The 144,179-nt window shown below is 39.1% G+C and overlaps 1 protein-coding gene, 2 non-coding genes and 1 pseudogene across 4 annotated transcripts; 3 read left to right on the top strand and 1 right to left on the bottom strand.

The window, feature by feature from the left end:
* Window positions 1-11,707: 11,707 nt before the first annotated feature.
* On the bottom strand, window positions 11,708-11,782 carry TRNAG-ACC (transfer RNA glycine (anticodon ACC)). The gene has a single exon. It is a non-coding gene; the product is annotated as a tRNA-Gly (tRNA).
* A 34,989-nt stretch (window positions 11,783-46,771) lies between these two features.
* LOC105071880 (protein TOPAZ1-like) lies at window positions 46,772-101,168 on the top strand. 2 transcript variants are annotated; one of them, XM_074358232.1, is made up of 20 exons: window positions 46,772-47,069; window positions 47,679-50,139; window positions 55,620-55,681; window positions 56,405-56,532; window positions 63,912-63,985; window positions 65,679-65,824; window positions 67,448-67,533; window positions 68,440-68,565; window positions 69,584-69,647; window positions 74,140-74,291; window positions 74,494-74,586; window positions 76,285-76,400; window positions 81,923-81,989; window positions 83,026-83,200; window positions 83,916-84,016; window positions 86,488-86,653; window positions 89,965-90,129; window positions 91,912-92,115; window positions 97,426-97,609; window positions 100,878-101,168. In XM_074358232.1, the coding sequence occupies exons 1-20, from the start codon at window positions 46,865-46,867 to the stop codon at window positions 101,095-101,097; spliced, it is 4,995 nt and encodes a 1,664-aa protein (XP_074214333.1). In that variant the 5' UTR covers window positions 46,772-46,864; the 3' UTR covers window positions 101,098-101,168. The 2 variants fall into 2 exon arrangements, with proteins under 2 accessions (XP_074214333.1, XP_074214332.1); XM_074358231.1 differs by having other exon boundaries at window positions 46,772-47,213; window positions 63,912-63,976.
* TRNAS-AGA (transfer RNA serine (anticodon AGA)) lies at window positions 84,848-84,921 on the top strand. The gene has a single exon. It is a non-coding gene; the product is annotated as a tRNA-Ser (tRNA).
* A 10,021-nt stretch (window positions 101,169-111,189) lies between the features above and the next one.
* LOC105071888 (T-cell activation inhibitor, mitochondrial-like) lies at window positions 111,190-133,234 on the top strand (annotated as a pseudogene).
* Window positions 133,235-144,179: the final 10,945 nt, after the last annotated feature.

The raw sequence follows: 144,179 nt of genomic DNA, 5'->3' as shown, positions 1-144,179 counted from the left end.
TGGATGCATCTCTGAAATGCAAAATGTGTGAGCAGCAACACGGAGCACTAGCAAGGTTAAACACTCTCAATGGCGTGGATTGTTTATGTTATTGCTACTTAAATTACTGCATCCTAAACAGTCAGGGTGTGATGTAACCGAAGTTATCTAAGATATATGGGATGGGAATAAATGTTTCCATCCATATTTCAAGAGCATTAATTTCTAGTCAACTTGTCTTTATCTATATTGAAGTCCCAACTGAGAATTTCTGAGAGTCTGTGATACCTTAAAATATATCTATCCTTCAAAAAAATTTTTTTTAATGTACTTTATTTTCAGTAGGTTTTCAAATAGGTTGTGGACATGAATTTTTAATTTTTTTTTTTTTTTACAGTTCTCATTTGGTATCAACTATGCCAGCCTGCCTGTGAGATCTAATGATTTGCAGTAGGAGTAGCACTGAGGGTTTTTTCCTGCCCTCCCTTTGCATAAACCCTACATTGTCTCCAGGAAAGCAGCCTCCCTGCTTTGCCTGTCTCCCCTCAAGTTAGCCTCGTTCATCACCCCTGTTAGCCAACATCCATCCAGAGCCAAGCAAGTCACTGCTCCATTGGCCTCACCCTTTGGGTCTCTGCTCACTTGCCAGTGGGGATGAACCAGATTGGGTCCAGCGGAAGGGAGACATAGTACAGCTACAAAATCACCCACAGCGGAGAAAGAGAGGATGAATGGAATGATAGCTCCCAATTTCTTGGAATAACAAATGCTATTTTCTCTACTTCAAAATGTAGTTTCAAATGTAGTTTTAAGTCCTGCAATTCACCTACTGAAATGCTGGCATCATACCCCAATCCTTTACTATGTTGTGGTGCAGAGATTTTTACCCTCTCCAGCAGGTAAAGGTGGATATCCCTTCCGGTGCCTGAGGAAGGGGACCCAGTACTCTCCTGCCTGCCCGTCCCACACAGATGCAGGCACGGACGCTTTCAGGCATCCGGCTCATGTAACCCTGATGCAGATGCTGGTCACATCACTCTCCCCGATTTATTTTCATTTTCCGAGTCCGTTTCTTTCTGCTGATCATGTGGCATCTCACAGGGGATAGAAGCCTTTCCTCTGGGGTTGGTCTGTTTTAAGGAGGCTACTGCCACCTCCCACCTTAAGGCGTCCCATCTACTTGGGAAGGTTCCTTTCATACAAGTGCTGGTCAAACAACCAGAGGGGAATGAGAGGGAGGGGGGACTTCTTCCCACCCCAGACAAGCTGGGAGACCTCTGTTAGCACAGCCAGAACACTTGGCCAAATTTGATCTGTGACTTAGGAAGCAGTGAGGCTGCCAGTTGTGACACTGTCACACACATACCAACCACACCCCTGACCTTCACCAAGCCATCAGACTGGTTCAGGTTGGTAGGTTGGTGAATGACACCAGCTCAATCCTTTTAATGCCTCCTCTTCTCCCTGCTCCTAACTGCCTTGCCATGGGCTTGTCATGGCCCCTGTGCAGCTTGATTGCATTTGCTCACCTCTGGCCTCCTCCTACTGTTAGCCTCAGTCTCTGTTGGCTCACTCCACACTCCACAAAGGGGAATCTGATTGACTCTACTGATGCCTTCAAATCAGGCCACTTGGGTCACTGACTGGTGTGTAGTTGGACTTGCCTTGGGTCAGAGCTTTAGTCAATGTCCAGACAGCCACGGCCAGAGAGGTGGTATCAGACGGAACACATGTGGCAAATGCATAGTCGTGAGTTATGAAAGAGTCTCACCATCAACAGAAGGAGGGGCAGAAATACCCAAAACCAAATTAGACCCAGATCTTGTATAAAGACTTGGTAGACTCCCTAAAGAAAGAAGAGATTGGCTAGATCCTCTTTCATGGTGAGCTGATGAACCCTGGGCTAGGGGTAATGAAAAATAATCTATTGTTTTCATCTAAAATGTTTTTTCACATTTTTCTCTTTTCAAGGGGGTGCTGACGATATAAACAGTCTGATACAGCCTTCAGCATCCAGGAATAATTAAGTCACCTTTGCAAAGTCACAGACATTATATCAGAGACAGAGGCAGGGCTAAGCCTACAGACACCTGAATCCACATTTCAAAGTAGAAATCAAAATATACCAACATATCATCATTTCACAATACATACACACATCAAATCATTGCATTGTGCCCTTTAAACTTACATATGTTACATGTCAATAGTATCTCAAAGCTGGGAAAAAAAGCAACACAGTAAAAAGAAAACATATACACACACACACACACACACAAAAACCACAGGTCAGCTAAGTCCAACTGTAATCAAACTCAGAAAATCTTCATCAGATTTGTTTCTCCACTATATTGCAGCACTTGTTTTTAAACATTTTGCAAGTAATTGTGAGGATGCCTGTAGCTCCAGGAATGTGGAAAAAAAAAGGTAGAAAGTGTGCTGCAGCATTTCCGAAGATAGAGATAATTAATTCAATTTCACCAACACTGAATGCATAATTAACATGGAAGCCTGGTTTTCTCTCTACTCAAGGTCATTCCCTGCATCCTATTCCGGGGAGGTCCATTCTGATTTAATTCACCTCCTCAGGGTTTTCAGTCAGTGAAACATGTCCCACTTGACCGTGGCCATCCTGTGTTTTGTGAGGCTAGGCAGGGGTCCATGGCATTCACTGTGGCATCACCAGCGCCCATCAACATTCGCTGAATAAATCTGTCAAATGCCCAATGCTGTGCAAACTCTATCAGAGATGCAGGGGAACCTACCACACCTAACAGCAAGGGAGCTCATGGAGAAATCAGCCATTTGGTCACCACTGCATGTCTGTCAGTTTCTCTCTGTAGTCCTACACTTCAACGGTCATCCCCATTTCATCCTCATTGCCCTCCAACAAGCAACCTTGAGTCCACTTTCTCTAGCTATACATTTGTCTATTCTGAGCATTTCATACAAATCGAATCATGTAATATGCGGTCTTTTTGTGACTGCCTTCTTTTGCTTATCGTAATGTTTTCAAGGTTCATCCATGCTATAGCATGAATGTAAGCACTTTATTCCTTTCTAGGGCTGAATAATATTCTGGTATATAAATACACATGTTGTTTATCCATTCATCTGCAGATGGACATTTGGGTTGTTTCCACCTTTGGGCTATTGCAAATGATGCTGCTATAAACATTTGTGTACAGCTTGGTGTGGATACACAGGAGAATTGCTGGGTCAAATGGTAACTATGTTTAACAGATTCCTGCTACCTAATTTTGTTTTTTCCTTTTCCAAGCTCTCTGTTTCTTCTATCAATACTGCCTACCACCCACACATGTTTTTCTTGCCTTTTCTTGAATTAAACCTCCTCAGTTCCAGTTTTTTCCCCCATAAATTAGAAAGTTGTATATTCTATATTTGTTCTCTCAGTTATTTACCCTTAAATGTTGAACCTTGAATTTTAAGCTTTAAATGTTTAATTCACATATTTTTCGAATGAGGTCCCTCTTTATAACTTCTCAAGACAGGGCAAGAGGCAGCGTGTGTTTTTCTACCCCTCTGCTCACCCCCACCCCTCGCTGCCCTACTTCCATACTGAAATCATCTAGAATTCTAATTCCAGACCACTCTTCTGAAACATTTCCTCAATTAGGACTTATTTAGAGAGCTCGAGATTTTCTTTACCATTGCATCTCTCCACTTCCTCCTGAACTAATTTTTCTTCTGGCTGAATTACAGCCTCTAGTAGTTTTTTCAGAAAGTCTGTGGGTGGCATGCTGAGAAATCCACAGGTTTGGTAAAGCCTACATTTAAACCACGCATTTGAATGTCCCTCCTCTGATTAAAACCATGCAGTGGCTCCTGATTCTACTTGAAGTCACACTTGTTCAGTGCCACCATGACCTGGTTCGCATTCCTCTCAGCCACACCACTGGCCACTCACATGGCCTTTGTCCAGCTCCGACCCACCTTCCTCACTGTTCCTCTAACAGGAGCAGGCAGGGGCCAGCTCACCTTGTGCCTCTGTTCTAGCTCTTTCCTCTCTGGCACACGGTATTCTTCCCCTGGACAATCATCCCGCCCTGTCCCTCACCTCAATTCTTTGCTCAATGTCACCTTCTCACAATGTGGTCTTCCCTCTCCTCCTTCTACTCTCAAACCCCTGGTTCCCTGTATTTTGCTCCCCAATTTCTTTTATTTCCAAAATTAAAAAACCTTAAACTGATTGCCTTCTAAACATACTATGATGTTCAACGGTGGTTTGCTCGCAGATCAGTCCCCACCATTCTCCTGCCCTGCCCTGGGCACAGGGAGTGAAGTTTCCTGGATTCAACTGCCCTCTGGTTTCTGGGGGATCCAGCCCATGAGAGGTACTGGCAGGAGGCTGAGGATGGAAAGATGAAAAAGACTGGGGTCCTCCTCCCCTCTCTGCTTCCTGGGGCACCTCCTATGTCATCTATGTCCTCCCCATGACTCCGCCTCCCTGCGTGCGTCCCCTTCCTCTGTGATTCAGTGCTTTCCAGGCTGCCCTCACTGAGCCTCCAGTCCACCAGTAGACTCAGCTTCTAGGTTCTAGTAAAACTGCACCTTCCTTTTGTTGCTCTGGCCCTAGAGATGGTAGCAGCGTCCTGCTGTTGCTGACTCTGGGCACATGACATCCCATTTGGCTCCCTCACTCTTTCAACACCTGTATTAATTCTCTGTACAAAACTCCTTCCATCTGAAAATCCTAGGGTGGTTTGATTTTCTTGGCTGAATGCTGATCGATGCCCAACTATATAACATTCTTATTTATTACATTTATGATTTGTCTGCTCATAAGCAAGTGCCTCGAAGTATGCCTGCCACATAGCAGGTGCTGAAAAAATATTTGTCGAATAAATGTTCATCTCTGCGCTCTGTGCTGGGATGTGACCCTCAGATCCCTCCCTTACAACTGAAGAACTTAGTCCCACAGTAGCTAGGAGTCCCACCTTTCAGCCTTTTCCAGAAATGGCTCCCAGGTGAACGAAGCTGCCTCATCTAAGGTTGCATCCCCTTTCCTGGGGGCATCCTGCACCCAGGGACTGGTCCGTATTATGGGAGTAGAAAGACCCCACACAATGCAGGGCAATTCTGAAGGCCATCCCACCTGAGATCTCCCCCTGGGGTCTGCTGTGGCCTCTGCCAGGGCTCCAGTGCAGTCCAGTTTCACTCTTCACCTAACCTTGCTTCCTTCCCTTCCCCCGACAGGGCTGGTTCCTAACCAAACTCCCCGGGCTGCTCTCCACCTCCGCATCCGTTCCCTTGTGGGCCTCACCTGGAGTGGTTTTACCTCATGGAAAGCTCTAGGTCAAAGTTCTTTTCCTTCCCCACTTCAAAGCAGGGGTCGTATTGTCTTGTTTCTAGAGATACAGATTCAAATTTTAATGTAGTCTGATTCCAGCTCTTTTATAGCTGTGGCAAACATTCCATTGCCTCCCCTCTTAGCCATTGCTAACAAATGGGATCTAATTAAACTTATAAGCTTTTGCACAGCAAAATAAACCATAAACAAAACAACAATCTATGGAATGGGAGAAAATATTTGCAAATGATGTGACTGACTTAATTTCCAGAATATATAAACCACTCATACAAGAACAAAAAACCAAACAACCTAATCCAAAAGTGGGCAGAAGACCCAAACAAGCAATTCTCCAGTGAAGACATACGAATGGCCAATAGGCACATGAAAAAATGCTCAATATCACTAATTATCAGAGAAATGCAAATCAAAACTATAATGAGGTACACATCACACCAGTCAGAATGACCATCATTCAAAAGTCCATGAGCAATAAATGCTAGAGAGTGTGTGGAGAAAAGGGAACTTTCCTACACTGCTGGTAGTAATGTAGTTCGGTGCAGCCATTATGCCAAACGGTATGGAGAGTCCTTAAAAAACTAAAAATAGACTACCATATGATCCAGCAATCCCACTTCTGGGTATGTATCAGAAGGGAACTCTAATTCAAAAAGATACATGCACCCCAAATTCAAAGCAGCATTATATACAATAGCCAAGACATGGAAGCAACCCAAATGTCCATTGACAGATGACTGGATAAAGAAGTTGTGGTATAGTTATACAATGGAATACTACTCAGCCATAACACAGAATAAAATAATATCATTTGCAGCAACATGGTTGGACCTGGAGGATGTCATTCTAGGTGAAGTAAACCAGAAAGAGAAAGAAAAATACCATATTATATCACTCATATGTGGAATCTAAAACAAACAAATAAAGGACACTATAAACTCATCTACAAAACAGAAACAGACTTGCAGACATAGTAAATAATCTTATGGTTACTGGGGAAAGGAGTTAGGAAGGGATAAATTTGGGAGTTTGAGATTTACTAATGTTAGCCACTATATATAAAAATAGATTTAATAAAAATCAAGCTTCTGCTGTATAACACAAGGAACTATGTTCAATATCTTGTCATAACCTTTAGTGAAAAAAATATGAAAACGAATATATGTATGTATATGCATGACTGGGACATTATGCTGCACACCAGAAACTGACACATCATAACTGACAGTACTTCAATAAAATAAAGTTCTAGCAGCCATTTGTAACTGTAAGAGAAAGATCAAGTGAATAAAAACATCTCAGCCCTGAACCAGGGCCAGCAGTCTCCTCCCTCTGGACCTGTTACAAAAGCAAACAAACCCTCAAGTCTGTAAGCCACTACAGGCAGGTCTCTGTCAACAGCAGTGAAACAAAAGTACTTACTGATTCAATATCCTTTGCAGATTTGTCTAGCAGGTTGTCTATTTCTTGTCAAATTTTACACATTCTTTATATATCAGAGATTTACTCTTATCTGCACTACAAACTCTCTCAAGCTGTCTCTTGTCCATTAACTTTTACTGTATTTTTCCATGCAAATGTTCTGTATCTTCATATAACCAGATTTTTTTTTTTGTGGCTTGTTCTCTTGGTTACTGTGGTGGTGTTAAAGATGTGCCCACAATCCCTGTGGTACTCCTCCCATCAAGAGGTAGAGTTTCATTCCCTTCCCATTGGGTGTGGGCTGAATTTAATGATTTCCAGAGAATAGAATATGGCAGAAGTGATGAGATGTCACTTCTAAAATTTGGTTAGGAAAAGACTGAGGCTTCCATCTTGGGTGCATTCATTCTCATTCATTTTCTCCATCTCTCCCTCTTCCTCTCCCTCACTCTCTCCCCTCCCTCCCTCTCTCCCCTCCCTCCATCTCTCACTCTGAGGGAAGCAAGCTACCATGATGTGAGGAGACTTATGGAAAGGTCTACATGGGGAGAAATGGAGGCCTCCTGCCAATGACCAGTGTGGAACTGAAACCTGCCAAGAACCATATGGGTGCACTTAGAATCAGATTCTCCAGTCCCAGTTGAGCTTTCAGATGACTGTAGCCCTTGCCAACAACTTGATTTCAACCTCACGGAAGACTGAACAAAAACCACTCAGCAAAGCCACTGAGATTCCTGATCCTTAGAAAGTCTGTGAGATAATAAATGTTTAGTGTTTTAAACAGCTACGTGTAAGAATAATTTGTTACACGGCAATAGATAAACAATGCAGTGACAAACCATTGCCATTATCCCAAATTATACCTGTACCCTCCTATATTTTAACTTTAAAATAAAATACATTTTAAGTCTTGAATCTATTGGATTTAATTTTTATATGGAGTAAAATACATCTACATACTTTTTTCAATATGAGCAACATTTATTATATAATCTATTATAAATCTACTAACACTTTGAAATATTAAATTCTCAGAAATAAGCATCTCTTTCTGAATTTTCTCCTGGAATTTGTGCATTTGTCAGTCCCCAAGCCAACAAAAATTGTTTGATCGCAGTGGCCATTGGATGTGGCTACAGGTTCATTAGAGGCAGCCTGGAGGGGACTCGACCACAGAGAGAAGGGATATATTACATGGAGGGAGATGGAGACATGGAGGTGATGCTGCTGGAGGTATCACAGGAAGCAGAGGTATCAAGAAGAAAGACGCTTGCTTTTCCTTTCCTCCAATTCTCCAAACTTCTGCCAATGCTTCTCATTGGCTGGACCTCCCAGAAGGAAAGAAGGAAGGAAGGAGGATTGGGGAGGAAGAGTCTAAGACTGCAGTGTAGTTCCAAGGAAGTTTTAACCCAGCCAGTGAGGAGTCCCACAACCCACTAAGATGCCTACCATGCTTGGTTATTGGCTGGGAGCAGCCCAGGGGAAGCAAAATTTCAGTGCAAACACGGTGATGAATCCAGAGCAGCAGCAGCTGGAGCTGCCAGTCAACTACATTCCCCTCGGCAGGAGATCTAAGTAGCCAGTTTCCACAGTCACCACCTTTGGTTTTAGGACTCAATCTATATTTAAGTCACGGGTACAACACCACCAGTGGTCTCTAACTGCAAAGCACAACATATACTCTGACTATATAAATACTTGGTATTGTACATTTGTCAAGATACCATGTTGCAGGAAAAATGCACACCATACTCCATTTATGCCAATTGTTACCAAATAACTATCTTTCATATCTGAAATAAAATCTAAATATATTTGATATCTTCCAATTGAATGGCTATCATGTTCCAGACAATGTTCTTAGGCACTGGAGGGACACGGTGATCAAGCAGAACAGACTTTGCCCACATGAAGCTTACATTCTAGAGGGGAATGTGGTAGGGTACAAAATAAATGAGGGTAGTGAGATGGAGAACCTTGACTTGTTGGGTGGAAAGTACCCAGAGGGAAGGAGCCAGAGGAAGACATTAGGTAGAGTAGTTCAGCCAGGCCCCCAAAGAGGTGACAGTGGAGCTGGGACTTGAATGAAATCGCTTTTGCTCTCTCAAAATATTTCATAACTTACGTTCAATTCTTCAGGTGCTTTTAGATAGTCTTGATTAGTGACAAAAAGAAGTCAATCTATCAGATGCTTAGAATTCTTATATTTTGAGATCAAAGTCAACTAGCTTCTTTTTATAATCTTCATGAATTTTTTTTTCAAATGACAAATTTAGAGAGAGTGTTTTCAGCTGCTATTTGCAAGCATGGCTCTACAAGTAACACATTACAGATGTGGATAGTATTTATTCCCAATAAACAGAAAGCCAAATGGGAGTTCTTTCCATCATATTTTTCTTTGGTACTGGCTGCTTAGGTAAGATAAAGATCTCCATCAGATAAATGCAACTTACATATCTGGGAAGAACATCTTGAGGCATATCTAAGGAATTATCCTTTATCTTCTTAAGCGTATATTTCAACATTAATGAGCCTCATGTTTCCAACCTTCCATCAAGTGTTTATCACAGCTGTGAATTAAACACTATGACTAAGAATCTAAAAATTTACAACATATGATGTAATGGTTAAGGTAGTTGCATTGTCCACTCTGCTCTGCCAGCCACCAGGGACTTGGATTCAGATAGACAAACTCTCAAGACAAAATAGACCCCACCCAGCATCAAGTTTACTTAGCCTTGCTAAAGGATAGAGGGCATGCTATGCCCTGGCATGCACAGCCGTGGCACAGCGGGAGTCCCGTGACTCCAAGGCACAGTGATCCTGAGCTTGTGACATGTGTGCTCACAAGAGACAAGACTGAGCACAAATGACCTCAGTTCAGGGAAGCCATCAGCTCTGAGCCCCCTTCGGCTTTACGCCAGCTGGTTGCACAGCCCCTTCTCTCCCTTTGACTACCCCATCCCTCCATCTTCAGGGCAGCTGCATCTCATTGTTGTCAATTACTCATTCCTCAATAACCAATTTTGACAATGTGCATGTACAGACTATAATTCTCCACCAGATTCTATTTAATTAGTAGCCTATCATCCCAACAATACTTTGAGTTAATGTTCCCGAGAGAAAAGACTGAGAGTCAAATCCTCAGATACCCCGAGGCTAGAGGAAAGACCACAGAAGTGGCTGTTAACCCCTTCCTTCCCGTTTGCCCCCTGAACTCCATGAAAATCTCCTTGATACAAATTTGAAGCATTTTCTTATTCTTAGAACAGCAACTTCTACAATACCTGTTGTCCAAAAATATATATATACCTGTGTACTAAAATGCAGACAGCCACAAAGACCTGTATCCTCCACTGAGGAGCTGGAATTCTCTCCACAAAACAAGTTAACAAGACTCTGTTCCACTCACAAGATTTCTGATATATGATATGCCTTTGCCAGATGCTCCATTCCTCCCTCCTCCACTCCCCCATCTCCCCTCCATGGTTTGCCCTCTTTTATAGATGTTGACAGAAGCATTCATTCAACTCCATCGTGTCTTTTGGCACGTTTCCATTACATCAATTGGGTGTCTTAAGTCAATGTCCCAAAACATCTTTTCATCTTAGAGATCATCTTCTCCATTGGCTTGATATTCATTTAGCTCTATATGTGAAGCTAAAAATCTTACTATACTCTGCAACTGCAGCCCAGAGATTAAAGTGGTGTTTAATACATCAGTTGATATTACAGTGCCATCTTTCCAGCTTTCCAAGTAAAAACACCCTTTTTTTCTCATATACCATTTATTTCCCTTAACCAAGGTGATCACTAGAGACCACTGCTCAGCCAACTCTAGGTCCCTCCCATCTGGTCTGGGACACGACCATAACCCACACACAAGGATGTAAGTTTTCACTAACCCAGGATCTCAGGTTTCACTGTGCAGCCCCACTCACCTGCCTTTCCAATGTGCCAGGGGATTCAATGGGGGCATGGCCACCATATCACAGTCACACTCTTGGACACCACTATGATTTCATGAATGCTTGCTTACATGGTTTTTATCCACATTCACAATTGTGTAGTCAAAAGGCAGAGGTGATTCTGAGATATTATGCACCAACATTTAAGAGTATTATTGTCTTGCTCTAAGATGCAAACTTTGGACAACGTACATTATCCTTTCCCAGTATCATTATCCATTTGTCTTCTCCATTTCCATCTGCCACAATTCCCCACTCTGTCCATACATTATCTGGTTTGAGATGGATAATGAGAACCTGCATCTCTGGATTCAGCCATACTGCCCACTCACAGGACAGACAGCAGGACTGGCCTCATCCTAACTTCTCCTTTTGGCCATTATAAGGAAGGAGGGGAGAATAGAATTAGAAAAGCAAAGGACAAAGGAACTATACCAACAGGCAGCTGGGCAGCATTTAGAGTCATCCTGGTTTAGACATAAAAGATGATGTCTCTATCCAGCCCTTATTGCCTTTGGGAAAAAACACCAATTCCAAGCAACTGGAAGTATCCTAAGCAGCTCTGCCTCATATCTCCATGGTCTTGGCCCAGGGTAATTCCCAGGAACTGAACTGACTGGAGCTGCATTTTAGCCAGGTGCAGTAACCATCTCTAGCTGGTCGTATGTGCTGAGAGTTCTCCAATCTTCTCTGACAGTTTTTCTGAGACAGAGACCATCACAAAACCATCAGTGTGAAAAACAACTTACTTTGGATGGCAATCAAACCTAAACCTCTTCTCACCAGGTTGTGACCATTTACTAGAGGCTTGAGCACCCTTGCAGGAAGACAGTGAAGGTATAATACACTCCGTCTGTAATAAAGTGAGTTGTGCCTGGCCTGAACTCCTTGCAAAATTCATGCAGAAAAGCAAGCATTAGTCAGAATCTATCTAATTTTAGCCAGTTGGACTTCCTAAACAGTTTTTACTCCATTCAGTTTTTTAAAAAATTTATTATTATTATTTTAATGGAGGCACTGGGGATTGAACCCAGGACCCTGTGCATGGTAAGCACATGCTCTACCACTGAGCTATATCCACTCCATCACTGTGTCTAGCTTAGGCCAAATAGGACTATTATGAGGATAAAGAGATGAATCACTCCTGCTTCTTCCATGTATTAAAGCTGAAATTTCTTAATGCCATCCCATCAGGCGGTAGTATTTAATATTCAATTTAAAGTGTGTATGATGTTTAAAGCCTGTCTGAGACCGTAGAAACTATATTTTAGCAATATTGCATATTTTACATTTGTAAAGCTTGTTTAGAAAGATAATTGGTCATGAGATACAAGTAGAAGATTATTGATCAAGATTTCTGTATATGATTCAGTAGTCTACTATTATAAGTAATTCTGAAATCAAAGACTATTGGGTAGGGGAGGGTATAGCTCTAGTGGTAGAGCACATGCTTGGCATGCAGGAGGTCCTGGGTTCAATCCCCAGAACCTTCTCTAAAAATAAATAATAAACAAACCTAATTACCCATCTCCCCAAAAAACAAAAACAAAAAGACTATTGGGTAAATTTGACATTAACCTTCACTGGATTAACATCAACAAATTAGGATAATAGAATTACTGAAGGCCATTACAGCCATCTGAGTTATTTCCAGGTACATCTCAGTTAAAGGGGAAAAACACAGTGGAAGGTGAGCTTGGAAATCCGTGATGCAATTACCTGACAAGTTGTGACCTGACATTGTCAACAGAAGGCAGACTCAGAAGAAATAAACTTTAAGTTATTACATGATCAGAAATAAAATCTGTTTCAGTTTCTTGGGAAAAAAAAAGGTACATATGATATTAAGGGTGGAGGGGGAAAGTGCAGTGTATGGGAGGTGAACTGCCAGGTCTGCTCAATAGCAGTGTGTTTAATAAGTAGCCAAGCTTGCTGATCTCCTCTAGGGTAGGTTGTTCCCAAGCACACGGGAATGGTGAGCTGGGAAGGGTTTCAGATTTTACCCTACTTCAAGCTAACAAATTAGCCTACCACAGTTTCATAGCGGAAGATGAGATGCTTGGATCAAAGGACTCTTACTCATGGAACAAAAGCATGAGCTGCATGCTTCCATAGCTCCCCTTGCATCAGGCGGATTCTGCACTGCTGGTACCAAAGTCCCAAGGTGGGAAAGGCACAATTAGCACATTTAAGAAGAGGAATAATACAGGTGTGCCTGGAGCCTTGTCATCAAGGGACAAAGCCGAATGAGAAGATTAGCAAGGAAAACAGGGGTCAGGTTTGCAGGTCCTGTGGATCATGGTAAGAAGTCCCAAATTTTATTCTTGAAGACAGGGAGCCAAGTAGAAGATAGGGAGCCAAGTGACTCTTCAAGTTAGGCAATGCCATCATTTGATTTATGCCTGATTTATTCTGCTGCCAGGTGGAGAAAAGATAGGAGAAGGTCAAGAGTGAAAAGCTTCATCCAAATGAGAGATGAGATGGTGATAGGAAGACAGAAAGCTGTAGGTTCATTCAAGACAATATGGCGCTCGAATCAACACCTCCTGCATATGGATTGGTGGGGAGAAGCTCTGTGCTGGGAGGGGTCAAGGAAGAATTAAGAGTGATGCCTAGGTTTTGGGCTAGTAGTAAAAACAAATATACCAGAGGTGGGTAGATAGGAAATGAGGTTTGGGGCCATCAGAGAGGCATCATTAGAGCTCCTTTTGATCAAAAGTGACTTGAAAAATAGCACCCAAAGTAATAAAATATCTGGGAATAAATCTAACCAAGGAGGTGAAAGAATTATACACAGAAAACTATAAACCATTGATGAAGGAAATTAAAGAAGACTTTAAAAAATGGAAAGATATTCCATGCTCTTGGATTGGAAGAATCAATATTGTCAAAATGGTCACACTGCCCAAGGCAATCTACAGATTTAATGCAATCCCTATCCAATTACCGAGGACATATTTCACAGAACTAGAAAAAATCATAATAAAATTCATATGGAACCATCAAAGACCTAGAATTGCCAAAGCATTACTGAAGAGAAAGAAAGGGGCTGGAGGAATAACTCTCCCAGACTTCAGACAATACTATAGAGCTACAGTCATCAAGACAGCATGGTATTGGTACCAAAACAGACATATAGACCAATGGAACAGAATAGAGAGCCCAGAAATGAACCCACAACTTTTGGTCAACTCATCTTTGACAAAGGAGGCAAGAATATACATTGGAATAAAGACAGTCTCTTCAGCAAATGGTGCTGGGAAAACTGGACAGCAGCATGTAAATCAATGAAGCTAGAACACTCCCTTACACCATATACAAAAATCAACTCAAAATGGATTAAAGACTTAAACATAAGACAAGATACAATAAACCTCCTAGAGGAAAACATAGGCAAAACATTATCTGACATACATTTAAAAATTTTCTCCTAGAAGAAATAAAAGCAAGAATAAACAAATGGGACCTAATGAAACTTACAAGCTTCTGCACAGCAAAGGAAACCAGAAATAAAACAAGAAGAAAACCTACGGAATGGGAGAAAATTTTTGCAAGTGAAACCGACAAAGGCTTGATCTCCAGAATATATAAGCAGCTCATATGACTCAATAAGAAAAAAATAAACAACCCAATCCAAAAATGGGCAGAAGACCTAAACAAGCAATTCTCCAAGGAAGACATACAAATGATCAAAAAGCACATGAAAAAATGCTCAATATCACTAATTATCAGAGAAATGCAAATCAAAACTACAATGAGGTATCACCTCACACCAGTCAGAATGGCCGTCATTCAAAAATCCACAAATGACAAATGCTGGAGAGGCTGTGGAGAAAGGGGAACCCTCCTACACTGCTGGTGGGAATGCAGTTTGGTGCAGCCACTATGGAAAACAGTGTGGAGATTCCTCAAAAGACTAGGAATAGACTTACCATATGACCCAGGAATCCCACTCCTGGGCTTGTATCCAGAAGGAAATCTACTTCAGGATGACACCTGCACCCCAATGTTCATAGCAGCACTATTTACAATAGCCAAAACATGGAAACAGCCTAAATGTCCATCAACAGGTGACTGGATAAAGAAGAAGTGGTATATTTATACAATGGAATACTACTCAGCCATAAAAACCGACAACATAATGCCATTTGCAGCAACATGGATGCTCCTGGAGAATGTCATTCTAAGTGAAGTAAGCCAGAAAGAGAAAGAAAAATACCATATGAGATCGCTCATATGTGGAATCCAAAAAACAAAAACAAAAACAAACAAACAAACAAAAACAAAGCGTAAATAAAGGACAAAAATAGACTCACAGACAGAGAATACAGACTTGTGGTTACCAGGGGGGTGGAGGGTGGGAAGGGATAGACTGGGATTTCAAAATTGTAGAATAGACTACACTGTATAGCACAGGGAAATATACACAAAATGTTATGATAACTCACAGAGAAAAAAATGTGACAATGAGTGTGCATATGTCCATGAATAACTTAAAAATTGTGCTGAACACTGGAATTTGACAGAACATTGTAAAATGATTATAAATCAATAAAAAATGTTAAAAAAAAAAGTGACTTGAAATGCACATCAGTGTTGGCGTGTTAGTATTTGGGGCATAAGGCAAGGCATGAGACTGCACAAGATGACCCAGTGAATGAGTATAGAGAAAAGATGAGACAAACACCATGATGTGGGCAAAAATTTAACTAACGGAGTGGACATCATGGTGTTTATCATAAAAGCACAAAATAGTAGCCAAAGATCCATTAATAGGAGACTGATTAAATACCATGCCATCAATTAAAATGGTGCTGTCCAATGTATTTGCTCACATGGAAAGAGATTCATGATATTAAGAGAAAAGAGTTATGAGGCTCTATATAATGTGAGCTTACTTTTATTGAGAAAGTTCTCTGCACATGTGAGTAAAAATAAGAGTAATACCAAAATGTACATAACAATACTAATGGTGGTACTGAGTGGCTAGATGATAGACTTTTTGGTCTCCATTTTCTAAATCATCTTCAAGGAACATGTATCATTTGCACAACAGGGTAACAGCTATGAAACAATCTGATTCCTCACAACTTATCTTTGGGACTAAATCCCGATTCTAGAAACTCAAGTGCGGACATTAAGCTAACCCCAGTGGATCAGGACAGTCAAATCTATTGTATTTTTTAGCATCATTTCCATATTCCATTTCTGCATCTTGGCAGGATACTAGAATCAGCTGAGGAATTTACAACTCTATGCTAGAGATTCCGACCTAAGAGCTTGTGCAAGTGGCCCAAGCATAATTATTTGGGGGCCCCAGGTGACCCTGACGGGCAGGTAAGCCTGGTAAATCCTGGCTTAGACTGGGAAGCCTCTTTAGAGAGGAGAGTAGGGTACAAAAGGAGCTAGTGGAGGAGGGATTGTGGGAAAAAAGGAGACTTAGAAATAAATGATTAAAGAGAAATTAATCAGGACACAAAATGCAACGAGGAAAAGGTTGAGAACTCCTCCCACCTCAAAATAGCTTTTCTTTCACACCAAGCACTAGTTAGCAGCAAAAATCTGATCCCTACACAGAAGTTGATAATAAGAGGCTGTTCCCAAAGCTGCTGGAGCAGGTGTTTCCTCCAGAAAGAAGGCGGGCCAGAACCATAAATCTCATTTTAGAAGTTTCGAGCCCCAGGGATACTATTCTGTGTCACTGCCACTCTCGCTGCCATCTGTACTGCATCTCGGCTCCCATTTCTGGGGCAGCCCTCCATCCAACCTTCAGCCTCATGGTTTGCATTCTCACACTGCATGTGAATGGAGTGGGAGAGCCTCTGGAAAGGCAGCCCTGGGGTCTCCCACTCTCAAAAGATTTGCCAGTGCTCCCTGCCCTGCTGGTTTCCCCTTTAATTGGCCCACTCTGTGGGGAGCAATTGAGATTAAATGGCAGCTTGCTGGGTGGCTGTGCAACACTGGGCGTGCGTGGCCCTATTTGGAGCATCTGTTGTATCCCAGGGTTGAATGAGGCTACCGTGGCTGCAGAAGCTCATGGCATGTTCCTTGAAGCCATGTCAAAGCAGCCTCTCAATTTTTGCAAAACAGCCTCCCAAGTCAAACCGGCTCCACAGGGGAGACTTTCGAGACAGAGAGATGGATGTCACAAGCAGAAGCCAGAAGACTCAGAAAGAACCAGGCAGAAGGAATTAAGAAAATGGTTTATTGTATAATTGCCTCCTTGTTTGAAGAGCCAGCAAGGGACAGGGAAGGACCTCCTTCACTCCCAGAGCTGCCGTGTTTCTCTCACAGTGCTCTGGGGCAAAGATCATCCCAAGAGAATCCAGAAATTCTGCATTTGAGATGCTAAGGGTCAAAGCAGGGCATGGCTGAGTATGACCTTGGGCAAGTTGTTGAGCTTCCTGAGGCCTCAGATCACAGGCTTTGCACAAGGGTGACAGGAAAAATCAAAGACACGTTTGCATCTTCTCCTGGGAGTGTTGTCAAAGGTGAGCTCTGAGCCCTGTTCAGTCCCATCATGCAGAATGGATTAGGGACCTCTGTCAGATCAAGCCAATGCAAATGCCCATCCTTTGGCAAACTCGGGACCTGACCACATGCTATCAGCTGCTGCCACATGCCATCCTCTGATGAGACTTCTGGCCTCATCTCCCACCACCCCCGACCTCTTACTTTCTTTGCCACACACACACTCTTGCCCCAAGGTCATTGCACTTACTTCCCTAAATCAGACCTATATTGGAGAGTAAATTGAGCTTCTAGTAGAAAGAACAAGCATTTCCAACTAATAAAGATCTCTTCAGACGCTACTGCAAATGAATTACAAAATGTATATATCAAGACAAACAAGGTAAATTGCTGCCTAGGATTATTAGCTATACACCAATTATAAATCAGGAATTGTCTACCACACAGAAGACTTTGCTTACTCAGCAGCCCTTGGATTCTGGGTGAAATAGCTGACGGTGCCTACTGCACAGTAAGGCCCTTCCTAATAGTTAGTATGTAGATGACATGGTTTTAACATTCCTCTGCGTGTATCCATGCTGGGCGATCATTAAATAGAGATGAGGATCCTGGACCATCAGCCTGTGAGGGGTGAGGTAACTACACACGAAACCAGAGCAGGGTCACAAACACAGGTCTAGCAGATAATAAGTAAGAGTGAAGTGGGCAGAAGCAGACTGGAGGGAGCAGGAACCATCTATGGGGACAGCTCCTGCTCAGCACTGCCTGATTATGACCCCGTGGGAAACTGAGTCTGGGAATACCAGTTAGGATTTTTCAGTGCAAGCCAGAAGCCAAATTTATGTGAAATTCCTTTGTTTTTAACTATTGGCAATTCATTCCAATTAAAAACAAAAGTGGTGTGGATCAAACTACATCTTTGGGACAGATTCAGCAAACTGATTGCCAATTTGTAATCTCTGAATTGACAGAGAGAAAGGGACAGTGGGTAAGTAATGAGATGAAATGCAGCCACTATGGAAAACAGTAAGAAGCTTCCTCAAAAAATGAAAAATAGAGTACTATGTGATCCAGCAACCCCACTCCTGGGCATATATCCAGAGGGAACCTTAATTTAAAAAGACACACACACCCCAATGTTCATAGCAGCACTATTTACAATAGCCAAGACATGGAAGCAACCTAAATGTCCATCAACAGATGACTAGATAAAGAAGATGTGATGTATTTATATAATGGAATATTGCTCAGCCATAAAAAATAAAATAATGCCATTTCCAGCAACGTGGATGGACATGGAGATTGTCATTCTTTTTTCAGATTCTTTTCCATTACAACTTATCACAAGGTATTGAATATGTGTTCTGCTAAATCTGTTTATTAGTTCTAGTAAATTCTTTTTTTTTTTTAATTTTTTGCAGGGGGAGGCAATTAGGTTTACTGATTTATTTTTTTCCTGGAGGTACTTGGAATTGAACCCAGGACCTCATGCATGCTAGGCATGCACTCTACCACTTGAGCTATTCCCTCCCCCGGAGACTGTCATTCTAAGTGAAGTAAGTCAGAAAGAGAAAGAAAAATACCACATGATATCACTTATGTATGGAATCTAAAAAAAAAAAAAAAAAGACAAATGAACTATTTACAAAACAGAAACAGACTCACATACATAGAAAACTTATGGTTACCAGCGGGGAAATAGGGTGCCAAGGGATAAATTGGGAGTTCTAGATTTGCAGGTACTAACTACTATATGTAAAATAAATAAACAAGTTTCTACTGCATAGCACAGGGAACTATATTCAATATCTTATAGTAACCTATAATGAAAAAGAATATGAAAATGAATATATATAGTATATGACTGAAACATTACACTGTACACCAGAAATTGACACATTGTAAACTCACTATACCACAATTTTTAAAAAATTTAAAAAAATAAAGTATTAAAAGAAAAATGATATTGAAAAGGAGGGAATATTCCCAAACTCATTCTATGAAGCCACAATCACCCTGATACCAAAACCAGGCAACTACCAAAAAAGAGAATTACAGACCAATATCACTGATGAACATAGATGCAAAAATCTTTACCAAAATATTAGCATATAGAATCCAACAGCACATAAAAAAGATTATACACCATGATCAAGTGGGCTTCATCCCAGGGACACAAGGATGGTTCAACATACGCAAATCAATCAATGTAATACATCACATCAACAAGAGAAAGGGCAAAACCACATGATCAGCTCAATAGATGCAGAAAAAGCATTTGATAAAATTCAACACCCATTTATGATAAAAACTCTCACCAAAGTGGGTATAGAGGGAACATATCTCAACATAATAAAAGCTATATATGACAAACCTACAGCCAGTATAGTACTCAACAGTGAAAAACTCAAAATCTTTCCACTAAAATCTGGGACAAGACAAGGCTGCCCACTCTCACCACTCCTATTTAACATAGTCTTGGAAGTCCTAGCCACAGTATCAGGCAGGAGAGATAAATAAAAGGGATCCAAACTGGAAAAGAAGAGGCAAAATTGTAACTATATGCAGATGGCATGATACTATATATAGAAAACCTTAAAAGTTCCACACAAAAGCTACTAGAGCTGATTGAAGAATTCAGCACGGTGGCAGGTTACAAGATTAACGTTCAAAAATCAGTTGCATTTCTTTACACTAATGATGAATCAACAAGAAAAGAAAGTAAAGAAACAGTAAACAAACAATCCCCTTGAAAATAGCACCCGAAGTAATAAAATACCTAGGAATAAATCTAACCAAGGAGGTGAAAGACTTATACATGGAGAACTATAAAACATTGATTAAGGAAATTAAAGAAGACTTTAAAAAGTGGAAAGATATCCCATGCTCCTGGATTGGAAGAATCAATATTGTTAAAATGGTCACACTGCCCAAGGAAATCTACCGATTTTATGCGATTCCTATCAAATTACCCAGGATATATTTCAATGAACTAGAACAAATCATAATAAAATTTATATGGAATCACAAAAGACCTAGAATTGCTAAAGCATTACTGAAGAAAAAGAATGAAGCTGGAAGAATAATCCCTCCCAGACTTCAGACAATACTACAGAGCTACAGTGATCAAAACAGCATGCTATTGGTACAAAAACAGACATACAGATCAATGGAACAGAACAGAGAGCCCAGAAATCCACAAACTTTTGGTCAATTAATCTTTGACAAAGTAGGCAAGAATATGTAGTGGAGTAAAGACAGTCTCTTCAGCAAATGGGGTTGGGAAAACTGGACAACTGCATGTAAATCAATGAAGTTAGAGCACTCCCTCACACTTTACACAAAAATGAGCTCAAAATGACTTAAAGACTTAAACATAAGACAAGACACTATAAACCTCTTAGAAGAAAACACAGGCAAAACATTATCTGATATAAATCTTAGCAATATTCTCCTAGGGCAGTCTACCCAAGCAACATAAATAAAAACAAGAATAAACAAATGGGACCTAATTAAACTTATAAGCTTTACCACAGCAAAGGAGACCATAAGCAAAACAAAAAGACAACCTACGGAATGGGAGAAAATTTTTGCAAAAGATGAAACTGACAAAGGCTTGATCCTCAGAAATATAAGCAGCTCATATGACTGAATAAGAAAAAACAAACAAACAAACAAACAAAAAAACGCAATCCAAAATGGGCAGGAGACCCAAACAAGCAATTCTCCAATGAAGACATATGAATGATCAATAGGCACATGAAAAAATGCTCAATATCCCTAATTATCAGAAAAATGCAAATCAAAACTACAATGAGGTATCACCTCATACCAGTCAGAATGGCCGTTTTTCAAAAGTCCACAAACGACAAATACTGGAGAGGGTGTGGAGAAAAGGGAACTCTCCTACACTGCTGGTGGGAATGCAGTCTGGTGCAGCCACTGTGGAAAACAGTATGGAGATTTCTCAAAAGACTAGGAATAGACTTAGTATATGACCCAGTAATCCCATTCCTGGGCATATGTCCAGAAGGAACCCTACTTCAAAAGGACACCTGCACCCCAAAGTTCATAGCAACACTATTTACAATAGCCAAGACATAGAAACAGCCTAAATGTACATCAACAGATGACTGGATAAAGAAGATGTGGTATATTTATACAATGGAATACTGTTCAGCCATAAAAAAGACAACATAATGCCATTTGCAGCAACATGGATGGATCTGGAGAATGTCCTTCTACATGAAGTAAGCCAGAAAGAGAAAGAAAAATACCATATGAGATCGCTCATATGTGGAATCTGAAAAAAAAAAAAAAAAAGGAAAGAAAAGAGACAAATGAACATAAATACAAAACAGAAACAGACTCATAGACATAGAATACAAACTTGTGGTTGCCGGGGGGAGGGGGTTAGGGAGGGACAGACTGGGAGTTCAAAATTTATAGATACTGACAGGTATATGCAGAATAGATAAACAAGATTATACTGTATAGCACAAGGAAATATATACAAGATCTTGTGGTAGCTCACGGTGAAAAAGAATGTGACAATGAATATATGTATGTTCATGTATAATGAAAAATTGTGCTCTACACTGGAAATTGACACTACATTGTAAACTGACTAGAATGCAATAAAATAAAATTAAGGGAAAAAAATGAATGAGATGAAGGTAGCACTATAAATGCAGAATGAAGAATGATGACCCCCAAGCCTGAGACCAGGGAAGGGGTCAGAAAGGAGACAAGTCTTAAGACTGAAGAACACAACTCAGACAGAGCTGCAGGCAGGTGTGCATACCAGACTTCGGCACGGCCAGCAGAGGCAGGGAGGCGGGATGGACAACGCACTGGGACTGAAGGACAGGGAGCATGCTGGGGCAGCAAGATATCCTGTCTTCCTTTTCCTTTCTGGGTTTTCACCTTTCAAAACTACAGGCAGCTCTGTGCTCACTGCCTCAAGGCAGAAGTCACAAGCAACATGGGACTCCACAGGGCGTGTTTCCAAAGTCTGTACCTCTTGCATCTAGGGCAGAATTCTCAAGAAAGGGGTTTGGCTCACGAAATGAAGGGACTGTCCTAGAAAGAGCTTTCCCTGGGCTGTGGACGTAAAAACAAGCAGAGGTCTGGGAGTCCCATGACAGAGGCCATTCATAACAAGGCAGGAAGAACCACCTGGGATGGATCCCAGAAAGGGGATGTGGTACCTCCAGGCAGGTGCTATTCAACACGGCTGCCCAGGTGGAGTCCCAGCTATAGTCTGGAGGCAGCAGAGAGCTTCCAGGAAAATGCTCCATAACCAGGGAGATTCTGCCCAATGCCGTGACTCCCCTGAGAAAAAAGGAGGATACAGTTTCCTGAGACTCAGTAAAGTGGAGGCTCAAAATCAAAGTTATTTTTCATATACCTGGGTTTGAGGACTGAGATTCAAACCAGCTCCCCTACAGAGAGGTTAAAGGTACAGGTGAAAAGGCCAGGAGGAATAGCTGGACTTCAGTCTTAGCTCCTCTGCGGACGGTCACAGGCGAACAGTCTCTAAGACGGCTCCTAAATGATCCCCAGCCCCTCAGCATTCACACCCTGGCTGGACCCTCCCTCACTGCACGGGGACTGGTTGGTGTGAGACCAATATTTCACGGCAGAAGAGATGGGACCTATCACTTTGAGGATCAGCTCTGTCTTGAGCGCTCGCTCTCTTCCCAATCACCCCGCATCACTCTCTCTGGAAGATGCGAGCTGCCACATTGTGAACGGTTCTAGGAAAGGCCCGAGTTGTAAAGAACTGAAGCCTCTGGACAACAGCCAGAGGAGAACTGTGGTCCTCAATCCAACAGACTGCAAGTAACTGAGGCTGCCCATGACCATGTGTGTGAACTTGAAGGCAGATTCTCCACCCTCACTCAGTCTTCGAGGTGATTGCAGCCCCAGGTGGGAGCTTGATGGCAACCTCCTGAGAGATGCTGAACCAGAACCCCTTAGGCTAAGCCACTCCCAGGTTACTGACCCTTCAGAATTGTGAGATAACATTTAGTGTTTTAACCTGCTAGGTTTGGGGGTAATCCATTACACAACAATAGATGACTGATAATAGCCACAACTCACTAGGTAAAGTGGGTGCTGAACCTAGTACATTAGGCACTGGCTGACGGGCCAGCAGCCAAGTACAGAAGAGTTGTCCTTTTCCTGCCCACGTGATGCCACTGACCGTCTGCCACTGACCGTCTGCCAGAGAAGCTGATGCAGGGGAGAGAAGAGGATGAGGCAGAGAGTCGGGGAGGGATGCTGAGACACGCTCTGTACCAGGCACTCCTGGGTGTGACAGAACAAATCTCGTACAGGAACTGCATGTCAGCAGAGGGACATGGCTTACGCCAGTGCAGGAACCAAGAGTTCCCAGGCCAGCTTTAAGCCAAAGCCCCATAGGCGGGGCAGCCCAGAAACACGCTCTGGGTGATTCAAGGTAAAGACTGATTTTTAAGAGCAGCAAATCTTTGCTAGTCACTTCTTCCCTCCCATTCTTTTTTTTTTTTTTTTTTAACACAAAAGGGGAACATTTGCTGCTTTTTTTTTTTAATTGCCCAGAGCCTTAGCACCTGCCCCCTTGTCATTGGGAACTAAGTATTATGGCACTTGCTGATTTTTAAAGTAGCCATTAATCTCTTAGCTCTACACTCACTGTGATGACAAGCCAGAAATGATTAAACTGGAACATCAAAGGGTTAACCAAAGACTTCGTCCCCTGACATTTGTTCTCCATGGTCTATGAAGCTGGTGGACCCAAACTGGAGACCCTAGAACCCAGGAGAGAGGTTGGGGTTGGGGAGCCTGGAATCCAACCCTCTCTGGAGAGATTTCCAGTGGCCCCTCTTCTAGTACCTACATCTTCTGCCTTGAGACACATCCCACAGGAAGGTACTTCCAAAATTCCAAAATAGTGCCAGTGTCCTCCCCGAGTCACGGGTTGTAGGCAGTGCCACCTCTGCTAACTGTTTCCACTGGAAAAGTTTACAATCCGAAACAAAATCACTTTAGATCCTGAGACTTAAGAAGACTCCTCTAAATTAGCACAGGGCTTCCTCTCAAGAAGGTACATTCACATCACCTTCACTCTGACGACGCTCATGGTAACCTTGCAACAAGGCATCCACTCACACAGGACTGAGCTTGATTTTAAACTCTTAGCTGGAAGCAGGAAAGCTGAGAAGTACTTGATGTGAGCTTGTGGAATCAGAGCAAGGGCAGCTCATGAGGAGTGGCCTTTGTCAAGCGTTAAAAAGGTCAAAGTAAATGCCCAGTGTCGGGTGATTGGATGGGCTGAGCTGGGCTCATCCGCGGGCAGGGAGGAGCTTTGGCTTCCTAACTGTAGGAAGAGGAAGAGGTTTGGGTGGGCAAGAAGGAGTGGAGAGCAAGCCAACCAAAGCAGGAGCTGTGAGTGGTGTGGAGACAGATCTTCCCTGGCCCTGTGGATGGATTTGAACACCTGTGGGTAGGGGAATATGGGCCACCAGCTTTCCATAGAGTCCAATCCGTGACATACACATTGGCCTTGTCAGAACTTTGTTCCACTCAGCATCACTCCCAAAAATCTGGGGAAAAGTTATCTCTGTCTTGGGCTTGAAGAGAAACAGAAAGCTTTTGTGTCACTAGAGTAAGCCTAGGGTCGTGAGGCTCTGAAAGTCTGATTCTGTACAACAGCTAGCCAATTTCCTTTACAACAGCTAGTCAATTTCCTTTACAACAGCTAGCCAATTTCCTTTACAACAGCTAGCCAATTTCCTTTACAACAGCTAGTCAATTTCCTTCAGTCCCCAGGCATGGTGTCTGCCATCTGTTTCTTTCAAGTTACCATGAGCACTTTAAAGTGTGGGAGCTGGTATCTGGTTAGCATGAGGCTCAGCCATGCTGCCAGAGCCAGAGGCTGTCTCAAGTGTCACTTTCAGTAAGAACTTATCAGGGGTTTTTCCAGAGATGCCACTTCCCTCCACAGTCAGATCGCACACCTGGAAAGACGTTTTTAGGATCCTCCTCCTATAGGCAATCATTCCAAGGCCTCTTCACAATTGAAGATGTTTATTTCCACAAGGAAGTGGTTCTGAACTCACTCTCAAGACAAAATTATAAGAACCCCAATGTAAAAAATAGGTCCAAGTGGCAATTTTGATTAAATGAGGGAACGTAGCATCAAAGTCCCATCAAACCTAGTTAGAAACCATGCGGTAACATGAGATGGAATCTTTGAAAGTGGTCAAATGGGTCCCCTTTGTCTTGTTGCCCATTCTGATGTCTATTTTGTTTTTGTAGAATGATAGACAGTTATTGGGAGTCTACAGCCCTGGGACAAGAAAAGCCTCCAGGTCCAGCTAAAGCACTGTGGAAAGATGCCAGGGGAGACCCAGCCAAGTCTTTTCCAGTGCCAGTGATGGCAAAATCCAGGGTCTGCTGAGTGGTTGTCCACACTGCCACTTGCATGTCCTTCAGGGGACCAGTTTTGTGATGTTATTTGGGGTACTGCTCCTGGCTATGGAGCCTCCAAATCTGATTTTTTGTCTTTCTTGCCAATGACTTTCTTTTCTGCTTAACTTAGCCAGCATCGGTCCTTGGAACCCAAAACTTGATGCTGATCCAAGAGACAGACAAAGGAAGGGAAAGTTATGGCAGTAAGACAGACTTATGAAGCTGGAGGAATAACCTGCCCAGACTTCAGACTGTACTACAGAGCTACAGTAATCAAAACAGCATGGTATCGATAAAAAAACAGACACTGATCAATGGAACAGAATAGAGAGCCCAGAAATAAACCCACAAACTTTTGGTCAATTAATCTTTGACAAAGTAGGCAAGAACATACAATGGAGTAAAGACAGTTTCTTCAGCAAATGGGGTTGGGAAAACTAGACAGCAGCATGGAAATCAATGAGGTTAGAATACTTCCTCATAGCATACACAAAAATAAACTCAAAATGGCTTAAAGATTTGAACATAGGACAAGACACTATGAACCTCTTAGAACAAAACATGCATAACATTATCTGACATACATCTCAGCACTGTTCTCCTAGGGCAGTCTACCCAGGCAACACAAATAAAAGCAAGAATAAACAAATGGGACCTAATTAAACTTACAAGCTTTTGCACAGCAAAGGAAACCATAAGTAAACAAAAAGACAACCTCCTATGGGAGAAAATATTTGCACATGATGCAACTGACAAAGGCTTAATCTCCAGAATATATAAACAGCTCATACAACTTAATAAGAAAAACAAACAACCCAATCCAAAAATGGGTGGGAGACCCAAACAAGCAATTCTCCAATGAAGACATATGAATGATCAATAGGCACATGAAAAAATGCTCAATATCCCTAATTATCAGAGAAGTGCAAATCAAAACTACAATGACATACCACCTCACACCAGTCAGAATGGCCATCATTCAAAAGTCCACAAATGACAAATGCTGGAGAGGGTGTGGAGAAAAGGGAACCTTCCTACACTGCTGGTGTGGCCGTTATGGATAATAGTATGGAGATTCTTCAAAAGGTTAAAAATAGACTTACCATATGACCCAATAATCCCACTCCTGGGCAAATATGCAGAAGGAAACTTAATTCAAAAAGACATCTGCACCCCAGTGTCCATAGCAGCACTTTCTACAATAGCCAAGACATGGAAACAGCCTAAATGTCCATCAACAGATGACTGGATAAAGAAGATGTGGTATATTTATACAATGGAATACTACTCAGCCACAAAAAATAATAAAATAATGCCATTTGCAGCAACATGGATGGAACTGGAGAATGTCCTTCTAAGTGAAGTAAGCCAGAAAGAGAAAGAAAAATACCATATGATATCACTTATACGTGGAATCTAAAAAAAAAAAAAAAAAAAAAAAAGGACAAATGAACTTACTTACAAAACAGAGACAGACTCATAGACATAGAAAACAAACTTATAGTTACTGGGGGGAAGGAGGTGGGAAGGGATAAATTGAGAGTTTGAGATTTGCAGATACTACTGTATATAAAATAGATAAACAGTAAGTTTATACTGTATAGCACAGGGAACCATATTCAGTATCTTGTAGTAACTTATGGTGAGGAACAATATGAAAATGAATATGTGCATGTTCATGTATCACTGAAGCATTATGGTGTACACCAGAAACTGACACAAGATTGTAAACTGACTATACTTCAATAAAAACGTATTTAAAAAAAAAAAAGACTGAAGTCTCCCAAAACAGAATTCTGCATCTGTTTGATGCCCCCTTTCCCCCTGTAGGGAACCCTCCATTTCCAGTGGCTCAGGGTCCCTGCTTGGTGTGTTATTCTCAGTTTGAGCCGTGAGCACTGTCTCAGGGCGGGGCACATGCCTGGAGGAGGTGCCGGGGCAGAGACTGAAGAGCCATGGTCCTGAGGGACTAGCTGAAAGGTGGAGGGTGAGTCTCTGCTAATGAACATTAACTGGAATAATGGTCCAAAACAGCCACTTCAAAATAGCCTTCTGCAGCAGGTACCTCGGACGACCTCCTGCCTAGGTTTTGCTCCCTGAAAGTGGAGCTGAGACAAAACTTATTTGCTGGTCATGAACTTGACAAGGGTTCTGGGGATCAGCAGTGAGGGGAAGGGCGGCATGAGGTGAGGAGGGAAAGCCATCCCCAGACGCATCCTCATCACTGAGCTGGTCACACTGTGGGCCACTGGGGTTGGGGTGCCCCATGGGGCCATAACCCTCACCCATGAGGATTGTGTGTACAGCCGTGTGAGGTGGGTTCCCACAGCCCCCCACCCCGGGGAGGTAAGAGCAGCTCCAGGGCAGGTGTGGCCCTGCCCGGAGGTGCTGACCCCTGGGAACTGGGCACTCTCGCTGCACCTGTAATCAGAGGCCAGGGCGAGCGGATGTGAGGCCGTGCGTAAGGCATCCGATACCCCTCCCACTGCCACTCTCCTACAGCGCCTCGTGCGTTTCAGAAGGTTAGTAACCACGTTGTATGTCTGTTAAAAATGATTGCTGCCCAAGTATGGTCACTTTCTGTGTTATTTCTAGAATATGCTCCACAGAGATCTCTCTTCCTTCCCTGTGCACCCTCCAGCTTATGCAATTTTGGATTTGTTACCATGAGGCTGTGCAGAGGAAACAAGGTCCGAAGATTGGGGTTTGGGACTTAAGAGAAGAGGGCCTACTCAGGCTTCAAGCCCAGCCCATCTTTTCAGATTCTGTACGGCAGCCTTGGGAGCCTATGTCAGACTCAGCTGAAGACGTCGCTGCTCTCCCACGCCCTCTTGTTCCTGGGTGTGGAGCTCCCTCAACCAGCTCCCAGGAAAGGTGTGGTCGAGTCAAGACCACACTTTTTTTTTTTTTATGGAAATACCATCAGGGTCCCTCATCACTTTGATGGCAGCAAAGTGTCTGCCTTTGCCTGTGACATTCAGTTGGGCAAAGGTGCGAATGATGGATTTATTCCCCTGATAACCTGAAGCTCTTCCTCATGTTTCAGCTTCTTCCAGTTATCAGAACGTTTACCTTAAGTTATGTCCAACTAGATTTGAAAGCCAATCCATCATCTTCTCTTGGGAAAACACTTTATCAAAATGGCCAGCACATAAGCAGCAGCAAAACAAAAACACAAAAAAACCCCAAGGGGAACTCCGGCCTCTGACCATACTTATGTAACCAAATCTCTGACTATACTACCACTGGCCCAGTATGGAAGTCAATTATGAATGAAGTCAAGAGCTTGAGGTTCATTGCTTTCTTTTCTTATAAACAAGTGTGTATTAATTTCATTTTTCATTCCTAGTGATTTTGTACCACTGACACAGTCATAAAACACTTTTGGGTCAGCCAAGCATCTCAGTCTAAAACCTTACTCCGTTAACCACTTTCTATCTCAAGTCCATTAAGCAAAGGTGAGCTGTTACAATTTTTTTCCTACAAGGACAGTGATTCCCGTAGCACAAACAGGTCTGAAGACATTAAAGATGGTAGCTATCTGAGTGTAACACCTGTGTCATGGATCTTACACATACAGAAGTTATAAGGCAGCCTCAACAGGGGCTGACCTGTCACTAGTAAGTAGTGGTGCTGACTCCGGGAAGAAGCAGCCTCATCCAGTGCTCAAACCAGAAACTGCCCATCACGGTCACCACGAACTCAGCCCAAGCACGCTCTGCCTTTCCAGTTGTTCTTTTGCCCAGAGACAGCTCTCCAAGCAGTCACACTACAACCCATCAAGGCATCTTGCATCTGACTTTAACTTTGCCCCAGGTTCACATGTGAGTCAGGATGCATTGGTGTTTAAACACTTCTAACCTTTTTTTATCAGAGAAAATTTGGTTGGGTGAAATAAGATTATCCCAGGTCAGATGACTGGATAAAGAAGTTGTGGTATATTTATACAATGGAATACTACTTGCCCATAAAAAAGAATAAAATAATGCCATTTGTAGCAACATGGATGGACCTAGAGATCGTCATTCTAAGTGAAGTAAGTTAGAAAAAGAAAGAAAAATACCATATATCACTCATATGTAGAATCTAAAAAAAAAAAAAAAAAGACAAAATGAACTCATCTACAAAACAGAAACAAACTTACAGACTTAGTAAACAATTTTATTGTTACCAGGGAAAGGGGATGAGAGAGGGTAAATCTGGGAGTTTGAGATTTACAAATATTAGCCACTATACATAAAAATAGATTTTAAATTTTTTTCTTCTGTATAGCATAGGGAACTATGTTCAATGTCTTATAATTGTCTTTAATGGAGAAAATATAAAAACAAATATATGTATGTATATGCATGACTTGGACATTGTGCTGTACACCAGAAACTGACACATTGTAACTGATGGTATTTCCATAAAAAAAAAAAAAGATTATCCCATGTCAGACTCTAAGGGACACAGGCATGCTCTGTGTAACAGTCCAGTATATGTAAAATGTGCCATGGGTAACAGGTCAGTGGGTGTAGCAGCTGCCAGGGAAGGAACAATGAGCATGTATTGATATTGTGGCACAGAGAGGAATGCCTCTCTCTTCTCCTTTTGGAAGATTGCTCCTCCACTCACCTCCAGACATATAATTCTGGTCAACTTGCCAGTCACAGGCTGAACTAAACATTGATGTGTCATGTGTCCTTTCCCCCTGTTCAAATTCAGGCCAGTTGGAGTCCCTCCCTGGGATTCTATTACTGAAGTTGTCAAGGAAATGCTCTTTTTCCTCTCTGATCATATGGCTGTGAAAAACCTAAGTCAGGAGCTGCCTGGAGATTTGGTTCCAGCTTCCTGGGTACAGGGAGGGAGCCTGAGAGAACAAAAATCATCATGCAAAGAAGGCTAGATACCAAAGCCAGGGATTACCAATGACATCCAAGTCCCTGGGTCTGCTTATCCCTTAGATCAACATCACTTGAACTCCTTCTTGTGCAAAGGTGGGAACCTGTAACTGACAGTCCAAATGCAAAAGGCTTCATAAATGGATATACAAGTTGGGTCTTGAAGGCAGGTTAAGGCTTTGGATGCGTGTTAAGAAAAAGCACATGAGAGCTCCAGTGATGTAACTAAAGAGGCAGGAGTGTTGCCTAACTTACTAAAGCTGATACAAGAAGAAATGAGAAATCTGAATGCCTGTATCTATTAAAGAAATGAACTATTAAAATTTCTCAAAAACAAGACTCCAGACCCAGATGGTTTTATTAGCATATTCTAACCAACGTTAAAGAAGGGAAAAAAAAATCAGTCTTACACCAACTCTTTCAGAAAATGGAGTAGGAAACACTTCAACTTATTTTATGAAGCCAACATTTCCCCAATACCAGCACTAGACTACGACAATGAAGGAAAAGAGTAATGTAGATTGATATCTCAAATGAACACACATGCAAAACTCCTTAGCTAAATATTAACAAATCAATATATTGTTAATATTGGAGTTAATGTCCAAAATGCAAAGTTGGTTTAAGACTGAAAATCATTTGATAAAACTCCTCATATTACATAGTAAAGGGGGGGAAATCACATGATTATTTCAATAGATGTAGAAAAGGCATTTAATAAAATCCTACAGTAATTCATGATAAAAGAAATAAAAACACTCAGCATACTAAGAATAGCAGGGAATTTCCTCAATCCAAAAATGCATCAACAGTACACCTACAGCTAACATCATACTCAAAGATGAAACGCTGAATGCTTTCTCCCTAAGGTCAGTAACATAGCAAGGATATCTACTCTTATTATGTCTATTCAACCTCATACTCAAAATTGTAGTCTCTGCAAGAAAGAGAAGATACTGTGATCCGAAGAGAAAGATCAAACTTCCTCTTTTCAAAGATGACATGACTGTGTAAACAACTTTAAAGAATCTATAAATCAACCACTAGAACAAGTGAATTTAGTCAGGTCACAAAATACAAGATCAACATCGAAAAAGAACAGTTGCTTATCTATACATTAACTGAAAAACTGAAATGTAAAAACCAATCCATTTACAATAGCTTTCCAGCCTCCCTGGCGTTAGGTGTGGCCTGTGGCCAAGCTCTGGTCAATGGAACTTGATAGAGGTGATCTGTTCTAGGCATGGCTCAGATAATCCTCCAGGTACAATCCTGTCCGCTTTCCCCTTCCTTATTACCAGAAACCTCAGCAGCCTCGGAAATCTTCATTTGAAGATGACAGAGCTACAAAGACAGGTGCCTGGATCCTCAAAGCCCTGCTTTAGAAGAGAGATGCCTGCTCTTAGGAGTAACTGTTTGGTACTCCTAGTAATAAATTTATCATGTTTGATCCATTAGCTATTATTACCTTAACTGAGAGAGTGACCATCACTTGGGAATCAGATAAGGAAATACTCTCGAACACCATGTTGCAGTTATCTGTCATGAATAAAATATATTCACGTAGCTGTGCATACATCTTAAACAGGCACTGAGTGGAGAAAAAACTGAGATCCGTAATGTGGAACCACTTACGTAATTTGGAATACATTCCACTGTGTCTTGAGTCATGCATATATAAGAACATATTACTAAATGCACTACAAAGGTTAGGGTGGAATGGGAATGGATTTTAGGAACAAGGGGAAGAACATGTGACCATGAAATGATACTCAACTCAGCAACTGCAAGGAGACAACACAAAGTGAGAACAGGTTGGAGACAGGGAGTCTGAAAGTAGGTGCTGTGAAGAGGCTAAGTGTCATCAGCACACAAAGACAATGTCAAGAATTGTTTAATAGGATGTCCAATGGCACAGTGTGCTTTGCAGAAATAACAAATAACAATATACTTAGTTAAGGAAAGCATTTTGATAGTCACTGTCACACTTGCAAAATGGGATAGTGTACATTTTCTGGTAGATGCAAAAATACCCTAAGTCGCGATACTGCTAGTCTGTGTTTTTCAAAGGAAGGGTTGTTAGAAACAGTAATACCAGGTACCATTAAGGGAAGCCTCAAATCATTACTATTAGAATTGAAACCCTCTTCCACTGAACCCAAAACTCTGCTACACACCTGTCACAGAACTGCAAAGGACCCTGAACACATGTCACGTGCAATGATCACGAGCAGTGATTCATCCTTGGCCTTTAATTCTCTGCTGGAAATGAACTGCTCAAGACTGCAGGCCATTTTCATCTAGCACAGGTGAGACAATCTGACCACTTAATAATCCTATTGTTTTAAATTCCCATGTAAAGGAGAAGGGGCACCATTCCAGTTTAGCCATTTAGTATGTGAATTATATATGATTTTAGATGAGGCTTTTAGACTATACACTCATCTCAGTGTCTAACTGCTGGAAAAGGTGCAATAAAAATACATTTAAGGCCCCATGGAAATAGCAACAGTCATTAAAGTTGTACTACTACTTAAAGAAAAACTCGTAATTGAATGCGATTGCTTTGGTCTCATTGCAGTATTCACACAGAGCTAGGAAAGAGCCAGCTCCTAGAGATAACAGAATACATTTTGACTGTTAGCCTACATTTGGGGAGGTGCCTGCAAGCTACTGATAACAGCAGGGAATACCCAAGCAGAATTTCATTTCAGAGGACATGATGGGGAAAAGGTAAACAGTCATAATATTCTTGTCTCGTGACTGATGTCAGCAATAGCATGTTCCAACATACACACTTGTGGGCTCTGCACTACAACGTATTGCAAGACTTCAGTGCAAATAGACCCTGGGCACCGTAAGAATTTTGTGAAGATGTTAAGATAAAATGCCTTACTGTCACTGCCAAACTGTTGTGACTTGCTGAGGGCATGGTGATCACACTCATTGCAGATGCTCTGCAGAAGGAAACCCAGAATTACGCCAGGTGACGGGCAGGCAGAAAGCACTATTTAGCCAAAATGTGAAACACTCACTTTGAATTGTTCTGGGACAAGGGGGGCGGTGTGGGGATCAGGAGTTTAGGAGAGGTTTCTGGCTCACTCCTAAAATTCTTCTTTCAAACTATTAGGCAGATTTTCTACACTCCAGAGCAAAACAAGCATGTTCCTCGGCAGTTAGCATCCTGGTAGGAAATAGCCTTTGGCACACCACCATGTAGTGATGTCCAGGAAGAACTCAAAAAGCTCTATTTTTATTTTCTTTAAACTCATTGGAGGGGAGGAAGGGGAGTTGATGCATTCTGGGCTCTCCCTGAACGGAAGACCCTCCATTGGACTTTAAAGACAGCAGTGCAGAATGCCCTCATTTGAAGGAACCTCACCACTTTTCTTCATCTCGTGTGAGGATAATAGTATTTATCCCCAAGTTTGTCGCGACGATAAAAGTGCTCACACATGCAGCACTTATGCCCATGCCTAATGTAGAACAAGCACTCCAATATCTTCACCAGCAATCAGTGTTAGAGCCAGCGACATTCCTGCAATTATAAACAGCTCCCTGGGGGAAGAGGGTATAGCTCAGTGGTGGAGTGCTTGCTTAACATGCAAGAGGACATGGGTGCAATCCCCAGTACCTCCATTAAAAATAAACTTAATTACCTCCCTGCCAAAAAGAATTTTCTTTCTTAGAGAGTTAAACCAAGCCATCTGGGCTTGTCAGCTTGCCCTAGCACAACCACGCATAAGTGCACAAACACAGGCGGTCAGGAAGAGTGGAGGAGGCAGCAGCGCTCCATTGAACAAGGGCAAAAGATGAAAACAACCTTCCATTCTTTCCTCTGTTCTCAGGACCAGTATTCATTCCATGACCTCCAAACAGAAAAAAATGGTTTTGGCCGTTTGGGGTTTCAAAAAAACACCTCTGGGAATCCAGTGTGTCTGGTTCACCAGAAAAATGCACACAAAATTTTAAAATCTTACATTTGACTGTGGATGTTTCATTGACCCCCCCAGAGCTTACTTCCATGAACCCCAAGGTTGCAGGATCATCTGGAAATAGGTGAGGTGGCACCTCCCACCCCCAGCCCCGTTTTGAGCCCCTTACCTCCAGCACTGGGGGAAGCGGTATCGGTGAATACACAGCCTACACCACCACATGTGCGCTCGTCTCTGCCCAGGGCCTGCAACTTGCCCCCTGAGAAAAAGCTGACATCCTCTAAAGCTGCAGTACCATTCAGACACCTCAAGCTTTCCTCCCTCCTTCCTCCCAACCAGGAAAATGTGCTTGGAGGCTGCCCTTGGGCAGTATGGCAGCTCTAAGCAGAGGATGAAATGCTTATGAAATACACTGACATTAAGACCCCATCCATCTGCCAGGAAACTTAGAATTTTCAACAGTAAGATGAACAGTTGTCCAGGCTTGCCAGCAGGCCTGACTACCCATCTCTTCCTGAAAGTCACACCTTCTGCTAAAGTGCCTACATAGGGTAACCAGAGCTGCAGCCCACCTAGAAGCTCAGGGCTTTCCCTGCCCAGCATCAATCACTCCTGGACCGTGGCAGCTGTTGGTTGGATCAGTGTAACTTGTCCCAACTCAAAAGTTGTGCCTGGTTCACTGTGATTTTAAGGGATGTCATTTAATATAGTTTATATAGTTCAGTACTTTTAGCAAGGCACTCTCTGCTCTGGTTAGAGGATATGCACATTCTGCCCTTCCAGGGTCAAACAGATCACATGCCCAAGTGGACTGTAAGATGAGGCAGGAAGCTGGTTTTGTGGAGGTCTTCCTGATTTTCTCCCCCACCTTCAAAAGAAGCTCAAACTCAATTATCTAATTTCAGTCTCAATTTTCCTAAGTGATACACAAGTCAAACAGTGCCTCTGTGGACACTTAGGCCGTGCTGAGCCTAGCCCCCGTCTCCAGCCAGCTATGGTCCCCAATTTTCCCTTTGGTCTCCCAGACATGGGAGCCAGCTTTCCTATCTTATGCTTACTTCCTATTTTTTTTTTTCTTTTCTCTGCTTTCACTGCATCACTCACTCTTTGGCTACATCTATGACTGTTTATCCTATGCCTGTGTCCTTTATCTATACTGTTCTCCTATTTGTCCTTGGCTCTTTGATTTCTTGCTCTTGCTGCTCACACAGCTCCTTATCTCACGTGTATTGCTCATGTCTATTGCAAGCCCTTGATCTGTCTGTTCCAGGACTTCTATTTCAGAGGGTTTGTGTTACTCAGTTTGTGGTCTTTTGTGTAATAGCACTTCTCCAGTGTCTAGTTAGAGAGGCTGTGAGCTATTTCCTTGAAGGTATCTGCTACCTTGCCTGGTGAGAGGTCCTGGGGAGGGCTGAGTAAGGTTCTCTGAGTTCTGGGGAGCCCACAGGGTGAGCCAGGAAGAACCCCGGGCACCACAGAACCACCTATGATCTTGGTCCCTGGCAACTGTCACCTTTAAACTCAGAGAGGCCGTCTTGAGATTTGGATTTGACAGGAGTGACCTGCTCATTCTTAAGGTGAACAAAGGAAATAAATATCAACACATATCCTGTTTGCTGGACAAGGCCGTTCGTATTTTGATTTAAGAACACTGAGAATATCCCTAAATCCCAAGTACCTAGGAACAATCTGATGTTGAAATTTCAAAAAATTGACACATTCCCAAGTATCTTTTGGAGTCTCCAAAAATTTAATTTCACTTTCTAAAACATTTGGTAAGGTTTGGGGAAATCATAGGCAAACTGCCAATAAGGTGCCTGGACAGCTGGCTGGCTGGGACTCAGCCTGCCCACTGCATGGGAAGAACTGGGACTTCCTATTTGTTGGCATTAGCTGTCAGTCCCACTGACTTTCCTCCAGGATGCAGTACCCACCAGGATGTGAGTACTTCCACACAGCCAATTTCTTTATCCTTGGGACTTAGTGGGATACCAAAGAAATGGTGTGGTTGCTACTGGCAGAAGAGGGGAAAGAGAAGAAAGAAAGAACAAAGGAAGGGGAAAGATGAATATGAAACCTGCTTCTAGGTGTGCTTGGTCTCAAAGCCATCTCCCACCAGGCTCTGAGCCTTAGTGCCAAGATGGAATTAATTGCAAGCTCCAAGCTATTACAAAATACAAGCTCAGTCTGTGCTTGAATAAAGGTGCCAGGCCGTGCATAATGACTCGGATCAGTAACTCAACAGTTTGCTACAAATCCTAGTGGCTCCCAGTCCCTAGATGGAGGATTCTAGTCTCGACCAGTTGAGAAGACTCAAAGTTCACTCAACTTACCCTCTTGACCTTAATAAAACAGAGACCCTGAAACTCCATCTCAGGACCAGCAGAGCTACAGCCAAGGATTCTAAGTCCAGCTCTTGGTGGACTGATCTCAAGTAAACTCAACATTAAAACCAGCAACCACAGCAGTGTAACTCTTGAGTAAAAATAAAGGAGATAAATGGAAAATGTGGAAATTTTATGTACCATAATAATCCAACACTATCCCACAGTTTTAGAAATGTAATAACTACGCATAGACTATATATACAATATGTGTGTGTGTATATAATATATATATATATATTTATCTGTATATTTTATGTATGTATATATCTGTATGTGTGTGTGTGTATATATATATATCATCATTTAGAAAACACTGTTTCCATAGGGTTGCAATGAAAAAAGACTCAGGATGATTTAACCCTCTATGAGCCTTAACTGAGAAGACATTTCAGATCAGATTATAAGGATTAAAGAAAATGAATCTACTCTAGCACAAGTCTGGCAGAGAACACATCCCAAATAAGTTCCCTTCCACAAACTGCTTCTATCTTCTTACTCCTGCTATTCAGAATGGCCTTCAGACATCTAGGGGAAAAAAAGACCAAGGAATCAAACCAATAGTAAAAGGCAAGGGAGCAAACCTGTCATTCACAGTTCTATGTTAGAGAAAATTAGATGGAGAAAAATCGTGCATCTGACACAGAGTGTTTGTCATCTTCATGGATGCATAATTCATAAGGTTATAATTAAAAGGTGATGGAGGTGGATTGAAGCTCCCCACAGAGGTGCCACTCAAAGCTCTAGCTTTAAGTGTGCCAACTGGCTCTTGGGGACCAATGCCAAGAATGAATGTGGTTGAAGGCTTTCTGCCAAAAGCAATGATAATTTAATGGACATGGAAGGGCAGACCAAGCTGGGCTCCTCTACCAACACAGCCTTTGGGATCACAAAGGAGTCTTTTAGGGTTTTCTGAATCTGTGCCATGTGGAAACGAGCGGTCAATAGAGCCAAAGCTGGAGAGTGGCCAAAAGGAAATGACTCCCTCTGAAAGAGAGACTATGTGGAGAAATAAACCAGCCAGTTGGGGCCCTACCAGCTGCATCTGTACATGAAGCATTTGATTGTTAAAGAGCCTAAGAGAACACACACTGAGAATTGGAAATAAAATCCAAAGAAAACTGTTCCTGTAGTCCAGGCTAGCAACTTTTATTTATTTATTTATTTTTTACTTTTTTAAACTTTTCTTTTTCTTAATGGAGGTACTGGGGATTGAACCCAGGACCTCGTGCATGCCAAGCATGCTCTGTACCCCTGAGCTCTTCCTACCTCCCATGCCCCCCTCCCAGGGCTGGCAATCTTCTGCAGGAAGGTGTGAAGTAGATAAACTGAAGTTTCTCAAATTCACTACAGCTGTCTCTGACACGGGACAGTGGATGAAATGGGACGGCCCACATGATCAGTTTCAGTCCCTCTCAACACCACCCAATCATTAACTAATTATGGAAAACTCTGACATCTGGGTTTCAATTGTAGTGCCTGTAAGGGAAAGAGTACTCCTGTCGTTTTGCTAAAGAGCAAGAGTGGTAGGTGGGCTGGCTAGACCACCACGAAGCCCCTCTCAGCTCAGATTCTCCAGGATCAAGGCGCCTGGCACCTTAGCCCTGTTTTAGTTCCCTCCCAGTCAGGATCACACGTGGTCTACGCTATCTGTAGCACTCGGCAGAGGCTACGGTCCTCTCACACGCATACCTGCCATTTTCTGAAGACTTTCAAATGCCAGAGAAACTGCTTCTCATTTTAATCAACACTTGGAGTAGCTATTTCACACGAGGTGCTGAGTTAATTCAGCGTGAGTCATGAGAATGTACAAATTGTTCCCTACTGTCAATGTGTTTGGCCATCTGAAGGCAAGGAATTCACTGCATCTTAAAAACTGGGGTGGGGTGGGGGAAGAATTCCCTTTATCAAAAATCAAACTCAGCATTCACGACTTTTCATCCAGATCCCAAGCAGACATGGGAAAAGCCAGGTTCTTTGGCTTCTTCATTCCCACCCACCTTTTCCTAAGTTAGGTGCAGCCTCCTAAGCCAGCCCAACACTGGGGAAGAGAAACAGAGACATCTCTGGGTTCAAAGCCAAGGAGGTTCTCTCACCAAACCTTTTCTTCAGAGCGGTGGTGGCCTGCCATGGAAGGGAATTAGAAAGAGCCCATGAGGTCCCAATAAGTAGATGGAGCTTTGAGGCAGGACTTCAGCGAGGCAGAGTCATTCTGGGGGCTTTGGTAGGCTGCACTGATGCCCCAGGCTGGGTGGCCAAGGAGAGAGGTGTTTCAGGCTAATAGGTGACCTGAATCAAGGGCGAACACACCAGAGCAGATGCCGAGGGAAGCACTGTCTTACTTAGTAGTGCTCGCATTTGACAGGACTCAGTCCTGGCTTGCTCCAGATACGTTACAGCCAGCAACCAGCATCAACACGCAACACCTGAACTGAATTGAAAACAGAAACCTAAGAGTTTACTATCAACAAAAATAGCTTCCATCTGACTTCTTCGTAGCCCAGACCAAAATTACAGCGACTGGGTGGTGTTGCCATGGTGATTCAGTTACCGCTGCAGACTGGCCTGTCCCGTGGGTAGAGTGGCAGGGTCCCCATGAACCCCACATGGTCCTGCACTTTACTTCTTTTTTTCTGACCTTTTCAATTCAATTTCAGACTTCTTTTTCTAACCACAGCCTCCAGAACCCATGAAATATACCAATAGCCCATCCTCCCTTCAGGTGCCATTATCCTGGGCAGGCTATGTGGCTTAAGTATACCCTAACGTTAGATGCAAGCTTTCCCCCTACTTAGGACTCAAAAACAAAGCTACAATTCAGCCTCTCAGTAACTTTAGAAAAGCCATCCATCTAAAGTAGAAAAGAATAGCCTGAAACCAAAAGTTATTTCACTGAGGCACTTGCAAATGCCCAGTCCCTAACATGGGGCTACTCAGACACCCCACAAAAACAATTGGCTTAGGACCCTGATTTTCCCCTTTGAAACTGCATTTTTTAAAAAATGGTCCTGCAGAGCAAGTTTGGATGGATGGGGCTGGGGCTGGGGCTGGGGCTGGGGCTGGGAGTCGTATTCTCCAAAGAGCAGACTAAACGCACAGTGGAGTTTATCTCTATGGAGCCAGACTTACAGCTGACCCTGACTCTTCTTCGCTCCTGGAAACTCGGCTTTTTCTACAAACCCACTTGTTCATCCTGGGCTTACCTTCCAGAGGCCATAAAGCTTCTCCTCACAGCTACCCAAGCAGCAGGTTTCAAAAAAGACTCCACGCCACAGGCTGGCTCCCCCCACCGCCCGTGCAGGCAGAGGCTGCTGCCCAGAGAGAGCTTTTATAACCTATGACTGCATTTTCTGCTCAGGGAATCCCAAGGTGGGTGGAGACCCCTAATTCCAGCTAGCTGCCGCACATGAGGGAGGCTTTGGGCATTGCTGCATTGTTTTAACCAACAATCAACACTTCTTATGACTCCAAGGAATATGCTTGGTGGGTTCTTAAGAAAACTTGGAGTGGCTATATTTTTCAGGAAGTGCAGGGTCATTCTGCAGAGTCAAATGTGCCACTGGGAGAAATTACTGCCCAAACAGCACTTGCAAGCATGGGTTAAGCAGACGGTTCTCAGACCTCACTGTACATGGGTCCCACCTGGGGAGCTTGTTAAGGTGCAAGTTCCTGGGTCCATGAGGCTCTGATTCAGTAGCCTGTGACTCTGTATTTGTATCCAGCACCCAGCTAAGAACCGTGCTAGGGTTCCATGGTCCACACATCTGAAAGACCAACATGCAACCCCTCATTTGAGACCAAGGTTCCGGCTAGACCTTACACTTCTCGGAGCCCTACCTATGACACCACAGCACAATTTGTCCACTCCATGGACAAATCTGGGATACCACCATCCAATCCACTCACTCCAAGCCTGTGTCTGTGTTATGAACAGTGGTGGCTCCAGAACCTCTCCACAAGGCAGGGATTCGGATGCTGGATTCAGGGACAGGGGAACACCACTTAGGTTTAAATAATGTGCTTATTTGGGACAGCTTGTCAAGGGGCTGATGCTGATTGCTGGGCAAGGGACTCTGACTTTATCACTGAAATGGCCATAACCCACAAAGACAGCTGATTTATACAATGGTTATAAGTGTCAATTTGTCTATCTCACACTGGATTCTAAGCTCATTGAGGACCAGGACTGGGGGTTACTCATCACAGGGCCCCAGAAGAGTATTCCATGCAGTAGATGCTCACCAAGTCATTACAATTCATTTCTGCACGTTCACCCGCCCCCTAAATCTTGCCCAAATGCCTATAGGCAAGTACAGTGCCTTAAACACTAGAAGGCGCACCCCAAGTATTTATGGATCTGGTTTAATGCTAGGTAGGTCCTCCTAAGTCAGAGCTGCCACACAAGGTTGCACAGGGTGCTCACTGCAAAAAGCCACCACATCCAAGAGGTTCTCATTTACACTGAAGCCACTAAAGTATCTGAATAGATGTGGGAAAAATATCTGGATAGACATTTGTCCAAAGAAGACACGCAATTGGAGAGGGGAGGGAATAGCTCAGTGGTAGAGCATGTGCCTAGCATGCACAAGGTCCTGGGTTCAATCCCCAGTACCTATGTTAAATAAATAAATAAATAAATAAATAAATAAATAAATAAATAAATAAATAAATAAATAAATAAACCTAATTAAATCCTCCACCAAGAAAAAAAAAAGATGTTTTTTAAAAAAAACCCAACAAACCCATCAACCCCACTCCTAAATATATGAGTGAAAAGAAATGAAAACATGTGTCCACACAAAAACTTGTGCACAAATGTTCAAAGCAACATTATGCATGATAGCCAAAAATGGATCCAGCCCAGATGTCCGTCAACTAATGAATGAATAAACAAAACGTGGTATATCCATGCAACGGAATATTATTCAGCAGTTAAAAGGGGGAAAGTACTAATATACTGTACAATGTACAACATGGCTGTATATTGAAAATATGCTAAGTGAAAAGAGCCAGACACAAAAATTGACATATTGTATGATTCAACTTTTATGGTATGTCCAATATAGGCTAATGAGTATGAGGTTTCTTTGGGCATGATGAAATTGATTATGGTGATGGTTGCACAACTCTGAACATATTAAAAAATCATTTAATTGTACACTTTTCATGGGTTGGTTAATTGTATGGTATGTGAATTATACCCCAACAAAGCTGTTGTTTTTTTTTTTAACCCACTGCAATAAAATGGACAAGAAAAGGTCTAAGGGAGCAGTTATTCTATATTTCAAAAAATCTCTTTTGGTAGATTTGTTTACAATTAGATCTAGTGGATAAGAGATTCTTCCAAGTGTATTTCATATAAGTAGGGACACTCTGTATGGTTGGGCAGGTTGTACACTCAACAATATATTCAGCAGTATGTAGCAACCCTGTCCAAGTGGAACTCCATCTCAGACTGCATACTTTCTGGCCTGGGAAAAAAGAGCTGACCTGTGCCCTTAACCCTTTGTGTCCACAATCAAATAGTGGTTATTCTTCATTTCTACTCATTCTTTCTCATTTCAGATGGCCCAACTCACCTATATTCCCTAAACAATTCCCCTTCAAATGCATGGCACACAAAAGAAGGCCAACACCAAGGGCAGAATGGATGTGAAACCCCACTCTTCCTCCTGGTTGGGTTTGAAGCATTTCTATTTGCTTCCTGAGTCTGTACTGACCATCTGGGGACTCCATCTGTCTCCTCCCAGGCCCTGCAACCCTGGACTGTGATTCTTGCTAACAATTGATTGCCATGATTCCCGTTCAACAAAAATGATTTGGAGTTTTACACTGAGTGTTAAAAAAAACTCTTAATTATCCCCTGATCGCTTAACATAGAAAACACACTTTAACTGCTAAAGGAAAGTAAACCCTGCTTACTGAACAGTTTTGTTTATTATTTTTGAGAATAAAATGAGAAGATACATGTGAAAAAAACACTTTGAATGTTTATGGAGAACAGAAGATTTGATAGCTAGAAATAATTGGGGAGTTGCTAGTAAAGCACTTCAAGCTGTGTGTCTTTAAGCTAATGACTTTACTTCTCTAGGCTGCAGTTTATCCATTTGTAAGTTGAGCAAAATGGTAGTACTCTTTTCATAAAGTTGTTGTGACTATTACATGAATTAATATATATTAAGAGCTTTAGAAAAATATCTAGTTCCTACCTTGCTATTATTATAGTGTTTGCTATTATTATCATTTCATTATACATTCCAGATTTTACTTGGAATGAATTTTGGAGGGATCCACTCCAATGTGTTGGCTACCAATTTATGGGTTTCTTCTTATCCTGACTCCAACTTTTCTAAATAAATACTAATTGAACAGCATAATTGAGTGCTGAAGAATCTGATTTTGGAGCTGATCATCTGGATTTTAAACCTGGTTCCATCATTTCCCTATAGTCTCTCTGAGCCTCAGTCTCCTCATCTGTTAAATGGGTTAACAGTAGTACCAACCATATAGGATTGTTGTGAAGGTTAAGTGAGTTATTACACGTGAAGACTTAGAACAGAGCCTAGTACATACATAGTAAGCAACACGTAAATGCTTGCTATTATGATTAAGTTAGGTTCCGAATATGGAAATATTATTGATGGTCTTATGATCATACTTCTTACTCTTCTGGGTTGCTGCTACAGGAAAAAAAAAAAACTCCAATGATGTTGGTTTTTATGGCTGAGTAGTATTCCATTGTATAAATATACCACATCTTCTTTATCCAGTCACCTGTTGATGGACATTTAGGCTGTTTCCATGTTTTGGCTATTGTAAATAGTGCTGCTATGAACATTGGGGTGCAGGTGTCATCCTTAAGTAGGGTTCCTTCTGGATACAAATAGACTCATAGACAGAGAATACAGACTTGTGGTTGCCAGGGGGGTGGAGGGTGGGAAGGGATAGACTGGGATTTCAAAATTGTAGAATAGATAAACAAGATTATACTGTACAGCACAGGGAAATATACACAAAATGTTATGATAACTCACAGAGAAAAAATGTGGCAATGAGTGTGTATATGTCCATGAATGACTGAAAAATTGTGCTGAACACTGGAATTTGACACAACATTGTAAAATGATTATAAATCAATAAAAAATGTTAAAAAAAAAAAACTCCAATGATAATCAGATGCAAACTAGATCCACCCTTTCATGCCAAGGTAGTCCTTACTGCTGGAGAAGAAACCCAGGTTATCCATCCTGAGCTTACAGCCCAGAATTTACATCAGGTTAAACATTTAAACAAGTTAAGCACAAAGGAAAACACCTAATAGGAACCACTCAAGGTGGTTATGTCCTCACGCAAATTCAGATTTCAGGAACACACAAATGATCCATGCATTCAAAGGACAGTGAATACAATTTTGCCCCCCACAACAGGGCAATGTTTGTTAGGAATGTGGAGGGAGGGCTACAGTTGATGATGAAACAATTAATCACACTTTGAGAACGGCTCAGTGACTCCCATTTTTCCCATCTGCACTTTCCAAGGCTCTGTTCACCCTGTGGTTAAGATGAACATCCCTTAGATGCAAGGTCATAAGGTCCGGAACTATGAGCGGCAAGTACTGTTGGGCTAGTCCTGACCTGATGAGCCTGCACTAGTAGAGAAAGAGATAAAAGAATAAACTTGAAAGCAAGATCAGTTTTTAAATCTTCATAATATTATGCTGACAGGTCCTGGGCACAATGATGTCTGACTATAAAAAAAAAAAAAGAATGACAACAACCCATACTAAACAAATTTCTTCCGTATAGCAGGGAACCATATTCAATATCGTATAATAACTTTAATGAAAAAATATTAAACGAGTATATGTGTGTGTATATATATGCATGACTGGGACATTGTGCTGTACACTAGAAACTGGCACATTGTAACTGACTGCACTTCAGTAAAAAAAAAATCCATACTAGACCCCAGGCCAGTGAAGGACCCCAGTCCTACTGGAGTATGGTCACGAAATCTGGACCTGGGATCCTAAAAAATAGGCAATTTTCTTTTGTAAATTGTGATTAGTTTGGTTAGATTAGAAGTTGAAGGATCAGAGGGAATTTGACAGACTATGCACACCCTCAAGGGGTTACCTCTGAAGAATTTCTTACTGATATACATAGAAATTATTTAACCATCTGAAAAATTTAGGGAATTACAAAAGCAAGTGGTGAATGCTAATGTCAGCCAATGATGAAGAAAAATGTATAGAAACATAAAAAAAATATTTATCTTGACATACTATAATGTACCTATAGTGTGCGTATGAGAATTTGGACCTCCAAATTTAAATATGTGGGAAGATTTATCAGCATCCTACTTAAGGATCTCTTTATGAGCCACAAAATACCTGTTCTCAGGAAGGGGGCCTCCTTCCCCCAGATCTCTCTTCTCACAGAACAGAGGTTCTTATTAAAACCAAGTGTAGAAAAGAAAACACTGACAGATTGAACACATAAAAATCCAAATACTTTATTTAACAAAAGATATTGTAGACAGAATTAAAAGACAAGCTACCAATAGAAGAAAGTACCAGTAATATATACATAACGAGGAAGATAATAATATAATAATACAGAGAATCTACAAATCCATAGAAAGAAATAGCAAAACCCCCAAATGGGCAAAGGACAGGAAAACAAATTCACAAAAGAAACAACCATAATAATACATGAAATACTTTGAACCTTAATAATATGCAATGAAGCACAAGTTAAAAATAGAACATGTCTTTTTTTGGCTAATCATAAGGGGAAACATTTAAATATTAACAGTAACACAAAGAATCTAATGTTATATTGTAATTTCCATCTTCATTAAAATGAAGAGGATTTTAAAATCTCCTTATGACTAATTTCATTTATTCAACCAGTATTTACTGAAGGCATCTAAAGCCAATTACAGTGCTAGACCAGGCAATAGTTAGTAAAATGAGTAAAAAGACACCTACAAGAAAACTGTAGTCTAGTCGATAGACCATTATTTTGCATTGCTACCACTGATTTGCAACTTACATAGTTGTAAAATAGCTCCCATGGAATCAGAATCAGGTAATACAGAAGGGTGATAAATTTCCACCAACCACAACTTTTACCCTATAGACAAAATTAAATATTCAGGGGCCATATCAGAAATACCACACTAAAGAATTTGGACTTTCAATTCAGTTTCAGTCTTTGAGCAAAGGAGGTTCATGAAGGGTCAAGTTGGGAAATGCCAGGATACCCTTTCATTGGAGGGGCAAGGCCTGGCAGCAGGTAGAAGCTGACTGGAATAGCACAAGGATGGAGGCATCAATAAAATTTAGGAGGCTGAAGCAGGAGATCAGTCAGAATCTGAGAGCCAGAGTCAAAGTGAGTGGCCAATGAACACAGAAAACTGAATCAAGCAATCTAATGGATGTGGATGTGGGGAGTGAAGTGGAAAGAAGCGTATCCCCTGATGGTTTCTAGGTTTCTGGCTTACACAACTGGATAGGTGGTAGTGCATCCATCAACACAGGAGGGGCAAGCCCCTGAGTAAAGGTAAGGTCAGTTCTGAACAACTAGAGCTTGAAGTACCTTTAGGATGTCGGGAAGGCAGATAGAAAGTGATCCCAGAAGATCTGCGGTGTAGTTAGAAGCCACTTGGTGTGTGGGGGCAGCCAGGCCTCCAGAGGCAGGAGGTAACGCGGCTCCTGAATATTTCCGGAGGTTTCGGCCCAGTGGAAGGCCACCGGGCGGGGGTAGCCCCTCCACCGCGGTGCAGCGAAGCCACAGAGGCGCAGGCCGCAGAGGCTCACTGTCTTTCTGCCGTTGGGCCCCTCCCTGCGCCTGCCCGGGCCGTGCCACGCAGGCCCACTTCCGCCTCCGGTCCCAGGGCCTAGGTGGCGGGCTGCGCGCGGGCGGGACTGAGGGCTTCAGGTGCTTGTCGGCGGGAGCAGCCTTTGCGCGGGGCGCGGGCTCCTGCGGGCGGGAGCAGCGGGCCTCGGCGAGCAGACCTGCTGCCCGGGCAGATGTGGCGGCCACCACCCTCCGGCCGCAGGACGGCCCTGGGACGTGGAGGCTACACGCGAGGCTCGAGGAAGCGAGGCCGGCGTCCAGGGCCAGGCGAAGCGGGAGGCGGCAGCCCTGAGGCCGGGGCGCGTGACGAGAGCAAGCAAAAGAGGAGGATGGTGGCCCGGGCGTCTGGGAGAAAAGAGGTGAACAGTGACCAGTCGGGTGAGGCGTCCAGGGCTGGGAAGGCCTCGGCAAGGCGTCGAGTGGAGGGGCCGGGAGGCCAAGCGGGCCCTTCAGACCAGTCGGACCAGCAGGGCTTAGAAGCAGCGAAGGAGGCGGAGCTCCCGTTGCAATCCGGAAGACAGAGTAAGACAGCACTGAGGGGTCACCCCTTACTAGCCTTTGCACCCCTTCCTCTCCATCCATGTTTTACCTCTAGTGTTTCCCTTGAATCTGAGTGGGCTTTACTGATACACACGGTTGACCAGGAGAAGGGGGGAAAAACAGGGATTCCCTTAAAATGTGTTTACCCCGTTAAGATCCCTTGGTCAGAAGTTCTGTAAGGGGAGTTCCTCTTAGTGATCCACTTTGACTAGTGTGATATGATGATAATACTAGAGGTTATTTAGCTGCCTTAGAACTTATACAGATTTGTATGTAGTTCTTTAATAGACATTAAACCTTTGATTTAAAAACAAATAAATGTTTCCATAAAGCTATTTGGGGAAATTAAAAAAAAAGGGTGTCTTCACAGTATTTTTTATTATAAGTGATACTGCTTTTTTTCCTCAATATAAAATCTTTTGTGGTATGTTTTGTTGTTTTGATCAGCCAAGGAAAAAAGAAAACTTACTGAAGCCTCAAGTGATGCTCTACAGCCAGGGATTGACCTAGTAAGAAAGGAATCATTAACCAGTTTGGAACCTTTCCAAACAGTGGAATGCAGTGAGTTTCAAAGTATGGCTTTCTTGCAGCCTTTGGGTAAGGAAGGTTTGGTAGAAGGTATTAAAAGAAGAATTCGAATTAAAAAACTTAAAAGCTTAGAAAGCCCACCTCTCAAAATAACCAAAAATAAGTCTCCACAAAATATTACGGTTGAATTTCAAAGTGAACTGTACAAGAATACTCCGAAATATTCTTGTAACAGCTTGTCACCTGGAGTAGAAAATAATCCCATTTTAAAATTACCTGATTGCAGTTGTTTCCCCCATTCCAAGGGTTGCAATGATGAAAATAACCTTGCACCTAAACCTGATGTTGGATGTATACATGTATCAGAAAATACCTCAAAGTTAAAGAAAGAAAGTCCTAGGAGTCTTGCAGTTAAGAGTGACACAACTATTCCGCAGCTTTTACAAACTGAAGAAAACTTAATGGGAGTTAATAAGTTATTGCTTGAAGAAAATGACTTATACCAAAGTAAAAATAATGGCTTGCTTTCCTGCCTCCTAAGTGAAAAAAATAAAAACTCAGTAGAGGAGAGAAATGTTGGGAGAAAACTCAGAAAAAGGATGAAGGTATCTGAAAAAGAAGAAGAAATGGTTATTGAGATGAAGTTCTCTAATGTGTATAACAAGTCTGAGCTGGTGTTACCAGAAAGCCAAACAGGTCCTGAAGGTAAAGAAGCAGAGACTTTAGAGGCTAAAAAAAGTCCTTTAAAAGTTTTGAGAAAAGTAAACCATGATACACTGTCAGCAACGGATCATTTGTTAAGTCTTCCAGAAATAGAAGGGAAAAAAACAAGTCCTGAACATCACGTAAATGCTATGTTCCAGAAAACCCTTGAGCCACTTTTGAAAGAAGAAACGAATGCTTCAGAGTCCTTAGGGTGTAAAGGCATAGATCCAAAAGAGTATTCTAAGTCGATGAAAAGCTCAATAATGGAATCACCTAGCGATCGCTACCCTATTGAAAGAAGATCCTCGAGGGAAGACTTGAAGAATGAAGGTGAAGTATCTAAGTTAAGCTGTCACAGAACAATACCAATGACTGGCAAAAGAACTTGGCCTTGTTATTCCTGTGCTAGAACATCTGCCTGGTGTTGGAAAAAGGCTTCCTTGCCACAGTCAAATTTTAACTTTCTTCCTGGGTCTCAGGAAGGTTTTAGGCAAGATGATTTTCTTAAACACCAAACAAATCAAACTCACTTAACTGACTCCAAGTTAATGCTGCAAAGTTCCATAACAGAAACAAACAGTGAATCTTCAAGTAGAGAAAAATTGGATTCTGATTTAAATTGTTTATCTTCAGTCTCTACAGTAGAACCTATTTTAATGGTTATGAAGGAATTTATAAACAATTATGATAAAAAAATGCAGTCAGAGGAACCGAGCAGAAGTGGGTCAGAAGTAGTTTCTAATCCTACTGAAGATGTCCAGTTAACTAACGTGACTCAAAACTTGACAGGAAGTAAAAAAAAAGATAGAGGGAATTTAACAAAGCCTACTTTGGCAGTGGCTTCCCAGGATGGCCAGGAAGCAAATAACTTCACAGACGAAATTATTCATCGAAAAGCATGTATTGCTAAGCAGACACTTGTGGTTCCAGACTTCGTTAAGATATTGAACACAGGGTGGCTGACTAATTTTAAAATTCCTTTGCTTAAGAATAAAACAGAAAAAAGAAAAGAAATAAATGCCAAGTCATCGGAGAGAGAAGTATATAATCCCCTAGAACTTGACAATTTTTCTGGAGCAGAGGTAAGGCAGAATAGGACTGAAGAAAATGTCACCACAGTAACTTCAAGACGTCAGGCTTTGAGCGTACGAAGTAGTGTAATCCCAATGCAAAGCTGTTCCAACTCACACGGCAGTAAGGATTCCTGTATTTCTCCAAGCTTTTTAACGCAAGGTAATAATAATAAACCATCTAACCACATCTCTAAACCAGGCAATATTGTTTCTAATAAGGAAGCTATTTCTCTCCCAGTTGACAATTATACTTCTTTTTGTGATCCTGGGTATATAGAGAAAAGTCCTGCCTTCGGCTCCAGTGAACAAGGAACATTCAAATCAGTTTCCTCTGAAGTTAGTGGTAGAAAAATGACAAAGAACTTCTCAGAAATTAAAGTTGGGTTTCCAGATATTCTTAAAGCATATGAAGATGATGTCCTCTTAATTGATCTAATTGAAGATGACCCGGACCTCTTTGGAGTCTCCAATGAGGGGGAGCTCTCATTTACTTCAGAGGTTCCCACGATAAGCCAGGAGCCCAAGGTTGCTGAAGAGCACCAGTCAGCAGACTCCAAGCACGTGGAGCTTCCGGGAAAAAAAGAACCAAGCGATGACTTGAGGTATGTGTGTTCATGTGTACCTTTTGGTGGAGATTATTGTTGGGGGTTTCAAAAACACTTTCTGCTCTTAGGTGTCACTAGTTTATTCAGTGATCATTGAAGTTCTGTTATTTTTTTTAACCTAGTTATTTATTAAATGTAACACAGTATATTATTGCTGGGACCTGGAAATGTCATTATGCTAAAACTTAGGATTGAAATAAAACAATTATATATATCCTTGCAGTTACGATGGAGCAGATTAGCTGTTCAGAATTTTAAATGGTGATGAATAAAGTGACCTTTTCAATTACTTACATTGCTTCTTTCAAAAGTCAATTAAATATACTTTCATATGTTTTTAAATTATTATCAATATGCAGATAGACTTATTTCAGCCAAGTTACTTATTAAGAACAGTACTGTGTATTTTAACCCATTTTCCTTGCTAGGTAAAAAAAACTCATTTTTCAGGGGACAGAGAAGCCTTGGAAAAGTTTATTTGAATTAGGACTTGAAAGTAGAATAAAAAGTTAAACTAATTTTCAGAGGGAAAAAGTCTAACATTTTTTCATGGTTTTATTTTTAAGGTGATGATTTTAAATGATGATTTAGCCCTAAAGAGAATGAGTTTGCTTGAGGCAACTAAATTGAACCAAGTAATAAACCTTTGTGTTATTGGAACTTGATCTACCTAGTTGCCCCAAATTTTATTTAATATTATGCCCTATTTTACTAGATTTTTGTAGTTCTTCAAGCTCTGATTTATATTTGTACATCACAATACTTGAATGTTGGAAACAATGTTGCGAACAGACTCAAAAGGAAACATGAAAACACTTTCCACTAAGATTCAATGGTACATGACTTAAATTTCTCTGGTATTTATACATTTTAGTTAACTTTTGTGATACTGTATTCTTCCTGATGTTCTTGGGGTTACAAGAACTTATAACTTACCCCAAAGGAAAGACCAAGAGCTTTATCTGTTATTTTTTAAAATAGTGTAATGAGGAAGGATGATAATCTGCCTATTTTGAAGGTGGAAAAAAATGAAGATGACAAGTTGTCACTTGTCCAGGGTCACACTACTAGTAGCAGAATCTAGATTTGAACCCAAGCCTGTCTTACTTTAAAATTAGTGGGTAAGAATGTAACCTTTATAATCTGACCTAGGTTTTTGAATCTTCTTGCCCTAGTAGCTGTGTGACCTTTTAGGTAAATTATTTTACCTTATCTGTGAAAAGGGAAAGTACTTGCCTTAGGGTTGTGAGGATTAAATCAGTGAATGGATGGGAAAGGTTTTGGTGTGGCACTGGATGAATAGTAAGAAGTCAATAAAGGATAGTTATTAAAAGTGCTTGTAACTCTTGTTACTCTGTGCTTCCTTTGAGGAATACAAAGGGAAATTAGAGCAAACCCCTCATTCAAGAGCAAACATCTCTGTTAACTAACAAGATGTTGACAATGAGCTACAGCCAAAGATAGAGACAAAAGTGAACTGGGCATGAAGTTTGTTTTTTATTCTTTTTTTTCTTAGAATAATGGCTGATTTTATAAAAATGATACATGTTCACTATATTAAAAGTCTAAAAGGGAGGAAATCTCACCACTCAAAATAACCAGTTAATTACTCACAATTTGTATGCATTATTCCAGACACCTGTCTATGCATATATGGGGATATAATCTTAGAAAAATTGGATTATGCCATTTTTTAGTAAAAACATTTAATTTTATTTACACTTAACTGAGGGGAGAAGGGCCTGAGGTGAAACTGAAGGAATTGCTGAATCTATGTATTTATGAACAATAATAGATTTATAAAAACAATATTTTTCCTTACTGTAAGTGGTGCATTATCATATTTTGTATTTTATTCTATTTTATTAAAAAATCCTGGTTGCAACCCATTAGATTTCATCAACCCCTTGAAAAATGCTCTGGTAGAGAATAAACTTGCTGTAATCTGTGTCATTCTCCAGAAGCTTGTCTTACTCTCCTCTCCTTTTTGCTCAGATTTTCTCTTTTGTGTCCCTGTGTTCTGTAGCCTCACCCAAGTCTGTTTCTCTCCTTTCCTCCTTCTGCCTGTTTTTTCCCTTTCTGCTCCATCAAGGCAGAACTGTAACTTTATACTCCAGTAATGCAAAACTGTAAAATATTTATGGGGATTGCAGTTTTGTTTATATTTTTCTTAGGTGAATTTAAATTTTTTGTGTCTTGTGTCTTTCAAATTCAAAACAAAAATTACTTCTAACAAAAGTGATGTGCAATTTTACCTTCTTTGTAACTTAGTTATTCATAGTAAAATGTTTCTCACCCTTACAAACTATACCAGCAATATTAAAAATACTATCACAATACTTTGAAATTAGAGCAGTACACTTGCTGTACCTATTTATGTCTTCTTTTTTTTTTTTTTTGAAGAATAACCTCCTGTGTGTCTGAATCTGTACCTGTTTATGAATGTAACATTCAGGATAATTAGAAACTGCAGAAACACCCCTCAGTTCTTCTCTATTTATTGTCACTTATCCTATTCCTGCTATTACCTTAATATCTCTCCTGGTTTTTCCTTCCTCTCAGTTCTCACTGCTACCAACTTATTCATATTCCTTCTGGGTTATTGCAGTTAGCTCCTTGTTAATCTTCTTGAACTCTAGCAGTATATCCTCCTCCATAGTAATATTTTGAAATAGAAATTGATCTGCCAGTGACTGCTTACAGTGCTCCAGTGGCTTTCAGCCACCTGAGGGTAGAGTCTAAATTGCTTGGCATGACTTTGTATAGCTCTTTAGTGGTTCTGCATCCATTTTTTCTTAGGCAGTTATGGTGTTGGTGGGGAGGAAAGTGAGGTGAGAGGTTAATAAAAGATAAGCAGAGAAGGCAGCTCACTGTTTCCACAATATGTCATGCATTTGAATCCTTTTGCATGTTTCTTTATCTGAAAGTTCCTTTCTCTTCATTCAGTTGTCCTTTAAGTCACACCTGAGTTGTTATTCTAGGGGTTTGTTCCAGTAGTTCTCTTGGCACACATCTCTGTATGTTATGTCTTCTTTAAATGCATCTCTTCCAATACTACGAGTTCCTAGGCAGGGGTATCTTCATTTGGGTCTCCATAGAGTCTGACCAGGAGGATGTTAGATGCTTAATGTATGGAGAACAACTCAACACACAGGAACCGTGTTCTCACAGAGCTTTTAGTCTAGCAAGGAAGGCAGATGATTAAGCGAATACATAAAATATGGTAAGAGAAGTGCAGGATGTTAAAGGCCTCCTGGTCTGAGTGATGTTTAAGATGAACACTAAAGAATGAGTAGGAACTAGCCAATAGGTGAAGACAAGTTCAGAGTAGAAAAGTGAGGGGAAGGAATAGCCTATAGGAAGGTCCCCAGGGAAGAACATGTAACAGCCAAGAGTCAGAAATAACACCCCATTCTTTAGTGGTCAGGTGGCGAGAAATGAAGCTACCAAATATGCAGAAAGGTCAGTTGTGCAGAGCTTTGTAAATAGGATAACCCTAGTACTGATCTTCGGAATCACAAAACATTTAGAAGGGAAATGAGCTATTAATAATCACTATGCCAGAATAACAGGCATGAATGGATCATCCTGGATAAACTAGAATTCATGGTGGATGTGAACTTTATCCTGAGAGCATATAGAGATTCATTGAAGGACTTTTTAAGTAAAGAATTTGATAAGATTTGCATTTTAAAAATCATTATAGTCTGGTGTGGAGAATAAATTGGCAGGGAGCTATTGTAATAATTAGACCAAAAGGACATGGTGACTTCAGCCAGAAGTGGAAGTGGATTTGAGAGAGGTTTAGAAAGTGAAGATTGGTCAATCAGATGGGGGCAAGGTCAGAGATAGGAGTTAAGGATTATATCTGGTTTCTCTTATTTCACAGCAGGTCATTACAATTCTCTGATGAAAAGAGGCAGGATCGTGGTGGGATATCGGTCATAAGGGCAAATTTAGACGTGTTCAGTTGGAGAGACCTTTGAAATACTGAAATGGAGATACTCAAGTAGACATGAGTCAAGAGGTAGGAATTGGGGGAGGAAATTTGTGTATATATGTGTCTTGTTTGTGTTTTTATTTTCCCATTCTTTAAACTGTATACTTGTGATAATTTGCAACCTCAGGGACTTCTAAATGTAATCTGAAACTGCCCCCACTTCCTCACCACCCTCTATACACACACACGCACGCACACACACAGAGGGCAGGTGGAGTCTGAAGAAAGAGGCAAACCATTCCAGATTGGTAGGTGACAGGTTTAATAAGCAAGGGAACTTACACATGCAGCTTGTCTTGGGAAGCTGCAAGATGAGTAGATCTCCATTCCAGTCCCCTGAAATCTCAGAAGTTTGCATTGAAGCCTTGAGTGGGTTCAGCCATGTATACGATCCAGATGGTCCCAACAACACCTTACTATCAAGGCTGTGTCCTTGGGCAGCTTCTAGCATGGGGAATACAAGCAGAACACACATCCCCAGGATGGGGGAGGGGACGAGGGGCCCCAGATTGCTTGGATCCAGCTCACAGGTCAGCTGGCAGTTATGTCCTCTCAGGTGCCTCCTCCAACACCTTCTCATTGTTTCTAGGGTTTATGTTGAGGGAAAAAAATACTTCATGTTTTCCAAAGACCTCAAAAAACAGTATATATAAAATGTTTTGTTTTCTTCTTTCTTGGCTAGGAAGTAATCCTGAACCAATGAGCAGTTGTAGGACAGGTTTAATAAAACCCACTTATTAAGTGAATAAATGGTGAGATTATGGACATTTATTATATTTTATTCAGTGTACTTTTATACATTTTTGTCTTGAGTTTTTAAAAATGAACAGTGTTTGGCCATTTGTTTTTGAGGGACTCCTGTAGATGTAGTTTTCATTTGTTGAGCCTGTGCCATTGGCTTTGAGAACATTTTATCTCATTTAATCCTCACAATAACCTCATGGGTAGGTGGCATTCTCATTTTACAGATATGGTTAAACTCAAAGAAGTTAAATAACTGTGCCACAGTTGACACAGTAAGTGGCAGAACAGTATTTGAACCCAGCTTGGTCTAACTCTGATCTCCATGACCATAACCTTCAGACCTTATGTTGTCTTCAGAGACTGCAGAAACAGACTCAAACTGCTTTCCAACCATCTTCTTTTTCCATTGGCAGCAATACATACATGCACACGCTTGAGAGTAGAAGTGGAAACATATTACATTGGTGTAATACTTTAAATTTAGATGCTTGGCACATGCAGTCATCAGTCCTCTCTGAGTAAGAGTTCAGACAGCAGTGCTCCATACAGTTGTGGCACAAGTGATTAAAGAGCCAGATGAAGCATCTCGGTGGTGTGCTGTCCCAGGACAGACTCCCGCCTTGGAGGACTTGAGCTCATGTTCACCAGCTGCTACAGCCAGTAGTGTTTAAGAGGTGTGGATGGTTCTGCTGGAGTGTGTTCTAATGTTTAAGCTCTGTTTGCTTTGTAACAGAGAACCTCCTGTCCTGGATCCTGGGTTGATGAAGTCAGAGAGCTGTGCTTCCTTGTCAGCAGGTAGAATTCGACATTTGCACAATGTGCAATATTGAGCTATTTATGTATCTCTATTGAGGCCTAGTCAAAATGAATTCATTAAAATAGGAAGATTTTCATTTTAGAGTCTGTTAAGCATGTTTTACAGTTTGTCACTTTTCCTCAGTTTTAATTGCCTAGTTGTCAGATCAGATTTTGAGAAATTGTCTAGTTGGTTATTTAATAAATAAGTTGTTTATTAGTATCTTTAGTTATACAGATAGTATAAAAGATAGATAACTGGCCTTAGCAATTTTTGTAATCTTATTTTGAAATTGAAATATATATTTAAGCTTTACCACATTTTAAGTCTGAGTCCTTTTTAAAATTTTTATAATTAACAGCTAATCATAAGTTCAGGTAACTGGATCTTTACAGGAAATAACTTAATTTGAAAGTTAATTTTACTTCAACTATCAAGTTTTTAAAATATATTGGAAATAGCTGGACATGACCAAGAAAGAGTCTTAAATTTATCTTGATATGTCTCAATTTTGTCTTACTGCCAATTCTTTTTATACCATATAATGGAGTTATTTTGATAGAGAGGGAGGAATAAATGTATAATTTGCTGAAAACTCTACTTCATATTTGTCACATTGGACTTTAAAAGAGTCTCTGAATTCTAACTCATTTTTAGAACAATCTTTAAATGACTTGGTTATTTTGTCATTTAAAGTTTCTGCAGTTGAATATTCTTTTCAGCAGATGAGCTAAAACATGATTCCAAAGATGCAGACATTTCCTTAGAAGAAGTTACTAATGAGACCTCTGAAGATGAAAAACTGGGGGACTTCAGTGAACACACAAAAAGCTCAGATTTGTATGAAAAGGTACGAGAGAGTCTTTTGGGTTTTGTTTTTTTTTTTTTCTTCTTGATCCAAGTAGTGGTAAGTATAGAAGTTTATGGTAACACTGTTGTCAGATGACAACTATAACTTCTTTTTATTGAGGAAAAGAATCACAGCATTCTGACCATGGGATATATTGCTGGCTGCTTTGCATTGGCACAGTGTTAAGAGTTTGACTTGTCTGAGAAAATGGGGTGTACTGTTTAATTATACATTTAGCTTTTAAGTATCCTGCAGTTCCTCTCAAACCTATGTAAATCTTTCTAAATTGTTAGGTATTTTCCTGCCTCATTAAACACATTTACTGAATATCATCTGATCTTGATTGAGATTTAGAATGTCATAGTACATGAGTGCTGTGAATGCAAATGTCAGTTACGTGACCACAGATATAGGAGGCATAGGAATTGGAGCTAAACCTAAGCCGATGTTGGAATGCACCATTGGTGTATGAGATGGGGAAAACTTGGGGTGTCAGTTATCTGCCAGATAATGTGTATTAACCTTTTGAAGAATTTGACTCCTAGGCAACTATTCCATACTTTCTTCTTTGTCTTTATTCCTCCTCATTCATCCTCACAGCTAACAGCCTAGGTTCCTACTTCATCAAGAAAATTGAAATAATTGGAAAAGAACTTCCTAAGTTCCTGCCAGTACATTAGCCCACCCCTCTGCATCTGTCCCCAGAACTCCAGCTTCACTTCTGCAGTGGATGAACAGGCCAAGGCTGTTCTCTTCACCTGTGTGCTAGAATCCACCTCTTCTCTCTCAAAATAGTACTCCAGTAATTCTCCTTTCATTACTAGATCATTCTCTTCAACATAAGCATGCTTTTCTCCCAACTTCAGGTAAAAACAAAAAAAAAAAACCCTTTCATGGTCCCATTTTCCTTTTCAGCTGTCATCCTGTTTCTCCAAAGGCTTGTCTAAACCCACCAGCTCCAGTTTCTCTCCTCCAGTTTCAAAGATATTTGTCTTCACCTCCATCAAAACTACCCTTCTTAAACTCTCCAGTGACCTCCTTGTTGCTGAATCTAATGGCCATAGTTCAGTCTCAGTCTGACTCAATCTGTCACCAGTATTAACATCAAAACTTTTTTCACATGACTTCCAGGATAAACATACGTGCCTGGTTTTCTGTCTGTCTGCAACTTCCCAGTTGGATTTGCTGGCCTCTCATGATGTCCCTCATCTCTACATGTTGGAGTGACCCAGGGCCAAGACTGCATCTGTTCTTTTTTCCTGTCTAGAGTTGCTCCTTACATGGTCTCATCCAACCTCATTGCATTCAATGCCACCTATGTGCTAAGACTCTCAAGTTGGTATCTCGAGCTTGAACTTCTTCTCTGAACTGCAGACCTTTGTGACTGGTTGCCTACCTGATTTTTCCCCTTGGTTGTCCAACTAGGCATCTCACATTTAATACGGTCAAAACTGAACTGTTTTATACCCCCTTCCCTAGCACAAACCAGCCCTTCCTGTAATTTCCCCCTTTTCTATTGATGGCAGCTCTATAAATTACTTAGGCTCAAAATCTTGGATTTCCTTACTTTCTTTTTCTCTCACTCCATATCCAGACTATAAGGAAATCCTGCAGGCTTTACTTTCAGACGATGTCTAGAAATTGTCCACTTTCCATCAGTCCTGCCCACACCACACAGTCTCAGCTTGATACAATCTCCTGCCTGAATTACTGCAGCAGCCTCCTAACAGATCTGCTTCTAATATTGCCCGCTTGTAGTTTATTCTCAGCACAGCATAAATTAGGTCATGTCAGCCTTCTGCTTCAAACTCTCCAATGGGTTTTAATACTCTGATTCAAAGCCACAGTCCTTTCTGTGACCTGTGTGGCGCTGTATCTATTCCCTTTACCCTTCCCCACCTTGTTACCTCTCTGACCTCTTCTACTCCTCTCCTTACCCATTTCGCTCTGACCGCATTAGCCTCCTTGCTGCTCTTGGAACACAGCAGGCCCTCTCCCGCTTTGGGGCCTTTGCCTTTGCCATTTTATCTCCTAAAAAATGATACAGCTAACTTTCTTGTTTCTTTCACTTCTTTGCTCAAATTTCATCTTCTCAGGGAGATTTCCTCTGGCCAGCCAACCTAAAATTGCAGTGTTCTCCCTTCTCCCAACATTTCATATTTCCCTTTCTGGTACTTAACACAGTCTGACATTCTATATATATTTGCTTATTTATGTTTGTCTCCTCCTGCTAGAATGAAACTTTATGAAGGCAAGGATTTTTGTCCATTTTGCTTACAAATGAATCTTTAGCACCAAGAGCAGTGTGGCTGATACAGAGTAATAGCACAAGTGATTGTTGAATGGATATTGAATGTGAATTTGAAGGGAGTCCTGAAGTGCCGGAAGTGTCCTGTAGCATGAATAAGAATCTCAATGGTTTGATGATAACAGCCAGTATGTATTGAAGCTTTATTAAATGGCAGCCAGCCACTGCTGGAGACTTAGCACTTATCTGTAATATCTGGAAGTGCTGCTCAGGGGTTCCCAAGACCACCCTCAGTTTCCATAATTTGCTAGAAGAACTCACAGAGATTAGCAAAGGTGTTATACTCAAGGTTACAATTTATCACAGTGAAAGAAGACAGTTTAAAATCAGCAAAAGATAGAGTCACATAGGACAGAGCACTGGAGAAATTGGGTGCAAGCTTCTGGTTGTTCTCTCCCAGTAGAGTCATGTGGACACTGCTTGCTTCTCCCAGGAATGACATATGGCAACACAGAATATTGCCAGCCAGTGGGGCTTGACTGAACCCTGGGCAGGGCTTCTATTGGCCACTTAGGCATGGCTGACCACCTGCATGACTGACCTTAATCATTCAGTCTCCAGTCCCTCCAGAGGTTGACCTGTTACCATGTGGCTCAAGTTCCCCATCATAAATTACGTTGTTAGCATAGACTCTCTGGAGAGGCTCAAGGCCCCTATCATAAATTACACTGTTAGTGTACACTATCTGGTGTGACCCCAGACCCCCAGGTTAACAAAGATACGCTTACCAGGCAGCATATTCCAAGGGCTTAGAAGTTACCTCTGAGGAGCAGATCAAGGGGCAAGCCTTTACTGTACAGCATATAGACAACCCAGACTTACTAAATTAATTCTTTACTGCACATGAGGTGTGTACTGTTATTTCTCTTTACAGACGGAAAAACGGAGACTTAGAATCAGAATCTTGTCCATGGTCACACAGCAGAGTTCCTTGACTCTGTAGCAGAGGTCAACAAACCTTTTCTTTAAAAGACTAGACAGTAAATACTTGTCTGGCTTTGTGGGCCATGTGGTTGCTGTCGCAGCCACTCAACTCTGCTATTGTAAAAAGAAAGAAGCCATAGATGGGATGTAAACAATGTGAATTGCTGTGTTCAAATAAATCTTTATTTACAAAAACAGGCAGTCTGCAAGCCATAGCTTGCCAACCCTTGCTCTAAAGCATTAAAAAAGTAAACAGTTTATGCTCTGTTCTTCTTAAAGCTGAAGAGAGGACTTAATCCATTCAATTCTGCAAGGACAGATTTTAGGAGACGTTTTCCAGAACACACTGAGTTTCTAACACTAAATATTTTAAAGATGTAGACTGTTTTCAATATTAGCTCTTTTGAAAATAATCCACAAAATCATTTAGCTGCTTTCTAGTCTGGTACTACTTCCTGGATTTGTTTAAGGGAAGGGGAATGATACCTTTATCCTTCTGATCCCATGGTAAGCTTCAGAGTACCAACTCCAGAAAATACATGACCCTGACAGCGATACTTGTCTTTGATATCTGTCCCCTAAATTTGGGAATCAACAAACTTTTATCCATCTCTCACCTAAAACATTTTAGGAAATTTAGAGGGCAAATAGATTGACTTACAGGAAGGACATAGCCTAGCCTACCCCTTTTCTGCTTTTATGTATGGTTTTCTGTAAATTTTTAGAAATGTTTCCTTATTTGTCTTTTCCAAAGACCTTGTTTTTCTTTCTCTTGTATATCAGTTATACCCAGAATCCATGTATAACAATTTTTAGGTTTGCCATGGTAGTAATTGCTTAATGATTCTAGTTTTCAGCCCCAGATGGTTAAAATGCTAGTATACTTTTTAATATTTGTTTTGAAACAATTACAAATTCACAGGAAGTTGCAAAAGTACTTTCCCCCCATGATCACATCTTAAAGCACAATATCAGAAGCATTAGTTACTGATATTAGTACAGTGAGTGAGTGTAGTTCTGTGTATTTTATCAAGTGCAGATTTTTGTAGCCACTGTTGCCATCAAGATAATTATTCTGTTACTACAGAGATATTCTTTATGCTGCCCCTTAGTCTCACCTCCCTCCCTACCCCAACAGCCATAACCTTAGCAATCATTAATATGTTTTCCGTGTCTATAATTTTGCTATTTTGAAATAAATGCCTAGGTCTGCCATTGCTGGGCTAACTGGTAATTGCTTGCTTAGGTTTTAACTTGGGTGGACTCAGCCTCCAGGTTACTACCCTGTGGTAGCAGGCAGTAGAAACGTTTACTGTGTTATTTTAGTGTTAGCTGAGTTGTTTGGAGTCTGCCTTACAAAGGTGTAGTTCAAGGGTCAGTTTTAGAGACTTGGACCAAGTTGAAAGCAGTTTTGGGGGCTTCCTGCCTTAGACTCTTTCCTTTCCAGGATTCCCAACCTCATTTCCTAATTTCTGACTTTGCCCTAAATTTTGTCTTCTGGTTCTTTGTGTCAGTAGGGCAAATATTTGGCCTTCCCAAGTGGTTCCAACTAAGGCCTGCCTTCAAGAATAAAGCCAGATAAACAGGACTGTTACCCCATGTCATCCTCTCTTTCCAAGTGTAGACTTCCCTTCTGATTCTGCCTCCTTTTCATATCTCTCCAGTGTTTTCAGACAGATTTTTTTTAATATTTTATCTCAGGTTTATAGTTGTTACTGCAGAAAGATTAGTCCAATAAGATACACTTATTTGCCATTTCTCAAAGTGGACCTACTATGTATTTTTAATTTTATAGAAATGATAGCATACCATTTTTTATCTTTTTTTAATTTAATAGATAATAGAGAATGTTTCCTTTCCATGTATGTAATGATGTTTTGCTTTTTATAATTATGTAATTATCTGTTGTATGGCTGTACTCTATTCAACAAGTTCCACTATTGATGGACACTTGGTTTGTTCCCATTTTTTGCTATTTTAATATTGTTGCATTATGCATCCTTGAGCATAAGGCATTTTGCAAATGTGCAAGCATTTTTGGATTAATTCTTAGAAGTAGAATTTTCAGATTGTCCTACATAGAGATTGCTTTGATTTATATTCCCAGCAACATCGTATGAAAATGACACTTCTCTCCCCCACACACTCACAACTCAGTATTAGAATTTTTTAATTTTTGTCCATCTGTACATTTTTACAAATGACTTTTAATTTTAATTTGCTTTTGTTTTATGAGTCTAGTTAAGCATCTTTTAGCATGTGTAAAAGCCATTTACATTTTCTTCTGTGAACTTTTTTATGTCCTTTGGCCATTTTTCTTCTGGGATTTTTTTTTTTTTAATTTGTAAGAACTTTTCGCATATTAAAGATATTTGTTCTTTGTTTTATGTTGCCATACTTTTTCCTGTTTTTCATTTATGTTTGACTTGGTTTAGGAACTTTTTATTTTGAAGGAGCTTTTTATTTTTATTTAGTCAAATGTATCAGTTTTATTATTATGATTTTTGAGTTATGAGTCATATTTAGAAAAACCTTCCCCGTTTTAGGATTTAAAAAAATAAGACCATATCTTTTTGGTCTTACTTACTATGTTTAAATTTTTAGCAGTATAAATCTAGATTTTATCTTGGGAGAAAGAATATAGAAGCAATATAACCTTTCTGTTTTGACAGATGGGTTTTGTGTACTTTGTATTCTCTTAGTATATGGAAATGTTTTAAATGTTTGTATTCAAACCTGTTGAGGGGGGGAGGGTATAACTCAGTGGTAGAGTGCATGCTTAGCATGTATGTGGTCCCAGGTTCAATCCCCGGTACCTCCATTAAAAATAAAATGAAATAAATGAACCTAATTACCTCATCCCAAAAAACAAACAAAATCAAAAATGTACAGGGGAAAAAAAAAACTTTAAATGTGTTGATATCATAACTCACAGTTTCTGCCTTTGGTGTCAAGTATAGGCTTTCTCCACCCTCCAGATTATATAAATACTCATCTCTATTTTATTTTTGACCAGTATTTCTTACATTTAAATGTTTAATGAGCCTAAAGTTGTTTGTAATATGGTAAATTGGTACCAAGCTTATTTTCTATACAATCAACTAGCCTGTTGTTCTGCTACTATTTATTGCATCATTTCCTCACAAATTTCAAATGCCATTTCTAATATTTTCCATTTTTAAGTATGGAATGATTCCTTTTCTTCTCCTTTGTTTCATTAATTGCTCATGGCCTGTGCCAATTACATACTGTCAATTATTTTTAAAATAAAAACAAGGCCTGCTTTAAAAGATATTAAGATGTATTATAAATCAAAATATTTTTGGCTATTCTTAAAGTCTTCTAAGAGAGCTTTAAATTCACACTATAAGGTAGTTTTTAAAATCTACAAATTAATTTGGGGGGAGTTAACTCTTTTACCTTTTAATATTCTTATCCGAGAACATGATATATCTTTCTATTTGTTAATGTTTTGTGTTTCTCAGTTGATTTTTGTAGTGTTCTTCCTAAACATTGTGATAGTATGTATAGTATAAACCATTACTGTGAAATATGATTATGTACTTTAAAAAAGATTGAAAAGGTATAAAGTAAGATATAAGTGGGTATCTCTAGCTGCCCAAATGATGTGTGATTTAGGGTAGGGGTTTGTTTTCTTGGTGCCTGTTTTTTCAAAAGTCTAGTATTGAGCTTGTATGACTTTCTTATAATTAGAAAATCACAATTCCCAAAACACTAATTGTATTTTAATACAATGATGTTTTAAATACATAAAAACATTTCTAATGAGAAATATATTTATGTTCATAAATACCACCTAAAAATAAAAGTCACTCAAAGCCTTTTTTCTGAATGAAAAGAAATATAACTTTAATTGTCTATAATAATTTGAAATGGTAGCTTGCATAATTAAGGATGATATCAAAAGCTGGGAAAATATATTTATTTGTATTAATTTTTCTCAACAGTGGAAATTTTTAAATCAGTATTGACTATTTTAAGTGATGTAGAGTTGAATTGTTTTCTGGGTTGGCCATAAGCTAATTGTTGAATTAACGTCTAATACATTCTGATCTGATAAGCCTCATAGCCTAATAATGAATGCAAAGATACTCACTTATACTTTTTAACTGTAATCTCTTCACAGTGTAGATTTTCAGGCAAGGTGACCATTCAAGACGAAAAAGAAAATACTTATGAAGTTTGCAAAAGGTCTGTAATGTAATTTTTAATTATATGATGTTAAAAGAGTCAGTCATGTAATTTATTTCTTGAGGCATATTTTTCGTTCTCTGCTGTATATGCTTGGGCTACTATGCCATAAACAGTACATGGATATTATTTAACTAATGTGTCAGGTGTATCCAGATGTCAGGGATATTGTAAGTTACCTTAAAGTTGTCACTAATTAGGTATTTTGAGCCATTAAAATATTTTTTGAGAAAGGAATAGTGATAAAAGAAGAGAGATGTGTATGTGACTTTTCTGAAGGTAAGAATAGCTGAAATTAAATGAACAGTGCAGTTTGCAGGTATCTTCCATGTCTGCAGTGATTCGTACTGACAGTTACAATGCACTCACTAGAACGTATATAGGTACGAAATTTAGATTCAGAGGATAACTTGGAGATCATTTGATCCATTCTGTACCCCCGTTTTGCTGTTGAAGCAAGGCACAGTCAAGTCAGGTGACAAATACATGTAAGTCCCTTTATGCTAAGACGGTGTTTTTCAAAGTGTGATCCTTGGAGTACCAGCATCATGTAGGAACTTGTCAGAAATTATTTGGTCCCACCCCTGACCTACTGAATCAGAAACTCTGCAAATGGGGTCCATCAGTCTGTGTTTCACCAAAGTCACTAGCTAATCCTGCTACGTGCTCATTATGTTACATAGCATTATGTTAAGGAGAAGCCTAGATAAGAATTAGATTGTCATGAAGCTCAGTATGATTCATGACCATTTGGAGATCTTAAAGAAAAAGCAAAGGTAGTAAGGTTAACTTCTTCTTTTCCTATCAAAAATATTTTGCTTACAGACAAAATAGTTGCAGCCTGCAGAGTTTTGGCATCACCATGGCTCTGCCATAATGACATTGGAGTGTGATGTGGGGCAAGTCACTCCATCACCCCAGGTTTCATCTTCCAGTCAAAAATTTTAAATTCCATCAATGCTAAGTTTCAACTGTTAAAAGCATTGGCTCCTCTTCTTACTATTTTTACTTTCCCCTGGCCCAAGGAACCCCAGCTGAAAAATCTTATTAGAATTGTTTTTAAGATAAAATATTTTAGTATCTGAATGAAGGTACAAGTCCTTCTCCAACAAAGTAAATTCATTTATATCTATTAGCTTCAAGGTACTTTTCACCTTCCCTCTTGCTTAAGTTACTTATTTTCTAGGTAAGTGACATCCAGATTAATTGGTTATGTAGGATCTCACATATTAGAATATAGTCAAAGCTGTTTAAATGAACATTCTAGAACAATACGTTTCTTATACCTTGTTCCCAAAGGAAGATCTTAAGTGCATGTATACATTTAATATATATACTTGTCACTTACTTGTTTTGTTGCACTGTTAACAGAATTGTTGGATGATCTTTTCTGGATTCAGACACTAGTCCAGTTCCTTCTCAGACTCTTTGTCTGGCATGATCAAAAACACTTTGCTCTAATTTTAACCCCCCCACCCCACTCTTACCCCTACCCCAGCCATTTAATAAGTACTGGTTTTCTAGTTAAGAAGGCAGGAACAACCTATTGAAAACATTAAAGAATCACAGTATATGACTGTAGTATGCAGCCCAGTGTGTGGAACATACATGTCATTAAGTTGCATTTCTACTTATTTGATTCTCATTACTTTAACATTTTTAGAATAAATTCTGATTTTTTTTGTTTTTTCTGCTCACACAGTGGTGATTCTAAAAATATTGAGATTATGGTTGATGAATGTCACTTAGCAGCACTGGGCCCCAAACCTCTGTACTTTTCAGTGCCAGTGCCGCCTTTGACTCTAAGTGCTCATCAAGAAGACACACTGCTGAAGCCCTGGATGAATGGTACATGTTTCTTAATACAATGCTATTGGCTTTTGAAAATACAGAAATGATACAGGAGATTTTTCCACCAAAAACAAAAAGTTAAGAAAAAAGTTGAAACAAATGTAGGATATGTTAAGATTAGAAGATTTGTGTACCTTTGTTTAGTACTTTTGATGGAACAACTTCTGAGATGTCTATATTTATGTGATAGTGGTAGTACAGGTAAGTTTATACCTAAAATATTCATATTTATTTGAGTGTTTTAGAAATTTAGAGTATACTTTAGAATTTGTGTGAGGTTTTTTTTTGATAATTCATAATGCTATGAACAAAATAAGCTAGATTGAAGAATAAATTTAAAAACAATAAAGTTCGCTTGTGTGGCTCACACCTAGCTCTTTTGTGCCTCACATTACTGACCTCATGCCACCTTGTGTTGTGTCCTGTAGCACCCAGCCCATGAGAATCACGTTTTGTCTTAGAAAGCTTTACAGCTTTCATAATGAAAAGTACCGCGCAGCTATGCAGCAGAAACTTCAGTTTGTCCCAAATTATATCTGATGCTGCCAAAGTGAAAAATGAAATCATTTAAGATAAAAAAGCATTTTCATTTGTCTTACCTTTAGGAAAAATAAATTTTAAATATCCTAACTCTCATTTTAAAAGACCAACATTGAAGGATAATGATGCCTGGTGTAGCAGTCTCTCTGGGCTGCTGTAACAAAACACCACAGACTGGGTAGTTTAAACAGCAGATAGTCATTTCATACAGTTCTGAAGGTTAGAATTCCAAGATCAAGGTTCTGGTAGGTTCAATTTCTGGCTCAGTCCTGGCTTTCAGATGACAGCCTTCTCACTAAGTCTTCATATGGCCTTTCCTTGGTGCCCGCACATGGAGAGAAAAATAGCTCTCCGGTATCTCTTATAAGGACACTAATTCTATCAGATCAAGGCCTCATTTTTATAACTCCATTTTTTTACTTCCATAAAAGGCCCTGGCTCCAAATACAGTCACATTGGGGGTTAAGGCTTCAACATCTGAATTTTGGGGGGGACACAGTTTAGTCCATAGCACCTGGGTTTGTCAGTAGTTCTTTTTTCCTAAGAAAGGTTTATTGTGTGCAATATTTGTCTGTTTAACTTAGAGACAATCATCTGAATACAGTCCTCACTGCTGCCATGTAAGTAAGGCTTTTGAGAAAGTATCTTCTGGGGGAGGGTATAGCTCAAGTGGTAGAGCACATGCTTAGCATGCGTGAGGTCCTGGGTTCAATCCCCAGTATCTCCATTAAAAACTAACTGAATAAATAAACCTACCTACCTCCTCCACTAAAAATTAAAAAAAATAAAATAAACCACAGACTCTCAAGTCCGATCAAAAAAAAAAAAAAGAAAACGAAAGTATCTTCAGCTTATAATGAATTTAAAATGTTAAATTCAGATCTAGATACTTTAAAGAACACCTGAGATGTAAGTTATCCTGTGTTTCACAGGAACACACCATGGTAGCAGTCTGTGAATTAAGCATGAGTAGTCCAAAGTGAAACTTTAAAGCAGATAGTAGTGGTCATCTGTTTCGTAGTTAGGAAAGGAGTAAGTTGTAACATATTGGAGTGTAATGGCTTTCTTAATGATTTCTAGATTTCAGATTTCCAGGAAAACGTCCTCTCCTAAAGCTGCAGAACCCTGAAATTTGTGAAATATTTAACAGGGGAAAAAATGTATGGGTAAGTGCCCCATTAAAAAAAAAAAAAAAAAACACCTTATGAAGCACATACTTTGGGGCTTCCTGGTTGTATTTCCCTATCATTTTTAAGCAGTTCTGGACATTTTACGGATTTTTAAATTGGCGTTGGTGGTAAGGGGAAGAAAATGAGTAGCATTTCAGAGGATATTCACAAACAATATAAGAAGTTTAAGGCAGAAGGGTAGAGATTGGGATATTCAAAACAAAATACAAGATGAATAGTTCCCTGTAATGAAGGAGGAAAGCTAGCGATGTAAAGCAGTTGATGGGAAAAACTTGCCGTAAAAAGCTTTCACTCATTTGCCTTTTTTTTTTTTTTCCTAAGTGTGGTTGATTTACAGTGTTGTGTTAGTTTCTGGTGTACAGTATAGTGGTTCAGTCATAAATATATGTACATAATTCTTTTTCGTTATAGGTTATTAGAAGATATTGAATATAGTTCCCTGTGCTATACCGTAGGAACTTGTTTGTCTTGCCTTTTTCTGTTAATCAGAAAAGCTAAGGAAATTTTGGTTCTAATAAATGCATCTGAAATATGCATATTATAATAGAATTAACTTTTTATAAAAGTAAAGGGCAGGTACATGAGAAGGAGGAGGGAATGTATAAACTTCAAAACACGTAAAGTAAAGCTAGTAACTTTGGTGAAATACAAGTTTTACACTAAAGAAAATTGCAAAAATTCAGACAGCTTTAAAGTGTGTTCTTTTCATTATTTTTAAAAATACAACTTGATTGGAGTTTTTATTTTATCAAGTTGGCAAGCAATTTATCATGATACTGTTTTAGGTATGTAATACTTCTGGTTGCTTCAAATACTTTCTCACTTGATCGTAGTTAAGTGTTTTACAATTAACACAGAAGGAAAATTTGTCTAATTTTCTAGGTGTTCCAGAAGCCCCTAGGGTTGATGATACCCCATAGATACTGCAAGTTTCATTTTAATACATTATGTGGCTGTAAGCGATTACAATGCAAGTTTGCTCACGTGCCTGAGCAAAAGGATGAAAAGGTAAAGTATGTTAAGTCATTGAAGTAGAGATGTCTTAATAACCATCTCAGTCATACATTTTAATTCAGATTTTCATCAGCGACTAATCGATGAGCTTTGCCTGGTTTCATGTTTTATATAAATGGAATTATACAATCTGTATTCTTTTGTTTCTGGCTTCTTTTGCTCAGTATTTTTGAAATTCATCTGTATTTTTTACCTAATTGTAGACATTTCTTTCTCATTGCTGTATAATATTGAATGTTCTTTTGTGAGTATATCAAAATTTATTTTGTTGATAAATACTACTTTTGGTGGGTGGTTTCTAAATTTGGTAAATTCAGTAGTGGTGCCATTGGTGCTTTGCATGTCTTTTGGTGAGCATATGTACACATTCTGATGGATTATACTTAAAACTACAATTACTAGATCAAAGAGTCTGCATATGTTCTACTTTAGTACATACTGACAGACAGATTTCTAAAGTGGTTTACCAACTTACACTCTCCAGCAATGTCTGAGAGTTCTGGTTGCTTCACATCCTCACCAGCTCTTGATATTATCAGCGTTTTAATTTAAGTCATTCTGGTGGGTGGGGAGTGATCCTTCCCTGATGGCATCTTTCAAAATGCTTATTGGATTTTTGAATATCCCCTTTCTGTAAATATCTAAATATTTTGCCTATATTCTGTAGGATTGTCTTTTTCTTATCCATCTTAATAGTTCTTTATATATTCTGGATATAAACTTGTTGTTGGAGATATAGATATAGATATATTTTTTTGCACCTCCGTTCCTCAATTGCTTGCTAATCTTGACTGTTTCCTGGACTATTTCTTTGACAGAGCTTCTCTAAATAAGGTTTTTGTAATGAATTCAGTATGCATTTCAAATCTTAGGTAACCTAACATCATCTTCTTTATTCCATTGTTTTAAATTCACTTTGAAAAATTGGAATAAGCATAAATATAGGACTGAAATTTGTATAGTTTCTGTGAAATATAAAAAGGTAATTTCATATTTTCCATGACTTTTACAGGTTTGCATGGATGTGTTTAAGAAATATATAAGAATCGATGAGCTGTGTTTGCTACAACGTGCAGGTATGAGACACTGGAATGATTACTATAAATTCATTAATGTGAGTGTTTCAAATAATGTGCTATGTCGTCTTAGAGTATGAAAGTAAATTCAGTACATTTAAGTTTGAAAACTGAATGCCTCAGAGTGGCTCTCTTGGTCTTAGGATTAATAGTAAGTTTGGCATTTTGGTTAGTAAAAAATTATAATCCACATAGCACTATAATTCCCTTATATACTAATATTTTCATGGTATAGAAATTTTATTTACAGAAAAGAGGATATTGTTAATTAGCTTAAAATCTTTCTGAAGGGATCTTTCAGAAACTGGATCTTCCCTACTTCTTTTCTCCATCCTTCTCTTTTTGCACTTATCCCTTATAGCCGATGCACCATCCATCATTCTGTGCAGTTCCCTAAACAGGCCAGGCTGCCTCTCTCTACCCAAGATGCCTTTCTTTCATCCCTTTTGCCCAAAGCAAAGACCTGTTCATCTTTCAAAGCTTAGTTATAGGAAATAGTATTACCTCCTCTATTAGGCCCTTATCTGACTCCATAGCCTCATCCCATTCTCTGCTCCCATCTCCCCCTACTGTATGATGAGCCCCAAGAGGAAGGGACCAAGCTTTATACTTGTCACCCAGACACAGCCATCAAAGCCACATAATACAGTAATAGAACACTTTAGCTTCATATTCATCTGCTTAAAATCTCATTTGGCTGAAAACAAAATCCCTGACAAGTTTGTTTTGCTGGTGATACTATGTCCCCAAGGATTAGAGGAAGCATCTGAGGAAGCTGGTAATCTGGACTTAATCCAGCTGTAACAAGGAGGAAGTAGTTGAGGTGTAAGTAATAGGAGCCTGTATAGGGAATATATCTGTCACCTGAGGGGTTGTGATAGTCAAGCAGAAGAAGCTACACATGATTAGATGTGGATGAACATTTATATTCCAGAAATAATTCCATAACATGAGATGTGGAAGAAAAGAGGGTGACATGGAAAAAATGCAAAAACTCCCAAAAATAGAATTCTGATTATATAAATATCCAATATGAGAATAGGAAAAATATATGTGAATTTAGTTTTAAAACAGCAAATACAGAAAACAAAAACCCATAGTGAAAAATAAATGCAGGAAGTTAACAAGAATCTGTGTGAATTATGTTTGATGTGAAAATAGAAACTTAGATTAGTGGAACAGATAGCTCAGAATAAACTCGACATTATGTAAAAAGATGTTTAGTGTTTAGAAGGACCATAGGGTTTGGGAAGGAAGGCTCATTTTATGAATGATGTTAGGGTAACTGGATAGCAACTTAGAAAGAGACTCTCAATACCACTGGTATAAGGTGTAGTTACAGAGAGCCCTCAGGAAACACCTAGTTCACAAGGGGAGGTACTGAGTGGGTGGGACTCCCCATTCCCCTCTGTATCCATGGGATCATTTTTGTCTGTTTATATTTGAATTTCCACATAAAATTCTTTTTCCAGAAGTTTTATGACTAAAAACATTTGAAAAACTACTACTGCTTAGAATACTTCAAAATGAATCAATATAATATATTGGTGATTCAGTAGGAAGAGTTAAGATTTTCTATCAGATTTTTTGGAAAGTTGATCATTTCTGTAGTTGAAAGTAACCAAGGGAAACACAAAAGATAGAGCTTTGATCATATAAATTTAAATGTAAAAAAGCTATTAGCTTCAAATATTTTAAATTTACCATTGGTGATATACACAACATATTCTAATTTTTAATAAGAAGAGTCCAGTTAGCTCTTTACAGAGGCATGAACATTATTTCCTCTTATGAGAATCAGAAAGAGATCTGGAGAGGAAAATCCAGTGTTACTGGTTCACCAGAATTGTGTACTGCTAATCAAATGAGAGAGTCGTTCTTATAAGTTAATTGAAGTGGCATTATGAATTGACAAAGCTTTTTAGAAAAACACTGTAGGAAGACGGCAGAGTAGGTAGCGCCAGGAATCTGTCTCTCCATCTAGACAACAGTTGCACTGGCAAAATCTGTCTGATATAATTACTTTGGAACTCTGGAGTCTGTTGAAGGCTTACAACTTCCGGGGGAAACCTTGAACAATAGGTTGTTAATTTCAGTCAATTTCTACTCTTAGCACGGCAGCAGCTACCCATCCCTTAGCCCCAGCCACGTGACAGGCAATTATGTCTCACCTCAATTGGTATTCAAAAAGCATTTGAGAAAATTCAACACCCTTTCATGATAAACAGACACACACACAAAAAAATAACCAGGAAGAAAAGGAAACTACTTCGACATTTAAAAAGCCATATGGGAAGAGCCCACACAAACACCATAGTTAATGGCAAAAGACTAGAAGCTTTTCCTCTAAGATCAGGAACAAGGCAAGGATGCCTGTTTTTACCACTTCTATTCAACATAGAAATGGAAGTTCTAGTGTGAGTAATTTAAAAAGGCAAAGAAATAAAACACATCCATTTTGGAAAGGAAGAATACATTATTTGTTTGCAGATGATATGACCTTGTATGTAGAAAATCCTAAAGATTCTGAAAAAAAAAAAAACCTGTTGGAGTTAGTAAATGAATTAAGCAAAATAACAGAATACAAAGTCAGCATGTGAAAATCAGTTGCATTTCTATACACTGAAAATGAACAATCTGAAAGGGAAATTACAAAAACAATTCCACTTATAATAGCATCAGAAAGAATGAAATGCTTAGGAATTAACTTAACCAAGGAGATGAAAAACTTGTACAATGAAACCTACAAAACATTGCTGAAAGAAAGAAGACATAAATTAAAGGAAAGACATACCATTTTCACAGGTTGGAAGGCTTAATATTGTTAAAATGTCATTATTTCCCAAAGTGGTCTGCAGATTCAATGCAATCCCTATTAAAAGCCCAGTAACCCAGTAGAAGTGAAAAACGCATCCTAAAACTCATGTGGTATCTCAAGGAATCCTGAAAAAATCTCAAAAAAGAACAAAACTGGAGAACTCATACTTCCTGACATGAAGACTTACTACAAAGCTACAGGAATCAAAACAGTGTGGTACTGGTATAAAGACAGACATATAAACCAATGGAATAGAATAGAGAGCCTAGATGTAAACCCTCACATATATGGTCAGATGATTTTTGACAAGGATGCCAAGACCATTCAATGGGGAAAGAATAGTTCTTTTTCAACAGAGGGTACTGAAAAAACTGGATATCCACATGCAAAAGAATAAAATTGGACCCTTATCTAACACTACTTACAAAAATTAATTCAAGATGGATTGAAGACCTTAATGTAAGACCTACAACAATAAAACTCTGAGAAGAAAACGTAAGGACAAAAATCACAACATTGGATTTGGCAGTGATTTATTGGGTATGACACCCAAGACAGGGGCAACAAAAGAAAAAAGTAGACAAATTGAACTTCATGGAAATTTAAAAATTTTGTGCATTAAGAGGCAAAATCAGCAAGGTAAAACAGCAGCCCATAGTATGGGAGAAAATATTTATAAATTGTTTATCTGGTAAGCAATTAATATCCAGAATATATAGAGAACCCCTAAAGCTCAACAGTAAAAAAAAAAAAAAAACCCACCAGATTCAAAAATAGGCATTTCTCCAAAAATATACACAGTTGCCTGATAAACATATAAAAAGACACTCAACATCACCAATCATTATGGAAATGCAGATCAAAACTACATTGAGATAACACTCACATCCGTTAGGATGACTACTATCAAAAAAACAAAAAACAAGTGTTAGTGAGGATGTGGAGAAATTGAAACCTTTGTACGCTGTGGACAGGAATGGTAAATAGTACAGACACTGTGGGAAAACAGTATGGCAATTCCTCAAAAAATTAAAAATAGAACTACTGTTTAATCCAGCAGTTTTCCTGAGTATATAGTTAACAGAATTGGCAGCAGGATCTCAAAAGATACTTGTGCAGCCTTGTGCTAATATTTATAGCAACTTTAGTCATGGTAGCTAAAATATGAAGCAATCCAAGTGTCCATTGAGAAACTGCTTTTGCAAAGGAAATTAATCAGTGTTATAATTTGTAGTAGAATGTTCATAATCATAAACTAGAATAAAAAATATCCCCGGGTCAATTTGTTGATGGAGTTAAAACAGCAAGAAGGGATGTGTGTCAAAATAGTCTGCAGCCATCTCCAAACAGGCCATTGCCTGAAGTCCCTGGGAGTGTGGCTCCCCAGGAGTTTGTATTGAGACCATGATGTATGAGGCAATTTGGTCCCAATTTTTGTGGATAGCATATGAGTTAGCTCCCAGTCAAGTGCCTAACAAGCCTGGTTGATATGTTATTGCCACTAACTTTGGCTTTAATTTATTTCTGTCAAGTATTTCTGATACTGGAAGTATACCTTTTAAGAAATTGAATTTATAGTATTCAATCTTTAAATGTAGAAAAATTGTCTAATTTAGGAAAGATGAATATCCTAAAAGCAGCAAATAATCTTAATATATATTTCTTCATTTTCAGTAAACATGTTTATGGAGTACTACAGAAAGTTTCCTCCGGGTATACACTTTGACTTACAAGTGCTAAATGACCTTCTAAATTCTTTACTCAAACATTATTTATTGAAAGAAATATTTCAGGTAGTGGACCTCAGCATAATGGTTAAAATGCTGGTAAGTAACTGAAAATGTATTTTTTTAATATTTTAAGTTAATTTCCCTGTTATATTTGTTTCTATAATTTAGCAGTTAAATTTCTGTGTTTGTTGAATATTTCCTAGAGAACACTTGTGTTTTTCAGCATAAACAAATTTGAGAAACTTAAGTGTACTGAAAGAAGACATGAAAATGAGTGTAATTTTTTTGTTTTATCCAGCCTGCTCTGAAAATATTACTAAAAATATTTGAGCTTGTGGCAACTACGAAATTAAGGAATGCTGTACCTGCTTTAATTGATATGTTTTGCAAGGTATGATTTTATTTTATCCCTTTTATTCTCTGATAGTGAATAACCAAGAAAATAATTATTTCTGCTTATATTCTTAAGTTGCCATTTATTCACATTCTTTATGCCAAGGAATTCTATTTTCAGAAATGTTCTTTTTCCCCTGAAATAGGGTTTATAAACAGACTCCAGTGACTTACAGGTCTTCACCTTAATTAAATAGTTCTAAGCATGCCAGGTGACTTCTTTCAGATTCATGAACTATCCTCATCTCTACTCCTTAAGGATAATTAAAATTTTCTTTTTCAAAAAGATTTGAAGTCATTTATAACAAAAATATATACACAAATCACTGTATAAAAAGAAAATAATTACCGAAGTGGATTGATAAAAATATGGTGGCAAGGAGTTAATTTTATATTTAGCATTAAACAAAAAGAAAAACAAGGATTTTGCTGGCATTTTAAAAGTATATTAAAATTTTTTCTTCTGTTGAATATTTTCTGGTATTTGGTACTACCCAGCCATTCATTTCAGAATAGCCTAATAGTGAGAAAACATCCCACTTCCTGCCCGTTTTCCTTAGGAAGCAACATTGGAACCACTCTAGCAGTTGAACAAATATTTCAGTGAATACCTTTAGTTCCACATTACAAAACTTGATAAAAATACTTTCCTGGAAGTGTTTCAAATCAGAAATTACTCAGACTTCCCAGTTACATAATAAATGAGACACAGGGATGAAATGTACAGCATGGGAATACAGTGAAGAATAACGTGGTATCTTTGTATGGTGCCAGACGATAACTGGACTCATCATGGTGATCAAGTTTTGTAATGTATGGAAATACCAAATGTCATGCACCAGGAACCAACATAGTGTTGTAGGTCAATTATACTTCAGAAAACAAACCCAGAAAAAGAGATCTTGTTTGTGGTTACCAGAGGCAACAGGGTGGGGAGTGGGAATTGGATGAAGGTGGTCAAAAGGTACAAACTTCCAGTTATAAGATAAATAGGTGCTAGGGATGTAATGTACAACACGATAAATGTAATTAACACTGCTGTATGTCATATGTGAAAGGTGTTAAAAGAGTAAATTCTAAGAGTTTTCATCACAAGGGAAATTATTCTTTTCTTTTTCTTTTATTTTGTATCTATATGAGATGATGGCTTTTCACTAAAGTTATTATAATATTTTCATGATGTGTGTAAGTCAAATCATTATGCTATGCACCTTAAACTTACACAGTGCTGTATGTCAGTTATATCTCAATAAAACTGGTAGATAGATAAATTAAAATTCTTTTTAAGTTGTTACTAATCACCTATAGTAGTTGTAAAACCTCAATTTGATACTTCTCAGAAATTTTACCATCAGGAATACAGTATAAGTGCTATACTTACTAAAAGACAGAATGAGTACCCAACAAAAGGAGATACTACTGATAAAGTAGTTGAGATACTTTGGAGAAAGGAAGAATATTCAAGTTTGAATTCAAAAGTATTATTTTCATTTTTGCTTTAAATTCTTGAAATAAGGTATCTTACTGTGGTTCTCAAATATTTGAAGAAAAATACACTTAAGATTTTTTGAAATGAATTTTAATTCTATTTGTCTTCATGTTTCACTTCTCCCATCAGTCTTAGTTTTTTCACACATATTGGTTTCAACGCTTTCATGCTTTTCCAAGAATGACTACTTTTTTCTCTGTTCTGCAGCTTGTTGAAGCTGGGATGGTACTTGACCCAGAAGACTTCAGCTATATCGTTAAGTGTTTATACCAAGTACAGGCTTCCAAGCAAGAAATAAATGTAGTTCTGGAAATGAAATCCAGGTAAGAAAAATCATTATAATTAAGGCTAAAATATATGTGTTTTGGTGAGGACTTAAAAAGGATGAAAACAAAGCACTTATGTTCATGTGCCCAAACATCTAGATATTTGCCCACCCTAATCCTTCTCCCTCCCTTGGCTGTGGCCTGGCCCCACTGTCATCCGCTGCCTCTAGCCAACCCTCCTGTCCTGCCTCACCAAATCTTTTTTCAGTGCCTGATTTCATCTCAGTGCCTGGCAGATCAAATGTAAAAGAAGTTTGTCTTGCTGTTTCACAGCTTACATAATTCTACTTAATGCACTCTCTTGTATGTATACAGATTACCTTAATCCTTCTTTCTGTTTCATTCATGTGTTGTCATGTTAGCTGAATACACTATTTTAATGCCCCTCCTTCATTCTTTCTCTCACTTGTTCACCTTTAAAAAAAATACTGAGTTATAAGAGTAGTATCATAGTATACCTGCATTGAGAAAAAGAAAAGCCATGAAATGAATTTTATAAAAAAATTTATTAAATTGTCACATACGTAGAGAAAAGTATACTAATTTTAAATATTTAGATGAACCACGACTTTTTTTCCCTATTTTTAAAGCCTTTTTATTGAAGCATAACACAGACTTGAAAAGTACACAAACCTAACACGTACAGCTCAATGAATTTTCTTATTTCGGGAAATTGAATATAATTCTCTGTGCTATACAGTAGAACCATAACTTTTTAATGAAATCAAATTTGATAAAGTGCAAATGGTAGCAGCCACCAAAGTCCTTGAGAATGCCCCGAAAGCTCCTTCACAGGAGCTCCCACGGTTGTTTTTACCTCATTTCTCATTATCTTCTAATACAGAGGTTTCCAAATTTTCTTGGTTCATAGTGTCCAGAGGCCAAAAGGATCCCATTAACAGTATCATTTATTAAATATTTAGATCCAAGCAAGTTAATAGTTGTTTGACAGTGTCTGTCAGATGTCGCTTGAAAACATGAAATAACCTGAGGAGCCCCTGTGAGTTTGCGCTAGTGCCCTGGGCGCCATGTGCAGCTAGGGACCCGCAGCTCTGCGTGCTGCCGCTTTCCTTCCAGCCGCAGCGTTGAAGGCACAGTTGAGTTCTTCAAGTTCTATGATTCCTTTAACTAGTGATAATTAATAGTCTTTATTTTGCCTATTAATTATGACAGTTTTATCTAATTTGGCTTAAATATCATGACAGTTATGTCCAAAATTATGACAATTTATTTGACATTCCCTGATTTTGGAAATTGTATCCTTATACACTCTGCCCATTCCTATGTGCCTATTTTAAAGCAATTATATAGTATTTTTTAGGATGTATTAACATTGGTGACCAATTTAATGAAGGAGAAAATAGAAAAATAACTGTAGATAGTTAAGGGGTGTTGATGGTTGGGAATGTGGACCCAGCCCCAGGGCATATGGGAAAAAATTAGTATTTATTATTTTATATTTAAATTTTCCTTATATTCTTTAAAATAATTATCCTTGTCTAGACAAGGAAAATGAATTTTAATGGTTATTCTTAGTTTGATTTTGATTATAGTTTTTAATTAGCTAGTTTATAGTTCATTTGAAAGGCTTTTACTTTCAGTAGATAAGGCTACTACGAAGAATTCTAACATTTATATGCAAGAAATCAGTGAGAATTTAGGTGTGTATATAATCTAGGAAATTTGTCAACATACATTTAATGACTTAATTGTATTTTGAAATAATCTTAGATTTACAGAAATATTACAAAAATTAGTGTAGAGAATTCCCATGTACCCTTCATCTGTTATGTTCATGTTAACATCTTACATAATAATAGAACCGTGATCAAAACCAGGAAGTTAATTTTGGTATGAGTCCACTAACTCGCTGCAGCTCTCATGGTATCAGAGTATGGTGTGCATGGTTCAACATGTTGTATTACTGGCTAAGTTAACCTTGACCACTTAATTAAAAAGATTATCTGCCAAGCAAGTTTCTACACTGTAAAGTTACTCTTTGTCCTACTGTGATTAATAAATATCTCAGGGAAGAGACTTTAGCATTATGTATTACTCCATTTCTTCTCAAAACATCGTACATTAATTTTACTATTCTTCAGTGGGTCTTTACTACAAGTTTATACTATGATATTTTCCACATTTTTTTCTACATTTATTAATTGGAATTTTTCAGTAAAGAACAGCTGTTCCTTCTCTATTTATTGTTCAGTAATTTATATCAGTATGAACTCACGGCTATTTATTTTATTCTATAGGTTATTTGTGATCTAATTCTGTCATTATTTATTTTGTTGCTCATGTTGTTCCAAATTTGACCTTTGGGAATTCCTTCAGGTTGGTCCCATCCTTTCATCATGTTTTCTTTATCTTTCCACTACTTTCTTGTTATTTCAGCCACAAAGTTAAGTCTCATCTTCTCTTTTCCCTGCCCCAACATTAGCAACCAACACTCCTCTGAGGAGCTCTGGTTCCTTTTATTAGAGAACAGTATTTAAAAACCAAGATCTGAATGTGTTCATTGCTCCTAGAGTGTCATGGCAGTTACAGTGTCCTTGCAGCCAGGTCTTCTGAGTGGACAGGGCTAGGAAATATATACATATGTATACAAAACATACATACACACAAGATACATATTTATTTCTCTTATATTTATGTACATTAGAAGAAACATGAGTATATACTGATAGCTTGATTCTAATCTGACACTATATGTTTATTTTAGCCTTCTCTTTTTCTTATTTATAAATTCTTTCTCTAACAGTGAGAAACCTGACTCTTATTACCTGCAATATGTTTGTTCATTTATTGTTTTGCTATCCATATAAAGTAGTTTCAGAACTGCTAACCCATATCTGTATGGGAAAAAAAAATCTACCTAGAGTACATTATTAGTATAAAGATATTACAGTATTCAGCCAAAATATTGTTTCCTAAGTTGCTTGGATTAGTTCTTTTTTCCCTACACCCATTCACTGTGGTTATTCATTTGTAGTCCATTTAGGTTTATTTGCTTTTTAAAAATTTTTTTAATTTGTTTTGCTTATTTATTTGGGAGAGGAGGTAACTAAGTTTATTTATTTACTTATTTATTTTAACAGAGGTACTGGGGATTGAACCCAGGACCTTGTGCATGCTAGGCATGCACTCTACCACTGAACTATACCCTGCCCCTAGGTTTATTTGCTTTTGTTTGTATTATGTTTTGAGTTATCCCACATCCTAGCCAGTTTGAATTATTTAGGGAAGTATGTGAAACATTACTATTTGTTCCAACAGTCAAAGCTCTACTAAAAAGCGCAATGACAAGTGTTGCTCCCCCTTATTCCTACTCTGCCATTTCCATTTCCTTCTTTCCGTCCCTTTTCTACCTACCTACTGAAGGTAACCAGTCTTTCAGTTTCTGGGGTTATCCTTCTTATAATGAGCAGATATGTATGTATTTTTTTGTATCTAACTCTTTACTGCATGAAGTGTAGCATATACTAAATACTCTTTCAGCTTTGTTTTTTTCCCTCAAGCAGTATATCCTGGAAATCAATCCAAATCAGTTCATAGAGAATTTTGTCCTTCTTTTATAACTGAAAATACTCCATTGTATAGATTTATACAATACACAAATTATACTTCAGATTATTCAATCAGTGTATGGGTATTTAAGTTGTGCCTAATATTTTGTAATTAAAACCAATGCTGCTGCTCTTGGATTGGAAGAATTAATATTGTTAAAATGGCCATACTACCCAAAGCAATCTACAGATTTAATGTAGTTCCTGTCAAATTACCCATGACATTTTTCACAGAACTTGAACAAATAGTCCTAAAATTTATACGGAACCATAAAAGGCCCAGAATTGCCAAAGCAGTGCTGAGGAAAAAGACCAAAGCTGGAGGCATAACCCTCCCAGACTTAAAACAATACTACAAAGCTACAGTAATCAAAACAGCAATTTTGGATCAAATTGAACTGCTTTCTTACATCATATACAAAAATAAACTCAGATGGTTTAAAGACCTAAATATAAGACATGACACCATAAAACTCCTGGGAGAGAATATAGGCAAAACAATTTCTGACATAAATTGTACCAATGTTTTCTTAGCTCAGTCTCCCAAAGCAAAAGAAATAAAAGCAAAAATAAACAAATGGGACCTGATCAAACTTAAAAGCTTTTGCACCTCAAAGAAAACCATAAAACAAACAAAAAGACAAGCTACAGACTGGAAGAAAATATTTACAAACAATGTGACTGACAGGAGGTTAATTTCCAAAATATACAAACAGCTCATACAACTCAATATTAAAAAAACAAACAACCCTATCAAAAAATGGGCAGAATACCTACATACATACTTCTCCAAAGAAGACATTCAGATGGTCAGTAGACACATGAAAAGATGATCCACCTTGGTAATTACCAGAGATATGCAAATCAAAACTACAATGTGGTGTCACCTCACACCAGTCAGAATGGCCATCATCAAAAAGTCTACAAATAATAAAGGCTGGAGAGGGTGTGGAGAAAAGGGAACCCTCCTGCACTGTTGGTGGGAATATAAACTGCTACAGCCACTACGGAGAACACTATGGAGATTCGCTAAAAAAACTAAAAATAGAGTTACTGTATGAACCAGCAGTCCCCCTTCTGGGCATATATCTGGAAAAGACAGACTCTAATTTGAAAAGACACATGCACCCCAATGTTCATAGCAGCACTATTTACAATAGTCAAGATATGGAGCAACTTAGTGTCCATCAAAAGATGAATAGATAAAAATTAGGAACTTGTCCTTTTTTAATGCTCTGGAATAATTATAAAGCATTAGAAGTAACTATCAAAATTGGCCCCATAGTTGGCTGTTATACAATATTCTTAGTTTAATGGCACCCTCTCCTTTCCCCCCCTTTTCTTATCTTCCAAGTTGCCAAAGGGTGCCTCTCCATTCATTTTTGTCTTTTATCTTTCCCAGAAGCTATGCATTTCACAGATTGTGCCTTTAAATCATACAAACTTTTAAGTTCCTTCTGTGTGTTTTGTGTTCTCATCTACCCAGACACTTTTTTCTTAGCATTTTCAAACTTAGGACTTTGTGATGGTAATTCTTAATCAATGTTAAGTCCCTTTACTAGTTCACATTTTTGGTTTGTTTTGGTCAGTCTTTGCTTGCCACAACTCTTTGTGGAACAGTGAGGATGGAGTGGGAGCAGTAGAGGTCAAGGGCTCATATTAATATTTTTTTCCTCTCTTTATTCACAGTTGTTTTGAAGTTTTGACATCCTCAAGTTAGGCTAACGTATGGTTTCCAGTGGAATTTGCTTTTTCCTTGTTGCCTGTCATTTGGGAGGAAGTAGTATGAGTTACATATCTGTGCAGTTGCCATTTTCTTCAACATTGAAAATTTTTGTAGTATATTACTGTTTCTCCAGTGTCAGGCATAAATTATAAAACAAATGAATTAGGAGCAACAGTGATTTTTTTTGGGAGGTCAACATAATTAACTGTTTTCTATTGTTAAAGGTTACAGATGAGGCAATTTAAGGAGAACTGGAAGTATGATTTAGAGTCAGCCTTGAATGAAATAGAGGTATGATACTTATTAAATAAGTTAATGGAATCTCTGAAAAACAATAACAACAAAGAAGCTTGGAATAGTAACTCAACTTTAGAAAAAGTTTTAGAAATGTGGCTATATAGGGAAGAAAAGAAAGTTTTATTTTCTTACTAGTTAATGCTTTGAAATGCAAACATAATTTTTAGAGTTGTGAACTATTCTAAAAATAATTGTAGAAGTTGTTCAGTTTAAAATTAACTTACTTTAAGGTGTAATAATCTGTAGCTTAGCCTTTAATTCTTGTCACTGGGCAGACTCACTCAGTGCACAAGTTGGCTTTCTTGTCATGGTCCGTGCATGGCTGCAGGATGTGACCTGACTGAGTAAAGCCAAGGTCACGAACACTCTCCAAGCACTTAACGTCTGAATAAGAGATAGAGGACTTTAAGGATGATTTTACTTTTTAATTTAAGATCACTTTTGTACTCATGCTAGTAATTGTTGGTCTAGTCTAACTTAGTATTTACACCCTTTAAACAGTTTTTGTTGCTGTGGGAAACTTCCTTAGTTTAGAAGACAATAGGAAGACAGTAAGTTTACTGAAATTTACTTTGTAGCCCCTTTTGTAGAAGAAGTATAATGCTCAAGATGATGTGTGGATCCCAAATCATAAACGGCCCAATAACTGTAAAATGCAGTCTCTAAAAGTAGTAAAATAACCCATTGCTGTGGAGGCAGCTCAAATCTTGCTGCTAATCATCTGTTTTCCACAAAATCTATCTTCAGTATCTTATTCAGGTTTGGAGGTGACATCATGAAGTACATTAGGACCTAGATACTTAAAACAAGTGTACACTGACATCTGGAACTTGCGGAGGTTTTGCTATCGTCAGATTGTACAGTAATATGTTATTGATGTTGTAGCAATTGTTAGTAAGTTTATAAGATTTGCAGAGATTATGTCTAATTAATTTCTATTTATCTGATGCCTGCATGTGCCTACCCCATAATATATTTGCATAAATGAAAGCTTGCATTTGTTTTGTTTTGTTTTTAATAATTCTCATAGTGTTATAAAGAAAAAGGTGACTGGACCAAATTGGGAAATTTATACATAAACATAAAAATAGGCTGTGAAAAATTTGCAGATTTGCAGAAATTTTGCACTTGTATTGCTGAAACACTAACAAAAGACTGTGAAGAAGAGAGACCAGGTGTTCCATTTTGTGAATTTGCTGAAACAGGTAAATGTCAGTGTTTTGATCTGAGTATTGTGTGTTAGTGTGTTACAGTGTTCTTTCTGATTGATTGATTGAGTAACCAATACGATGTTCTTAGCATATAAAGCTCTTAATATTCTCCATGTTGGGGATAAGTTGACATTGCAAGTTTTAGATACTTTCCCTTCTCTTTATAAGTTTTTCCATCTATTAATTGTTAAATTAGATTATAATGATATAAGGTCAATGTAAAATCAGATATTTCATGTCTTTATTTTTCATTCATATTGGTAAAACTATTACTAGCAAATTATAGTGAAGCATCTAAATTTTTGAATCATTAAGTTGTTACTATCTTCACTATTACAAGTCAACAAAATTCGTATTTTTTTAGACCTTTTTTTTTTTCCCACATGAGCTCTTCACAGCTATATTCTCTGTCAGAGTCAGCAAACTTTATCTGTAAAGGACCGGATAGTAAGTATCGTAGGCTTTGTACATGTGACATATAATCTGTGTCACATAATTTTCTTTCTGAACAATCCTTTAAAAATAAAAGAACTGTTCTTACTGGTTCACAGGCTACACAAAAATGGGCCACAGGACAGATTTGGCCCATGAGCTAGAGTTTGCTGACTCCTGGTCTTTGTGGTAGTGTCACTAATTCCATACTAAATTTGCCTTTTCCTTCATTCTAAGTGACTCTCACTTTCTTTCATACACCTACTTTGTGTTTCAGTTAGCAAAGATCCACAAAACAATGAAGCAGATGAAACTTTGCTGGGAAGAATCGGAATCAGTGCTATGTACTTCTATCACAAGCTGTTGCAGTGGTCCAAGGTACTTCATTAAATTTTCATTTTGGCTTGGTTTATAGAAAGTTAGTTTTAAAATTTTGAACAGAATATGGATTAATCCTGCAAATTAGGAATTTGCTCATAATCATTGCAGGTGGCAAATTGAGACCCAGACACTAAGTGAATTATTTGGTGGTAAATCAGGCAAGTGTGAAAAGGAGGTGGCAGGAGACGGGCTACTATGAAGAAGCTCAGTATCGGGAACACTGAGGAAGCTGTGCTAAATATCGTATTTATTTGAAGCACCTTTTAATTCAGAATTTATTTTGCCAGCTCCTGAGTATTGGTAGCATTATAATTTTGGAAGACCTTTCTTAAGATGAACCCAGGATTGACACAACATTGTAAACTGTCTATACCTGAATTTAAAAAAAGGAAAAAAAAAAAAGTGAACCCAGGATACTCACAATTAACAGAACTCCTTTAAAATCACCTCTTAGGATTCCCTGCTGTATGTCTTCATGTCTTCCTTTGAGGCTTAGCTCACCATTGAAGCAGTGTAGGGATTCTAGACCATGCTGTACTGCCATTCTTTAGATTTCCCTGAGGTGGCAGGTGGAGTTGTAGATTCAATAAAGTTAAGTAAAGTAAAGGCCAGGAAAATGTAAAATAGGAAGTGCTGAGGGATGGAGTAATACAGAGAGGATAGTTGAGAGTGGGGTTGCTCTAGAATCAGCTACTGACATGTGACTTGTATTCCTTTTCATAAAGAGGTTAGTTTACAAGTGAAATAACATTTAAGTAAATGGTCACTTATATACATTAAAAATTCATGAACTAAAAAAAACACTTTTAAGAAATCATTGTACAGGGGGGAGGGTATAGCTCAAGTGGTAGAGCACATGCTTAGAATGCATGAGGTCCTGGGTTCAATCCCCAGTACCTCTAAAAATAAATAAACCTAATTACCTCCCCCCTTGCCAAAATAAAATAATAACACAATAATAAGTAAATAAAAATACCCAAAAAAGTTTTAAAAATAATTTTAAAAAAAGAAGAATGAAAGAAATCATTGTACGGAGGTTTCTCCAGTCTCCAAGGTCTCCGAGAGGTTTAGCACTTACTGTGTAGCAGGCCTGGGATGGGCAGAGTGTACCATGTCCCTGCTCTCACAGTACAGCTTAAGGTTGATCATAGCATTAATTTCTTGGATATTTAATGCTTGAGAATCTGAGGACTACCTAGTAAGAAGACCCTTTTTTAAAACTCATCCTGATTTTGCTGAAATTTTAGAGTATATTTTAATTTTATTTGGTTATTTTTATTTCTTAAGATATAAGAGGTTGCTGAATTTGTGCCTGTATTTTAATTTTAAATGTTTATTTAAAATTATTTATCTTATTTAGAATGAAAATGTTATTATCTTAGCATGAATTTTTTCATGAAACTTACTCCTTTTTGAACATTAAAGTAAAACTGTTGGAATTAATGTATCCCTTGAAAAATGTGCTCATTTACAAATTGAAAGTACTCTGACATCATAATATGCATCTGACTCAAAACAGCGTATATAATACAATACAAAGCAAGAGTTCTGTAAACTAAAAGCCAGATCTGGCCCACAGTCTGTTTTTATACAATTTGTGAGTTAAGAATGTTTTTTTATCACAGCGAAAAAAAAGTGACAATATGTATGTTCATGTATAACTGAAAAATTGTGCTCTGCACTGGAATTTGACACAACATTGTAAGATGACTATAACTCAATAAAAAAGGTTTTAAAAAAAGAATGTTTTTTTTTTTACATTTTTAAAGACTTAGAAATTATAAAACAACCAAAAATAATATGCAGCTGAACAAATGTGACCTGCAAAGCCTAAAGCATTTACTGTCTGGCTGTTTATGGAAAAATTTTGCTGACCCCTGTTATAAAATAATAATATATGTCTATGTCCCAGTTTCTGATGTCTACCCTAGAGGCAGTCTTTATGTAAAATATGTGAAATAATTAGCCTATTGAACAACAACAAAAAAATTTCAGCCAACAGTTTTACCTCTTTTTTTTTTTCCCACTATCATTCTTTATCTAAATTTGATACTATCTTTTTTTCACTGACTCTCCCTCCTGGATCTCAGGGTGATCAACAGGAGAAGAGCAAAACATATAACAGGTAGTTTTCCACATTAAGGCATGAAATCCTTTTTCCAAATGAAATCTTTAGAGGAAGCACAGCGAATAAAACGGATGAAAGGAGAACTGCTGAAAGGGGGCCCAGTAGGGGCCGTGGCTAATATGAGGCAAAGCCCTGCTTGCTCCCCTTCCTTCCCATCTCTGTGGTTGAGCAGGAAAGGGCTTAAGGAGAGAGTCTGGGAGCAGTTCAGCTGTCAGTCTAGAATGGTGATTCAAATTGCATAATTGTCTTCTATATAATTATCGGTGACTTTGTATCTCTATAATACTCTACGTGATTGATACTCAGTTACTGCTGGTTTTTTTTCTTTTTTTTCCTCTAGGGACGGAAGGTCTTAGACAAACTGTATGAGTTAAAAATACATTTTACAAGTTTAAAAGGACTTCTAGGGCCTGAGAAGTTAGCACCAAGATGTCAGATTGTGAATATCGCAGCAGAAATTTTTCTAAAAAGTGGAAACCTAGATGGTGCCATTTGGGTCTTAAGGGGTAAGTTATAAATTCTTGTCTTTGTATTTGCCTCAAGTTGATACTGAATTGTGGGTAATAATTTGGTCTAAACTAGTAATCATGTGGGTAGGAAAGGTTGTATAAAATGAAAGGAGAACATTAACCTCACTTTAAAGAAGAAACTATATGAACCTTTGTTGAAAAGGTGGTTCTTACTTTGGCGCAATCACCATATAAATGCTTTACGTGATTATCTCAATTAATCTTCACAGAAACCCCATGAGGTTGGAATTATTACAATCCCCACATTATAGGTAAGAAAATGTTACGAGACATTAAGCAGCTTGCCCCAGATGACTGACAAGGAGTGGAGGCCAGATTCCGTCCCGGACAGTCCAGCTTTCAAAGCCCAAGCTTCAGCTGCTGAGACAGGGAAGTCCCGACTGCAGTCTGCGTAAACTGTTTCTGTACATGCACAGACAGGCATGACTTCAAACTAAGACAAGTGAAGTTTATTTTCCCTGGTAAGTCAGTTCATCTAAGAGAAACAACAGTGAGATTAAGCTAGCAGAAGCTACTTAGTTTGGTATGAGGTAAATGAAAACGTAGGTGGCACAGTAGCCGCAGAGCATCTAATGGTAGCTTTGGCTTCGTGCACCATCAAGCAAATTTTATTTGATAAAATGGAATATATAAGACTGAAGAAATCTCAAGAATCTCAGAGTTTTGGTGAAAGACTGAATAAATGCGTGAGTAAATAAAATAGAAGTCCTTTACACTAACACTCAAGACTAGCATGCATACATATTCATATATATGTATATAAAACACCTGTATTTGTTCACTGCTGAGGGTTTATGGAATATAGAGGCTCTGATTGGACTTCGTGATCAACAGCTTGTTGGAAAAGGTTTTCTTCAACTTAAACATAGCCAGTGAGGTTTCCTCGGAGAGGAAGAACAACCAAATACAAAGATAAAATACAAAATGGTAATAGAAAATACAAAATACACAAATACAAACTAGAATGTATATAGAAATAGGAGGTAGAAAAATGCAAGCCAGAGCTCACCAGCTCTGTGAGAAAGATGAGATGCAGCAAGAAATTAAAAGGGTAAAAATCATTGGTAGAAGTGGGCTTGGTGATCTTCTGCCTTCAAAGTTTCTGGCAAAACCAGTCTTTCTGAAACTAGAGGCTGGGGAGAGTTTGTGGTAGGGGCGAGGAGTGGTCTATGGAGATTTACAGTTTTTACAATTTTGATGCTTCAGTTTTGAGATTATCTTTTAAGATTCTGTCAGTTATAAATTCAAGATTTCCTTTTGCAGTGACCATGTCAATTGAAAGTCATTTTCATAAGTAAAATTTTATTTCTTTCCAAAAAAGACCCACAGAAGTATGTTAAATTGTCCCCAGAATTTTTTTGTTCTTAAAAGCGTTCTGCAGTGAACAGGCCATTCTCAGGAAAGCAAATACAACTGCCTTGTAATAAGTGAGAGCAATACTGAACTTGTATTAAGAGACAAAAACATTAACATCCTAAACACCTGTCAGACCAGCAAAGGTTAAAGGTTTGTGATATGCCTTTTGTGACGGTAGAAAGAAACAAGCCTTCACATACGTTGTCTTTTTGATAAAATATCTGTCAAAATTTAGTAATGCTAATTTCTTTTAATCTATTAACTCCATTTTTAGGAATTTTTCCTACAAACACATTTACATCTGTATACAAACGTATGCACTGTAAGTTATCTGGAATCTTTTTTTAATCATCAACAGTGATAACAAACAATTTCAGATAACTTAAATGTCCATTAAGGATGTACCAGTTAGTGAAACTATATGATAGCCATATGATGGAATGGAATGAGGGACATCTGCAGGTACTCATTGGAATGCTCTCCAGGATCTTTTACCAAGTAAAAAAAGGGATGTGCTGAACAGCGTACATAGATGCTACCATTGGTATAAAAAAAAAAAAAAGAATACATACATATAATCTTTATACTTTTGAAATATTTGTATGCACAAGAAACTATTAATAGTGGGTGCTTCTGGGAAGAGAATTGAGTGCTTGGAGGGCAGGAATGAGAGGCACATTACCTTTTTACGTATTTTTCTATACTTTTTCCTTTAAAAAACATACGCCTTTATTACCTATTAAACTTCTTTAAAATGAAGTTTGAGAAATGTAGAGTATTTTACACATTTCTTATTTAGTGGGTGGCAGACTTTATGGTGAGAAGAAATCAGTTGTTTTAGCTTTTCACATTTTCACTTAGCCGTTTTAAACTCTTTCTCGGCACTGATACCTTGCACCCTGGCAGATAAGCAGCAGATTCCTACCTTGCTTTCTCCCCTTACCAGCATTAAAAACAAAGAAAGAAAGAAAAAAAATCCTTAAAACCATAATTTTAGTTTTAGTCAAGATTTGGAGGCTGAAAAAAAGTGTCTTAATGTTCTAGAATACAAATTTTGTTTAAAAAATGCTATGCTATTTATTGAGAAACTGCCCTTGAATTTTAAAATAACTTCTGTTACCTTTATAGAGGTAATACATAGTCATTATAGAGACATAAGAAGAGATGAATAAGCAAAGATGGTGGTAAAAAGTCCATATCAAGCCACCTGGAAATGAGTGTGTAAATTAAATGGATACATTTGTTACTGACCGCTTTAGTGATGCTCTGCAGACTCCTTAGTGCCTTGCATTTTCTTCAGGCGGCCGTCTTCCTGTGGACATCTTTCTGTGAAAGGGAATATTTCTCTACAACATAACTTAATGGGCTGCATGGTTTTCCATCTTATGAATAAATACAGATAAACATAGAGACAGATCCATGAGTCCCCTTTTCTTGAACTAGCTGGTTTTTAAATTTCTATGAACAACAATCCCTGCTAAACGTCCGTGCTAAATCTTTATTATGTCCTTAGGATAAATTCTGATGAAATTACTGGATTAAAGGTAAGGGCAGTTTAAAGCTTTTTGGTAAATGTTGCCAAATTTGCTCCTGTTGCCATCCAGATTTGCAGCGAGTTATTTTGAGTTTTTTAGAAAGCCTCCTTTTGTGAGAAAATCCTTAGAGAACTGTCGTATAAGGATCTTCTATACAGACACTGTCCTATTAGGGACCACAGGTGCATATAAACTGTCCAGATGTTAGTGCCCAATAGTACAGTTTTTAGTTACCAGACAGACAGTACACTTCAGTTTAGGCAAACCTTAATCGGCTGTTCATTACTTTCCATTCCGGGTCTTGCCATTTTCTCCAAAAGATATTTTAAAACGTTAGTTGTTATTATACTGTTTAGTGTAATGTTCACAGTGTTTGTACTTTTTTCTTTTTGTAAGAGTCAGAGTGGATCATCAATACACCACTGTGGCCTTGCGATAGACTGGATGTGCTCAATCGGCATAATCTGCTCTGTACAATTGCACATGAAAGCTTAGCAAAGAGCCTTTATAGACAGACATTTGAAGTTTTACAAAATCTACCAGGTTTTCAAAAGTCTGAAGGTATGTTTTTTGAAAGTTTAGCTTAATTATCTCTGGCCCATCTGGTGTTTAACTGTTAATAAGAAACAGTTCTCCACCTGTTTTGGTTGAGTTTTATATCCCAGCACATATTTTTAATGATGTTGTTTTTTGTAAAATGTGTTCTCTGCAAACTGAATATGCTTTCCTGATGGTTTAAAAAAAATAAGATGCTTATCTTTGGATTGTTTGTCAGCAGTTCCTAAAAGGAGCATTTCCTGATTCCCCTTTTCCTACTTCTGTCAAGTCATGAGCAAACAGTATGTTAAATGCCCCCAGCAAGCGTCATACCTTAAAATAATTCATTGCATTGGAAAAATAAATAATACTTTTTCTTTTATCACTTAACAAATATAGAACTTATTTTCCATTACCTTGGAACATAGGAAAACATGGAGGAAATGGAGGAAATTAAGCAGATAACAAGTTCAGAGAAAGAGAATACTGTGGGCAGTGGCAGGTAGTGCCCTTGAGTGCTTGCAAGTCACATGCAGGCAGCATGTCGAGGGAAACAGCAGAAGCTGTGGGTCAGGAATGAGCTGAGGGATGGGTCAGAGTCATGGGTTAAGTTTAATGAAAACAAAAACATTAACGTGAAGGCCTCCCCTCAGTGCTTTATCAGTGTCCATTTTCCCATTTATTCCACTGGCATATTGCAATTAGTGTTCTTAACTGTTTCTCCCTCTAGACAATAAAGTCCTTAAAGGCAGTGATATTTTCTTTATCTTGGTATCCCTGGTACAATGGCTGCTGTAGAACAGGCTTTTGATAAATAATTATGTTATAATGAAACAAAATAATAATAGTGAGATTGAGCAGATGGTTGTGCCGGACTTTAGAAGATCCTGAATGGCAGACTAAACAGACCTTCTTCTCTATGTGTAGTAAGGGGTCGCTAGAGTTTTGGGGACAGGTAGTGATGTAATCAAGCTGGTGTTACAGGAAAGTTCCCTGGTGGTAATGTTTAGAAAGAGACTAAAAGTAAGGAGATAAATTTCCTAATTAGGCATAGACCACTAAAAAACCCTACAGTGATAAAGACCTGGAGTCTAGGCACTGACTGATTCTAGGCAATAAAAGAGTTGGAAGTCTCCGAGGGGGCTTCACTGTCTTCAAAGTAAAGAGCAGAAAGGAGTAGACATACATAGTAAAGGAGGGCTTTTTTAATTTTTTAAACATTTTTTGGGGGAAGCAATTAGGTTTATTTTCAAGTTAATTTATAATTAGGTTTATTTTTTATTTTACGTATTTATTTTTGGTGGAGGAACCATGGATTGAACCCAGGGCCTTGTGCTTGCTAAGCATGGTCTCTACCACTGAGCTATACCCTCCCCACTGAGTTTGTTTTTTTTTTTAATTTGAGAATGAATATTTATGAGGGGATGATTTATTTTAGTCATCAGAAGGAGAAGTCTGAGGTGTGCACTGTAGATAGAATGCAAACAGAACTGTGCGGTCATTCATCAGAGACCCTGCACATGCAGTCACCTTGTGAGGACCATGGATAGAGGTGTTAATGCAGCCTCTGAATTCACGTTCCCTTCACATTATCCATTACACAGTAAATAAACGGTTTTGCTTCTGTTGAGTGCTTTATTTGTCAACTTAGACAACATGTAAGATGATTGCATTTTAGTGACTATGACTCCTGTAGTGGGTAGGAAGGGGCCAAGGGGAGCAGAGAGGAAAGGAGAAGCGTTAAGAGGGAAGTTTAGGAGATGAAGACACATCAATTTCATTATGTCAGTTATTTTTTCTTTTCAGAAACTGTGGAGGTCTCACAGTGTAGTCTTCTTTTTAATAAACTTCTGGATGCCTGTATAGAAGACAACTGCCTTGGCATGTCATCCTCTGTAGCAGAGTTCATGATTTCAAAGAGCATCCCTACTGATTTTTCCTTTCTTAGAAGATTGATTACTTCTTTAGGAAGGAGTAATTTATGGCTCAAAGCCAGAACCCACTACAAAAGTAAGTTACATTTTAAAAATTAAAATCTGATATATTGGTTTTTAATTTAATTTTCTAAACCTAAATCATGTGTGATATTTACATTGAGGCACTGAATATATAAAAAGAGCAGTTGATACACATTCAAAGATACTAAACAGATCTGTACTCTTTTGAAACCTGTTACTAATTACTATATTTTGTTTCTAATTGCTGTATCTTTTATTTCTTTGTGTATTAACATGTCCACTGGATGATGTGAAAAGGAAATAAATGACACAATTTGAACCAATTTGGTATATTTTTTAAACAGGAGTTAAACAATTGGTAGAATGAAGTTTAAGAAGTAATCACACACCTATCACTGATCTTTATGGTAGAATATTTTATAACAGGCCACAGGAGGTACAGAGGCTGCCGTTACAATGCAGCATGACACATGACAGTTTTTCATGTGGCTCCTAGTAATAGAACTTTGTTAATCTGTTTACAATTGTTCCTCTCTAATAAGTAAGCTTAGAAAACTAACACTTTCTCTAGTCCCAGCCTCTTCACAGGTATTTTAATTAGAACACAATTTTGTGTAGAATCTAGATCTAGAAAGGAGTTCTTTTCTGCCTTCAGGCAGTAATTTGTCTTAAATTTTCCTTTCTACCACTGTCATCCATATAACAAACATTTGAGGACCTAGTGTGTGTCACCCCTGTGCCACCCTACTGGCACCAACAAAAACCTCTCTCAGCTTGAAATTGTTTTTCACGTTGCCAGCTGTGATCAGTTTAGCAAGTGGTAACTTTTTTTTCCCAATGAAATGAGAAAGAAAATATTAGCGTGCATTACAGTTAGTAAGGTTAAGTATTATTTGATAAAATTTTCATTTCAGTTACATATAATCATGTATGTGTACTGGGTCATTATGTAAAATGTATTTCTTATTGTAGATTACAATCAAAAGAAATTTCAAAAGCAGAATTTTTTTGAAGATGATCATAAATTTTGAGGAAAGGTAGAATGGTTTGTTCATAACACTTCATTTCACTTTTGTGGTTATGTTTCAACTCCTTATACTATTTCCTTAAAGACTGCTAGGAATCACACTACAAAGTATGTATGTACTATTTGGTGTAACTTCATGATTTTAGTTTTTAGAATTGACGTTAATGAGGTCACTTTTTTCAAATGTGCAGTTTGGGGGAAGTGCCATCAGAAAGCATTTGTATGCCACAGAAACAAGTATTAACTTGGAAACATTTAAATGAGATTTCTATGAATCTTTCTATTTTTTAGTTGGAAATAAAATTTTGTATTAAAACAGCTAAACTTAATCATTTAAAAATTTGTATTAGCAGCTTTATTGAGATATAATTCAAATATGAAGTTCACCCATTTAACATGTACAATTCAATGGCTTTAGTGTATTTACAAAGTTGGGCAACCATCACCACAGTCAATCTTAGAACATTTTCACCAGGCCAAAAAGAAACCCCATGTGCATTAATAGTCACTCCCTATTCCTCCAAATTGTTCTAGCCCTAATGATAATTTATTTTTTAACTTTTTTTTTTTTTTTTTTTTTTAGTGTGTGTTAAAGCAGTTAATGCCTGGGTACAATTCAGTACCTTTCTTATTAGCATTCTTCCTTTTATCTAAACACACCTGTGCCTAATTTTATGTGCAGTAAAACTTCTGGGGCTTATGCAAGTAAGGTTATATGGGTAAAGAGTGTTTTTGTTTTTATTTAATGTACCTGAGTTATAAAATGAAATGAATAATTCATAGTCACTGATCAGTCTTCAAAACATCTCATTTCCTGAGAGTGTTGACGTTAAAGTATCAGTGGAACTCTCTTTGATTTATCTTCACACATAGCTTACCACAAGCTAGGAAAGACTTTCAGTGCCTCATGATTACGTCTAGAGCTCCGTACTTAATTCTGAGCTTACGGCTAATTCTTCTTCAAGGCACTTATGTTACGGCTGTGGTGCCAGTGCCTTCGTTTTGCTTTTTAAAAAAATATGTTTACAGCTTTATTAACATAATTTTGCATACTATAAAACATATGCATGTAAAATGCACAGTGCATTCATTTTTATATTCAGGGTTGTGCAGCAATCACCACAGTCTAATTTTAGAACATCTTCAACACCTCCAAAAAAAGAAATCTGAAACACATTTGCATTCATTCCCTGTTCCATGTATGTTCCCCACCCGACATAGCCCTAGGCAACAATTCATGTCTCTGTCTCTATGTATTTACCTGTTCTGGGCATTTCACATAAATAGAATCATTCAATATGTGGTTTTTTGTGACTGGCTTCTTACACTTAGCATAATGTTTTCAAGGTTCATTCATATTGTAGCCTGCATCAATATCTCTTTCCATTTTATTCCTGAATAGTACTCTATTGTATGGAATTTGTTTATCTGTCCATCAGTGATGGACGTTTGCATTGTTTCCACTTTTTGGCTATTAAGAGTAACATTGCTCTAAACATTCACATACAAGTTTTTGTTTGGACGTATGTTTTTCATTTCTCCTGAGAGCAGAATTGCTGACTCATATGGTAAATCTGTGTTTAATATTTTGAGGAACTGCCAATCTGTTTTCCAAAGAAGCTGTGCTGTTTTACATTTATATTGCCACCGGCCATGCATGGGACTTCCGATTTCTTCACATCCTCACCAGCACTTGTTACTAGGTTTTTTTTAGCCTTCCTAGTAGATATATAGTGGTGCTTCACTGAGGTTGTGATTTGTATGTTCCTAAGATTAATGATGTTGAGCATCTTTTCATGTGGTTATTGGCCATTTGTATATCTTTGTGGAGAAATGTTTATTGGATCCTTCACCCATTTTTTTCTTTGTACTATTTTAAATGGAGGAGTTTTTTGTTTTTTCTTGCTGAGTGTGTAAGTGGAGGGGTACTTATCAGTACACTTACGATATGCATATACATAAATATATACACACACACACACTTCAGATATAAGTCCCATCTCAGATATATAAATTCATGGTTTTTTTTCTATTCCATGAGTTGTTTTTCACTTTCCTGATGCCTTTGCTTTTGTCCCCAAACTAATCAGAGGGAAGTTGTCCAGGGACAGCAGAGTTGCCTTCCTGATGCTCCTAATTTGCTACCTAGTCCTAAAAATACTGCTTTTCTCTTGGAGCTAAAAAGTCAGGAAGGGGACTACACTGCTGGTGGGAATGCAGTTTGGTGCAGCCACTATGGAAAACAGTGTGGAGATTCCTCAAAAGACTAGGAATAGACTTACCATATGACCCAGGAATCCCACTCCTGGGCTTCTATCCAGAAGGAAATCTACTTCAGGATGACACCTGCACCCCAATGTTCATAGCAGCACTATTTACAATAGCCAAAACATGGAAACAGCCTAAATGTCCATCAACAGGTGACTGGATAAAGAAGAGGTGGTATATTTATACAATGGAATACTACTCAGCCATAAAAACCGACAACATAATGCCATTTGCAGCAACATGGATGCTCCTGGAGAATGTCATTCTAAGTGAAGTAAGCCAGAAAGAGAAAGAAAAATACCATATGAGATCGCTCATATGTGGAATCTAAAAAACAAAAATAAACAAACAAAAACAAAGCGTAAATACGGGACAGAAATAGACTCACAGACAGAGAATACAGACTTGTGGTTACTGGGGGTGGAGGGTGGGAAGGGATAGCCTGGGACTTCAAAATTGTAGAATAGATAAACAAGATTACACTGTATAGCACAGGGAAATACACACAAAATGTTATGATAACTCACAGAGAAAAAAATGTGACAATGAGTGTGTATATGTCCATGAATGACTGAAAAATTGTGCTGAACACTGGAACTTGACACATTGTAAAATGATTATAAATCAATAAAAAATGTTAAAAAAAAAAAAAAAAGTCAGGAAGGGGAGATGTTAGTGTTTCTTTCTATTACTTTCTGCCCCTAAAGCCAAATGGAGTATTTTTCTTTTCATGTCTGATTTTAGGGGAAAAAGTAATGTGAGTAAATTTCTACTCAGTTTATTGGCTTTGGTTTTCCTCTTCTGCTCAGAAAAGTAAAACAGAAATGCACATAAATTATATCTACCGATAGCTTGGAGAGTTAACAAGTCAGTGATTGGTTGGTCCTGGCAGTGGTCTAGGGAGATGGGACTACCTAGTGGTTAGGGTTCCAAAATCTGGAGTCAGAAGGCCAGGGTGCTTACATACAGCTCCCCCCCCCCATCTATCATACGAGCATTGTTGTGCCTAATTTCAAAGTTGGTGAATTGTCAGGTTAAAATAAGATAAAACCTATATGTACCTGGCGAATAGTAGGTCCTCAAAGATTAGTCATCATCATCCACAGTAGAAAGATTTCTTGAAGAAACTTATCTTAATAAGACATTTTAAGCAAATTTTACACACAGATTTAAATTGGTTTCAGTAAAATATTTCCCATATACAATTTGGATGTCCCAAGACTTATGTATAGAAGATTTCCCTATGTATCACTTGTAATAAGTACATAAACATTTTAAAAGAGTTTAAATCTCTTCTTTGGAAAAGTGAAATTTTCAGAACATGAATTGGTGAACAACACATAGAGTGCCTACACGATGGAAATGTATTTTATTCATTTTTGTATCGCATGTTTAGCACACTGCCAGCGTGTAGTAGGAACAGCACACATTTATTGCACAAGCTGTAACAGCACTATAAATAAGGGTGCTCAAAAATACTGTAAAACTATGTGATACAAAGTAAAATCTTCAAATTCTATCTTCTATTTTCTTTCTACTCTTTGGATTCATAATTCTTTTTTTTTTTACATTTTTCATCGAGTTATAGTCATTTTACAATGTTGTTTCAAATTCCAGTGTAGAGCACAATTTTTCAGTTATACATGATGGATTCATAATTCAAGATAGGGAGTTATTATAAGTATATATAAAGTTGCTATTAGACCCAGGTCCCATTAAAACAACACCCGAGTAGCTATTTCTGATTTTTTAGTTATTCTGAAATTATGTTGTGTTGACTGTGGCTTGAAATAAGTGGGCAGTTGCTCCAATGAGGCTCAAAAGTAATTCTTCAGAGGGTTTTTTAAAATTTCTCATTTCGTATTTAATGTTTCAAAAACATTTTACGAAGTATGATTTCACATGTACTAGGATAAGCTCACTACCATATAATTTGTGCAATAAATCTGCTTCTAATGTGAAGAATTATTCTGTAACAAAAGTAATTATCACCTCTGGATATTTTGGAAACCTAGGTTTTCACCTGTTGGCGTTTTAGTAAAGTCTGATCTGTTACTTGATTTTCAGGCGCTCTTTCATTGGGTTGTTACCCACCATTGGAGGGGAATTTATACCAAAAAATTCTACTGATTCCTTCCTGTTTGTCTGAGATCGAAATGCTTCTAGCTGTTGAAATCTTCCTGGTATCTAACGCTAGTAGTATTCAGAGTCCTGAAACTTCTACAGAGATGCTGCAGATCGTTTTAAAAAGGTTGGTTGAAATAACTTTAACTGCACCCTGAAAGCAGATTGTGGCTCCCTACACCTGCCCTAGGATGTAAATGTTTTATTTATGTATATATATAAACATATGTAAAGCATTTATATATTTGTATACTTGTGCATGTATAGTATTGACAAACTTTGGTAACATTTATATTGAGAAAGGATTTGACCTTTTGAGACTTAAAACCAAACAAGTTAGTACCTTTCAAGAAACACTTTAACAACTTCAAAGATCTTGTTAGGTGGTCATAGAGACAGATCTTCTTTAGGTTTGGATCTTTCTTGTGTACTGATAGTTTTTAGATAGAAACCTAGAAGTTATTTATCTTTATGGTCATCACAGAAGATCTAAGAACCAGGTGTAAAAGGGAAATATATGATAATTTATTAGGTTCAGTCAAGAATCCTCTTGAAACTAAAGCCATTAGCCTAGTCTCAATATTTTAAAATGTTGTTATAAATGCATAAATATTATAACATAGCTCTTGGACCAGAGTGGCATCCCTTCAAATAATTTTATTCAAAGTCCAGAATTTAGGTTTACAACACTCCAATTTCTTGTCAGCTTTATCCAGGAAACTTGTAATATGAGGATCTCATGGGATTCCTATTTTAGAGTTTTTTGACCAGAGTTTTGCTTCACTTTACTGGTGGTACAGACCAGATCCTCAATCTGAATAGTCTATTAGTTATCTGTTACAGTTTTTGGATTATCCCAAAACTTTGTGTCTTAAAACAGCAAATATTATCTTAGTTTCTGTAGGTCAGGAATTTTGGGAGTATCTTATTAGCAGGATGGTTCTGGCTCAGTCTCTCGTGATGTTGGAGTCAGGATGTGATCAGGACCTGAATCACCTGCCTGACAGCTTCACTGGGGCCGGAGGATCCGTTTCCCAGCTGGCTCACTCACATGCCTGCTGGCAGGAAGCCTTAGCTCCTCGCCACATGGGCCCCTCCACAAGTTTCTTAAGTGTCTTCATGACACGACAGCAAACTTCTCTCAGAGTCAGTGATCCAGGAGAGAAAGCAAGGAGGAAGCTGCAGTGCCTTTTAGGTCAGCCTGCTGGTTTCAAGGATTCTCGCATAAAATACAAGACTCCTGGGTTGGAGACAGGACTTTATTACTTATGGCACAGCAAGCAGCATGATTATCTGCATATTTGTATCTCTTCCTCTTGCTCCTGAGTCCCACAGATGGGCCAGGATGGATACCTGCACATGCAGTGGGTTCCGTTACCCAGGAGAGGACTCCTGAACCTAGAAACCCAAGTCCTTTATAAAGGGATAATAAGCATGCCTGCCCCCCTGCTCTTCAGGAAAATACTGTCTCCACCTTGTAAGGCTGTAAGCAAACCTGTCTTTTGCTGCAAAAGGAGAAACTCTTTGTCTTTCAGAGTTGTTCACTGTATTAGACATTCTTGTAATCTGGAACAAGGGGTAGTCAGTGTATTTGCTCTCAAAACTTAAAGAAATGCAAGGGGCCATGAAAAATTGGTATCTAACAACTTAGTGTCCTAAGTTGTACAGTGTCGTTTCTGCTCTATTTTTGATAAACAAGTCATTCAGCCCATCCCATACTGAAGGGGAGGAGAATTGGGAAATAATTTATTTTAGGTCCACTTTTTTTTTTAAACCCACTAAAATTAGCTTTTTTGTTAGAGCTCTTTTCTGAAGGCTTCCTCTTCACCACTGTGCACCCCAGTGGCATGACGCATTTGGGCTCCCATCACCTCCAGAGGATTTGGTTTTCTCATAGCTTTCCATTCCCCACACATGTGCAGCCTCTGTATTCAGTACTGAATTTGTGATGCTAGTACCTAACAGTGGCATGCCTGGGTCTTTGGTTTTGTCCAAACCAATGTTGTTTTCTCTATTATTATTATCATATTGAGCCCTGCTGTCAGCCGAAGGAGGCTGAGGTGGTGTTCTAGGAGGTGAGAGGCCCAAACGAACAAATGCACGAGGAGGTGCCATACCGCCGGACAGACTTCAGCCGGAGACACCATAGGGTTAACAACACTTTATTTCCACAGGGAGGTGCGCCTATGATGCACCTGTCCTGCTTTTATCTGTTTTCTGTCAGCACATGCGTGGTCTGAGTTTCTTTGTTCATTAGGCTTACAGAATATCTCTAGCACAAGCATACTTCTATTTTCTTTGTTCTAAATCTTACATAATTGATGCATGCACGGAGCAATTATTTACTGCACACTATAAACATGCTTTGATCGTGGCCTTGGGTCCCACGGCCTTAACTCATCTCAAGATCAGCTTACACCTGCCTTAACCTCTGAGAAAGTTTTATTCATCATTAGACTTTCAAAAACTGCATGTGGTTGGCATACGCCCAGTCTACCAGATTTCAGGCACTGATTCCTAAGCCAGAGTGTACTAGAAGGCTCCTGACCAGTCTTTCCTCTTTTTGACCACTGGTTCCTGTTCCAGGTGGAAGTCCTCATTCCCACCACTCTGTAGACCACACTGTGGTGTTAACGTGGGTAGGCTCACCCTCCGGCCTTCTCCTGGGCCCTCTGAGTGCCAAGAGCAGGACATAGGAAACACCAAGAAAAAGCGATGCCTAATGACGGCCACATCTCTATTTTAAATACTTCCTATTCCCTGTCTATAGGAAAATGGAGACTGGTAGAAAAGTTACTTTAAAAGTAAATTCTAGCACTTTAGTGAAATACTTTTAATTAGGACTGAAGAAAATTACTGGAAATTAGTAAAGGCATATAGCTACAATTTCTGTTACCAAATGTGAGCTACATATTAAGTATATGCTTATAATTTTAAAAAGCCATATCAAGGTAAAACACATGAATGTTATTAACTTCAAATTTGATTAAATTTAATACTCTATGCATTATAATAAATAATTATACAATTATTAACTTCAAAAATAGGTTATTAGCTGTATTGTAGATTATTGTTTCCAGACTGTGGATTGTAGCCCATTTATGTAGTGAAATTAGGTTAGGGGGTTGGGACCATTTAATTTTTTGAAAAATGAAACCTAATAGAAAATATAGTACATTGTCATAAAGGCAAGTCTTGTTCAGTTTTTATGTATGTGGGTGTATATAAAATGTCTTTTACTGTGTATTATAGTCAAACAAGTTTGAAATCCACTGTTAGAATGTAATAAAAAGACTGTCATAGCTTAGAACCAAAAAATGTAAATTCCTATCTTTTGAAGAAACTATATAGCTTCTTTTTCAAGATTCTGACTCTGTGAGGTGTCCACTTTGTAGATGTGAAGAAAACAAATCTCGGAGCCAGGATGATTATCAAGCTGCAATGAAAAGATTAATCATGGCTGCTCGTATATCCGATCCAAAGCTTTTCATTAAGCACATGACTGTCAACGTTAATAAGGAACAGGTTTATAGTTTGGAACAATGGTCTGCCCGGAAATGGCTGAAAAAGAATATGAAGTGGGCTGAAAAGGTTTGGCTTTTCAATAACCACTAGTTACTAAAGGCTTTTTTTTTAAGTTCAAGTACTCATTGTTGAAAATAAAAGGCCCTAAAAATAAAGACAGTTTTCACCATATTCAGCTTTTGCTCTTTATTGATTTATAGAAAGTTAATTTTCAAACACTAAAGATTTTGATTGATGTATGCAGTTTATAACAGTTTTATCCATACTGAAAATAATTTTTTGAATTACTTTTTGACTTCTCTTTAATTTAGGTAAACCTAAGTGTCGTGAATCCTAATTTATTCTGAAATCCAAACAATGGAAAATCACAAACTGAGTGTTGTGCAGCATTTAATAAGAGGGAGACATAAAGCGGAAATATGCAAGCAGGTGTCTGGAGCCTTCGGAGAAACCTTTAGTGGTATGAAGTACATCTCGTGAACACTCAGTCCACTCTCTGAAGCATAGTCTACATTTGTATTCTAGAATAGTAAAATAAATTGGAAAATGACTCAAACACCAAAAGTCCAGAGTACCTTCTGAGTTAACCAAAATTTTTAAATTATTCTTTTTTCCTTTAGTGTATCTTAGAATACTATATGTATCTTGAAAATTTGTAATTTATGTAAGTCACATTAGCTATGACTAAAGAACGTCTTTTAAACAAATATATCAGAACTTAAATATCCAAACAAGGATTGTTCCTTTCAATCTTACTATCTTATTTCAGTCTTATCTTATTATGTTCCTTTTCTGAAGCCATCTTCAAAATCTGTAGCAGTCATTCTCCAAGGTGGTCATCCTCAATCCTAAGTTTGATACTTTAGATACTTTAAACCATAATTTAAAATCATTTAGAGAAAGAGTCTGAATAAGGTAAGAAAAGAATAAATGGTGACTAGGGGGACTGAAAGTATTTCTTAAAGGAGTTCCCAAAATAGAATGTTGGCAGCATCATTGGAAAAATCTATAACCTCACAAAAATAAAAAAGTTAAAACCTAGCACTTAGAAAAATGCCTTACTATGATAAAATGTGGAATGAATAGTCTTGTGAAGGGGAGATGGGAAATGAGGCAGAAGGAGACATCAAGAAAGAGGCCCAGTTCTCTAGTATGAACAAACTGGGTGACTAACTGTCATTACTGAAATTCAGCATCTAGGAAATAAATTGAGTTTGGAGATTATTACCATGAGTTTAAGATGCCTTTGAGGACAAGTGGAGAACAGTAAGTGGGCAATTATAATTCAGTCTTTTCATAACTGAAACCCAAAGAAAAGAACTAAGGAAATATGAGACCATTTAGATGCTGGTGGCAAGGATGCATTTGAAGGGATGAAGGTGCAAGAGATGATAAATTAAGCTTTTAGGAAAAATCGGTTTGGGTGGAATGGATTATAAGTTGACCAGATTGTTTATAATGAGAAGTGAAGAACCATTAGGGCTGGAACAAGACGAGGTTTTTGTTTTTTGTTTGTTTGTTTTCAGCTCAGTCAACAGTGCCAAAAGGTAGGAAAGGGAAAAGAGTGGTAACTATATTTGCCTATTTCTCCTGTGGCAGTTTATGGGGGTACACAAAAGCGAAATACTGCTATTAGTAAAAAAAAAAAAAAAAAAAAACCCAAGCTCATGGTGGAGAATGCTTATGGTTTCAAAGTATCCAGATGTTAAAAGGGGCCAAAGTCAAAAGGAAAATGCGAACCAGAGAAAAGAGAAAAATTTTAATTAGCTATATTTATGTAAAAAAAGCCAAAGGACAATCTTCAATAAGACCTTTAAAGTATGAAGCTCTCAGCTCCGAAAGCTCGCGGGCTGATCCATCAAGCCAGCCTCGTCCCTCTCCTGCACCCTGGGATGGGACACCCGGGCCATCCTTACTCCTGGCGTCTGGTGGGAGGAGGAACAGGTCAGAGAAAAGTGGCGTGTGGACCCTTGCCAGAATGTAAGTAGCAGGAGGAGGGGAGGGGGTTCCGTTTGTGCCTTCGGGCTGTTCAGGGCAGAAATGGAGGTCGGTGCGGGCAGGGCTCAGAGTCACCTTATCTCGTTGTGCTAAGTTTTGAACCAAGGCAATGCCAGGGACTGGAGTACCCGTAACGCATCTGTTTTAATTTATTTTGAAATGAGAGACCTAAGATGATTTAACGTTTTACTGTTTCCAACTATCGTATTTCCCCGAAGCCTTTGACTTACCCTAGGAAATTGCTGTGATTCACATCTCATAGCAAAAGATTTAGAAAAGGAAGCTTAAAAACCTAGATACTTTGCTATAATTTATTAATTTATCCAAAGGGCTTCCTGCTTTTGTGGGGGTTTTGCCTTTTTCTCTTCCCTAAGAAGTGTTAAACTGAAAAGCAGTGAAAATTTTCCTGCTTTTATCTCTCCTTGATAGAACAAACTACTTTTTAAAATCTTACAAAATAGTTGCTAAGGAAAGTCACAGTTTAAATGAGAGCCACCTGAGGCTATTAACTGTTAAAATAAGTTACTTTCAAATAAAAATTGTGCCAAATGGCCAAAGATCAGTAAGAAGACCTCTATTTGGCAAACATTGTTTCTATAAAAAGCAATTTAAACAAAAGTTTTTCTTAAACTACTCATAATTTGGCTTTTCCACCAATTTAGATATCTCTACCAAATTTGACTTGAAACTGCACAGATTTAGTGCCTCCCTTTAACAGCACAGTTAAAATCAGAAATTTTCATTTTATGAAATAGAACGTAATTACACTATTAAGTGGATTACAGCAGCCATTTACGATGGTTTGTAAATGAACTGCGTCCTTCCAACCCTCCATCCAGAGAATACCATCTCCTTGTAAAAACCTTCCAGAACCCAGCCGTTCTAAGTGTTACCAGCTGGGATTTTCCCCTCACACTCTGCATGGCAAAGTCGCTTCACTTGCTACAGTGTTTTGTAATTGTCTGCTTGTGTGTGTTCTTCCACTCCGGCTCGCTCTCCTAGTTTTTGGAGAGGTGGGCCTGTCTTGATGTTTTTCTGTTCTCAGTACTTGCATACAGCCTGGCACATAAATGCTTGGGTAAATACCTGTTGATGAGTTGGGTCAGTTAAGGCCCCCAGAGTTACTCCCAGGTGTAGTTAAGACAGAGGAAACTTAGTTATTTTGTAGTGTGCCTGAGGCCTTTTCCTAATGGAAGGATAGTGGCTACCTTGAATACGGGCAAGAACCACTCATGCATGAATTTGAAAACCAGAATCTTGCAGTTGACCTGGATGCCCCAGGCGCTGGGACTCTTACTGCAAATGGGAGCCCCAGTTCTACTCTGAAGCAGTGGCTCTTCAATCTGCTGATAGTCATTTGATTTTCTGTGTAGCTGATCCTGTAAGGAAAAGAACCACAGATCTGAATCTTCTGGTCTTTTTAGCAATTATATTTCTCGTAGTAAATTTAGAAGTTGACATTGGTAATTATCAGTCAGGCCCCTTATCTTTCATCTTCCCAGGGCCTGTTTATTTCTGGCCAAAGTGATAAAATTGGGTGCTTGGTCTTGTAAAGATGAGGACTAACCCAAGATGTGTGGCACAGGAGAGGGCAAGCAGCTGTGCCTGCTGGCCTTTAACCTTATTTACGCTAGACTTTTTTTTTTTTTTTTCTCATCTTAAGAAGTGGGTAAACCATACGAAACAAAGAACAAGTTCAGGCAAAACTTAAAATCTTCATTTGACTTTTAGCATACAATTGGGTATCTAAAGATCTTTCCCTAAAATTGTATTAAGCAAGTGTATTTAAAGAATTAAAGCTTAAAGGTTTCCTGCCAGCTGCCTTGGTCCTATAAAGTGATAGAAACAGGATTCCTTAAAGCATTGGTTCTCAAACTTGACCTTTGAGAACCACTTGCCCTAAAGGATGGTTCCTTCTCTTTCTTGCCTTCTTATCTCTTCTGCCTTTTCCAAAACTGAATCCTGATCTGATCACATCTTCCCTGTTACTTAGTTGTCAGAGCCCACTCTTAAAGGAGAGCTTATGGGAAATAACCAATTTTTTCCAAGAATTTAAATAGGAAATGATCATCTTAGAATAATAATTTGGTTGAGTGTAGATCAGAATTATTAAATAAATACCTTTCTTATATATGTAGGCATTTTCCTATAGAAATAGCACCGCTGGGTGAGAAGGGAAAAGTTGTTGGCAAAAAGAAGTCATGTGCCCTCTCCTATTGGCCCTCCATCTCCCAGTTGATAAATACTGCCTTTAAAAAACCCATATTAATTCATTAAAAAAAGGCAGTTGCCATGGCACAATATGGTTTATTTTACCCACTTCGATTCTTTTCCATTTTGAAATGAGAAGTGCTACCACTGTGAAAGCTTAATGTTTTTATTATTAAGCAAGTGCTAACTTTCTTTGTCTTTGAATAATAAGTCATATTTACTTGTTTGGGTAGATTCACTGTGTTAGCTAAAGTTTGAAATTAAGTTGTTCATTTGTAAATTTTGACTTGTCTGTAGCCTTACAGTGTCTTTTTAAGACTTTCAGGCATCGATCCCTTATTGCAATAATTCTGAGTTTTCAATCACAAAACTTGTTTTCAGGGAAAATGTTGCATTTAACTGTGTGCTCTGTCTATAGATGAGCCCTCATTAGAAGGGGAAAAAAAGAATTCTGCAGGTTTTTATACACTCTGAGTTGAGTAACAATAGTTACTTTTATGAATTTTCTGCTTGTCAAATGTTGCTAAGTCACGCACATTATTTTGCTTAAGTTTCACAAAAATCCTATGAGAGAGGTAGCACCTACTTTCACATGATGTCCTCCTAGAAATGTACAAAAGTCAGATGCAGGATTCCATATCCAGAGAGCTCAAAAATAATTACAGTGTTCAAGATTACATTTCATCTTTTAGAAACAATCTTTAATGAATATTTCCAGCATTTTAAATCTGTCTTCCAGCATTTTTTCTTAAATACACAGCCCAGATAACTTCAGTCTAATGAGCATCAGATAAAAGCCAACAATGATACACATATTTATTGCTGTTTCATTTGTATTAAATTTGTTAGTCATTGTTCTCAATATTAGGATTGTCATTTTTCCTTTTTTATAAAATCAAGACAAATTTCAATAAAATTCAGTAACTCAGTAGACATTTTCTACAGCAAAGACAAAGTTTCTGAGCAAACTACTCCTGCCCAGCTGACTATGGTGTTAGCCCCAAGTATTCTCTAAGTTAATGACAAATTTTATATTTCGATTTTAGGGCAGTGTGTGGTGATAGTACATATGACACAGGTATTTTTCTTGTAACATATATGCTGGAAATCTTGGCATTCTGCACACTAATACACTAGACAAGGTTTATGGAGGGAAAATACCATTCAAAACAAGACATGTGGAAATTTCTGGCTTTTTCATCTGCACTTGCAGCTTCCCAGATGGCTTGATGTGGAAAAATGCAGACACACTTGAAGCCCTAACCGTCTGCTTCTTAAACCAAAGGAAAGAACTACTAGGGGACGTTCAGGTGTTTTTTCTATTAAGGGTTTTGTAATTGTAGAAAGCCCACCTCTGGTCATTTCCAATCATTAACATGCTGGGGAGAAAAATGCATGTAACATCTCTCCCCTGCTTACCAACGACACACAAGTTAAGCTAATTCATCTTTAAGAAACCAACTGCTCCTGGACCATCTGTCTTATTTACTAGATGAGGAAACAGACTCAGAAAGGTGAAACAATTTGTCCTTGCTCACACAGCTAGGTAGTGATGGAGTCAAGATTTGAATTCAGATCTTAGAGGCTCCAGCCTGCCTAACCATTGTGCAGACTGCCTTCTCTGACAATGTCGTGTTAAATTTGCCTTGAATTGTCCTACATCAACGTGGTCCAGTAGAAATACAGTGTGAGCCACAAATGGAATTTAAAGTTTTCTGGTTGAAAATTAAAGACAGTTAAAAGCTGGTTGTGTTTTGCTTTTTTTTTTTAAAAAGCAAAAAGTTCAAGTGAAATTAATTTTAATAAACTACCATTTTGACATCTAATCAGTATAAAAATTATTAACGTGATACTTTGCATTCTTTAAAATCCAGTAGGCACTTTACACTTAAAACACATCTCAGTTCGTAGTGCTCACCTGTGCTAGTAGCTACCTTACTAGAAAGCAAAGCGTAGATTCTCATTCTCTTTACTGCAGTGTGAACCTTTTTTTTAGGAAATAGCCTATTTACCAAAAAACGAGGCAGAAAAACACCTAACTCTTAATCTATAATAGCCTAACTTTTAAAAATTCTTTATCTGGAGAACTTGATTTAACATTCAGACTTGTATTTGAGAACATTTTATTTTCTTTGGGAGAATCTCTTGTCACGCTTCCGAGTATTAATGTTCTTTATTAGTCATTGCTCAGTACTAAGTTTAATTATCCCCATGAATACAAAGCAACAGTGAATGAATAATTTTTCTGGGCAAGTAAAGACCAGTACTTTGAACTACAAAACTTTTTGTTGTTGCTTTGATTATTTATGATGGAAACACTTCTAAAACATGCTCTATAATTCTCTGCACAACATACTTTATGCTCGGTATTTGAAAGTCATTAAGGATAGATACCCTAATTTTTGCAATCTTGCTGTGAGTGACTCTTTGGAGACTAGTTCTCAAGTAACTCAAGACAAATCTTGTAAGTTGCTTTCTTGGCTCAATCAGCCTCTTATCAGTTCTTATTCATAAATGTTTAGCTATATAAACTCCTAAGCAGTATAACTGGGCTGCTTGCCTCTCAAATTCTTTGTGAATCAAATTTGAGGCAGTCAGTCTTTTCTAAGTTGATTTCAAAAAATTTTATTACCTTTTTAGTATACTTGAACTTTTAAACTTCCTAACACCTCTTTTATTTCAAATCAGTTATCATGAGTTTCTTTCCACCATTTTGTTTGTTTTGATGCCTTGCTTTTGAAAATCCGGCCTGGAGCATGACTGTTGGACAGACTACATTTGCACATTGGATGGAGACATTTTGATTTCATGAACTTCTAAGATATTGCTGCAACAGATGAGTAAAACAGGTTACTTTGCTGACATTGTAATCGTAGGCCTAAGTGCTTCCTTTGATTTTTGTTGTTGTTGTTGTTAATTTTTAAGAATGTACTCCATCTGTTCATTGTAAACAGATGAGGCAATAAGAAAAAAAAGGAAAGGACTTGCTCCCTATCACCTAGAGAGAGCCAGGTCTGGACTGGGTAGGGTTGTACATCTCGTCTCTTCTTTGCAAGCTTCTAGCCTTGTACCTGTGCCATCTTACCTAAGTGCAGTGTTCAGTTACTTTGTGATGACGTTTGCTGAGATTTCAGTCCGTCACGGGCAGCACTGAAACGTTAATCAGAATGGTTCTTTCTTCCTCATTGTGTCTCCATTTATTCTCAGAAATCTTCCAAATGGGAGGAGTATTTCTGGTGTCTGTGTTACAGAATAGCAAGGTGAATGGTTAAGTAAAAATCACCCTTTTAAACATTTAAATGAATGCCTGTAACACAGTGTATCCACAAGACTCTTGCCACAGCAGTCAACCAGAAAATAAATGTAACTATACACTGTTGTTTGAAAATGCACTTTTTTTTTAATAGGCCATTCTTTGATTTTTCTTTAAAATACATCTTCCTATCATTCTGTTAATGACACTTATGCTTCATTACATTACCTTGGTTCAGATATATTAACTGCATTATGAAAATATTTTTTAAACATTTTTAATGCATAAAATTTGACAGAATAGGACTTGAGCCTGTTGGTGGTTTGTTCTCAATGAGTATACTGCTCTGCAAGTCTATGAGAATGGAGGCATGGAGAAAGCTCAGAGCTCCAGAAGCAGGGGGCAGAAAAGGACTTTTTACCTGGTGATTATTGTGTAAATAATAATCACTTTTCAAGACTTTTATAAGAGACTGCTCATAGGATTTTTAAAATCACTTGGTCAGTTGATGTTGGAGACTATAGTTTCATTGAAATTCTTGCTGAAGCTCTAAATTGTTGGAAAAGTTCATGTGATTCAAATCATGTTCCTTTTACCTACTTAACCTTTTTAAAAAATAGACTTTATTTTTTAAAGCAGTTTTAGGTTGCCAGCAAAAGTGAGCAAAGTACAGAGTTCCCACATATCCCCTCCCTGCCACACACAACTCCCACCCCTTGTAGGGTACATGTGTTAAAATCAGTGAACCTACACTAACATCATTATCACCCCAACTTTACATTAGGATTCCCTCTTGGTGTTACACATCCCAAAGGTTTGGACAAATGTACAGTGACGTGTTATCTACCGTTGTAGTGACTCTGCCCTAAACATCCTTTGTGCTCCACCTCTTCATCCCTCTTCCCCTCCAAACCACTGATCTTTTTACTATCATCATAGTTTTGCCTTTTCTAGAATGTCATATAGTTGGAATCATACAGTATATAATCTTCCCAGATTGGCTTCTTTCACTTTTTTTTTATATATAGTTTTATTGAATAGTCAGTTTACAATGTTGTGTCAATTTCTGGTGTACAGCACAGTACTTCAGTCATATATGCACATACATATATTCATTTTCTCTTTTTTTTTTGTTTCTTTCACTTATTAATGTGCATTTTCATGTCCTCCATGTCTCTTCATGGCTTTTTGAGGGCTCATGAAATAATAATAATAGCACTGAATAATACTCAGTTGTCTGGATGTACTATAGTTTATTTGTTTACCTACTGAAGGATATCTTGGTTACTTCCAAGTTTTGGCAGTTATGAATAAAAGTAAACATCTGTGTGCAGGTTTGTGTGTAGACATGTTTTCAGTTCATTTGGGTAAATACTAAGGAATGTGGTAGTTGGGTCATATGGTAAGAGTACCGTTAGTTTTGTAAGAAAGCACCAGACTGTCTTCCATAGCGGCTGTACCATTTTTCATTCTTACCAGCAATGAATGAGAGAGTTCCTGTTGCTCCACATCCTCACCAGCATTTAATGTTGTCAGTGTTTTGGATTTTGGCCTTTCTAATAAGTGTATAGTGGTATCTCACTGCTGTTTTAATTTGTATGTCCCTGCTGACATGTGATGTGGAGTGTATTTTCACTTGCTAATTTGCCATCTGTATGTCATCTTTCATGAGGTGTGTTTGCTCTGTTTTTTAATCAGATTGTCCATTTTATTGTTGGGTTTTTGTTTTTGTTTTTGTTTTTGTTTTTGTATGTTTTGGATAGCATTCCTTTGTCAGATATGTGTATCTTTTGCAAATATTTTCTCCCAGTCTGTAGTTTGTCCTCTCATTTTCTCTACATTGTCTTTCCCAGAGCACAAGTTTTTAATTTTAATAAAATTCAGCTTATCAGTTCTTTCCTTCATGGATTGTGCCTTTAGTGTTGTATCTGGAGTCATTTGTCATACCTAAGATCATCGAAGTTTTCTTCTAGGTAATCTTTTAGGAATTTTATGGTTTTGTATTTTACATTTAGGTCTTTGATCCATTTTGAGTTAGTTTTTGTGAAGGTCTGTGACTAATAATTTTGCCTGTGGATGTCCAGTGGTTCCAGCACCATTGGTTGAAAAGATTATCATTGCCCCATAGTATTGGGTTTGCTCCTTTGTCACAGATCAGTTGGCTGTATTTTTGTAGGTGTGTTTCTGGGCTCTCTGTTCACTTCCACTGATCCATTTGTTCTTTCACCACTACCACACTGACGTGATTACTGTAGCTTTACAGTAAGGCTTGAAGTCCAGTAGTGTTAGTCCTCTAGCTTTATTCCTCTTCGATATTGAGTTGGCTATTCTGAGTCTTTTGCCTCTCCATGTAAACTTTAGAATGAGTTTGTTGATATCTGTAGAAGAACCTGCTTGGATTTAGGTTGGGATTGCATTGAATCTGCAGATGAAGTTGGAAAGAACTGATGTCTTGACAGTATTGAGTCTTCCTATCCATTAACATGGAATTTCCACTTATTTAGTTATTTGATATCTTTCATGAGAGTTTTATAATTTTTCTCATGTAGGTCTTAGACATATTTTGTTAGATTTATAACTAAGTATTTCATTTGGGATGGCATTAATGTAAATAGCAATGTGTTTTTAATTTTAAATTCCACTTATTCATTATTGGTATCTGCTTAACTTTTTCAGCAATTGATGGATGCCTGGGAGTTGATCTGCATATGTACTCAGAAATGTTTTGCCACCTGAGACCTGTGAGGGGGTAAGTTTCATGGTTCAATCTGTAACTAGTGTAGGGACGGGGTGGGATCTGTTATGTATTTGGCTAATTTCAATTTATTCTAATTTATCAGATTCTAAATATTTTGTGGATATTATGGTGGAGGGCAGGAATAAAAAAAAAATCATGTGAACATCCAGATCTTTCTTCCACAAGTTCCTTTTGGAATAGAAGGTGAAAAGAATACCGTCTTTCAGAACAGTTCAGTGTGAAAAGTTTGAGAGGGGAAAAAGATAAAAATTTGTCCTTAGCACAATTCTTATCACATTGCCCTCAAGCCAAGGGCTGTCATATAGAAAACCATTTTACATTGAAATTGTATCATATGGTCATTTGACTACTACATTTGCTGTTTATGTGTGTATAATCTAAATCCTATCTAGTACTTCAAGAAAGGATTTAAGGAGTTCAGCAGTAAAATTTAGTTGGCACAGTAATAGGCACATATAGGGTAATCAGAATAGAGACTAGATGCCCTGTAGAGAAAGGAGATCTTTTGTTAAAAAAAAATAGTACTGATTAAACAATTGCTTACTAGATTTCATTCTGGCTTCTTGATAGTCAAGTCAAAACAGGTAAATTAAGTATTTATTTTATTATATTTTAAATTGAAGTATAGTCAGTTACAATGTGTCAGTTTCTGGTGTACAGCACAGTGTCCCAGTCATGCATATACATACATATATTTGTTTTCATATTCTTTTTCATTAAAGGTTATTAGAAGATATTGAACATAGTACCCTGTGCTATACAGAAGAAACTTTATGAAACCTATTTTTATATATATTGGCTAACATTTGTAAATCTCAGACTCCCAAATTTACCCCTTCCCAACCCCTTTCCCCAGTAACTGTAAGATTGTTTACTATGTCTGTGAGTCTTTCTGTTTTGTAGATGAGTTCATTAGTGTCCTATTTTTTTCTTTTCTTTTCTTTTTTTTGGATTCCACATATGAGTGATATCATATGGTATTTTTCTTTCTCTTTCTGGCTTCACTTAGAATGATGTTCTTTAGGTCCATCCATGTTGCTGCACATGGCACTTTATTCTTTTTTATGGCTGAGTAGTATTCCATTGTATAAATAGACCACAACTTCTTTTAAATAAAATATTTATCTGGCTCAAAGTATATAACCAAAATAAAATTTGACCTGTTGAATAAAAATGACATGTGAGGTTTTAAATTTCTAAAACATATTTGACAATAATTAGTGTCTTTAAATAGCTATTACATATATGAATATCTCAGTAAATGGTCACTGTTAAAAGGAATTTCTTTAGGAGGAACAACTCAGTTTTTCTACCAACTCAGTTTATGGTGAGAATTACCAAATGTAGGGAGACTTGCTCTGATTGAATTTATGACCAAAAAAATGTTGAAAAGAAGAAAAAGAAGAGAGAGAGAAATAGAGAAACTGTGAGATCCTGGAAAATGTCCAGAAAAGTTGTTGGTTAGATGTTGAGCAATTCGTCATGTTGTGGTATCTTAATCATGTTTAGCCGTAGAACACCAGGATAAAGTGTGGTGTCCTTGTGCTCTGATCCACCGGAGCCTGGAGGATTGGGCTTTATAACACTTCCTGGGCTGTTGCCTTCAGGGACGCTCACCTCCTCAGCCCCACGTCACTGACGGTGATAGCAGTCATGTACTGGAGACACACTTTCCCAGCTCCTTTGATCCTGGCCTTCAGAAAACTGTATTTTAATCACAACCCATAAAAATAAAAGTTTCTTAACAGGAGTTACCCTTGCCACACACAGTATCTGGTGATATTTTCTGTCCCAGGAAATATTCTCTGGGTTTTTTTTTTGTTTTCTAACATTGGTCATGGTTTACTATGTTGATTTCACAACTGAGCTGATTGAACGGACCGTGTGTGTAAATGAAGTTTGATCTGCCCTGCCACACTCCTTCATTTCTTGACTGTGGCTGCTTCCAGTGTGAAAAGCCTGAAACTCTTGTTCTCTGGCCCTTCACACAGGAAGTCTGCTGTTCTACTGATGCGTTTTTCCAGAATCTAACCCTTTCCTAAAACCTCTTTATACATCTAGATGTTCGCTTGCCAAATTTGCTCAATCTGAAGTGACACATTGTATGAGGTTTATTTTTCCTTGATTTAGTTTTTCTTGATTGGCTTCTTTCCTTTCATGAAACACCAACTGTGTATTCATTGAGCGCACATGAGCAGTAATACTTGTGCCAGGCCCTGTGGTGGTAGCCGCTGAGCCCCCCTGCCCCTCTGGGTCCACATGGATTTACCCTGAGGCCCTCAGTGGCTCAGCAGGGCAGGAACACGAAGTCAGGCTCCCTCCAGCAGGACACAGGGCACCTGCAGTGGGGGGCTTTGGCTCAAGGACTCCCTGTGGCGTGGCTGAACCCTTGGGATGGGGCTGCAGCCGCAGGCCCCCCTCAGTGCTCCTTTCTTCCCTTTCTCCTCTGTAGGCATCAGGCCTGCAACATGGTCTGAAAGCTCTCCCTACCTTCTGCATTTCCCAGGAATCCTCGGCCCCTCTCATCCTGTCATGGCCCCTGCTCTCCAGCAGACCCACGCTGACCTCCCTGACAGCAGTAAACCCCTATTAACCGTGTTCACTGTCCTCAGGGATGCAGTGGTAGTTGAGGAAGAGTCTAGAGCATTTCCACATTGTAGTATTATGTTCCATGTATATGGTGCACACAGTTTCTTTTATTAGAGTTTAGAAGAGGGAAAGACTGTTTATAATGAGGATACAAAAGAGGAGGTTCTGGGGGAAGGGCCCATGGCCTCCTGGCACACAGTAGGAAGGCAGTAACGAGTGAGCGAGTGCAGTTTGGACCAGGGGAAGTGGGCATGGGGAGGGTATATTAGGACTTAGAAGTGATGGAGAAGGGCAGGATGAGGAAGATCAAGGAGGGCGGAGCTGAGGGTTTCTGCAAGGAGAGCTTGGAGATCAAGTTGGAAGGATAGATGGAAGGATAGACTGGAGAGCACTTGATATACCAGGCTGAGTGGGTCTTAATCTGCCGGAGCTGAAACTCCATCACAGGTGTTTCAGTCAGGAATACAGTGATCGTGGGATTTTAGGAAAATCAACCTGTGCACAGTGTGGCTAGGGAAACAAAACAGGAGAGAGTACTGATCGTAAAGCCACATAGTCCAATTTTGCAGTGGTCATTGGTGGCAGAGAAAATGGGAAGAAGGAGTGATTTCAAGGGACATTGTAAAGAGAGAGGAAACAAGACTTCAGGAGTGAAAATGGGGAGGGGGCGCTGAGCAAGCTGGGGCAGTGGTAACCCTCGGGTCCTGTGCGTTAGCAGCTCTGAGAAGAGCGGTACCTCGGTAACAGAAGTGAGGACAATAATCCTGGATAGAGCCGTCTAACTGCTTCCTTGCCTTTTGTATCCATGCTGAGCTGGGAAGGAAATGATGACCTCTGCTCCTTTTTGTAGACACATAACATTTGAGAGGCTGGCAGGACAGCTAAGTGTCCATCAGACTTTTGGAAACGGGGACTAAGGCTCAGGAGGGGAGTGAGTGCAGTTGTCACCAACGTTCACTTACACTGCCTCCCATTGAGGACTTTGCTCATTTCCTTTACTGTTAAGCTCCTGTTAGAATCCTTAATGCACATCCTATATGTTTACTTCATAAAAGGTTCAAGGACCTGTAAAAAGGCAGAAAACAAAAGGCCATCTGAAAATCTGTTGGTGATCTCCCAATTATTAAAAAAAATCTTCAGAAATGATTCTGTAACCTCAGTTGTTTCAAAAATGAAACACTTTTCCAAAGACTGGGTACATATACCTCACATACGAGACAGAAACATGCACAGTATTCTTCATAGTCCATTACAGAATGGAAAAGATAAATTACCACATTCAAAACTAGATGTCATGGAAGTGCTTCCTGGAAATTGCAAATAATTTCTGTTGGATTTAAAACTACTTTTTTAAAAAAACACCCCCAGGTGAGTTATGCCAAAATTTAAGGGCAACATGTTAAGTTATCCAACTAGAATAATTTTAGCATACTAGTGATGAGGAAATGAACTGAGACGTCTTGTACATCTTGTTAAGTATTACAATTCTCAAAATATTTTTCACTGTAAAGAAGAGATTACACTATTGACATTGGGATTTCTTTTTAATCTGAAGAAGAAAATGATTTAGAAAATCGTCGTCCTTTACAGTGAAGCCAGTTAACATTTCAAGGCAGACTTTTGAGGGGAAATTTTTTTATTATTAAATATTATGTTCTCATATTGCATCAGAGAAATTTATCACCACTGTCTTTAGAAAACATGTGGCACTCATTGCTTGTTAAAACTTCTGTGGATTTCAGAAAACCACAAAGTTTTTCACTTTGGTTCCTATCTTGTGTCTGGTATTTTCCATACATAGTCATTTTAACGTTACTGTCACTTTATACAGTCAGGATTTGTGTGTATCAGCGTGCTGGTGAATGACAACTCCACATCTTTTTAAAAGATTCTGTCTGGGGAAAATATTTCCATACTGGTTTCTCTACTCGAGAGCCTTGGTGGGAGCTGAAGCAGTCAACGCCTTAAGGCCTTTCTGTTTTGCTGTGCATCCAGATTTCTTTGGACAGCAGCCCCAGGAAAGGGTAAACATTTATTTATTTATTAATTTACTAATGTTCAGTGTATGTCTGTTTAGGTTATTTACCTTCGATCTAGCATACAACGAAGAGTTCTGTAAATCTGCATTGATTGTCATGGTAGTGTGATCAGTGCTTTGAACTGTAGATATGAAAATTAAAACTAACACTTGTTTTTTTTTTAATTGAAGTATAGTCAGTTTACAGTGTTGTGTCTGTTTCTGGTGTACTGCATAATGGTTCAGTCATACATATACATACATATATTCCTTTTCATATTCTTTTTCATTGTAGGTTACTACAAGGTACAGAATATAGTCCCCTGTGCTATACAGTATGAACTTGTTGTTTATCTGTTTTATATATAGTAGTTAGTATCTGCAAATCTAGAACTCCCAATTTATCCCTTCCCACCCCCTTCCTCCCCTGGTATCCATAAGTTTGTTTTCTGTGTCTCTCAGTCTGTTTCTGTTTTGTAAATCAGTTCATTGATCTGTTTTTTGTTGTTGTTTGGTTTTTTTTTTAGATTCCACATGTAAGTGATGTGTGGTATTTTTCTTTCTCTTCTGGCTTGCTTCACTTAGAATGACATGCTCCCAGTACATCCATGTTGCTGCACATGGCATTATTTTTATGGCTGAGTAGTGTCCCGTTGTATAAATATACCACAGCTTCTTTATCCAGTCATCTGTCAGTGGACATTTAGATTGTTTCCATGTCTTGGCTATGGTAAATAGTGCTGCTTTGAACATTGGGGTGCATGTGTCTTCTTGAATTAAGGTTCCCTCTGGATATATGATCACTAGTGAGATTGCTGGATTTTATGATAGTGTATTTTTAGTTTTTTGGGGAATCTCCATACTGTTTTCCATAGCGGCTGCACCAAACTACATTCCCACCAACAGTGCAGGGGGATTCCCTTTTCTGCACACCCTCTCCAGCATTTATCATTTGTGGACTTTTGAATGATGGCTGTTGTGACCGGTGTGAGGTGATACCTCAGTGTAGTTTTGATTTCCATTTTTCTGATAATTAGCAACATTGAGCATTTTTTCATGTGCCTACTGGCCATTCATATGTTTTCATTGGAGTATTGCTTGTTTGTAGGTCTTCTGCCCATTTTTGGATTGGGTTGTGTGTTTTATTTCTTATTCAGTTGTATGAGCTGTTTATATATTCTGGAGATTAAGCTCTCATCAGTCTCATCTTTTGCAAACTCCCTGCAGGACCATTTCTGCACCAATTTTTTCTTTTTCCTTTTTTTTCTTACTGTATTTTGTGAGAGTCCTCCTGTATTTTGAAATTAGAGACACTCTGTCAGAGTTCAGTAGGTGTTCCATGCGATTCAGTGGGTTTGCAGATGTATTTCTTGGTGTATTTGTGGGAGAGGGTGAGTTGTGAGTCTCTCTACTCTGCCATCTTGGCTCCCGCCCCCAAGGATTTTTCTTTTTTCTTTTAACAATATATCCTGGAAATCACTCCATATCAGTTCCTAAATATCATCTGTGTCATATTCATTCCTCCTTTTTTTTTGTTTTTGGGTGGTGCAGACTCCATCAGAAGAATATGTCATTATTCAACCAGTCTCTGGATGTGTGTCTTAAGACCTTTATACAGAGAGAAATTAGCTCCTTGGTATGAAAAAACTTCCATATATTTTATCCCAGTTTTTTTCTGTAGACTGCTTCTTGTGTGTGTGTGTCATTCTTTTTATAATGTGTTCTGTTTTACATTTTTTAAATTTTTATGTAATTGGATTTATCAGTCATGTGTTACTTTGGGACATTCGGTCATAGTTAGGCTTTTTCCACATGTAGGTTATAAAGGACAGACCTGTGTTTTCTTCTAGTACTTCATGGCCACATTTTCCTAAGGAATTTCATTCTGTTGCCTCTTGTCAGATGTGAATACAGTTTTACCCTTCACCGAGAACGTATGGCATCCCAACTTTTTTTTAATACTGAATTCTTTAATACGCTCAACAATGTGTTTAAAATGTCAGGAGAGAATTTATAATGTGTCCTTGTTCTATTTTGTGTGTAAATGCCCCTTGATATCTTTTTCCAGGAAGTCAATGAAAATTCTCTTAAGAGATTAAGTGCCTACTTAGAAAACCTCCAGAAGCCAGGGTTCAAGTCTTTGAAACCAACTCAGCTCATGTTTTATGTTAAGAGAAACAGACCAGAATTCCTCCGATGGCCAGGAGCACTTTAGCACTTCCGGTACGTGTCTTATTTCTCGTGTGTCCCTTGCAAGCTTCATGTGTCCGTTCTGTCTGACAGTGCCAGAATAACTTTGGATTGAAACCTTGGGTGTAGAAAATAATATCATTTAATTGAGTGTTTTCCTAGAATAGATTCTAAGTCTGGCTGCATGTGTTTGACGAGCATTTTTTTTATGTTTAATTTTTTTTTTTTTACCAGAAAACTGAAGTGTTTCTATTTGTCCCCTTCTTATTTCAGTTCATTTTTAAGCATTAAACATGTAGATAACAGTTAATATTTTTTTAAAATATAGCTTGTTTTTTTATTTAGTCCTCAAAGGATCTGTGAGATGGGTAGTATTTGCCTACTTGTAACTTAGTGATGTCCTGGGACCAGATTAGAGATCTTGAACCCAGGTCTTTTAACTCCAGCCCCATGCTGTTTCTAAAATCCAATCAATCTTAATATACAGCCTTCTGTTTGGTCCTTTGTCACTTGCTTTAGCCACGATCCAGTGATATTTAAAACTAAGGGCAAATATGGCTCTGTCATTTCTGTAAACATCCATCCTTTTAGTGATCCTTGAGGAAATAATTTTAGTTTTAGCATGAACTTTAAACCAATTTAAAGATTTACTGAGGGCTTCCTGTGTGAGTTAATGCTGAAACAGATAGTTGTAGTCAGCTCCAGCTAAGAGAAAAATACTTGAGTTGATGGTTAACCTTGAATCATTTATTAAATAAAAGCAGATTATAAAAAAAAATTAGAAATGGAAGCAAACATTCAGCATATATGACAACAAGATAATGTTAATATATAAAGAGTTCTTAGAAGTCAAAAAGAAAACAGTAGCTCTGTTACAAAAATGGGCAAACAGTGACTTGACAGTTCAGGAATAATACACATAAATAGCCAATAAGCATATAAAAAGGTTTAACCTGAGTAATCAAATACAAACTGAATTAGGTAGTATTTATCCCAATAAAGACATGTGCAATCTGGTACTGGCATTCCACACTGTATTGCAGCCCTTGCATTGGACTCAGTAATTAATGGGATTGATAAGCTAGAAACTGAGATTTATTCCTTGACTTAGCTCTTCTAAGGATAAACTGTTTCTTCCTAACATCAAATGCAGGAATTTGAATTTTCCTTTCCTCTTTCACCGATTAGAATAATTCTCCAACTAGTATTTCTCACTTTACTGTCAGTGATTCAACTAAAAAAATCTTTTCTCAGTTTGCGCATCGTAGACTCCTTAAATCTGTGTGGTGAGTGTGGTAGGTAGCTCTGAGACTGATGTAGACTGATGTCTGTCACCAGTGGCCAAGACAAGACACACTTCAGCCTTGTGTGGAACGGTGAAAAATTAAAATCAACTTCTGTGCACATCAGTTTCAGAAGTAGTGAATGAATCATGCTATGTTCGTTATATAGATTAGTAGTGAATGAATCATGCTATGTTCGTTATATAGATTATATAGCTACTAAAAAGAAAGAGGTTGATGTATGCATACCGACATGGGAGGGTCGCCAATGCTCAGTAACAAAAGTTCAAAGTAATGGATCCAGGCGAGTACCATTTATGTACTTAAAAGGAACAGTTGACACCAGGGTGTGGGTGTATGCAGATACATGAGCTTATGTGTCATATGAAACATATAGAGCACAGAAAAGGGCAGAGCAGGGCCATCCCAGAGAACTCTCTGTGGTGATATAAATGTCCTGTATCTGCACCGTCTGGCGCAGCCAGCAATAGCCCCATATGGCTGTTGAGCATTTGCAGTGTGGCTAGTGTGGAGCTGAATTTTACATTTTATTTAACTTCAATTACTTTAATTTTAAATAGCCATATATGGCTAGTAGCTATCAGATTTTAGACAGTGCAGATCTAAATGCTTGTGTACCTAACTTAATAGTGTTATATTGAGTGAAAGTGTGAGGTTGTGTGTCTGCCAACAGGAGACTTGACTTTATATAATTTTGCAATAAGGATATACTTATATAATACTTCTATAATTTTTTAAACCAATTTAAACAGTTTTTGGGAAAGGGAGGGCATAGCTCAGGGGTAGAGAGCATGCTTAGAGTGCACAAGGTCCTGGGTTCAATCCCCAGTACCTCCATTAAAATAAGTAAATATATATATGTATGTATATATATATATATATACATACCTAATTACTTCCCCACCCCACCCTCAATTTTTTTTAATCAGATTGTGAAGCACTAACTTTTTTTAAAATTAGGGAATTTAGAGTCTCTTCTGAAAATAGTGAGTCACTAGCTAGTTGGATGGGGAAGCATGAGGACAAACTCAATCAGAAAGAAAAGTTGAAATGAGTTTCTGTGACCACTGAGCCTGAATTGGCCCCTCTCCTCTGAACCACTTTCACAGGACAGCCTCCCTCTCCCCCTTCACTCAGCTCTGGAAACTGTCTTGGGGGACACTTGCTCATAGGAAAGCTTGTCCATCCCTTAGACTGTAGAGACCAAATTTATGAAGAGCATTGAAAATATTCTGAATCCCTCTCGTGGGCTGGGGTGGGTTTGACCACTGGTGCCAAACTAGAAAAGGGGGTTAACAATTTCAGGGACTTCATGAAGCTTAGGGTAGTGTGGTACAGTTTTGGAGAAGGGACAGAATTTTCCATTTACAGATGATTTGCCAATAGGGTGAATTTTAAGCGGTAATGGAGTGTTTTTAAAGATTTTGATTCTATAAATGCTGTATTAAAAAATGTTTTTGAAGTAAAGCAAATGATCCTCTGTATTAATTGGGTGAATTATATTCTCTAGGGTTTTGAGCAGTCAGATTTACTTTGAACACCAGAGATCTGCTAAGCACAATATTATATATTCTCAACTCCTGCAGTTTATCTATTGAGCATGTCCAAAGCTTGAATAATAATGTGCACTCCCAGCTTCTCAAAGAGGCCAAAGGGATATCTGACAGGCCTATCAAATGGGACAAGTCTTACTACTCCTTTACTGGATTCAAGGACCCTAACGAAGACCTTGAGCAAGTCTGGAGAACGGAAACAACCCTAACGTATGTAAGAGTTTTTATTTAACTAAACTTACTGCGGTCATGTTTAAAGTCTAATTTTCCAGGAAAAGTAATGGTATTAAGTATAGCTAATCCAGTAACCATTACAAAAAAGATATTTCATGTTTCTTACTTTAGGTTGCTGGAATACTTCTAATTGTATTTGATTTTTTGGCCTTTTGAACTTTTGATACCAAACACATGCAGGAGGTGGTTTTGTTCAAGTTTTAAAAATTCTACTCCCCAAGTTACCCCTGGTAAAGGGTCTAAGGACCCAGAACTCAGCCTGAGCCAACTGGCACAGTAATGAAAACAGGTGGAAACTGAAGAGCCAGTTCACCAGGGTAAGTGGGGTCCCACCAGGTTCCTGTCCAAGCTGAGTATTTATGGTTTCCTTATTTGTATGTAGTTCATCCTGTAAAACTCCTCAGTCTCTAATCAAAGTAGACTCTTTTCCATTATATTATATTACATTATACTAGAGAGTGAGTTTTTTTGTTTGTTTTTTTAGAGGGGGAGGTTAATTAGGTTTTTATTTTATTTATTTTTTTATTATTTATTTTAATGGAGGTTCTGGGGATTGAACCCAGGACCTCGTGCATGCTAAGCACACACTCTACCACTGAGCTACACCCTCCCCCTTAGAGAGTGAGCTTTTAAGAGTAGGACACATGTTTTAGTCATCTCTCTTTCTGCTAATCTGCGTCATAGATTCGTAAAACCCATCCAGCATTTTGATTACACTGAATTAAAGGACTTTTGAGTAAGTGTGGATGCAAAGTGCTGGAGGCAGAGGATGGAGAACTGAGGTTTCAAATGGAAATGTGAAGTAGCTTAATATAGATGGTAGGGGTAGAAGGGACCTAGCAATGATGTAGAGGGCCGTTTTTAAAAAATAATACCTCTGTTGATTTCATTAGTGTTTACTAAAAAACATCTGTTTTTAGCAAGAGTTGCTTTGTCTTAAGGAAAATTTCGGTGTAGAGATGAGTTGTGTTACTATGAATTCTTGATTTCCTCCAGAGGTGTACTTTGTTTTAAATTCAAGTTCTCATGTTGACAGTTAACCAGGACAAGCTCATTTGGATTTGTCCACCCTTAAAGAGGATAGCAACATGAATTAAATAGACCACAGCTTTAGAAATTGAAATCAGTGGAAATTTAACTTTCTAATGTACTGACCATCATTATCCAAGTCCACTTGTCAGTAGCTATCTTGTCAGACATTGAAACAAACCCATTATTAGCCAGATAGAACCTTTCTTTTCTTAGCTTTGCCAGATAAAACTAACAGTGGTGGAGCATTACATGTTTTAGCCTTGTTTAAAACAGAAATCTTGCATTCACTTTAAAACTGTGATTTCAAATTAATACAGAATTTTCCTCAGTGAAACAGACAGCATTCAGAGTTGCTTACAGAAGAGCTGGGATGGGGTTGTGGCTGGTTCTTGGTATAATGCTATGTCCATATCTTTTATTTCCCTGCATTTTTCTTGGGCTGGAGAGGATTGAGAGTTGACTGGTATCACCTTCAATCTTCCTCCTCAATATCTGTCTTCTAAAATCTACCAGTTAGAGATTTCTGTTTGTTTAGTTTTTAATTCTTACATTAGAGGCCCTTGGGTTTGATTTCTTGAGCGTTGCTATTGTCTTAGTGACTTTCCTGAACCAGATCATCACACCACGTGGAGTTTGAGTTTAGCTTATGAGTATAATTTTAGAGCAGACAGTCCAGGCTGAGTAGGATGGGAGAGGGTAGCCTGCAGTGAAAAGGGCAGGAGTAATGCATCCTGCTCTTTGGGCACGTTGAGTAAATTGTCACGAAGATAAAATGCTGCAGAAAAATCTATGTTGCCTTTACCAGCGTGCCTTCGAGTGCCGATGCCCAGTAATGAGAGTTGTACAAATTTGGGAGATTTCATCTCTTATCTCCATAGCCTCACCTGGTTTCCCTGTTCCAATGTGTTCACATAGGCCCAGAGCCCCTTCCAGCGAGTCTGGACATTTTCCCAAATGTGGACCTTGCCCAGTTTGAAGGACCCCCTGATGAGGTTGGTCCAGCACTTTGTTTCATGTTAAGTTCCTCCCAGTAAGGATTCCAGGAATGTATGTTATCAAAGCCAGAATGGTACCTGTATTGGTTTCTTGTTTTAACTATTAATTTTTTTAATTTTTAATTATTTTGCAAATAATTATAAAATTGTTGAACTATATGAGAGCTTCCAAATCATATGAATGGAGTGACTGCCCCCTCATCGGATTGAGGGTACCTGTAACTCGGCCAGAACCTGTTCACCACTGTGGGCATTCTGGTCAGTTTGTCTTTATTTTCACTTGTATTGTTTAACTCATCTTTATTCTATTTGCAGTTTATAGAATAGGCCTCACAAGGAGCACATACTAAATTAAATGATGATGATTCTGCAAATTTACATCAAACTGATCTTCACCTGATTTACAAATTGCATTCACCTGAGCAAAATTTATTATTGAAAGCATACTAAGATATTTCTAATATCTCAGAACGTAATGTTAAAAAATATAGCAGTATTGTTTAGTGTGAACGGTCAAGTAATTTTGCTTTTGTTTCTGCAGAGAAGTGCAGGCTGAACTTCTCGCACCATTTTGAGATAAAACACAGAAATTGTGAAAGTAAATCAGTTTTTTTTTTTTAAAGATACAACATAGAAGAATTATCAGGTCATAAAAAGCTCCATTTAATCTATTTTCTCACTGTACCTGGTAATTACATTTCAGTCTACATCTTAGTATGTGTAATTTTGAATTTCCCAGCAAACTGTGCTGTATCTTACTGCAGAATCACTTTATACTGTATAAAAAGGATAAAATGAAACATTTAATGCTTAAAGTGTTTTTTTAATTATATGCTAGTCTAAAAAATTTACCAGTCTAAAAAAAAAGTAGGAAATGCTACTCTGTGTTGTGACTTTTAGTATTTCCATATTTTGCATATTTTCTGATTATCAAATAATATAACAAAAATGTATTTTAATGGTAGAATTTGTGTCTGGAAGGAGCCAACAGGATCCGTATGTATCTAAACAAAATTACCCCATGTGTAGTGTCTGTCCCACTGAGAACAGGGTGTCATGGGACTAGAAAAACCATTGAAACGCTATTCTGCCAGCTTCTGCCATGTCAGTAAATGTCAGGCTCCCATTTTTTCCACTTGAAGTTTATTCAGGTAGTTTTACTTCACTCTCAGTGTCTAAGTTCTGAATCAGCCCTAATGTCCAGGAAATACCACGTTGGACGACTGCAGCATTGGGATGACTTCTCTACAACACTGGGGAAGTTTATGATCGTGCGTTAACTCCTGTCATGCATTTATTCACACTTCCTCTTGTTCATAGGCCAAGTCAGTGTCCTTCAAAACTGCACGTCATAACTTTAATGTCTGTAGTCTCCTTTAATCTGGAATGGTTCCTCGGTGTTTTCTTGTCTTTTATCACTGTTGTGTTATTTTGTAGAATGTCCCTCAGTTTGAGTTTTTTGAGTTTATCTGATAATTTCTTCATAATTAGAGCCAGATTATGCATACTTGGCAGGTATACCCCCAAAGTGACGTGTGTTGTTTTCCGTGGATAATGTCGGAGGCATATGATGTTGATTGAGCCTATTACTAGTGATACTAACTTGAACCATATGATTAAGGTGGTTCTCCCAGTTTTTTCCACCGTCTTTCCTTTCAGTTAGTTTCTTTTGAGGAGCTACATAGGGCTATGATAAAGTATGTATCCTTTTATTTGCCACATTTTTACCCCTTACCTCTAGTATTCATTGATGATTCTTGCCCAAATCTCATACTGTGACAATGGCTCCAAATGATAATTCTCTAATCTTGTCATCCCTTCCAGCGGGCTCCTCTGTCCCCATCATCCTCTGAGGGCTCTCTCACTTTCTGGTTCACCAAGGTATTCCAGGCCCATCTGGACTGTCCCTGCCATCCAGCGTTGGATGGAGCCATTTTTCCGAGAGGCCCTGGTTCTTTCTAGTAGGAATGATTTTTAGAAACCAGGATCCGGGTGCTCCCTGTGCACGATGGCTGCTGACTTCCCAGGGATCAGCTGGAAAACATGTCTTTATCTTTGTAGCTAGGTTTAATATCTGCATAGACACATAGAGAATTAAATACCATGTTCTGAACTTTCATTTTTATCTCATTTTGTTAGAAACAAAACACAAAAATTGTTAAACTAGGCCACTTAAATTTTATACACGAAATGTAAAAATTCCAAAACTCAGGTCATGAATATATAATCATAAGATTATATTCAGTCTATATTTTAAAACATTTGGTCCACAAACCACACACAGTATGGCCATTTGGTAATACATTTGTCAACAAATCATCCTTTTTCTTACATGATTTAAAGTAAATTGATTAACATGTATTACTTAATAAATGAGGAAAGGTTGAAAAATTATGATAGCTATTAGTAGTCAGTGATATAAAGTAAGATATTTTTACTTATTTTCTTATTTCTCACACATGCAGAAATGACAAAATCTTCACCAATATTCTTAAAGAGGGGGTGGGAAGAATTATTAATGACTACACACAGTTAATGAATCAAAAACATGTTCCTTAAAGGAACACCTTTAAGCTGGTGAGGAAAGGATAAATTAGGAGTTTGGGATTAGCAGAAACAAACTATTACATATAAAATAAATAGCAAGGTTGTACTGTATAGCACAGGGAACAATATTCAATATCCTGTAACAAACCAGAATGGAAAAGAATATTTATTTTTATATATATATATAATATATATATATCTCAGATATATATATATCTGAATCACCTGGCTGTACACCAGACACTAGCACAACAGTGTAAATCAGCTATACTTAATTAAAAAAAAAAAGTGAAACACCTTTACCTGGAGGATAAGTTCCCAATTCCTTACCCCAGTGTGCAAGACCTTTTACGATCACAGACACAGAGGCCTCTCCGGTCTCATCTCATGCCCCCTTCTGTCTAAACATCACGTGATCTGGGCACGTTGGTTCATCTTACAGTTCCCTGTGCACCAGCATGGTTGGTGTTCCCTTCCCTCTCACCAATCTGCCTGAAAAAATCTGATCCATCTCTCGGGTTCCAGGTCCCATATCACCTGCTCTGTAGAACCTTCCAAGCAGAATTAATTCTTCCTCTATTCTCATAGAAGCTTATATATTCTGTTCCAGCTGCATATCTCTCTGTTCCTTACTGGAGGTATCTTCCTCATATACTCAATACAACACGCTTTTAGGCTTTCAGGAGAAAGATTTGGTACATACAGATGTTTTGGTTGGTTCTGTGAGTCTTGATAACTTTTTAAATGTTGTAGATCATAACATCTAAAACCTTTACGATGACTATTAAAAGGAACCTTTACAAGGTGTGTTTGGCACACACTTCTGAGATGGACGTGAGCCCTTCTGCAGTGTTACTTGTTAACGGCCAACTGCCCCGACAGTATCCCACAGGACATGTCAGATGTCCCGGGATGGGCACCACATGACATGTGCATGTTCCCTCTGTAGACTTTTTCCTTTGTGCTGAGCCACTTATATGGTTGATGGGGAGCAAATAAAGGAGGGGGGGAGGTGATTGTAGACTGAAGTGGCTGAGATGAGCCGAGAGCTGGGCATTCAGTAGGGTGCAGAGGAGCAGAGGGGTGAACAGACCCACCCGAGGGGGGCAGGTGGTTGGAGACTTGGAGATGGGTCAGATCTGAGCTGTGGAAAGATGGGATAGAGAGCTGAGGGAGAAAGCAGGGAGAGCTTGGGGCACTAACAGCCAAGATTAAAATAAAGGAAGAAACTGGATCCACCCAGTTAGAATCCACAAAGTAATCTTCATGAGTTCCTTCATCAGGAAACATTGCCTTTTAAATGTCGCCTGCACCATGAGATGCTTCTCCGGATTGACTTTGTCATGGCCCGGCTGTACTGGAACAGCATCTGCAACGTTTGCTCCAGTAGGAGGAGGGCGGCTGCCCTGTGTGTGCGTGACTGAAGTAGTGACCATCTCGTGTGGCCTGTTGACAGTTGCAGTAACCATAAGTGAGGTTTGAAGCATCTCTAATGATTTTAAAAATCATCCCACCTCTGGAAATCTAGTGACAGGTTTGGCATAGTTAAAATCTGATTTTTTTGATAGAGGACATTGTCATAACCAGAATGTGATTTAACAGCTGCTAGCAGTTCTTTAAGAGACCTATTTTAGAAGTAGGTATTTACACGAACAGACTTGGTAAGAGTACTTATATTTCAGTAAAATGTTTAACTGGAAACTCAGTTTACATGGGGGCTTCTTTAAGGTGCTGAGCACGTCTTGGAGTAGTAGAAATGTTCCAGTTATAGTTACTACTGTAAACAGTGTGTCTGTTTTCCTTTCTAGGTCCTGGTTAGATAACAACGGGGAAAGTGCTGTTAAAAAGTTGAAGAACAGTTTGCCGCTTAGAAAAGAACTAGATCATTTAAAAGATGAACTGTCCCATCAGCTGCAGCTCTCAGACATCAGGTAATGAAGAAGAGAAAACCTAATTTAGAGAGTAAAATAAGCATGTGGGTAAAGGTTTCTAACAGTTAAATATTTGCATCCTTAATTATTCTGATAACTAAATATTCTTCAGTTACTTTTTATGAAAACAGTCAAATGTTTATTTAAGAAAACTGTTAGGAATTTCTTGTTTAAAATAGTGAAGTAAGGTTCTGATACTGACATTTTTTAGCATAATAATTGTGGCTTTTTACATAATAAGTTTGTAAGAAAATATGCTTTTCCATATGCACATAATGTATAAAAAATAATTATTTCCCCATCATGTAAGATTGGTATTCAAGTTTAAAAAGAGAAAGGGAGAGAAAAAATGTTGTATTCTTTGGTTCTGTGTTACATAGCATGACTTTTTTTCTTATTTTTAATTGAGGTATAATTGACATAACAATTCAGGTGTATTACATAATAATTCATTGCTTATATACACTGCAAAATGATTACAGTAAGTCTAGTTAATATCTGTCACCATACATAGTTACAAAAATTTTTTTTCTTGTGATGAGAACTTTTAAGATCTACTCTTTCAGACATTTTCAAAAATGTAATACCATATTATTATTTATAGTCACCATATAACATGACTTTTTAAGTAAGTTTTTATAAACTTAGAAATCACACATGCTGGTTTATTATAAAAATAGTTTTAACAGCTGTTATGACCCTAAGGAAGGGGAAAGGAGGGGTCATGTGATTGTCATGCCCACTCCCCACCCCCAAGAGCCTTGAGATACTGTCATCTGGTCTAAGTGCTTAAATTTCTATTACTGCTCGCAGTAGCCTGTTTTGTTGTTTTCAACCCTTATTATCAAGACTTTTTCTTATATTGAACCAAATGACTATTTGGGCACCATGACTGCACCTTTCTCCTGTGCTTGCAAAATACGGATAGTACTCATATGTTCTGTTCTTGTATATGCAAATCATAGTTGTCTAAGCTAATTCAGACTTCACAGGAAAGCATTTACACTGGGGACGTGTAGAGTGTTTGTAGCCGCTTTCTTATCATCGCATCACTAGTTTTAGGCCAAGCTTTGGTTACAGGGGCTCTTCCACGATCTACTAACATAGCATTTTCTAACTGAAAACCAAATAAGATCCTTTTTAAGGATTTATAAAGTAAACAAATTAATATGCATGAAAATAACTTTTTATAAATAAATTTTAAAAGATCTGTCAAAGCAGACTGGGGTTAGGAAAATGAAAGGGTTTCTTAAACATAAACAGAAATAAACATTGTTTTACAATACAATGGAGAAATTCCACAGCTTAAATTCTTACCCTGGTAAATATCAGTAGCTATAACCCACATAAACAAAAGCTCTTCGGGGCTCTCAGTTTTTAAGAGTGCAGAGGGATTCTGAGACCAAAACGTTTGAGGACTGAGGACATGAGAGTTCTCCACTTACTGGGAAATTAACCAAGTCTCCAGCAAAAGGAAGCATTGTGACTGATGACATTGGGGGTTAAAGGGAAAATATTAAAAGCCGTTTTCACTTTATTAGAAATGACATTCTTCAGAATTGCTGTTAGGACGAAGAAGGAACCTAAGTTTTTTTGAGAGTTTGTTTGAGTGCCTTACTCCTTACATTTGTTTCACCCTTTGATTTGCACTGTCTGTGCTGTAGGTAATGTCCCCACTTTGCACATATGACAGAGAAACCGTAGGAAGACTAGAAGCAGTTTGTTCAAGGCCACAGAACTAGTAAATCACAGGATTACAATTCAAACGTGGGGTTTTCTGATACCACTGAATGCCGTTTACATGTACACAGCAGGACCTCTGTGACGTCATTTGAGCACCAAATTCCATCTGGTCACTGAGATTTATTGTTCATCTGTGAAGTAAAGAGATTACATGATGTCATACACTTGATCTTAGCCAAAAGGCTGAGAAGTGATACATGATGTCATAAAAATCACTTTCCCTCGAATATGATAAAAGGGCTCTGGTAAACTATCTGAAATTCCTAATTGGAACTTAAATCTAAGACAGAATCATCATCATCAAACAATGTGGAGAAGAAAAAGATTGTTTTCCAAGTTTTTCCCATTTCAGCCTCTTATTTTAAAAGAGAAACATCGTGTGTTTGCTAGTTCTACTAAATTTTTGGATAGCTGAATACAGTAGTAATATTTTTACCCTCTAGTAAACAAGTCATTTTCCATTTGGTTGTTTCTTGAGAAGTGAGTTCATTTGGAAACGGCTCACTGAGTGAGTGAGTATGCCAACTTGAGAAAGAACCTCTTCAGCTTTCATGGGGATCGGGCAGCTGGGGCTGAACACAAGCCTCCCCCTGCGGGGACACGGTCTCATGTGCTGTGTGCTCTGTTGGACCAGGTGGCAGAGGAGCTGGGGCATCGCACATCACTGTAGCCAGCTGCACAGTCTAGGCCGCCTAGCCCAGCAGAACTTGGAAACACTGAAAAATGCAAAAGGTAAATGATTTCCATTTTCTCTTTTTTTTCCCCTTCAATTTTTATGAAGTATAGTCAGTTTACAATCTCGTGTCAATTTCTGGTGCACAATACTTCAGTCACATAGGAACATACAGATATTTATTTCCATATTCTTTTTCACCATAAGTTACTACATGATACTGAATATAGTTCCTTATGCTACACAGCATGAACCTGTTTATCTATTTTACATTTATTAGTATCTGCAAATCTTGAACTCCCAATTTATCCCTTCCCACTCCCTTCCTCCCCTGGTAACCATAAGTTTGTTTTCTGTGTCTGTGAGTCTTTCTGTTTTGTAGATAAGTTCATTTGTCTCTTTCTCTCTCTTTTTTTTTAGATTCCACATGTAAGTGATACTGTATGGTATTTTTCTTTCTCTTTCTGGCTTACTTCACTGAGAATGACATTTTCGAGGGACATACATGTTGCTGCAAATGGCATTTTATTATTTTTTATGGCTGAGTAGTCTTCCATTGTATAATATACCACATCTTCTTTATCCAGTCATCTGTTGATGGACATTTAGGTTGTTTCTATGTCTTCACTTTTTTTTTAATGGAGGGACTGGGGATTGAACCCAGGACCTCATGCATGCTAAGCATGTGCTCTACCAGTGAGCTCTACTCTCCCCTCCATTTGCTTTTAAAATACATCTCCCTTAACTGCTATACACATCTGTCAATTTTAAAGGAAGACTAAGTGTTAGAAGTCTGTATAGATGTGACTTTATCACAGCTGAATTTTTAAATCTGTTACTCTGCCTTTAAGCTTATACCAAATTTAATCCTGAATTTGTATACTAAATTTCAGTATTTGCACAGTGCTAAAAGAATGAAGCCTGTCTGGACAGTGACCAGAGGGTTTGTGCTTTATTATCAGGATGTACAGTAATATTCACAGACTGGTCCGGGGTGAGTGCAGTGGGCCATGTGATGCTAGGAACCGTGGATGTCCATCATCACTGGGCAAAGGTAAGAAAAAGCTCTGAAAGCAAAAAAAAAAATCTCTGATTTGTCATCAACAGACTTGTGTTTCAAACTAATATGTGCTAATATGTCAGTGAGCTGAAAAAAATTTGTAATCATAGTTTCAACTGTTTGCAGATCAGATGTTTAATTTTACATAATTAGAATTCTTAGAGGACTAATTTTTTTAAGTCCATTTTTATTTGGAAATTTAATAGTCTTTTCTGAAGGGCAACTTTTTAAGGCCTGCATTCTGTTGTTTTGTTCTGAACAGATTTACTGTGGTATAATTGACAGTAAGCTGCGCAGACTTAATATGTATAATTTGATGAGATGTGACGTATGTAAATATCTGTGAAACAATTACCCTTATCAAGATCGTAAGCACACCTGTCACCCTTTGTGAACCTTCTCCTCTGTCCCGCATCCCCTCCCCAGGCAGCCACCGGTCCCCTCTGTGTCCCTGTAGGTGAGTTTACATCTCTAGAGTTTGATGTAAGTAGAATCAAAGTGCAGGTTGGGGGACGATCTGATTTGTTTCACTCAGCTTAATTATTTGGAGATTCACCCATGCTATTCCACGTATGAAGAATTTATTCCTTGTTGTTTCCACGTAGTATACTATCATGGATGTACCACAGTCTGTCCATTCACTTATTGATGCATGTGGGGTTATGTCCATTTTTGGCCCCTAGAAATAAAGCTGCTGTGAACACTTATCTGCAAATGTTTATGTGGACATATATTTCCTTTTCTCTTGGGTAAATACCTAAAAGTGGAATAGCCAGATACGTTTTTAAGAACTGCCAACACTCGCTATGGTTATCTTTTTCACTTTAGCTACTCTAATAGATGTGTGATATTACCTCATTGTGAGTTCAATTTGCATTTCTCTAATGGTGAATGATGGTGGGCATATTTTCATGTGCTTATTTGCCATTCATGTATCTTTGATTAAATGTCATTCAAATCAAATATTTGTTTAAAAAAATACTTGCAAACCACATACCTGACAGTCTTATCTAAGTATATAAAGAATTATATATCTAAATAAAGAACTCTCCAAACTCAACAATTAAAAAAAATGCAGTTAGAAAATGGACAAAAGACATGAACAGACATGTCACAGAAGAGCACATACAGATGACAGAGGCACATGAAAAGCTGTAGAGAAATGCAAATTGAAACTGCAGTGAGATATCATTGTACATCTGTCAGGAGGTCTGAAATGAAAAATAATGACATCCCCAAATGCAGGCCAGGATGCAGAAAACGATCTCACTCATCCATTGCTGTTGAGAATGTAAAATGTCACAAGCTCTCTGGAAGAGTCTGGCAGTTTCTTATAACCACTGGCTTACCACGTGGTTCCGCAGCTACCCTCTTGGGCGTTTCCACTAGAGAAGTGAAAAATTATGTTCACATAGAAACTGTACACTAATGTTCATGGTGGCCAAAAACTAGGGGGGAAAACCCTAATATCCTTCAGTGTTTGAAGGTGGTACAAACTGGCACCTCCTGCAGCAGCCCACCACTCAGCGATGAGGAGGAATGAACTGCCAGTACAGCAGCAGCCCGGGTGGATGTGCTGAGTGAAAGAAGCCAGTCTCCCAAGACTGCATGCTGTACGAGTCCATTTATGTAACACTCTTCAAGTAATATAATTGGGGGAGGGGGGAGTGGTTGCCAGGGGTCGGGGAGAGGGGGAGCAGAGGTGTCCATGGCTGTGGAAGTGTAGCAGGAGGGGTCCTTGTGATGGAACCGTTCTGCATCTTGCCTGCGGTCTGTCATGTGACTGCACACGTGATAAAACTGCATACACTTAAATACACAAGTGCAAGTAAAATGATGAAATCTGAATGAGGTTAGTAGATTGTAGCCACATCCATTTCCTGACTGTGACAGTATATAGTTTTGCAGGATGTCACCAATGGGGAAACTGGATGAAAGCTCTATGGCTGTACACTTCTCTCAAAAAGTTTTTACAATGTAGTTACCATTTACACATGAATAACCAAGAATATAAACTTTCAGCTCTCGACCTGCCCCCCTTCCCTCCTGATTTCAGAGTGCCTCTGGCTACAGGTCTTGCTTCCCTGCCTCCAAGCCTTTCCCTCCTCAGAACTCTTCCTGCTTCAGAAGTTCCAGTGATAGCTTGATGGGCTAATTGCTTTGTGGCTCCAGGCCTGGAACTGGGCAGCTCAGACACTTCCTGGGATTCGAGGCATGTGAGGTTTCTGAACAACAACCACTGTTTTTCTCTATTCTGCATTTCAAAGTCCCAAGAAATAAGTTAGGCAGTATTTGACTTGCTGAAAATTACACAAAGTGAATTTTCTCTTCCAGTTTCTCTCTGGACTCCAGTTTTTAAAGTGAGGATTCATGTGTGCCTGGGACAGTTCTGGTTACCTGTTGTCTGAGTGCATTCACTGTACCCCCATTCATTCACAAAAGGCTTATTAGATGAACAATTGTATGGTCACCTGAGGTTGAGAAACCTCAAATCCAGTTCTGTTATAGCTTAATCTATTTTCTCATCTGTCGATGGGCCTAGCAGCTCCTGTTCGGGTGTTGACAGTGGATGAAGGAATAGGGCAAAGTGTTCTGGACCAGCTACAAAGAATCACTCTAGACACTCAGGTGACTTCTTGTTATTCTTATCATTCTTATTACACCTGCTGACCTGTAACAGATGTGCTTGACTTAGGCACTAGTGAAAACTTTACATTAGGACCATAATTTTCTACATCTAATTACATACACTTATGAATTTATGTAATTTTTTGAGATGCCTTCTCTTTTACTGAAGATTTTAAATCATCTTTAGCTCTCTCTCACTGGTTTCTCCCCCAAACTCTGCACCCCCAACCCCTCTGCATCTCTCCTTGAAAAGCAGTGGGTGGAGGAGCAGAGCAGGGTATAGCTCAAGTGGTAGAGTGCATGCTTAGCATGCATGAGGTCTTGGGTTCAAACCCCAGTACTTCCTCTAAAAATAAGTAAGTAAAAAGAAACAAAAACCAATCCCCCCCCAACAAAAAAAATTAAGGGGAAAAAAAAGCAGTGGATGGCTTCTGAGATGCGGTGCTGGGGCATCTCGTGGGGACTGTGCCCAGAGAAAAGGATGGACTCCAGCAGCTTCCCAATGTCTAGAGCAGGGGTTGGCACCCTTCTGTAAATGGCCAGAGAGTAAATATTTGAGACTTTGCACCTGCAAGGCCTCTCTCACAACTACGTAACTGTAGCTCAGAAGCAGCCACAGATAATAGTTAGCATTAAATGAGGGAGTCTGGGTGTCAATAAACTTTATTTACAAGAAGGCCATTGGACCATACTTTGCTGGCTCCCTGGTCTGGAGGACTGTTCTTGGGCCCTGACCTGGGCTCTCCTCTCTATAAGCCATTCTCGGCCAGGGCACAGGGCCTCCTGAGACAGCAGCTGGTGAGGTCTTGCAAGTCCTAGTTGCGTTGTCTCCTAGGAGGTGGCGATTAGGGCGAGGTTAACAGCTCCCACGCCTGCTGTCTCAGAGGTGAGGTCATTGAGGCCCGTTGACTCCCCTGCAACGTGGCTGCGGGTCTTCATGACCACAGGGCCGGTGTGAGGGCAGTAGTGGACCAAGCAACTCCAAGTTGCCCAAAGTGGTAAATGGGCAGTTCCCAACTGACACGTGTGCTAGGTGCTGGAAGTTGCTAGCACGTCAGTTGTTTGGAGCCTGAAATGTATCTCATAGAAACAATGGATGGATGGCTGGTGGTAAGGTGGCTGCTTGCTTGTGCACTCAGAACCTGAGCAGCCTGTGCTGGGAGTGTTGGGGGCCAGAAGACATCAGAGGCATCACATCCCTACCCAACCCCCAGAAGCACGAGAAGCTCCCTCCCTTCTCACCCCACTGCCCCCGAGAGACTAGCTGTGGCTTCCAAGGCAGGAGGAGCCCAGGGTCAGGAAGAGGAAGGACCAACTCTGCGCCCCAGGGAAGTGGGTAGAGGAGCTGGTGTGGGACAGAGCCCTGCCCAGGAACCACCAGGCAGCATCCAGTTCTCCGCTGACTCCTTTATATTATTAAATAGTGTTTATTGTTTTCCTTAATCCAGTAGTAATGAGAACTCATTTTAGAAAACTTACGAAATACAGATACACAGAAGGAAGGAAATTTAAATATCCTGTATTCTCACCAACTTGGTATTCAGGCTCCCAGTGTGTTTCTTTGTGTGTCTCTAGGCATACATTTATATCTATGTTTATATACTTTGTGTAATGTTCATAACTTGATTTGCATTGAATGATATATTGTTAATATTTTTCGTGTCATTACATATTTTCCTACAGCATTTCAAAATGGATCAGTATACCATAATTTAAAAAAATTTATTGAAATGTACATAGTTGATTTACAATGTTAGTTTCAGTTCTATAGCAAAGTGATTCAGTTACACATGGTATGCCGTAATTTATCTAACCAACCACCTATGGCTGGATTATTAGGTTCTTTTTTTTTTATTGAAGTAAAGTCAGCTTACAATGTTGTGTTAATTTCTGGTGTATAGCATAGTGATTCAGTTATATATATATGAAATATATATATATCCTTTTCATATTCTTTTTCATTATAGGCTATTACAAGGTATCGGATTATTAGGTTTTTCTATCACAAATACCCCTGTGATGAGGCCGTTGGAGTTGCAACCTTTGCATGGATCTGCGTTCAGGCATTGAATGACTTGTTACTGAGGGACTCTTGGCCCCTGGTGTGTGAGAAGGCTTACTCTCACCTTTCCAACACTAGATATCAAAACATTTAAGAAAGCTTTGCTAAACTGATAAGCAAAAACTAGTACTGACTTTTGTTGCTTTTTTTTTTTTTTTTGAGTATCAGTGCGTTTGGACAGTTTTATGTTTATTAGCCCTTTTGTGAATTGCTTCCTTCTTTAAATAAAAACACTGTCCATGGATTATTACAGCTCTTGGGAATGGAAGCGGATGGGTCCAGGTTTTATTACCCTTTGAAATGTAAGCACAGGCAAACCTTCCCAGGGTAATTCATTCTCTGCCTCTGACTCCCAAGGCTGGTTTCTCAGTCCTTCATCCTTTTACCTCGGCTGCCCTGCCGGCACAAGTTCCGGGGTATCCATGTTGTTTCCTTACTGCGCCCGGTGGGGACTGGTATTGCAACACTTTGCTTGTTTGGGAATGCAAGCTTTTAAGGAGAATAAGTTTGGATCAGGAAAACAGTATGAAATCCTGGATGGCCTTAAAGCCAAGAAATGGGAAACATCCATCTACTGGAAAGAGACATTTGGGTTCTCTCCAGTTTTTGGTCATCGTAAACAGACTTGCCAGGAGTGCCTGGGTCTTTGGTAGAAACATCACTTGCTTTGTGTTGAATATTCACCTGGGGGTGGAATTATTGGGCCAGAGTGTAGGTATATGCTTAGTTTCAGCAAATAATGTTAAACAGCTAAAAAAAAAACCAAACAAACAGTTTAGCCTCCAACCAAGTGGTGTGAGAACTTAGCTGCTGCGGATCTTCACTGACTTTTGGTATTTTTAGTCCTCTAGTTTTAATCATCATTCTGTTAGATTTCATATTTCTTTAAATAACCTAATTTGATGCCACATAAAATATTTTTACTTTGTCCATTCTTATTTGGTTTATTTTTTTTCTAATTTTTTGTTTTTTCCTTTTTTTCAGTGGGGAGGGGAAGTAATTAGGTTTCCTTAATTATTTATTTTTAATGGAGATACTGAGGATTGAACCCAGGACCTTGTGCATGCTAAGCATATACTACCACTGAGCTATACCCTCCCTCCCAGTTTGGTATTAAAATAGATATTTTAATTTTTCTAATCTATAGCTATTTTTATAGAAACATTGTACATTCAAGATTTTATGCAATATTTTCTAATAAAAATTCTGGGTATTTTATGATAATTTTCACCTTTTTATATACTACTGTAAAGAATTCTCTGTGTCTACACTGCACATTTCTTTTTGACAGTGTGTTTTTACCACTGTTCATTCATCCTGTGAGATGGTATCCAATACCTCACTCTGAAGTTTTGTCTTATCCTGCTCTATTGAAAGGACATGGCATAAATATTAAGCTGAAATATTCCAGCATGGATTACTCATAAACCTCCTTTCCTTACAAGTAAGTTACCACAGAAAGATTGACTTGGGTTCATAACCTGGCCACACGCCTTACTAGCTGTGTGACCTTGGGTGAGTTACTTCACCTCTCAGAACTTCGGGCTTCCCATCTGTAGGACAGGGATAACAAGATCCATCACTTAGGATTGTTGGGATGATCAATGAAGTGGCATCTCTGGTGTCTAACATGTGCAATGTAGTCAGTAAATACTAGTTTCCTCCTGTACTGGAAGCAAAGTCATCAGGTGCATCTTTATTACATTTGCCTCATTAGTTCACAGAGCTCTTAAAAATGGGCATTACCTTACTTCTCTGCTAACTGTACCTTGCTGTTAGCCAGAAACCCAAATTATTAAGCATCACCTGGACTTCATTTTACTGTTGGTTCACCCTGCACTCCAGGTAGATCGAAACATCCTGTGTGACTTTCGGGTCTTGTCCCAGGACAGAAAGAATTCAGTATACATTCTTATCTTTTGATGCTCGGAATGTCACCAGGCAGAAGAGTGCTCTTTGCAGTTGTGATTTTGAGAGCCTTCCACAGAGTGGTGGGTTGGAACATGGCCCTTTTTTGGCACCACATTTGTCATGCACATTCCTTCAGCATTGACATATACATCTATCTTCTACAGGGCTGGGTTGCTGGCTCCCCAGTTTAGCTAGGACTTTGCCAAGCAGCCTGGAATGGGAGACGACTTTATATTCTGGAGCCAACTTCATCCCCACCAGCCAGACCTCCATCTCGGCCACCAGGTGAGGGGCTGGCCCGTCCACTTGGCCTCGATCCTACTTATTGACCCAAACACTTTAAAAATAGACTGAAGAATCGGGGAGTGAAAAATTCAGGATGCTTAAAAATGCTAGCGAATATGAAAACAAATATATGTATGTGTATGTATGACTGAAGCATTATGCTGTACACCAGAAATTGACACACTGCAACTGACTATACTTCAATAAATTTTTAAAAAATGTTAGCGACTGCCAAAGAAAAGGCAGCGAGCACTGCAGTAGATGGCTTGGAAATTCTCAGTGCTTCTGTTCTAGTCTTCGCCGTCCCCTCCCCACCAACATACACACCCACTAGAAGGCACTGGCATCGGGAAGGTGCCAGCTTGCTTAGTAAAGAGAAATCATTATCTATCAAGGGTTCAAAGGCAGACTCAGTAGGAGAAGGAACCCTTTTTCCCTCAAGGTTAAGCTCCAGTGCCGTTGGGAACAAGCAACACTATTGGGAAGTTGGATTTGCACTGCCTTTGAGAGACAGTTGAGCAATGTACCCACAATGCTGTCTGGACAGTCTCAGGGAAGGCACGTCCTCTTGGTCCCAGCAGAGGACACTCCTGGTCTCTGCCACCGTCACCTGGGTGTTCAAACCTGTCCTGAGCTACAGGGCCAGGTCGCTAAATGGAGGAGCCTTGCTCCTTGTGAGACTCATCGAAACATCCCCATGTGAGCTAAGCATCTCCCTTCACTTGCTGGCCCCCTCCTCTTTCCTCTGGTTATGTGAACAGTACCATCATTTTCTTGGACCATTCTTTCCACACTGCTCAAACACGGTCTGATTGATTACTTTAGGTGAGGAGCTTTCGTAGCAGAAACTGCAGGCAACCCCCCAACATCCACTTGTGTCTTCTCACAATGATAGGATTTTCATCTGGCTGCCCAGGATCGAAACTTGACCTCCTGCATCCCTTGTCTCTGGGTGTGGCCACACTCTTTTGATCTCTGGTCAAAGTGCTGCGAGGGAGATTCTTAGGTGTGACTCCTAGGTCATTTCCTGAAAAGGAAGGAGTATGTGCTCCTTCCACCCCTGCCTCCATCCTGCTGCTAGACCATGGCAGGGTGGAACAAGCCAGTTTGGAGAATGACCACAAGGAAACACCACAGAGGTGGCAGAGCGACTGGAAAGGGAGAACCTGGTCTTAGCCCTGAGAGGCTGCCGCACCAGCCCCAGGCTGTCACACGTGGACGATTACAGGAGAGAGAAATTGACATCTACCTAAGTCCTGACTCTCTGGGGTCTCTGTTAGAACATCTGAAATTTCTCCTGAGGAATACAGCCACCAGAGAGACCTCAGCCCTTAGTCTTCTTGCAGGATCAGCCTCCAATTTGAAGGCAGAATTTGGATGCGACAATGGTGGCAGTGAGGGCAGCTTCCATGGAAAGTCCTACCAGTTAGTTGGAAGTACAGAGCTCAGCATCTCCATGCATTTCCCTCCTGCTCTGGCTTCTGGAGTCACCCAGACACCGCATCCTGCCTGTTCTGATGTCAGGGGTCTCTTGCCTTACCTGAGCCTCCCTGTCTGCACTTCCTTGGGGCTCAGGGAGCTGGATGACTTTAGGGGCTTCCTAGAAACTTTCTCGGCCTTTCTTCCATCTTTACTCCTATCTTTTCATTTTTTTTTAATTTATTGAAGTATAGTCAGTTACAATGTGTCAATGTCTGGTGCAGAGCATAATGTTTCAGTTACACATATACATTCATATATCTTTTCTATACTTTGACACCAGATTACTATTTTTAAAATATTTACTTCAGTATCTTGATTTCCCCCACGTAGATTCCGCGATGACCCCGTGTGACTGATGACCTCATCCCTGTCTCCCCTTCAAGTGCACTTTCCCCACCTCCTGGGTTGGTCACATGTCCTCAGAAACCCGCTGGTTTCATTTTCACCTCATGTCTTTGCCCATAGTGCCCCTGACAGTGATGTCTTTGCTGTTTTCTTTCCCAAATCAGCCCAGCCCCCTAAGCAAGAAGGCCAAGGCCATCCCTGCCCATTCTGACCTCTGCTCTGAGTCCCACGCTGCCTGCCGCTGGTCATTTCACTATTCTTGGTATGATGTGTCTCTAATTCCAATAGCTCGTAGAGTCATTGGAATTTTGGAGTTTGTTCGTGGCTCAGATGTGGTTTTGGCCAGCTAGAATATAAATTCAGACAGTCCTAGTCAGATCCCCATTTGGCAGTGTCTCCCCTGTCTAGTTGTTGCTTTGATCATATTAGAATCAAACTCAAAAACCAAACTCCACGTGGGAGGGGTGCGATCAGGGGCTGCGGCACTTAGAACTTTCCCGCTGCAGTGCATTTGACAGACGCAAGACCCTTGGAAGTAAATCACAGCCCTCACTTCCTGTTTGGAATTTTGGGGTGAACAGTGAGGTGATAGCCCATCGAACATAAAGGGAGAAGCGTCTCTTCTGAGTCAAATCAGTGGGTCACATTGCGTCTCCAGCCTCCCTCCTCATGTCAGAAACAGTCTATTCTGTCATAAGAAGCAGGACGGGAAGGGTTCCCTGGGCGTCGTTGGATGATTCCTATTTTTAAGGCTGGATTTCCTTTTCTAGAAGAGCCTACATCATCTCAAAGACAACCTCTCATTCCGAACACAATGGCCAGCATCCAGTGGGAGAATAACAAATGTTTCCTGGCTGCCTGATAATTGCATGGCTCGCCTTCACTTTAGCTGTGGAAGGCGGATCTCAGAGAAGAAGCCACCCACACACTCCCCATTGCCCTGTCACATCACTGCCTGAAGCTTTCCTCCCATTTCGAGCTCGCCTGGTTTCCATTTCCTACCTGATTTCTGCCTCTACTGCTTTATTTATGCGCTTGTGACTCTAGCTACCATATGGAGAGCAAGCTACCTTGGTGCCCTAAAAAATGAAGAAGGGTTTCTGGTGTGCTGCGGTTTTTATTTCTTTTTTTTTGCAGGAGGCAGCAGACCTCAAAGGTGTGGTCTGGCACTGAAGGTGAGGGTGGAGATAACAGACACTCAGATGCCTTGGGCAGTTGGAAATTCCCGTAGCCTGGCAAGATTTAAGTGACATGGAAGAATTTGTTTTTTGTTTTTTCTAAAAAGAACTTAGCTCTCCTGGTGCTTTTGCATTCACTGTATTGACAGTAGCAGGTGCTCGCTTTGAAGCTTAGAAGTAATACGATGGTTAAGTGTGAGTCGTAATGTCAATCATTTTTGTCTAGCTTCTGTATTTTATTTTATTTATTTTATTTTATTTTATTTATTTATTTTATTTATTTTATTTTATTTTATTTTATTTTATTTTATTTTATTTTATTTATTTTATTTTATTTTATTTATTATTTTATTTTATTTTATTTTATTTTATTTTATTTTATTTTATTTTATTTTATTTTATTTTTTCAGTTGAGGGAACTTCTAAGCCAGTGAAAATGTTTGGTAGATAAGTGAGGGCACCGGGCAGATAGATGGAGGAGAGAGGGGGATGGTCCGGAAGATGGCGTTCTGCCCGCCTCCAGCATAAAGGGGCTTTACGTCTAAATGATGCCAGCAAGAAACTGATTAGAACCTGACAGCCACTGCGCGGTAGCAGAAATCACTTAACTGGACATGACCCAAGATTCATTGTATTATAATTAACATCACGGTTTAGGGCACCGCCCGCCATGGGTTTTTCTGTATACACCAGGGGTAAGGACATGTGCAGAAGGGAGCATGACTAAGCATTCCAGGGACAAGAGCTCTCAGTCAATCAGAAGACCGCCTCTAACCAAGGGTGTAAGAGGAAGTGGAGACAAAACCCGCCGCTCTCCCTCCCTCAGGTCGGCCACCCTCCCGCTCTTGGAGGTGTACTTTTCTTTCCCTAAATAAATCCTTACAAATCTTTTGCTGCACAACACACTCTGTCTCCCATCTGTAATCTTGTCTTTTGGGTAGGACAAGGACTTTTTCCTTTTTTGGGGGGGGTAACAGAAAGAATGTCCTTGCTCTACTGATTATCTGACTGAGCTGAGGCCCAAGCGGCATGGGCTGGGGTGTGATTTGGAGCAGGTGGGGGAGTGGAGGGCAGTGCAGTGTCCCCCCGGCCCTGGCCATCTCCTTGAGGGCTGGGAGCAGCCAGGCTGGCTCTGGAAGCCCCTGACTGGTGCGAGTGCTAGCAGGGCTGTCACCATGATTTAAAGCCCTGAGAAGACGAATTAGCAGGAGGTAGGTGGAGGGTGGATGTTGTCACTCTCACCCTGAAAGGACTCCATCAATCAGGGACGGCGCAGCCCCTGCAAACGCCCTCCCAGCCGGTTTCCAGAGGCCCTCCTGTCCACTCTGCCCTCACGAGTGGAAGGAGGTGATTCCTCACGCGGGGCGAGCACTGCCCCAGCCGCCTGCCCTCCTGCAGCTCCCAGAGAGACCGGCGGTGGCCCGCCTCCTGACAGCGGGGCTTAGAGTCTTTGCCCCAGCATGGAGTTCAGCTTCTGGTCTGGGAGGATGTGCCTTTCATGGGGCGGTAATGAGGCAGTTTGATGAAACAGTTCTGTCACGTTGGAGGAACACAATGGCACCCTCTGAACAGGGACAGGTTGGTTTGTTCCTTCTCCTCTGTGCTTTGTTCGCAGCATGTCCCTGGCACATCCGTGCTCCAGCCTGCTGCCAAAGCTCTGCTCGGCCCTTGTGTAATCCTGGGGACACTGTCTGAAGGTTGGCCCGGGGTCCCTCCCCCGAAGGCAGACGAGAGGAGGGCTAAAACCTGGCTGGGATCCCTGGATGTTTTCAGTTTTAGGGTTTAAATTCATTTCTGGCCCCAGCTTCCAGCCTCCACCCAGTTCATCTACTCTCTGGCCACTCAGGGGCAAGATCTGGGGCTCAAGCTGCCTTCAGGGGCCCCCTAAAAGCAAAAGAACCCTGTCACTGAGGCCAGGGGCCAGGTGATGACTCCTCTTTATTTCCTTCCGCTGCATGCTCCAGCAGGTTTGTAGTTTATGAAAGAGGCAGGAGTCACAGCGAGGTCAGCTGTGGTGAGCTTTGTCCCCTGAACTCATTTACCTTTCCTGTTAGGCAAGTAGGTACAACTTCATCGCTTAGCAGGAATCAAGGTGGGAAATAAGACCTTGCAGGGACTTGTGGGATCTGAGGACTAAGATTCAGGTGTCTCTGCACTTGGTGTACAAACCCAACAGAGAATTTGCTGTAGGATAGCCCCCTGCACCTGGGGCCCTCCGCTCAGCCCACAGGACGGTGGGGGGGCGGGGGAAGGCAGCACCTCCCGGTGCATGGGCAGAAAGTCCCCTTCTGGGAGGGCCGTGGGGGGCATCCTCTGCTGTGGCCAGACAGGTGCCACCCTGACTGTGGGGCTGACAAATGCTTTGTTGGCACATTGGTTTTGGTTACTAGGGGAATAACAACAGAAAGGAGCAGCAGACAGACAAGCACCTGCTGTTTCTGGGGGGACTGTCACCGCACACCCAGGGTGGGAACACCATCACCGCACACCCAGAGGCAGATGTCCCCTAAGCAGACACTCTGCCTCCATGGCCCTTGCTGGCTGTAGCTCTCCTTGCTCTGCCACTTGGGCAGTGAGACCTTGCACAAGTCACTTTATACCTCTGTGCCCCACCTCCCACATCTGCTAAATTAATTAATAACACCATCACATCATCATCACTGTGAAGATTAAGTGAGAAGTAAAGGCAGAGCTCTAGAACGGTACACAGAAACAGTTCAAGTCATCTTTGTAAACATCTCCTGCATATCCATGTGTGGTTTTTACAGTTGTTTTTAGTCAAGGATCAAATCTCATCTCTGGTCTTTGTGTTTGGAATCTGGACGGTGGGAACACAGTCTACCGGTCTTTGAGGCTTTTCAATCTGGAAGGTCATTTGCGCTTTAGGAACAAGTCTCGTGCGGCTATGGGCCTCTCCCCTCTTGTGTCTGCAGGATGAAACATTCCTAGCCCAGCCCATTCTCCGTATAGCGGCCTCGTCTTTGTGGAGCATCCTCACTGTGTCCACATGTCCTGCCCGCGGTCAACGTGCTCTCGGAAGAGCCAGCAGGGGGAGCTAAGCGGCCACTTCCCAGCTCCAAGCCAGGGCTGTGCCAGCAGCCAGAGTCCCAGGGCACCTGAGATCCCTCCGGGGGAGGACGGAGCACCCCCTGGCATGGAGATCCACCGTGTACTTGTGCACACAGACGTTTAG

This window comes from Camelus bactrianus, chromosome 35, assembly GCF_048773025.1.
Source record: "Camelus bactrianus isolate YW-2024 breed Bactrian camel chromosome 35, ASM4877302v1, whole genome shotgun sequence".
NCBI lineage: Eukaryota > Metazoa > Chordata > Mammalia > Artiodactyla > Camelidae > Camelus > Camelus bactrianus.
The sequence above is the reverse complement of the archived record's forward strand: the minus strand, read 5'-3'. Positions and strand labels throughout refer to the sequence as shown.

Coding starts and splice junctions, on each gene's coding strand:
- LOC105071880 (XM_074358231.1), top strand. CDS start 46,865: ATGTGGCGGCCACCACCCTCCGGCCGCAGGACGGCCCTGGGACGTGGA. Junction 65,825..67,447: donor GCTGAAGCCCTGGATGAATG/GTACATGTTTCT, acceptor AATGATTTCTAG/ATTTCAGATTTCCAGGAAAA. Junction 83,201..83,915: donor TTGTGAATTTGCTGAAACAG/GTAAATGTCAGT, acceptor TTTGTGTTTCAG/TTAGCAAAGATCCACAAAAC.